The 144,179-nt window shown below is 39.0% G+C and overlaps 1 protein-coding gene across 8 annotated transcripts; it reads right to left on the bottom strand.

Annotated features, from left to right (window-relative positions):
- Positions 1-44,068: 44,068 nt before the first annotated feature.
- Positions 44,069-118,784, bottom strand: atp2b2 (ATPase plasma membrane Ca2+ transporting 2). Of its 8 annotated transcripts, none has more exons than XM_039770957.1 (23): positions 118,113-118,784; positions 92,136-92,333; positions 76,084-76,341; positions 75,788-75,913; positions 73,950-74,075; positions 73,122-73,214; positions 72,145-72,186; positions 64,785-64,949; positions 64,212-64,426; positions 63,796-64,038; positions 59,590-59,831; positions 59,252-59,486; positions 56,671-56,850; positions 54,475-54,562; positions 54,294-54,400; positions 52,764-52,955; positions 51,686-51,899; positions 50,419-50,630; positions 48,765-48,872; positions 48,389-48,571; positions 48,112-48,265; positions 47,934-47,975; positions 45,285-45,334 (listed from the first exon to the last, which is right to left on the bottom strand). In XM_039770957.1, exons 1-22 carry the CDS (start codon positions 118,309-118,311, stop codon positions 47,968-47,970), a joined length of 3,588 nt encoding a protein of 1,195 aa, XP_039626891.1. In that variant the 5' UTR covers positions 118,312-118,784; the 3' UTR covers positions 45,285-45,334; positions 47,934-47,967. The 8 variants fall into 8 exon arrangements, with proteins under 8 accessions (XP_039626894.1, XP_039626887.1, XP_039626888.1 ...); XM_039770958.1 differs by having other exon boundaries at positions 45,289-45,334; positions 47,931-47,975; XM_039770960.1 differs by lacking the exon at positions 47,934-47,975 and having other exon boundaries at positions 44,069-45,334; positions 48,179-48,265; positions 118,113-118,778.
- Positions 118,785-144,179: the final 25,395 nt, after the last annotated feature.

Raw genomic sequence — 144,179 nt, 5'->3', positions numbered from 1 at the left:
AACTTGTATGCATGTAGGTATCGCATAGCTATGTGTTTCCATGGAAACAGATATCATGGTACAATATCAAGAATGCTCTTGTCTGATGAGTGATGTTATAGCAAATTGTCTGAAATGTCTTATTTTGGTGATGCCTTTTCCAGAATCCTGTAGCTATCACTCTGTTCACATGCAGCAACAATTACCTGTATTCTTAGCTTTTTTGTGTGCATCTCTGTCCTCTTATCTTTGAGTATCATAGTTAAGTAATCTCTCTAAACAAATAATTATTATTATGTCATGACTTTTTATTGCAAAGATGACATATTGGTTCAGTGGTTAAAATCCCTTTCTCACAACCTCAGAGCCTTCCATGGTCTTAGTCCTTTTTGTTGCTTTTTATTTTCATTTCGGGAGCAAAACCCAGCTGTAGTGCATTAAATTAGTGTAGTAGTATTAAGTATGACTTTTCTTTTGTTTATTCTCAGGTTACTGGATTATTATTGCTCGTGGTTCTCAGATTCTGTTATTTTTGTGTTATAGGGACTTGTTCATCTTGGAGATAGCTGAATGAATTCTCTGTAAGCCATCTCATTGTTATATGAAATTTTGCCTATCATGGTGGTGTCATCAGCAAATTTAATGATCAAGTTAGATTTTGTGAATAGAAACACAGTCGTAGGTGAAGAGCGAATACAGGAGGGGGCTCTGCACACTGCTGTGCAGTACACTCCGACTCAAAAACAAAGTTGAAGATATGTGTTTACCCATCCTAACATTCTGGGACCTGTTGGATAGAAAGTTTAGGTCAAATTGTATAAGGGGGTATTTAGACCTAAACAATGTTTATTAACCATTTTGTATGGTATGATTGTATTGAATGCTTAATCATAGTCAATAATTAGCTTTCCGAAATAGTTTTAATGAGCTCCAGGTGAGTTAAAGCAGAGTAAAGTACAAAGATATGGCAAACTCTGTAGACCTGTTTGATTGATAAGCATGCTGGAACTGGTCAAGTGTAACAAGGATGCTTGCTTTGAAATGGGACATGAAAATCCTTTCAGTGCATTCTATTATAACTGGTGTTATAGTGGACCAATAGTCCTGAGGACTGAGACTGCTTCACTGGCTGAGTGCCCCAAGATTATGTCGCTCCCGAGAAGCATCAGGATGCCATTACTACCACTGTGCCCTGTTGTTCACAAGATGAATGTTGTCATATATTACTCTCCTTTCCTTATGACTTTTTCAGACCCATCATCCCAACAGGGTGGCAGTTGTGTGCTTGTTGTTCAGCCAGTTTCATTGTTTCTCTTCATTGTGAGACATTTTTGTAATTTTGGAACATTCCATTATTTTTTGGACTTTAAAAGCAAGATGCAGGTGTCAGTCTTCAGGTAGCAACTTAGGAGCTTGCAGCATTGAGGTAATCCTCTTCTGAGTGGGCTACTGAAGGTCAGCGTGCTTTTATGTGTCTTTTGGAGATCCTATCCTCTTTTCACCTTGTTTGAGACTCCATTACTCAACATTTTCTTTCTTTTTCCTCACACCTGAATTATGTGAGTATTAAATTAAACTGCAGCATTGAATTCACTTAGTGTTTGTAAGTGAACCCTATGACAGATTATGGTTAGTTCCTGTCTTTCAATCAGTGACAGATCTGGGATAGGGCTATTATCCCTATAAACAGGTGGCTGGATGCATCTTTGTAGTAAACTGCACCTTAAGATAATTACATTAATAACAGGAGTGCTAAAGTAGTATTAAATCCCCCCTACAACATGTGTATTAACATATGCAGATCTCAACTGATGGAAAAATTACATTTGATCTTGATTCCTGCGAGTTTGACTGGAGGCACTCCTCAAACACTTATAAAGTGGACAGAAATGTTAGAAAAATAAATATAAAAATACAAAAAGGAAATATCTGACAAGGTGCATTTCTTAATTCAAAAAAGTAACACATTTAGAGGAGCTGCTTGATGTTTAAACATGCCTGAAGCATGTTAGTTTACCTATCCACTTCTTTTCTAATCCTGTCTAATCCAAATTCAAGGCTGTGAGTATCTGAGTTTATTGTTCATCATCAGATGCAAAGCAGAAGCAAAGCATATGCAGAGGACATTCATAAATAAACTGAGGTGTCACCTGTTGCATGGTTACACTTGGGTCCCAACCTCGGTGGTTTGTGGTGGGTGTGGTAATGCACTGTGTCATTGCATGCTCCCAACCTTTTCCTCCTACAGTATGACATATGTCACACACTCGCGATTAGGGGGCAGCTGAAGGGCACGACGAAGTTTGTAATCCATCTGGAGCAGGGCTTAAGACAGCGTATTAATGCTTTTCTCTTTTCATCACTAGAAAAAAGGAAGAAAAACCTCCTATACCTTGAATTCCACTTCAGAAAACATCGCTCCGTCTCATGAAGAAACTGCCATGTGTTCGCCTGTCCAGCTCTGACGATGTCACTCCGATGACATCACCTCCGTCACCTTCTCAATATGTCAACCATTGCTTCTTGCCTACTTCTGGTTAAAATCAAATAAATTCCTGTTTGTACAGACTCATTTGTCATTTTTCATTTGTTTCTTTCATGAACCTGACCGTTATTTCAGTGCATACTAAATTATTTTGGTACAACAGTACACAGGGATGGTTCCCCAACCCTTAATCTGTTTGCTTCTCGCATTTATTTCTTCACACATACAATAGCATTTGGATAACTTACAGCTAAATTTTTTTTCTCCCACACAAGATTTCTTTATCTTCAAAATAATAATTGACTCTCCATCTTGCTATTTGTTGTACCAATAGGATCAGAATCCTTATTCAGTATGCAAGTAGAAGAGATTGATTAATCTTTTTGCCCTGTATTGCACCCAACTATTTCTGTCTATATAGCTCTGTATCCCAGTTCCTAAAATCAGATACAGCCTCTTGCATCCTGCCAAACTGAAAGTGGACATTCAAGGCAAGTACTACATCTTTACTTCTACGGTGGAAGCAGAAAAAGAGCTAAAAAAACTGATCCTGACACTTTTTTGAAAATACGATCGTGAGTTGCATCCTGCCATGGCATGGCAAAGAAGATCTTACCGGCCGTTTGATCCGTTTACGGTGATAATGGTACTGTAATTATGCATATTTTCCCCTTTTTGGATACTTTTTGTTTATAATTTAATTACAATTATATGTGTATATGTATGTATGTGTAAAAAATATCTATATATATTTTTTAAAGGAGACTGTTTAACATCATATCATCGGTTTATTTTAATAGGGCTTACTATGCGTATCCAGGGCTACTTTTAAACATCATTCCCTGGGTTTACTATCTCAAGATTGTTTAAGATCATATTTTATGCTTATAGTACTTGCACTGTATTGTCAATAGATATCTCAATTTTAACACTCATTCACTGCTGCTGGGGGGCTTATTTTGTTTTGGACGTGCTCTGTCTCTAGGTATGTCAGATGACTTGGACTTGGTGAAGTGTGGTTCAGCCTCAGGTGGGGAGGCAAAATGGGGGTTGGGGGGACTGGTGGGGTTGAGAAAGAATGCAAGCTATCTCTAATCTATCCTTTTAGTCCTTATAATTATAACAGCAAACATAACAATAGGCTTCATAGCAATAACTCCTGGGAAAATTGGAAATTAAGGTCAAAGCTGTCTTATTTTTAGTTAAGACTACAAAATGACAGCAAAAGTTCAGAAGCAATGTCTCCATGACTGAACAGTTAACTTTGTGAGCTGGAATATTAAAGGTCTGAATCAAGCATTAAAGAGAAAGAAAGTATTCTCTCACCTAACAGATGTAAACGCTAAAATAGTATTTTTACAGGAGACCCACTTATTAAGTAAGGATCAGTTTAGGCTGCACAGAGACTGGACTGGCCAAATATTCCATTCCAGCTTTACAAAGAAAATTAGAGGTGTGGGAATTCTTATACATAGAACATTCCATTTGCAGCTTCACATGTAATGTCTTATCCTGAAGGGAGATATGTGATTGCCATGGGTAATTTATTTAACTGTAAAGTGATTTTGATAAATATCTATGCACCCAATGTGGATGATAGGGACTTCATCCAAAATATATTTGCCATTCCCAATGTGAAGACTCATAAAAGTATAATGGCTGGAGACTTTAATTGTGTTTTAAATCCAGACCTAGATAGGTCTCCTGCCACAGGGGCGATGACATCTAACACTGCAAAGATAATTACACAGTTTGTAACTGAATACAACTTAGACCCCAGGAGATTTCTAAACCCAAACTCAACAGCATATTCCTTCTACTCACCAGTGCATCACTGCTACTCAAGAATTGATTATTTCTTTGTAGATAACAATTTCTTACCTACAATTAAATCATGTAAGTACAACACTATTGTGTTGTACTATCAGCAGACGAGAACTGTACAAAATTTACATCCAAACAAATCGATTTTATTTCAGAGACAAACATATGAAATATATAAAATTTTTGCAATCGCCATTGAGCCACTAGCAGTTCACTGTTGAAATGCTTATGAGATAAAAGGGGATTATTAGAGAAGGACTTGAACAGAAAATTTCTATATATGCAGATGATATGGTACTGTATATATCACATCCACAAAATACTTTGTCTGCAGTCCTAACAGCACTAACAGAATTTCAAAAGATTTCTGGTCTCAGAATTAATCTGAATAAAAGCGTGCTCTTTCCAGTGAATTCTGAAGCACACAATATTAGATTGGACACCTTCCCTTTTATCATCGCAAAAATTGCCATCTGTATGAAAACAATTAAGCAAGACATGCATAGATAGTCTACCCTTCATCTCACTTTAGCTGGAAGAATTAACATTAAGATGAATGTCCTTCCTAAGCTTCTTTTTGATTTCAAAACATTCCAACATACATCAATAAATAATTTTTTTAAGAAATTAGATTCAATGATAACCTAATTTATTTGAAATTCAAAACATCCACGTATCCAAAGGTCGACCCTACAAAGACCTAAGGCAGAAGGTGGCATGGCTCTACCTAACTTTCAATTTTATCACTGGGCAGCAGATATACAAGCTATAAAAACCTGGACATGGACAAACTGATAAAAAACAATATTAAATTAAACAGTGATAAAAATGTAGGTAAAACAGACAATAACTTTGTATAATGTTAACATTTACCCAACGGGTGGAATTGAAGAGTTGCATAGTGTGGGGGAGGAACAATCTCCTCAGTCTGTCAGTGGATCAGGACAGTGACAGCAGTCTGTTGCTGAAGCTGCTCCTCTGTCTGGAGATGATACTGTTCAGTGGATGCAGTGGATTCTCCATAATGGACAGGAGCCTGCTTAGCGCCCGTCGCTCTGCCACGGATGTCAAATTGTCCAGCTCCGTGTCTACAATAGAGCCTGCCTTCCTCACTAGTTTGTCCAGGCATGAGGCATCCTTCTTTATGCTGCCTCCCCAGCACACCACCGCGTAGAAGAGGGCATTTGCCACAACCGTCTGATAGAACATCTGCAGCATCTTATTGCAGATGTTGAAGGACGCCAGTCTTCTAAGGAAGTATAGTCACCTCTGTCCTCTCTTGCACAGAGCATCAGTATTGGCAGTCCAGTCCAATTTATCATCCAACTGCACTCCCAGGTATTTACACTGTAGGTCTGCACCCTCTGCACACAGTCACCTCTGATAATCACGGGGTCCAGGAGGGGCCTGGGTCTCCTAAAATCCACCACCAGCTCCTAGGTTTTGCTGGTGTTCAGGTGTAAGTGGTTTGAGTCACACCTCACCTCCTCCTGCCCCCTCCTGATGCAGCCCACGATAGCGGTGTCATCAGCAAATCTTTGCATGTGGCAGAACTCCGAGCTGTATTGGAAGTCTGATGTATATAGGCTGAACAGGACCGCAGAAAGAACTGTCCCCTGCGGCGCTCCTGTGTTGCTGACTACAATGTCAGACCTGCAGTTCCCGAGATGCACATACTGAGGTCTGTCTGTAAGATAGTCCACGATCCATGCCACCAGGTATAAATCTACTCCCATCTCTCCTAAGGGACAAGCTGACAAGATTTAAGGTCCATTGGTGACCATTCCAGTGTGAATTCATCAATTTGGAATTACCTTCACTTGGCCCATACAACATCCTCCTACTCGCACATGCGTGATAATCTTTATATTTACTTGTGATGTTTATCTCTAGATGTTTAAACTGTTTTGACAGAATGGATAAATTGAAAAAAACTTTTTAATTAAATTCTGGTAATGCTTTAAGGACTAATGGTAAAGATATTTGTTCATCTGATATATAAAGTACCATATCATCTGAGTATAGTTATATTTTTTGTTCAAGTCCTTCTCTGATTATCCCCTTTATTTCTAATGCATTTTGAAAACAAATAGTCGATATAATATAGGGCAAGCTTGTTCTTGTTTAAAGTAGTCTGAGTTCATGTTGATTATATGAACTGAGGCTCCTGGACTAGTATAAAGTAATTTTATGCATGCAGATATGTTGGGCCAAACCCAAATTTGTGAAATGTGGTGAGTAAATAGTCCTATTTGACTCTGTCATAAGCCTTTTCTGCATCCAAAGACAATAAGTTCTCTGGTGTGTTATATTTCATGAGTTATTATATTACATTAAACAAATGTCAAAAAATTTAAAATTAAGTGTCAGGCTTTAATGAATCCATTTTGATCATGTGATAGTACAATACAATACAATACAATTTATTTTTACATAGCCCAGAATCACACAAGGATTGCCGCAATGGGCTTTAACAGGCCCTGCCTTTTGACAGCCCGCCAGCTTTGACTCTCTAAGAAGACAATAAAAAACTCACAAAAAAACCCTTGTAGAGAAAAAATGAATGAAATCTCAGGAAAGGCAATTCAGAAAGAGACCCCTTTCCAGGTAGGTTGGATGTGCAGTGGGTGTCAAAATTGGGGTAATTACAATATAATAAAATAGTACATTGGTAGATTATAACACATAATACAATTCCAATTTGTTCAGAGTCTTGGAGACCTCGGCTGTCAAACTCCCTCCCCACTACTGTCCATTCCATAGCTGACTCAGTGCTGGGCCGGCTAATCTACTATTACTACACTACACTTGATCTGTAAAAGCACCCTTCTACCGGATGATTCCAGTGCTCCTTTATCAGAAATTGCTTTTCATTAGGCAAGCAAACATCTTGGCATTAGGGTAGTGCCATATGTGAGTACTGAGAAGAGAAACAGAATAGGTCAGGGTTAATAACAAATTAAATCTATCATATTACTTATGATTTAGTGCTAATAACTAACAACAAATTAAAGTAATGAGTCTTCAGCTGTGATCTAAAAGCTGAGACTGAAGGGGCATCTCTTATAGTAGCAGGCAGACCATTCCACATTTTTGGGGACCTGTAACTAAAAGCTTGACCTCCCTTTGTTATTTTATTAATCCTTCGAATCATAAGAAGACCGGCATCTAGAGATCTTCATGTGTGCTCTGGTTTGTAGATAATAATAAGTTCATATAATTAAGCCAGACCTTTAAGGCTTTATATTAAGCTTTATATTTAAGGCTTTATATTTCAGTAAACAGTAAAGGTCCTCTTCAGCTCTTATGTGTTTATTTGCTTCTGTTTCTTTTACCCTTTGGTTATTGTGTGTCTGATATGTTGGGTTTTTATTGTACAGCACTCTGGTCAGCCTTGATGTTGTTTTTAAAGTGCATTATAAATAAATAAATAAATAAATACATAAAAAAATAAATAAATAGATAGATAGATAAATAAATAAAAATGTTAAATGTATGATTTTGAAATCTGCCCTAAACTTTACCGGGGGCCAGTGTACAGATTAAAGAACTGGAGTTATGTGTTCATATTTCTTGTTCTTGTAAGGATTCATGGATCAGTATTTTGGATTAACTGAAAGCTGTATAAAGAACAGTTTGAACATCCAGTGAACGCCACATTATAGTAATTAATCCTACTACAAATAAGTACATGAATTAATTTCTCAGTATCCTGCATATTTAGAAAAAAACTTAATTTACCAACATTTTTAAGATGGTAGAAACATGTTTTGGACAATTTTATAATATGTGCTTTAAATGAATTCCTAGAGTCAAACATAACGCTTAGACTATGGGCTGATTCAGTAAAAGTAATGGTGATTTTAACTGAGTTAAATGATAACAAAATATTGTCACGAACAGTATAATTCTCTCCAATAATTAACATCTCTGTTTTATCTGTGTTTAAAGACAAGTAGTTCTCATCCATCCAACTAAAGACAACATCGCAGAAACATCATTTGGTCTAAAAGAAATGTATAACTGGGTTTCATCTGCGTACGAGTGAAAATGAACATGTTTTCTAATGATATATCCCAGTGGAAGCATGTAAAGTGAAAACAGTAAAGGTCCTAGTACCAAACGTTGCGGGACACCATATCTCACTTCAGTGTTTAATGATGGAGAACACTCAGTACATTTCTGTACATACTATGATGGATTTGACAAATAAGAACTAAACCAGGCAAGGACACTGTCTGTGAGCCCAATGTAATTTTCCAGCCTGTGTAGTAAAATAGAATGGTCCATGGTGTCAAACGGTGCGTTTAACTCTACCAACATTATTACAATGGAGTTTCCTTCATCAGAGTCATGTCATTTACAACATGAATTCATGCTGTTTTCTGTACTATGACTAGTGTGGAAGCCAGACTGGAATTTCTCAAAAAAAAAATGTGACACGTATGGTGTGAATAAAGCTGATTGGTGACTACTTTTTCAAGTATTTTAAAGAGAAAGGGCAGATTTGATATGGGCCTATAATTATTATGTATGTGCGGGTCTAGGTCTGACTTTTTAAGTACCGGTTGGATGACTGACACTTTTAGTACATCAAGAACTGTTCCATGCAATAACAAACTTGATAATGCTAAGAATAGGTGCTGTAAGAACATTCACTGAGCTTTTTACTAGTTTTGTTGGTACTGGATCTAAGGAAAAAGTAGTAGGTTTAATTTTAGGAATTAAAGTTAAGACTTACTATTCTGTTACAGGATAAATATCTAAAGTGTTGAATGCAAGGTGTGGCAAGGTTTGCCAATGTAGTATGCGGTTTACACTGTAAAACACTGGTTTAAACTGGGTACACTTGTGTTTTTAATTTTCTCATTAAAGAAGTTCTGATAATGAAGACTGATAATGTCTGTTGGTGTTTTGCACTTTATATCTGAATTTTCATTTGTTAAACTAGCCACTGTTCTAATCAGTACACAAAGATTATTATCATTATTTTCTATTGGTTTAGAATACTAGTCTGAGTGGGTTTTAAAGAGAGCTTTTTTTATTTTTTTTAACATTCTCTGTTCATGTACTGTATATTACAGAAGGAAGAACTTTGTCAATCCTTCTTGGTAAAACTTTGGAGAGTATTCAACCTTACTTCTCAGAAGTGGAATAGGTCTTTGTGATGTGCATTGTAGTAAGTTATTTTTTTGGCAAAATGGTAATTAATGCTTGGCAAAAAGTTTGAGGTAGAATTTTGTTGTCTCTAGCTTCTATAATGTTGGTAATAGTCATGTAGATAACAAGTTGATTTTTTTTTTATATATATATACAATTTTACTGGTTATGCATCAGACCCTGCTGCTTTCCCACTTTTCGTTAAGTTCTTATACACCATGAGTACTGAGCTTTGGTATTTGCATTGTATTAAAAATGTTTAAGATTGTGTTTCATTTTCTTTAAACTGAGCAGGGTATAAGGACTTACAGCATTTTTTAAATGTGTCAGTTAATTTTTTATAGTTCATGATCTTATCTCCAGCTGTGCTGGTAATTTCTGGTAGTTTGCTTTGAATTTATTGCTTGCTGATTTGTTTGACTAAAATCTTACTAGGTTTCTCTCCGTATTAATAACAATGATGTCACAATTTAAAGATAAGTTGTTATGTTTCTTTTGTTGTCAAAAGATTACATTCTGATTGTACAGCTTGTCTTTTCCTGTCAAGTGCCTAATTTGGAAATATGGTGTCTTCATGGTATTTTCTCAAAATCTTAAAAATTAACTCTGACTCCTTTTTGGTCTCCAATTTATTTTTATGAGACATATGAAAAAATGTGTCTTCTTAAAAACACCTTTAGGATTTCCTAAAGTGTTCCTGTGAAAACCACTGAGGATATATTAGTCTCTAAAAAACAATGTATTTTTTGGAGATGAACTTTGTAAAGTTTATATCTGCTAATGACAGGGGTTTAAGACACCAGCTACAAAATGAGTGTGTATACTGCAAAAAATGCATATGCAAAAACTAGACAAAAAAACTTTAAATAAGAGTTGTTTCGCTTTTATTTAGCAAAAAAATCTGCCAATGGGGTAAGCAAAATTTACTTGACAAGATTTCTCAAAACATGCTAAATAATTGTAAATACAAGTTTTTTGACATCAATAATTCTTACAATAAGGAAAAAAAGATTTAACGTCATGATATAAGTACTTTTCACTTGCTTAGATTTTGTTTTTTGCAGTGTAGGGCACAATAATTCAAGCTCAGAGATCAGAGTTGATCAATGTTAACAACAATGTAGTTTTTAATGATTTGACATTGGGCAATAAATTATTATTGATGGATAAATTATTATTGAGTAACTGTGATGTATGGGTAAGATGAAGGAGTATTCTCTTGAATTTGAATTTAAGAACTTCCATGGCTCCAATAAATTATGATCCATTACAAATTTGATTGTGTTGGTAGTATATAGATAATATCATCACTATAGTTGATGACCTATCCTGGACTGGACTTAAATTGACTGCAGCCATTATAATTTTATGAATACAGTGGTACCTTGAGATACAAGTGCCCCAACGTATGAGATTTTTGGGATACAAGCCGTCACTAGGTCAATTTTTTGCCTTGAGTTAGGAGCTAAAATTCTTGATACGAGGCATCAAAGAGCTTGTTGCCTGACAACGGAAGGAGTTGATGGGACTACAGATGCAGCAACATACAGAGGTTTTGCAGGAGATTGGCATCGCGGAGGAGTCAGAGGCGGAGGAGGTTATCTCTTCAAGTGAGATAAAGGAAGTGTTTGCAATGTGGAAAAAAGTTTTGAACTTTAAAGAAGAGAAACACCCTAAAAAATTATAATTGGTCGTGCAGCGGCGCTATTTAATGACACTTGCCTAACACTTTATTTAAAACTAGCAAAATACCCGCGCTTCGCAGCGGCAAAGTACTGCATTAAAATTTTTATTAAGAAGAAAATTAAACCTTTTTAAACTGAGGGAAAATATGCCAAAAATTATTTGTTAAGGATCTCTTTGTATACCATGTTGTCAGTTCGGCCCTCCGGTTGTAACATGACCAAGCTGTGCGCTGAGTTTACTCTTAAGCATGCAACTTACAGTTGGCCATGTGAACAGTAACCTTGTCTCAAATCTGACAGCTTGGATTGCTGCTGTCATAATCGGTTTTAGTTTTATGGTTTGTTTCAATTACGACAGTATTTGCAGGACTTGTTGTGTTGAAGTGACATTCTGCATCTGTCAAGCGTTGTAAGCACACAACCGGTTTCATCGATAAAATCACATCCAGCTTTTGAGAGTTTAAACATTCATAAACATCAAAGTGTCCACTACTGAAATTGTCACCTATGAATCTAAGATGTTTAAGAGGAATTGGCGGTTGTTGAAAGGTGTAAAATATTTGGCTATTTCGGTACACTTGAAAGCGACAACCGAACAATTCAGTGCCAGCCATCAACTCACATGCAGAACCATAGGTGAAGGGCTTAAAAGCATTTCACTCTTATAGTGCTCCTGTGTAGTATAATTATCTCCTGTACCGTCATCAGTCTACTCCTTGAACCTGTCCCAGTCATTCAATACATAAGACACAATGTTCCTCCGGATATCAAGAGTGAGCCTGATATGGCCGTGCAAAATGTAACATAGAGAATGGAAAAGGTAGGTGCCATCTCCAGGCATGAAAACCACTCGGGAAGTGACAGTTCTTTGATCAATAGTGATCACCTCGATAGACATGGTAATGGGGGTTGGAATGATAAAGGAAATGGGTACCTGAGAAATGTAAAGTAAGTCTAAAATACCTATACAATAACTATAATTGTAATAAACAAACAATAAAACAGCGGAGAAGCCGTGGATTAAACAAAACGGCTGTAGTTATCAGTAGGGAGACGTGAATCCCGTGGCGAAGCAAGGAAGGGAATGTAGAGACCGGAGCAACGGACGGTCTTATATAGGCAGGCAGCCAACAACGTGGAAGGCGTTGGGATGGGGGACCCAATGCCACCTCACACAGTGACTGAGCTGCAGGCTATGGACGTATATATGTACGTAAGTAGGATTCAGTTAGCGTTGGGAACCCGTGTACCACATTTCTTGAAGATGGGCTCATAAGTAACAAAGACTGTTGAAAAGCTCAATATGGCGGCCGACAGCGGCATAATACCACCGAAATAAGTACGTACATTGGTTTTGGTTAGTGCAGGGAAGCCGCCTACAAAATTTGAGAAGATGGGGCCATAAATAAGAAAGTTCAACATGGCCGACGTTGTAGACCGTTCTGACCATTACGCGTAGAATTTCGAAATGAAACCTGCTTAACTTTTGTAAGTAAGCTGTAAGGAATGAGCCTGCCAAATTTCAGCCTTCCACCTACACGGGAAGTTGGAGAATTAGTGACGTTGGAAAGTTCGATATGGTGGCTGACAGTGGCGTCATACCACCGAAATAAGTACGTACATTGGTTTCGGTTAGCTCAGGGAAACCACGTACCAAATTTCGTGAAGATGGGGCCGTAAATAAGAAAGTTCAACATGGCGGACGTTGTTGACCGTTATGATCGTTACGCGTAGAATTTCGAAATGAAACCTGCTAAACTTTTGTAAGTAAGCTGTAAGGAATGAGCCTGCCAAATTTCAGCCTTCTATCTACACGGGAAGTTGGAGAAATAGTGACATTGGAAAGTTCAATATGGCGGCCGACAGTGGTGTCATACCAATGAAATAAGTATGTACATCGGTTTCGGTTAGCGCAGGGAGGCCACCTACCAAATTTCGTGAAGATCGGGCCATGAATAAGAAAGTTTAATATGGCGAATGTTGTCAACTGTTATGACCGTTATGCATAGAATTTCGAAATGAAACCTGCTTAACCTTTGTAAGTAAGCTGTAAGGAAGGAGCCTGCCAAATTTCAGCCTTCTACCTACATTGGAAGTTGGAGAATTAGTGACGTTGGAAAATTCAATATGGCAGCCGACAGTGGTGTCATACCACCGAAATAAGTACGTACATCGGTTTTGGTTAACACAGGGAAGCCATCTACCAAATTTCGTGAAGATTGGGTCAGCCTTCTACCTACACGGGAAGTTAGAAAATTAGTGACGTTGGAAAGTTCAATATGGCGGCCGACAGTGGCGTCATACCATTGAAATCTACCTACACAGGAAGTTGGAGAATTAGTGATGAGTCAGTGAGTCAGTCAGTGAGTGAGTGAGTGAGTGAGTGAGTCAGTGAGGGCTTTGCCTTTCATTAGTATAGATAAACCCTGAAAAAGTTACAGCTGGTCGTGCAGCGGTACTATTTAATGACACTTGCCTAAGAATTGACTTTATTGAAAAGAATCCTGGAAAAAGGTGCAACTGACCGTGTAGCAGTGCTATTTAATGACACTTGCCTAACTCATTTCAGAAACATTCTAAAGAGGAGGACTAAACAAAGCTCCTTGGACAGGTTTCTATTGAAACGCCCTGCGAATGAAAGTGACAAAAGCGTGGCAAAAAAGAAAAAAAACTAGTGAAGAAGAAAATTAAGTTAAGCAAAAGTGAAGTGAAAAAAAAAAACATTACAATATGCTAATCGGCTCTGCCAACATCTGTTTATTTTTTTATTATTATTAATTTTATTGCAATCCATACAAAGCAATCAAGTTTTTACAAAAGAAAAATTGAGTTATGAACAGATTGATCCTCACCCCTGAGAGAGAGAGCAAGCCAAATGGCGTGAAATTTAAGGCTTGTCAACATACCTAAATTAATAAATTCTCTGTGCTTTATGAGCTTATTTTAAAATATTACTGATTAGATCCTGCCATGTTTTGAAAAAAGTCTGTACGGATCCTCTAACTGACTATTTGATTTTTTCCAATTTCAAATAGTATAACATTGGTTTCCCACTGACTTAAAAGAGGAGAGTTTGGGTTTTTCCAGTTTATCAGAATAAGTCTGCATGCCAAAAGTGTAGTGAATGCAATCACAATTTGTTTGTCTTTCTCCACTTTAAGCCCCTCTGGAAGAACCCCAAACACCGCTGTTAATGGGTTAGGAGGGATTGTGAGTCCAAGGCTATCTGAAAGGTAATTAAAAATTTTTGTCCAGAATAATGTTAATTTGGTGCAGGCCCAGAACATGTGACCCAGTGAGGCTGGGGCTTGGTTGCAACGTTCGCAGGTTGGATCATGCCCTGGAAACATTTTGGAGAGTTTTAGTCGAGACAGATGTGCTCAATATATAATTTTAAGTTGTATAATTGTATGCTTTGCGCATATGGAGCTCGAGTGAATTCTCTGCATTGCTACTTTCCACTCCTTTTCTGATACAGTATATTAATTGAGAGATCTTTTTCCCAGTGTCCTCTTGGATCTTTGAAAGGGAGGGATTGTAAAATGATTTTATATATTGTAGAGATGGAATCTAAGTCCTTGAGATTGAGCAGTATTTTTTCCAGCATGGATGAGGGTGCAAGATGAGGAAAATCTGGAAGGTTCTGTTTAACAAAGTTCCTGATTTGAAGATAGTGAAAGAAATGTGTAGCTGGAATGTTAAATTTGGAATGTAATTGGTCATAGGATGCAAAGACGTTGTCTATATAAAGATCTCTAAGCAAGTTAATTCCAAATTTTTTCCAGATATTAAAAACTACATATGTTTGAGAAGGTTGAAAGAGGTGGTTCTCTTGCAGAGGTGCCACAGATAGAAGCTTCTCTGTCTTAAAATGCTTTCTACATTGGTTCCAGATTCTAAGTGAGTGGAGCACAATTGGGTTATTTGTATATTGCTGATAACGTGTGTTTAATGGAGCACAGAGCAAGGAATACAAAGAAGTACTGCAGGATTTTACTTCTATTGCGGTCCAAGCCTGTGTATGTTCTTCTATTTGTGTCCAGGTTCTTATCGCCTGTATATTTGCTGCCCAGTAATAAAACTGAAGTTAGGTAGAGCCATGCCGCCTTCTGCCTTTTGCCTGTGTAGGGTCGCTCTTTTGATGCGTGGATATTTTGAATTCCAAATAAATGAGGTTATTGTTGAATCTAATTGCCTAAAGAATGATTTATTAATGTATATTGTGTGAACTTGAACCCGCACACAGGCAGACAGACATCGTTGGTTCCACCACACACTTGTTTATTTACACTATATTTACAATATTTTCACTCAGTGCACTTCCCAGTGCCTCCAGCACCGTTCCCCCAACTGTCCAGGCCTCACAAGTTCAATGCCTTCCTGGCCGCCTCTCGTCCTCTCTCTCTCAGCTCCGCCCTCTTCTGCCCGACTCTCGCCCATGACTGGAGAGAGGCGGTCCCTTTTAGGAACCCGGATGGGCTCCAGCTGCTTCCCGGCAATCAGTCCTAGCCACACCCCAGTGTGGTGGAAGTGCCAGCTGCGCACCCGGAAGCCCCCTGTCGTCTTCCCCCCAGCGCTTCCTGGTGTGGCAGAAGTGCTGGGCTCCAGGGTTCCTCAGGCACCTGGGCGCCACCTGGCGGTGGCCACGGGCCCCTACAGGGTTGGGCTTCCAAGCCCTCTACCCGTGGCCCCCAACATAACCAGGACGGACGCCCCCTCGCGGTCTGGAGGAGGCATAAGCCCTCCTCTGGTCCTCCTGGGCATCCGACCACAATTGGAATGTTTTGAAATAAAAAAAGGAGCTTAGGAAGAATATTCATCTTAACAGTGTTAATTCTTACAGCTAGTGTGAGATGAAGGGTTGACCATCTATGCACGTCTTGTTTAATTTTTTTCCATGCAGACGGCGAAATTTTGTTGATATAGAGCTTTATGTTTACTTGTGATGTTTACCCCTAGGTATTTAAACTGTTCTGCAATGATAAAAAGTAGGGTATCTAATCTAATATTATATGCTTGAGAATTCACTGGAAAGAGTACACTTTTATTCAGATTAATTCTGAGACCAGAGATCTTTTGAAATTCTGTGAGTGCTGCTAAGACTGCAGGTACAGAATTTTCTGGGACCGATATATACAGTACCATATCATCTGCATATAATGAAATTTTCTGTTCCAGTCCTTCTCTGCTAGTCCCCTTTATCTGATCTGTATTTCGACAATGTATTGCCAGTGGTTCAATGGCAATCGCAAACAGCAGCGGTGACAAGGGGCATCCTTGTCTAGTACCACGTTCTAGTTTAAAGTAGTCTGAGCAAATATTGTTGATGCAAACTGAAGCTTCTGGGTTAGTATACAGTAATTTAATCCATGCACAAATGTTCGGGCCAAACCCAAACTTCTCCAATGTAGTAAAAAGGTATTTCCATTCAATCATGTCGAATGCTTTTTCTACATCCAATGATAATAATATTTCTGAGGTGTTTGATTTAGTTGGTGAGTATATTACATTAAACAGGCGTCGAAGATTTGAAGATAAGTGTCGGCCCCTAATAAATCCAGTTTGGTCTTGTGATATTACCGAGGGGAGCACTTTCTCCGTCCTTCTAGCTATGATTTTAGAGAGTATTTTAACATTGTTATTCAGAAGTGAAATAGGTCTGTATGATGCACATTGTAATAAGTCCTTATTTTGTTTTGGAAAAACGGTGATTAGTGCTTGGCGAAAGGTTAGAGGAAGAGATTGGTTATCTCTGGCTTCTGTAAATGTTGCTAATAGGAGGGGAGCTAGCTGAGCGGAGAATTTCTTGTAAAATTCTGCAGGGTAGCCATCAGGGCCTGCTGCTTTCCCGCCTTGGAGTGACTTTATAGCAGCTAGTAATTCTGATAACGCCAGAGGTTTATCAAGTTCCTCCGCACTAAAAGCATCTATTTGTGGTATCAATGTATTCAGAAATGCATTAGATTGTGTATTGTCTTTTTTAAACTCAGTAGTATATAGGGATTTATAGTAGTCTCTGAAAGTGTGCATTATATTTTTGTGTTCGACGAGTTTATCTCCGTTCGTGTTGGTGATTACCGAGATTGCGTTGCGCACTTCTTGCTTGTGAATTTGTTGAGTTAAAAGCTTATTAGCTTTCTCTCCATGATCATAGTAATGGTGTCTGGATTTATAGATTAGTTGTTCAGTTTCTTTAGTTGTCAAGATGTTTAACACTAGAATTACCAGAACCTACGAAAAAACTCGTAGATCCGTCCCACCTTAAATCACTTCTTAAATCCGTCCTCGCCTCTTTTGTCCTGTTAATGTGCAGATTAAGAGCAGCAAGCAGTCGGCAATTCCATCCCCCACCGTCGCAGAACATGCACGAACTTCTCCCAGCTCATGCCTTGATTGATTATCTGGGAGTGAAGTGGAGTTTTAGAGTGGAAATAATAGATCGTTTTTGGAATAAACGCATTCCATGTGTGTTCCGTTTCTACAGTAATCTGTATAAACACATTGTTAAAACAGAAACTTTTTCATATTTTAGTAATAAATGTTACAAAATGTAGGCATAAACTATAGAATATATGAAGCCTGATTTCTAAAGATCAAATAAGCACTTTCACAAAAGGTTCAAGCATGATACATATCCAGTGAGGAGCGGTAAGATATTCTGTCACAGCATTCCGTGCTTCAGAGACTTGACTTCGATTCCCAGGTAAGGAGAGTTTTGCTTTTTTTTTTACCTCAAATGGACATAAAATTTATAAATTGGTATGCACTGTCAACTAATGAGATTGTTATATTTTCATGTGGGATGCTCCTTTTAAAATATTTTTTAACAACTGAGACTGTAATTAACATGAACAAGTGTCCTTATAACTGTTATTTTTAAGATCCATAACACACAGACAGACAGAGCACTTCGTAATAGAGAGACAGACAAACAGGTGTTAATATGTATTAGAATTAATTTAGAATTAAATAGCTTACCTATCACCATGACATAGTATCTGCCCCTGAATGGTACTATGTATAATACTATAAATGGAATTGCCTTATTAAAATTCCCAAACATTTCTGTTTTTCTTTATATAGCTGGAATTAAAAATTACCCAAACCAGTCTCTTTGCAGTTGAAACTGGTCCATATTTGTTAAGTGAGTCTTATGTAAAAATACTATCTAAGTCTTTAGGTCTATGAGGTGGGAGAATACTTGTTTTCTCTTTAGATCGAAATTGAGGCCTTTTACATTACATCTTACAAAGTTCAATGTTTAGATCAATAATGCTTTGATATCTTAAGTAAAAGTAGTGTGTTATTTCAAGATTTAGCTTTAACACATATTCATATTTTTATTGCCAAGTATTATGGGTAAGCAGCTTGTCATTATGTTGACACTTATAATTATGGGGTGTGGGAAACATCCCGGACACAGACAGGCAGACATCGTTTTAAGCACCACAACACTTTTATTTACAGTACAATACTATATACAAGTGAAACACACACAACCCCAGTACTCCGCCAACATCCAGGCCTGTCTCACACTGCCTTCTTCAGGTCCGCCTCCACTCCCGACTCCAGCCATCAAATGGATGGAGGCGGCCCCTTTTATACACACCCTGACATGCTCCAGGTGTCTCTCAATGAGCAGAAGCACTCCGGGTGTCCCTGGTCTTCTTCCCCCCAGCACTTCCGGGTGTGGCGGAAGTGCTGAGGGCCAGGGCTCCATAGGCATTGGGGTGACCATGGGCCCCTATAGAGTTGAGCTTCTAAGCTCCGTTCCTGTGCTCCCCAAAGCCACCAGAGCAGTCGTCTCTTCATGGTCTGGAGGAGATGTAAGTACTCCTCTGGTCCTCTTGGGCATCCCAGCTGGGTACCACCCCCAGCCACTCACCACAGGGGTAAAAAGAATTGATAAATAGGAACTTGCTTTGTTTTTTTTTCTTTTTAGAATATAATTCAGCTATGAATTTCACTGGATTAGTATTTTCACATTTTTCATGAAGTCCCTGGATTCTGCTATTGTTCCTTCTATATCTATCTTCAAACACTATTAGTCTATCACAAAGCACTTTGTGTTCAGATTCTACTGAAGTTATTTTTTTTTATTAGCAGCAGATGTTAATTGTTCTACTTCCTCAGTGCAAGTTGTAAAAATTTGCTTTTCGTCTTCCAGGTGAGCCCCAAGTGCTTACTGTAGATTTTACTTTCAAGTTTGCTCATATTTTACTGATTTTTACTAGATTGTCTTCTAATTTACAATGCATTTATTTCTTAAAGGTTTCTCTTGATCCTTTATATCCCAGTTCAATGCATCTATTCTGATTTTTTTTTCTTTATTTCAATGTATATTTCCTTTATATACTCCTTTATATACCGTATATCTACCCTGATTGTAGCAATCAATGCCTTCAACTCAGACAGCACACCTTCGTCTTCTTCATGCACAGCTGGAGCTACATATCCAGAAAACATTGATGTTATTGACCCACAGGAGGTGTTGGTAGAGGTTGAATGCAGATGTAACGAGGCACTGCCAAGTTCAGGTATGCTGCTAGAAATCTGCAAGTTTTCATTGCCCGCCTTATTCCAAATTTCACTCACACATTCGCTGTCCACAAGAGTGAATGCAGCAATGTGAAATTAAGGCTGATTCATTACTTCACCTGCCTCCTCAAGCTCAGCATGTGGTGGGCCACATCATTAACTTGAAACTCAGACTTCCACAGATCTTTAGCCATTTTTCTCTCTCTTTAAGGCCTTTCTCTACACTTCTGTTCCTACTTTAGTTTTAATGTATTTATAAGCTATTCATCTTAGGTTAATGAAATACAGGATATCTCAAATAGATAAGAAAAAGAAACACTGAGCTTGTGGAGCACTGTCTTAGATGTCCATGTCCCCAACAGAGAAAACCAGCTCCCCAAACATTTATGTTTTACGAGTATATTAACCTCAATATCTGTACCCTGCTCAGCTATGTGAGCTATTTGAACAGAGAAACCAATATGAACTAGTCCCTCATAGATATTAGAATATCAAAGTGTTAATTGAGGCCATACTTGCTTATTTTAGAACAGGATTCTGAAAACCTCCAAAAGAGAATTCATTTTTTCATTTTTATAATTAAAATTATATTAAGAAATCAGTATGATTTAAAATTAAATGTCTTTTTTCAAAGTCAATTTTTAGGTTACATACAGTATATGCAGTATATATAAATGACTTTATGATAATAGAACAAAAGGAACACACCCACAGGTCCATCCAACCAGGTGATGAACGATTTGGAACTGGGTTTGTTGATTATTAGTATTTGTCAATTAAAATGTTATACAGTATATATATATATTAATTGCATTACATTGGTAATATTGTAAAGAAAATATAAAGTGTATAACAATATTTTCAGAGACTCCTTTTTAAAAAAATTTGAAAGTTTTCTCTGACATAAAGAAATGTCTACAGCCTCAAGAGAAATATTAAATAACAGAAGAGTTAGTGCTAATGGAGTGTGGAGAATAAAGTTTCCTGATTATAGTTATAAAATCATAATTAAATCCTAACCACCCAAGATCTCACCAGAGGAAAGTCCAATTCATTCAAAGTCTTTTTAACACCCAATGAGAGCAGTAAAGTTGGAAAAGAAAGGGTTGTATCAGTTTCACTGACAAAGAAAAGATGTTGTATATTATCTGTAATTAATTCAGTTTGGTCAGGATGGATGAAGCTGTGCATAACAGTTTGCAGTTGACGTCCAAGCAGTTTGGCTGATCATTTTCTATCCATCAGAAATAGCTTGAACAGCCAGGTGGATCTTTGTCTTGTATTGAGAGGAGGGTATTAAATAATTTTTTATATAGAGGCATACACAGCAGAAGTGGAGATAGTGGAATTCAACTTATGGATCTCATTTAAAATTCTTCCTGTGGCTGACAAATTCCCATGTCAACAGAGTCCAAAGCTCTATTTATTTTACACAGCAAAGTAATGGAATCCAATAAGGAAGCATCTGGCTCACTAAGCAGGGGGGATACAATCCCTCAAAGAATAAATTTATATAGAAAAAGGGCTTATGCGAACTGTCATTGAATAAGTCAAAGAAATATTAAACAAAATGTGTATAGATATTATGATGTTTATTAACAAGGAGCCCAGATTTTTTCTTAATTGTTGAAACAGAAGCAAACCACTGATTGAAGATTGAGATGTACTGATGTGCTGATGTCATCCTTGCAAGCAAAAGGGAAGCAGCTGAGAGTTCTTGTATGTCCTGTGGTGTTTGAGTTAATTAAAAAATACATTTTGCTCTTAAAAACTTTGTTTTGGTTATACCGCTAAGGAGCCATGCAGGAATTTTTAAAGCTTTTTTACCCTTTTGAAGGGATTTTTGCTTTTTTTGCCTGCACAGGAGCAAAAGCAGCTGAGTGTTTGGGGAGGCATTTGGAAAAGTTACTTGTACTTGTTATTTTTATTCAAACTAGCATCTGTGAGATAGGGCAGTATACAGCAGTAGCTGACACCAGCATCTCTGTAAGTAAATAACCAGCGTCAAAGCAACAAATAGATATAAATCTAATCATTGCGTTGTCTTGCCCTATAGCTTAACTCTCATGCTCCTCACTCCTTATTGCTCTCTCAAGTTATGTCTTAAAATTTCATTTAATTTAATATATTGTGTTAAAGATTATATTTTTGGTCTGTCTGTATTTTTTTATTGAATATTGTTTTATTTCATAATTGCCTTCTTCTGTGCTTTTTCTGATTTACAGGTTTTGAATCCATGACCAAGATGGCAGATCATGAAGTTCAATGTGTCAATGAAGAAGTCAGAATCCTGGATACACAAGTTTGACAGCTTCTCGCTCACCAGTACGCTCTGCAGAAACATAAAAGCCTGACTCTGAGGACTACATGACTGACCCCCTCGGAAGCACTCTGGAAATCTAGGCATCTTCTCCACCTGGATGCTGGGCCAAATCAGCTTCACCCCTGCCGCTCTGAAGACCGCCCACCGCTTTACATCTCTTTGCTCCCCCGACTTCCCTGCACCTCATGAGGATTTTTTAATTATTGGAGATTTGATTGTTCATAATTTAAACTTTCTGTGATCTGACCATGAGACTTTTGTATCCTGCTGCCCTGGAGCCAGTGTCTTTTGTATATCAAAAGGTAAGTACCACCAATCTTTAAGAAGCACAAGAACAGACAATATGTAAGTGTTGTTCTCACAGGAGTGTAAATGATATTTGTCACTGTAAGTTGGAAATATTGAAGAAGGACTTGCTTGTTTTTGCCATCAAGGAAAGGACCCCAGCTATGAGGACCATCATCTTGGGACCACTTCTGATGATGAGGAGATCAAATGAAGCATTCAGCAGACTTCTCTCCCTGGCAACTGGCTGAAGACTTTCTGTGAAGAGATCTTATACGGCTTTGTAGATAACTGGGATCTCTTCTGGGAGAGACCACAGTTCTACAGGTGGGATGGCCTACACCCACAACTCAGATCCTCTCCAAAAACATTGCTAAAGTAATACAACACTCTTGACTATTGAATAATACATTTAATGATACACATGAATGTTTTAAAATTTAATGAATGCATAGGGGCTTTACCTAAAGAAATACATTGCATTAAACCTGTTGTAACAAAATCTAGATCTGCTAGAAAGTACAAGTGGCCTGGCATAAATATAAAAAATGTAATATGTATCCTTTGTCAACCCAAGACTTCTGTAAAGCCATGTGCTAACACAGCCTTTAATATAGCCTTATTTAATATTAAGACTTTAAGTAGTAGAACATTTTATGCAAATGACTTTTTCACGGATAGGACAAAGGTTGTTTAATTCAATGTGAAAATGGTTAAATGTAAATGGTGCTAATGTCCTTTTAGAAGCTGCTTCTCTGGGTTATAATTTGTTAATTTGTGTTTGTCATGGGACGAAGAGGGGTGATCTCGCAAATATTTTTTATAGCCAGTTAAATTGTAATGTACAAGTCTTGGTAAATTCACATCTTTTGAGTATCTTTCAGAAGTTATTCCAGGAGTTTCACATTCTCTACTACTTAGCGTTTATTGTCCGACAAAATTGAATGCATCCTTTATTGATGAATTTTCAAATCTATTATCTATAGTAATAATGGCTTTTGATAGGTTTGTTTAATAGGTTTGTAATACTGGGCAATGTTAATTTTCAAACAGATGATATTGATAAGACCAAGACAGGGGAATTTATGAACCTTCTGATCTTGTTTGATCTTAGTCAGCATATCACCCAGCCAACACATAAAGGAGGCCACATGCTGCATTTAGTCACATTAAAGGAGCTTAATATTAACACAGATTCTGGACATCTATATACAGTATCTGATTATTTCTGTTTTTTTTTTTACAGTAGCACTATCTGTGACTAGAACCAAAGAGAAGAGTATTGTTAAGCGATAGTTACAGTGCAGGCAGTGATGTAAATAATATGGTAGAGCATTTTAATGTGAAAATATGGGTTGCAGCAAACCTGGTAGCACCTGAAAAATATTTTAAGAAGTTATTTATGGTTCTAGTACCATGGAAAACTGAGGCAGTCTGCCAACTTAAAAGTTAATGCTGTACTGCAGAATGTCAATGGAGGAAGACTAAACTAATGGGCCATCAAGAAATCCTAAAGGCACATATAACTAAGTATAACTCAGCAGTTCATTAAGACAGAAGTCTTACTTTTCTTTTCTTATTTTTTTATTAATTTTAATTAGAAAGACATTCCATACAATCAAGCCAAACTTAACAAAGCAAAGCAAAATTGAACTCCCACCCATGCGAAACAGAGTAGAGCCAACAACCAAAGCTACTATATAGAAGCAAAAAGAAATGGAAGCATACTCTAAAATTTTGTTTATTATATCCATATTTTAAACAGTTTTGAACAGATCCCATAAGTGAAAATGTGATTTTATCTAATTTCAAATAGTATAAAACATCAGTTACCATCTGATTTAAAAGTGGTGAGATTCTTCCAGTTTGGTAAGATAAGTGTACGTGCTAGTAGTGAGGTAAAGGCAATTACAGTTTGTTTGTCCTACTCCACTTTAAGCGCACCTGAGAGTACAGCAAACACAGCTGTTAACAGGTTTGGAGTGATTGTGACATAGAGGCTGTCTGATAGGCATTCAAAGATTTTTGTCCAAAATGTTGTTAATTTGGTGCATGCCCAGAACATATGACCAAGTGAGGTTGGACATAGATTGAGATTGAATCTTGTCCTGAAAACAATTCAGACAATTTTAAACAAGATGAATGTGCTCGATAAAAGATCTTAAGTTGAATGATTGTATGCTTTGCACATATGGAGCTAGAGTGTATTCTGTGCATGACTGCCTTCCACTCCTTTTCTGAAATACCAAGAGACAGATGCTTTTCCCAAGGTACTCTGGGGTCTTTGAAAGGAAGGGACTTGAAAATGTTTTTTATAAATTGTACAGATGGTATCTGAGTCTTCAAGACCAATCAATATTTCTTCTGCAATAGAACTAGGTGGGAGGTGAGTAAAATTGGGCAGGTTCTGTTTACCAGAGTTCCTAGCTTGAAAGTAATAAAAGAATTGTGTTGATGAGAAGTTAAATTTGAAGCGTAATTGTTTGAGGGATGCAAAGATATTATCTAAGTGCAAGTCTCTAAGTGTTTTAATCCCAAACATTTTCCAAACATTAAATACTATATATGTTTAAGAGGGTGGAAAAAGATGGTTGTCATGTAGAGATGCAGCTTCGCTGTCTTAAAGTGCTTCCTACTTTGGATCCATATGGTGAGAGAATGAAGGCCTATTGGACTATTAGTGTATTGGCAGTAATTTGTATTAAAGTTCTTACTTTTCTAAAATTATTAATAACAGAGCAGGAAATCAAGAAATCTTATTTTTGTTGTTTTAAACTCAACTCTGTTAGCACTGAACGGATCAGAGGCTAAAAGTGAAGATTTTGCAATATACAGTATTTTACAGAAAAGAGGTAATATTAGACTAACTCTAAAAGCAACTTCAAAGAAAAAATTTGTTGAGCCTCAGTGAGCTCAGCATTGTGAACTTAGCTGCTTCACTAAAATTAATTTATCTGAGCTTCATATAATAATAACTCAGTTAAAACAGTCCACTTGTGTATTAGAACTCATTCCTATAAGCTACTTTAAAGAACTCGCTGATCTGCTTATCAACAACTTTCATGACATAATAAATTGTTCACCAGATTTTGCCATTTTTCCAGATTCTTTAAAAACTGCTGTAATTAAACCTCTTCTCAATAAAAATAACCTTTATTGCTCTATTTTAAACAATTGCAGGCCAATCTCCAATTTGCATTTTCTTTGTAAAAATCTAGAAAACGTAGTTTTTCACTAGTTAAGTGATCACTTAAATAAAAATTTTATTCTTGATAAGTATCAGTCACATTTTAGCTCCAATCGTAGTACTGAAACAGTTCTAGTTAAATTAGTAAATGATTTGTGAATTGATGCAGATGCAAATAAAATATCTTGTACTTATATTGCTAGAGTGCAGCATTCGATACTATAGATCTACTCTAGATACTATAGATATTTTAATAAACCGCCTTAGCCAATGAGTAGGGCTTTCAGGTACATCCTTAGAATGGTTTAAACCTTATAAAACCAAAAGGAAATTCTTTGTCAGTTATGGGGATTGTGCATCAAAAATACATAATATTCTATATGGTATATCACACGGATCAATTATGAGACCATTATTATTTTCACTCTACATGCTTCCGTTAGGCCAGATTATTTCAAAATACAATGTAAATTACCATAGCTATACCGATGACACACAGCTATATTTATCCATTTCACCTCATCACCCAGAAGCTCTAAACCCTTTGATCCAGTGCATTTCTAGTATAACAGAATGGATGAGTATGAATTTCCTTAAGCTAAGCAAGGAAACAAACAGAATTGTTAAGTTATTGGCAGCAACAAATAAAGTGAGATTCTTAGAAACAAAATTAATCATCTGGCCCTGTGAATCAAACCAGAGGTTATGTATTTAGGTGTTATTATTGACTCACATAATCGCATATTAATAACTGCATAATCACATATCTCTTTATATATAAAATCCAAAATCTGTCTGCCTGTCTGTCCGCTTTTCTCGAGAGAGCTACTTAACGAATTTAACATTCCAGTTGATTTTGTGACTTCTGTCATCGTGCTAAGTATCATACTTGTCTTGCAGGAGCAATTTGTTCGTGCTAATCCGAGACAGAGGCTGCAGGTTGAGGGGAGGGGGAAGCATGACATCAGAAGTGGAGAGCCAGGCAGGGACCTCCTCACTCACTCGCCAGCTTCCGTTCGAATCTCTCTACCTCTGGCCACGTTTTGGAGCATATCTTGCCTTTGCTTAGCTAGCGATACCTGTTTGTTTATTGATTTTTAAAGTTTGGCATGTTTCACTACTATGCAGGCGGAGCCACAGAAGAAAGCTAGTTAGTAATATTATCAAGATTGCTTTCTTCCATCTAAGAAACATTGCAAGAGTGTGATCTCTTATAACATTTAAAGATGCTGAAAAATTAACACATGCATATGTACTGTATATAGCCAACTAGATTATTGCAATGCTGTTCTACCAGGACTACCCAAGAAGGACATAAATTGGCTATAGCATGCCCAGGATGCAGCACTAAGAACTTTAACTGAAAAGAAAAAATATGAGCATGTATGCCCAATATTGAAATCTTTACATTGGCTCTGAGTGTCCTTTAGAATCAATTTTAAAATACTTTTACTTGTATATAAGGCTCTAAGCTATTTTGCCTCTCCCTACATTTCAGAATGCCTGTTTTCTTATGTACTGAAATGTAGTCCTAGATTTGTGGCTACTGGTTTGCTTGTTATTCCAAGATCGAACCATAAAAGAACTGATTAGGCAGCTTTCTGTATTTATGCATCTAATATTTGGAATCATTTACCAATCGATATGCACAAAGCTACATCTATGGAACATTTAAAAAAACTTCTAAAAACTCATTTTTTAATCTGGTGATCTGATTATATGTTTAGCTCTTTAATGTATAAATAAATATGCCAGCTGATCCAGCACCTCAAGCTCTTAGTCACTGAAGTGGAGGAGGCGTTGGCTGGCCTGTGTTGTAGTAGAGAATTAACTGACCTGGCTCAGGTTTCCTTTAGAGGGACATTGTGCACCCCTAAAGTGGTGTGGGAGGAGATTTCAGACCAGACAGGTAGAGATAGGTTGCTCATGGTCACAAGGTGCAAGGTAAAGGGTGCACACTGTCGAGGGGATTGCAACCCCAGAATTCGAATATCAAACCATTTTCAGGTCCTTATGGAACAATGTCTCTGAAGATTCTGAGATGGCAGTAACAAATGAGGAGCCCCAATGGGCCACCTCAAAATCAGTTCTCAGAAAGAGAGAGGTAGTGAAAGTTTGGAACTCTGTCATTAGGAGGATTAAAGCACAGGTTTCACATGGTGTGTTGCCTTCCGGGTGAACAGATGGGAGAAAACCCTGGAAGAGATGATAGGTTCTTGGACAGAGCGGGGGTGGATTAAGTTGACATTGTCCATGTTGGAACAAATGGCATACATAAGGGTAGTCTGTCAGTTCTGCAATCCAAATTTAAAAGGTTAGGTGCCAGGCTGAGAACCAGAACTGATAAGGTACACTTCTCTACTGGTTCTGCCTGTTTCAAGCACCAGTCTAAGTAAGATTGAGATAATCAGAAGGCTTAATGTATGGCTCAGCTCTGGTGTAGGGTAGAAGGGTTTATGGAGCATTGGGACTCATTTTGGAACAGATGAGACCTATTCCGCAACCACAGGTTACATCTGAACTGGAGGGGCACCAATGTGTTTGGGATATGTATGAGTAGGTTAGTTGAGGATTGTTTAAACTACGGAATGTGGGGGTTCAGGGAGTTTAGGACAGGCCAGGTTTGGAACTGTACATGAAGGAACAAACAATAGTGTAAAAACAAAAATGTATAGTAATGTAAATTCTAACCCAATGTTTAAATGCTAAAATAAAAAAGTAGCATGTTAAAAATTGTTGTTGTGGTCCTGTTATATTTCCTTACTCTGTTTGTTGTGTTAGGTTACATCATCAGTGTGAGCCTCTCCCAGTATTCGTTGTGTTACTGTGAGAGGAGGTAAGCATGCTGTTATTCTCTGTATAGTAAAATTAATTAAATTATTTTAAATTGCTTCAGTTAATTTTTTTTGGATGTGACAGTAATTTTAATATGATTTTTGTTGTATACAGTTGTTGTTTTGAAATGTTTTGAATGCTTTTCTATTCATTTTGGTTATGTGTTAATGTGAGCGTTCAACAGCCTTTCCACACGGTTTTCTTTTATTAATAGGAGTAATCACGGAGCTTGAATAGTCACTTTTTATGTTCTCTGTTTTAATATTTCAGGTATGTTATTTTTTTATTTGTATATTGAGCTATGCATGGTTATGTATGTCGTTGCAATTTAGATTGATCCCAGTATTCATTGTGTTACTGTGAGAGGAGGAATCACAGAGCTTGAATAGTCACTTTTTATGTTTTTTGTTTTAATATTTCAGACTATTAATAAAAAAAGAGAAAACATGAAGAACTAAAGGATGTTTGCATTACTCCTTCGTAGCAGTTCGTATGGCACGTTGCATGCATTAAGAAGGATATTAGATAGGCTAAAATGCAGTTAGAGAGAAATATAGCAGATATGGTGACAGATGATCTAAATAGATTTTTTTAGTATTTCAGTAGTAAAGTCAAGTAAAAAATACAGAGAGTGAAATAGCGGAAGCATTACTTGTTTCTGAGGCCTTCGCCTCCCAGCGGATAGAGACTACTAAGAAGGTACTGAAGAATTTGTAAATTGTAGAGGGAGAAGTACTGCTTTGATTAAATAGGCTGAAATCAAACAAATCACCAGGGGCCTCAAGCATAATGCTGTGCGTAGAATTCAAACCAAAGCATGGTGTACGGACAATAGCGGAAATGTTCGTATGTACAAAAAAATCCAGATGTATAAATCTCTGCATTTGCCAACTTCCACGTTCTTCTGCTCCATAAATCCCAGTCAGCGTGAAAAGTAACACACATTCACGAGCCTGTTGCCACTCCCAAACTCCTCCCAGAATTACACCTCTTTGAATATGCAAATCAATATAAATAGCCCTTAAGCTCAGCGTTCTGTGAAAAGGCAATGGCAAAAGCACGGGGGAAAATATAAGAATTTCAGCAAATACTAAGTGGAGGCAAGGAAAACGTACTATTTGTTGGTTTAAACAGTGGTATAAACAACAAAAGGAAGATGATCGAGTGACACAGAGTGTTGGAGAAACTCACAAGCTCAAGTTCACAAAGTCGCACAGTGCCGGAATAAAGTTGTCAGATATCAAATGTCACTGTGAAAAGGTGAGTCATAGCCCACCGTCTGAGTGTCATATGAAAGCTTATTAGGGTACAGAGAAAAGAAAAAAAAATAGGCACACAGTGGGAGAAAAGCTCAAAATATCAACTTTAATCTCGAAATTACATAGTTTATTTTGTCATTACAGTAGAACATCATAAACTTCATTTTTAAATTGTTTAATTTACTAGCTTCTCAAATATCATCGTAACTAAAGTAGCATGTTAAATGCTTTGTTTTGTATATGTTCTTCTACGTGCTCTATGTGTGTGAATCACTACGTACTTCTTAAACTGGCTTTCTCTTCCTCGAACAGGACACAAAATCCATTACATTCATGATATTACAGCTGTCTGAATAATTAAAATACTGAGACATATACTTGATATAATTTTCATGATAATAGGAGTTAAAGCATGTTATTAAACATGGGAACATGGTAGCGCGATGATAGTGACGAGCTGGCGCCCTCTCCAGAGACTGCTTCCCGCAAGATGCTTGCTGCACTGTACGCGACCTTGGATAAAATAATTTACTGCAGCAGTACTGTCTCTTTCAAATGTACTAACCCCCAATTCCTGTGCTTCCTTTTCTTTCTCCAAGTAACCAATCGCCACACAATCAGCTCTGTAATAGATGTTAAGCCATCTGTAAGCTTAGAACTCTGATTCTTCAAAACTTTTAAGGAACATTGAAATATCTTCGTGGTACATGTTTAATTATTTCATCCATCTATCCATCCAAGGTCACGCCAGTCCAAACAAGCATACAGTGCAAGGCAGGAACAATCTCTGAACAGGGCACCAGATCATCGCTAGCGCTGCGCCACCGTGTCCTCACATGTTTAATTATTAACAATATTGATTATTTAAATGATGTTAACATTTTATCTGTATAATGTAATAAACATATTTTGCTGAATTTCATCTTAAAAATGATATTGTCATCATATGTAAATATGCTCTTTATAAAGTGGCTCAGGTTGTGCAATATTTTAACTGTATCACAAGTTTACAGTGAGTCGATTGTATTAATAAGTACAAATAGTTCTACAAGGAGCAGTTGATGGATTGATTGAGTGCATTTTGTAGTTCTTGGGATGAAACTGTTTCTGAATCGCGAGGTCAGTACAGGAAAGGCTCTGAAGCATTTGTTGTATGAGAGAAGTTCAACAGACAGTGCGCATGGCTGAGGCAGCGTATGCTTGATGCTGTATACCAATAATACTCTTTCCGATCAGCTGCTGTAGAGCTGTGATTCCACACTCAGATACAGTGGGATAAATATTCTGAGTATTACATTGGAAAGAACAATGCTAAAGCAGCTATGGTATTTGGAATAGTTTGGCCATTCCGTGAATCATTATATTGTTACAGGTTAATTACACTCAAATGCCATAAACTAATAAACAATATGCGGTTAATTTCAGTGTATTTGATAAAGTTGTGTCAGGGATGTTGATTTAAAAAAGAAAGGGAAACCACACTGGAACAAAAGCACTGCTTTGATGCTGGGTACAGCCAGTTTGCTAAACCGAGCAGAGAAATTGCATACGCCAAGCATTTAGCTGGCATGAAAATGTGCATGGCTTTACACCAAGTTTCGGTTTTATACATCGCGATTTGAGTGTGGAAATGGGCTTACTCAACATTTTTGTGTGTATGCACCATTTATACATGAGGCCCCAGGACCAGATAATATTTACCCTTAAAGTTAGGGAGCACATATATAAACCCTGAATGGATATTTTTAGGAAGTCACTGCACACTATTTTTTTTTACATTACTTGGAAATTCAGTTTAGTTTTAGGCTTCCTTCATCATGTATTTTTAGTTTTAATTTACTTTTTATTTCACAAAGACATTTTTATTTTATTTTTATATCTATTAGTTTTAGTAATTATGGCATGTAGCTACTGTGGAGTTTAGTTTTGTGTCACAATCAGACAGAACTGTACACTTAACAGACCTGGATATAATATGAGTTTAATGTTAGTGGAAGCTTACTAAAATACATGGTTTACTATCTGGTTTTGTTGTTATTTGATAAAAACAAGCATAATCAATACCAGATACTGAATATTAACAATTTTACCATTTTAAAAATATTTTCTATGTCACTTGTGCTGTTGGCACTTTTTATGTTTTCCTTTTATTGCCCAGAATGGGCCAATTTGCAGTAAAATTTAGGTGGATTTTAAGGTTTGAGGGTTTTTTTTACTCTTTCTAAAGCACACAACATATCCTGCTCCAAGGCAATGAGCTTATAATGAATGCCTTCATTATTGCATCCAAAAATGTCCCATACTGAGCTTTGTTAATTTCTACCAGCCATATTGATCTCAGACACATACAAATTAAAGACAGAATTTTGCCACCTGCTAGCCTGAAAAGATATAAAAATTCAGAACACAGACTCTGCTGTGTTCTGACAGGTGTGATCATGAAAATCATGGGGGAGTAGGAAGAACATAGCTCAAAGGCTTGAATTAGTTTGCAGACTCCATCTGGCTGTATTGATGGAAACAAAGACAAACATGCATTTAATGTCAAGGTTAGGGGCAGTGAGACTTGAATAGCCTATGCATGAGCAGGGGGTGGCTCGTGGTGGATTACTTTCTGTTTTAGAGTTGAAAGTTACAAGGGTTAAAGACTAATGGCAAGAATATTCATTCAAAAACGAAATCTAAAAATATTTTTAATAAATTATTATTTTATTTCAGTTAGTCTTTCCAGCTACTTTAATAGTTGTAGTTTTTCATTTCGGTTTTGTTAATTATTTTATTTCAGTATACGAAAATGTTTTTTTAATAATAGTTTCATTTTTGATTTTACTTTTTGTTAACTATAATAACCTTGCTGCACACTGGAGAAATTTCAAAGGACTGGAAATGGTAAATATAATCCTGTTCTATAAAAAGAGTGACTGGGCAGATCCAAACAACTATAGGCTAGTAAGCTTAATGTGCATAACAGGAAAATTACTGGAAGGAATTATTAAGGAAAAGATTGAGCAACACATGGCAAGAACAGGAATTTTACTGAACAATCAGCATGGGTTTAGAAGAGGGAAGTCATGTGTTACCAACATGCTGGAATTCTATGAGGAAGCAACAAAAGGATATGATGAAAATGGAGCATACGGTATTATTTATCTCGATTTTCAGAAAGCATTTTATAAGGTGCCACATAAAAGTGGGAGTTCAGGGTGCTGTTTGTAGAGGGACACAAAATTGGCTCAGACACAGGAGGTAGAGGGTTATGGTGCAAGGAACACTATCAGAATTGGCTGATGTTAAGAGTGGTGTTCCACAGGGATCAGTGTTAGGGCAACTGCTATTTTTTTATGTATATAAATGATTTGGATAGGAATTGTTGGGCAAGGTTGTAGGGGTTCAGCGGCTGTGAGGTATCTGTTGGCAAAGAATGTTTCACAGATCTTGACTTTGCTGACGAAGCTGTGATCTTTACGGAGTCAATGGAGGCTCTGATAGGGGCTCTCGAAGAACTGAGTGAGGAGTCTGGGTGTCTGGGAATGCAAGTGTCCTGGATAAAAAACAAGAGCCAGGCCTTTAATGACCTCTTAGACACTGCCATTAGTGTGTCTATCTGCAGAGAGAGTGTCAACATTGTTGAGAGGTTTACCTCAGCTGTGACATTCACGATTCTGGCGACTCTTCCTAAGTCAGTAGACGTATTGGGAGAGCATGGCGGGGGTATCATGAGGTCACTGGAAAAGGGTGTGTGGTTCTCCCGATATCTATGCAAAAGGATGAAGGTCCAAGTCTTCAGAGTCCCGATGCTTCCTGTCTTGCTATATGGTTGCGAGACATGGACTCTATCTAGTGAAGTGAGATGAAGACTGGACTCCTTTGGTACTGTGTCTCTTCGCAGAGTCCTTGGATACCGCTGGTTTGACTTTGTGGGTACTCATGGAGTCCTGAATGAGGCACATTGTTTGCATTGTGAGTGAGCATCAGTTATGGCATTACAGCCATGCGTCGCGATTCCCTGAGGGTGATCCGGCTCACAGTATCCTCATTGTTGTGGACCCCATTGGATGGACTAGGCCAAGAGCATGCCCATATAACACCTGGCTGTGGCAGATAGAGGGTCATTTCTGGAAGGTGGGACTGAACCGCACATCTGCCTGGGGGTTGCCAACTAGGATCCTGAGCTGTTTAATTATGTGGTGGGTGCGATAACATGCTGTACCAGTGCATGCTCTTCAACCTGACTTGGATAGGAATATAAGTAACAAGCTGATTAAATTTGCAGATGATACCAAGCTAGGTGGATTGTCAGATAATCTGGAATCTGTTGAATCATTACAGATGGACTTGGACAGCACACATGCTTGGGTAGATTTGTGGCAGATAAAATTTAATGTCAGGAAATGTAAAATAGTACAAGTAGGAAGTAAGAATGTTAGGTTTGACTACACAATGGGAGGTCTGAAAATCAATATGAGAGGGATTTAGGAGTCATAGTGTACTTAACACTATCAACTTCCGAACAGTGTTCAGAAGCCTTTACAAAGGCTAACAGAATGTTAGGTTATATGGCACAATGTGTGGAGTACAAGTCCAAGAAGGTTATGCTCAGACTGAATGAATAAACTGGTGAGACCTCATCTGGAGTTTAGTGTGCAGTTTTGGTTTCCAGGGAACAAAAATTACATAGCAGTGCTAGAAAATATCCAAAGGAGAGCAACTAAGCTAATTCCAGGTCTACAGGGAATGAATTATGAGGAGAGATGAACTGATTTGATTAACTTAAATAACTGAGCCTTTTAAATTTAAACAAAAGAAAATTAAGAGCAGATATGATTGAAGTGTTTAAAATTATGAAGGGAATTAGTACAGTGGATCAAGACAGTTATCTGAAAATAAGTGGATCAAGAACATGGGGACACAGCTGGAAACTTGTTTAGGGTAAACTACACATAAATATTAGGATGTGTTTCATTAACCCAGCCACTGGGGATACACAAACCAGTTTGTTTCTTCATGCAGGTCCCAAGCCTGAATAAATGGGGAGGGTTGCATCAGGAAGGGTATCCGTTACAAAATTTTTCCAGATCAACATGTGGACAACAATACAAATTTCCATGCCAGATACCCCAGTTAACAACGACTGCTACCAGTATTGTTAGCCAACAGGGTGCTGGCGGAAATTGAACTACCGTTGGCCGAAGAAGGAGAAGAAGAGGGGGGAAACGTGTCCAGAGGAAAGAGGAGAGTAGAAAGATAGAGAGAGTGGAACTGAGGGTAGGAACTTTGAATGTTGGAAGTATGACTGGTAAGCGGAGAGAGTTAGCAGATATGACGGAGAGAAGGAAGGCTAATTTAGGGGAGTAAGGCCAGGTGGATCAGAGGTGGATTCAAATTGTTCTATCATGGGGTGGATGCATGTTTTTATAATGATAATGTTTTTCTAGCCATTAAACTTGAACTTAACTTAAAATGAACAGTATGAGGAATTATAAGAAGTTTATGAATACATATAAAATACCACTATATTTTTGCCTCTAATTTCCCTGTGCATATAACAAAAACTACCTGTAATGTCTGATCTTGTTACATATATATTTTTTTAGATGTAAATTCCATTGTGCTACATTAAATTTACCACACTTACATGAGCTGGCTAGTGTAGTCTTGAATTTCAACCAGGATTTATTTTCCCTGGCATGTATTAATTTTCTATTTTATGGTTGTTTTTGCTATGTTTGATTTTTTTCATGTTTTGTGTTATTTATGTTATAATTATTTTTTAATATATGTTAATGATTTATTGTAAATTTAAATGTACTGCCATTCTGCGCACTATGTATTTGGATCCAAAGGAGGTGGAGTCACCCTAATATCACTGCCCCTGGGTCCGTTTCTGGCTTTACGTTCTCAGTCAGAAGTGAAACCCAGCGGTTTAGCACTGAGTTGGTATAATGGGTTTAGTGCGAGCATGGTCTTTGTTTTGAATTTCACTATTGGATTTATGTATTGGGCAACCTCCAATTGCTTTTTTAGGCATATGCTTTTTGAGAATTTTGTTGTTCTTATTTTTGTCAATGAACTCTCAGTTTATAAATATATCAGTTTGGCACGCCCAAGCCATCACACTGCCTCCACCGTGTTTTACAGATGATGTGGTATGATTTGGATAATGAGCTGTTCCACGCCTTCTCCATACTTTTATCTTGCCATCATTCTGGTAGAGGTTGATCTTGGCTACCCCCTGGAGAGTGTTGTTCACTTGGTTGGCTGTTGTGAAGGGGTTTCTCTTCACCATGGAAATGATTCTGCGATCATCCACCACTGTTGTCTTCTGTGGACGTCCAGGTCTTTTTGCGTTGCGGAGTTCACCAGTGCTTGCTTTCTTTCTCAGGATGTACCAAACTGTAGATTTTGCCACTCGTAATATTGTAGCAATTTCTCTGATGGGTTTTTTCTGTCTTCGCAGCTTAAGGATGGCTTCTTTCACCTGCATGGAGAACTCCTTTGACCGTATGTTGTCTGTTCACAGCAAAATCTTCCACATGCAAGCACCACACCTCAAATCAACTCCAGGCCTTTTATCTGCTTAATTGATAAGACATAACAACGGACGTGCCCACACCTGCCCATGAAATAGCCTTTGAGTCAATTGTCCAATTACTTTTGAGCCACTGAAATGAAGGGATTATGTTAAAAAATACTTTAGTTGCCTCACATTTTTATGCAATCTTTTTGTTCAACCCACTAAATTAAAGCTGAAAGTCTGCACTTCAACTGCATCTGAGTTGTTTCATTTAAAATTCATTGTGGTAATGTACAGAACCAAAATTAGAAAAAAGTTGTCTCTGTCCAAATATTTATGGAACTAACTGTAAGTGAGTTTGAAAAATGAACACATGGATTATTATTAGCTGCCCTGTGATCTTTTGGGTTACACTTTGTATTACAAGAATATCTAGAAGAATAAGCATGTGATTATATGTATTGGGCTATATGAGATAAATGAAATTAGATAATGTATTCATCCCATTGGGAAATTCAGACACAGCAGCAGAAACATAAAAAACCAAGGATACAGACTCACAGGACACATAACATAGCCAATCGATTGATCGGTAAATAAATAAATGAGTAAAAATAATTTAATGTATACATCAGAAGGAAGCGTTGAATTGCCTGATAGCAGCGGGCAGAAAAGACATCCAGAGGAGCTTCTTATCAAACAGTGGTGGAATGAGCCTTTGGCTAAAAGAGAACATCTCTTGGAGGGGATAAAGGAAATTTTTTCATGACGGCATTCAATTTTGTCATCATCCTCTTTTCCACAAACAGCTTCCAGCATGTCCAGGGTTTGTTCTGTGATGGAGCAGGCTTTCCTAATAAGTTTGTTCAGGCATCCTGCTTCATTTGTGCTCAGGTTGCTTCCCCTGGTTACTATGAACTGGTAGAACATTTTCAGCAACTTGCTGCACACATCAAAGGACATGAATCTCCTTAGCAAGTACAGTTCACTCTGGCCCTTCTTGTACAGCACCACTGTGTTAAATTGTTAAAGGCCACCCATTTTGACACTTTCAATTTCATTCAGTACAAGTCATGCTTGAAAGCCTCAAGCCATCTGTTCTTCATGACAAATTGTACCTACAAAAATTAATTAAATACACATTTGTGATAGTGGCATGGTAGCAAAGTGGTAGCGCTGGTTCTCCCTGTGTGGAGTTTGCATGTTTCTGCATGAATTTCCTTCATGTGCTCTGGTTTCCTCTCACAGTCCAAAGACATGCAGGTTAGGTAGATTGCTGCTATTAAATGGGACCTGGTGTGTGGTTGGTGTGTGTATGTGTTTAACTGATGGACTGGCACCCTGTCCGGGAATTGTTCCAGCTTTGTGGCCTATGCTAGCTAGAATGGGTTCCAGCGCCCAGCAACCCTGTTCAGGATTAAGCTGGTTAAAAAATGACTAACATTTGTGATAAGAGGACCACTATTGTGGCAGCTCTTTGCACCTAGAATAACACAAAGGATGCAAACAGTAAATAAAAATGTGCTTTAGTTATTAAAAATAACTACAGGGAGGATTATAATGAAAAACTTACAAATAAATAGGTGAAAAATAACAAACCAACAGCCTTTCTGGGCCTGTTTAAAAAATACTCTACTCAAAAACTGATGTTACTTACTTCATGTAGTTTGTAGTAATAGCCAAGAAAAATTATTACTTTTCTGCATGATAACATGAAATAAAAAATTTGGCCATCACTACAATCTACATTGAGTAAGTAATATAAAATGTTATAAATTTTGGGCACCACAGTACAAGAAACACATCATTTAAGCATTTGTTGATGGAATGGCTTATCCACTTACACAGGTTATTCTCACCTCTAATCTTTCTCAGGTCATGGTCTGTCTAATTTCATGACAGGTTTTGTATATTTCTCTAGCTTTAAGCCTCAAACCTCTGGTTGCCCTTCATTTCATTCTGATACAACAGGAAAAAATTCTACTGGGGGCTGTCCTTATGTTTCTGCATGCCTGTGCCTTCGGTTATCTTGAAAGAACCCCATCTGTAAGGTAGTGCCTAAGCTGCCTACACCATATGCAGCACTGTATGATCACTCTAGTGGCCAGAAAATGCTGTTACTGCTGGTGCTGTTCTCTCCTTGGCCTTACTCTTTCGGCAAGGGGTTGTCTGCCCTTTTACATCATGGGGAAGCATTAGATGCTACTTATTCTGGCCATTTCTCTCTGAGAATATTGGTGCCCTTCCCATTGCTCTACAGAGGGCACACAACATATACTCAAAGGTTACTGGGACTGGAAGCCCTTGCGCTCCCAGACTGACAAATGACTTCTCTTATGGCCTATATGGCTCAACTCTTTTCCTTGGAGGCTGTTTGCAGCATGTAGTTCTTCCTTGCACAAACCTAATGCTGCCATTTACCCGGCAACATCTTACTGGCTGGGCAAGGCACACTCACTTGTTGAAAAGCAATATTAATAAAATGCTCAATTGAAAGCTTCCTAAACTTTACATTTTCTGCGAAAATGCTATTGACTTTAGTTGACCTTTTTAAAATGTTTATCAGCAGTTGTGCTTTTCTTGACACATCTTAAAATGTTTTTATTGAAGCATGTTTTCTTGTTAATTTGAGTATGTCCTTATACTGTTTTGATTTGTTTTCTAGCGCTAATTAATTACCAGGGGGTCAGTGCTAGGGCCGCTGCTATTCTTAATGTATATTAATGATTTAGATAGGAATATAATCAACAAGTGGTGGCACAGTGGCAGCGCTGCTGCCTTGCAGCAAGGAGACCTAGGTTCGCTTCATGGGTCCTCCCTGCGCGGAGTTTGCATGTTCTCTCTGTATCTGCGTGGGTTTCCTCTGAGTGCTCTGGTTTCCTCCCACAGTCCAAAGATATGCAGGTTAGGTACATTGGCAATCCTAAATTGTCCCTAGTGTGTGCTTGGTGTGTGTGCCCTGCTGGCGCCTTGCCCAGGGTTTGTTCCTGCCTTGTGCGCTGTGTTGGCTGAGATTGGCTCCAGCAGACCCTCATGACCCCTGTGTTAGGATATAGCGGATTGGTTAATGACTGACTGACTGATAATCAACAAGTTGGTTAGGTTTGCAAATAATAGCAAGATAGGAAAATTGTCAGGTATCTAGAATCTGTTGAATCATTACAGAGGGACCTGGATGGCATACAGGTTTGGGCAGATTTGTGGCAGACGAAATGTAATATGTATGTAAATGTAAGGTATTACATGTAAGAAGTTAAAAAGGTAGATTTGAATATACAATTTGAGGTCTGAAAATTGAAAGTATGCCTTATGAGAAGTATTTAGGAGTCATAGTGGACTTGTCACTTTCAACCTTGTCAGTGTTCAGAAACCATTAAGAAGGCTACAGAATATTAGGTTATATACAAGTCCAAAGTACAATGTATGTAAAGTACAAGTCCAAGGAGGTTATGCTTCAACTTTATAACACATTAATAAGGCTACAAAAAGACAAAGAGCTGCTAAAAATGTCAATAGAAGAGGGACAAGGCTGATTACATGATTGCAGGGGGTGAGTTATGAGGCAAAATTAAAACAGATGAGTCTTTTCAGTTTAAGCAAAAGGAGACTAACTTCTAACATGAGGGAAGTGTTCAAAATAATGAAAAGAATTAGTACAGTGTATCAAGACTGTTACTTTAAGATGAGTTCAACAAGAACGTGGGGACACAGTTGGAAAATTGTTAGGGATATATTTCATACACACATTAAGATGTTTTTCTTCACACAGAGAACTATAGACACATGAAATAAGTTACTAGTAGTGGTATACAGTAAGTCTTTAGGTACCTTTAAAGCTCGACTTAATGTTATTTTGGAGACATTAAGTGAACCTTTATTGGGTTGAATATTATTGTCTAAATGTTTCTAATGTTCTATGGTTTAAATGGAACTAACTGATAAGATTTTTATGCAGTCTTGTCCTATTAAAATTTAGCATGCCTGTTTTCATTCACTTTGCGTAGGGGACTTCAATTTAGTGGCAATGAAAAAATCCATAAAGATAGCTGTTTCACCATTTCCAGCAGAAAACTTTCATTGCATGTGCCTCAGTGTCCAGTTTCCTGAAAGAGAAGAGAGAAAGTTTTGCATTTCTAAGACTACAAAAAGCTCCATTTGCCAGATTATCTATGCGTGAGTAGGCCCTGCAATAGACTGGCACAATGTCTAGGACCAGTTCCTGCTATATGCCTAATGCTGGCAAGTTAGGGTTCACACCTCTTTGATCCATAATATAATTAAGAAGCCTTGTGTATGTCAGTCTGTCAGTATTTTGGCAATTTATTCAGGGAGACTCATCACTTAAATTTAATCCACTCCTTTGATTCATTTAGTGCAGTAGTGAAAGACAAACACCCAAATTTTGTGCCCCTTGACCAAGAAAGCAGGGACCGATGAATGGTGGGCATTTGTTCTCTAGATGCAGGTCCCTTTATTTTATATCTGATGGACATATTCTGTCTTTGGGTGCAGGAGTACAGCAAAGGGTTATCTAAATTTTCTGTTGCTCTGATATAGTTGCCAAAATCACAAGTAAACATGGTTTTCATAAACTGCATGTAGGCAGAAATGGTGGGAAGGCAGTGGGCTCCCATCACTGTACTTCCAGTTTTGGAGAATTCTCTCCTGCATGTGAGCAGCATAATGTATGCACAAGGAGCAGTCTGGTGGCATTTTCCAGAAAGCTTAATCTGAAATGGAGCTAAAACTAAAACAGAAATAAGACACAATGTTTTGGACATGTAAAATGGAGGAAATATAATTAATGTCCCTCCCTTCCCACTATTTATGCCAAGACAGCAGCAGCAGACCACCCACAAAGAGGCAGAGCTGCCAGTTGAAAAGCAGCTGTGTCATCAGGCCTGATGCCAGGTGCCAGATGGGACAGAATGCAGAAGGAGTAGCACAGTTCTGCACAGGAGAGATGCCACTGACATGGATGAACACTAAATGACTATAGGAGTGTTGGTGATTTGTGTACTGAGACTGTAGTCTCCTTATCAAAGTCCAAAAGCCTTTTGTGGTACCGCATATCAGAATAAAGTTGGAAAAGGTAAAGAAAGAAAAAGAAAAATGGCTAACTTGGAGTGAATGAGAGAGCTCAGGGTCCATTCTTCTACTAGTGGTTTGCTCTTTGGCCCAGGGATGGCACAGCAGGGCATGACAAACTCTAGATGGCACCTGCACAATTTACACCTTTCCAGCAATGTTCATGTGAGGGTGAACCTAGTAGTCGACCTCATGCAGTATCATTCACACAATGGGACCACAGCAGAGAGGGCCTTGCAAGGCTCAGCCCACGTCTCTCCAAACTGGCCCTTCCAAAGCCCTTGCTGAGAGAATGAACTTTCCCACAGAAACAAAGTGTAAATTGTTTCGTTCCACATTAATCTCACTCTTAGCCATCCCTTTGCACAGCACTGCCAGCCTGCCGCTCAGCTCCTTTGCATACGATGTAAATGAGGCATTCCTCTGAGCGCCACTTGACAACAGGAAGTCTTAGAGAGCTTTGAACACAAAGCAAGACAAATGGGCCAAGTGTTCAAGACATGAGTGAGCATGCTCAGTGTGCAGGCTGTATCAGAGGACACAGTGCCATGGCAACCACCTGGGAAAGCGTTGGTGTGCATGTGCAGCTTTGCAAGGGTGTTCCATAGAATGGATTTCAAGAGAGAACCCTATAAATGGGTGTTGTCAGAGCTCTTGGCTGCCCAGCCGCAAATTCATTCAGGGTCTTGGCTCCTATTTATAAACCTAAACCTACTTATAGGTTTATCTTTTCCCTTGTGTTCCTGGTCAGGATGACATGGAGACAGAACATTTCCAAAGAGCTGTGTACAGTATATAAGTCAGGAACCATTTTTTGAGCACTTCATGGTATGAGCACATACACACACACTCAATCACTTCAATCCAAGTTATTGTCGCCAGTCCACATGAGGAGGTCCTAATGCTGCTAGCTGGCAATTGTGTTTAGTGCATCTCTCTAGAGCTAATGGTATTCTGTCAGATGTGGCTGCCAGTAGTCTTCTGCATTGTCATTTATCGACAACCAATAGGTGAATTTTCAACTTTGCCCCCAATTTCATCTAATCAAAAAAATAAACAAAAAGAACATGCATGCTTTTTAAGCCTGAGTGAAAGATAATGAAATAGCCAGCTGCATTTGCCGTAATTCTTGCTTTCTGAAGGTGACAGCAGATTGTTCTCCCCGGACATTATATTCCTGTTCAGTTCCTTGTGTTTGCTGCCCAGATTCTAGGCAGATAACACTCCAGGATAGGTCCAGGATTTTTCCTTGATGATTCAGGAGAAGCCAGCTATTCACTCCAAAGAACAGGACCCTTCTCTTCAAGCTCTCCTTTCAAATTGGGAACAGAAAAAAAATCCACTGATTTCTTTCCTTTTTTAGATAAACAGCTCCCCCAAGTGGTAGCATTCCACATGAAACATCATCTATCATACTACTTGAATTTTTGGTCTGGTGTCTTGTTCTTATTTTTTGTATTCCTTTGCTCCATGCAACAGATGGGCTGTTTGATTGGTTTCAGATTGTGGCACATCACTCATGCTGGGCTTTTAGGAGACGTAATTTGCCTCAGATAAAGAAAGAATTCTTTCTCAGAGCATTATGCTGGGCAGCAGCATCTTTACTAGTTCCATTGCCCAGAATTGCAATGCCTATGAGATGTTCATAAGCTTTTTGTCCATGCTAATCAAGCATAAGTCCTTACTGTCTAGGCCCAATAGGGTGAACTGTACACACTTGGGGCAGGCAGGCTACAAGTACCTTATGTGCAAGCTCGGTAGGAGCTGGTTACCACACTTCAGTGTACAGAACAAGGAGCCCATTGTGCTACCTCATAATCTGCTGTGAGCTAAAGAAATGTTGCAGTGCCAGCATCCAAACACTCCAGCTAGCAAATTAAATCACCAGTTAATTGTGTGTAAGAGGTCTGAGAGAGGTAAGAGGGAAGGGGTTAATATCTAACTTTATTTATTTATTTGGGCTTCATTGATAAAAGGACAGTTAAGGGGATAAAGTTTTGAACAAGTTTAGTGATAGCATGTTTAGTGAAGAAAGGCCACAAGGTGGCACTCACACCTCAGTAGTGAGGCTGAAAAACATAGGCCACAATTTTAAATAGGAACTAGGCTGAAATTTATAGCTGGCGTTATAGATATATATATAAATATAGATGCTGATCACGATTGTAGGAATTACAGTTTAAACAATCATGAGCTCTTTATGTAACATTTATGTTTTCAACATAAAGATAGAAATGTTCCTAACCAATTCATGGAGTGCCTCATCATATTAAAGTGTGTGTGATCTTAGGGTTTGCCCTGCTTCTCCACATCTCCAGACTCCTAGGTTCAAATCTCTGTCAGTATCTGTGTGGAGTCGGCACAGTATTCCTGTATCTATGTGTTTTTTTTTTCTTAAGGTGATCCAGTTTCTTCCCACATCATAAAGACATGCAGGTTATACCGAGTGGTTACTTTAAAACATATAAATCTGAATCTGGGTGGGTATCACGCTGTAAGTGTGCCCAATTGTATCCCCATGACATTGCATTGGTTTATGCAGGCTAACAAACCAAATGGTTTCAAGGACTGATTTCTAGAAATCTGGTCACAGAGCACTTTATAGTCCCCAAATGTTATCTCTGATGGTATTAACATGTACCCAAAAGCACGACTGTTAAATGTATAGGCATCACAGCCTTGATCTGTCTATGCCATAGGAGTCCAGAAATGGCTAATGTAGACTTGGAGTCTGAGGCTGTAGGGCCTCTCATTGTGTAAACACCACCAGAAGAGCTCAACAGCAAGTGGGTGAGGGGGGGTATCCTCCTGAGGTAAACTTGAATGTTGGCCTGTTATTTTACTGGTACCAGTAACCCTTCACAATTGCTCTTCGCACAGGAAAGAAAAGGCACATTCCACTAAACTTACTCCATATTTTTTTCTTTATCAGCCACAGAAAGAAAGAAAACAATAAATAAATAAAAGCCAGTGGGCAAAGAGAGGCTGTTATTGCTCACGCTGCCCCGGCATTTTATTTGCGGGTCTGCCATTTCCTCAGACACCTCGCTGGCAGAACAAAGCAGCAAAAGTCAAGTTCTTCTTTGTCCTTGGACTATAAAAGCAGGCGTGGCGCTAGACAGCAGGCAGGAAGTCACCATGGGAAAGCATGATCTTTTGCATAGTAGTAAATGAACAGACATCCACCTCTTTATTTACAAGATCGTTGAGATAAAAAATTCATAAAAACGGACGAATGAACAAAGTGCTTTGCCCGGATGTGGCTCATGCTGCTCACTAGAATATTGCAGGGCCCATGCCCAGCGCCAGCAGGAGTTACAAAAAGTGGCAGTCGCTTCTTTCCACCCGCTCTGAGCACCTCTGGGAGTCGGGGGGAGTGCAGGGAAGACAAGCTGGCCAGAAATCACACAGAAGCACATCAAAGTAAGTAAGTGAGAACGGGACAGGTGGGTGGGCAGGCGGGTGGGGAGAAAAGCAGGTGCGCACTTCCTAATCCACAAGATGCAAAGCTGTTTGCACTTGCACCTAAGTCTTTCTCATGATGATACAACTTGGCTTGTATGAGTAGTGAAGAAAAGGTGCAGGCAGAGTATTCAGGGACCGGGCCCAGTGGGTGTGATATTTGGGGGAGGTAGGGGTTTGGTTTGGTTTAAAGGGTGGGTTACATTCTCTTCAGGACACGCTGAGAGCCATTCAAGCAGAAACAAGGCAACATGCCATGAGACAACGAAGAAAAATGCACCGGTGCAAATCTACTGTGCATGTGAGGAAAGGGGGAGAGCCGCTCCTCTCCCCTTACCCACGCTGGGGAAGATACATTCATGCAGGAGCGGTCACCCTCTTCTCCTGGCTAGCCGCGGCTAAAGCGACGTCTCCAGGCTGTGAAGCGGGCTTCCTGGGCTTGACGACGTGGCTGATTTGCTTGTGTCAGTGGCCAGGTTGATGCCACTGTCAATGGCATTGTTGTTCTTATTCGGAGATGATGACTGGCTACAGTTATGCTTTAATGTACCATCTTCTTCAGCATCTGTGTCATCGATGAGGGGAATGTGAGGCTGTGAATCTTCTATTCGAAATTCTGGATGCGTCATGAAGTTGTGAATGGAGGTTCTGGATTCTGGCTTCTCCAGGCCTTCATAGAGAGAGCTGCGGAAGGCCTTGACCACACGGATCTGCAAAAGAAGAGCAATGATCAGCAAGCCATAGGCAAGCAAACAGAAGAGGAAATGGAGGCCACGATCCAAAGAGGAGACACCTAGAGGAAAGGTGTGTTAATAACATGCCAGTTGCACGAAGACAACGCAGAATGGAACAGGCAGCAAGTGCACAAGCCAAGCAAACAAAGGGGGTCATGCGGGCAAGTCAGTGGGCATGTCCAGGGCAAGCACTCAGCTAGAGGCCTGTATCAGCTTGTAACCTCAACACTGGCATTACTTATGTACCCATATCCATGGCTGCCAACTGGGGAATGTGCACAATGGTGCCCTCTCTCTTTTCTTATATCCCCTAAATAATAATTCCATGTATTTAAGGTCTAATGCCCATTATGCTTCTCTCAATATCAATCCATCGCTAGCAGGAAGGCTGCTTTAGTACAGGGTTCACACCTGTTCTGCACAAACAACTACTACAATCTGAAATCCACCAATCCTGTCTCATATGAAAAATACCCCTCTGTCTATTGCTAATTTCAACTTGACATTATGAAGGACCATTTCCTGATTTTAGAGGCATCAACCACAACAGCACATGGGAACATCTCTACAACACTGGTTATTGACCACAAAACCCCCTTATAATTGCTGCACTCCTACATCTCGACATATCTGAAGGTGAATGCATAACCCCCTCAGTGATTCCTTCCATAATCTGCTGTTCCAGATATGTCAATAATATCCAGAAAATTATTACTCTTTGATGCATGTAAGCCAAAGTCAAGATCTTTGGCTTTACATTTAAACTTGTAAACACTTTCCACAAGCCATTGCTAGTTTCCAAAAGACAGGTTTATAGGGTCTTTATTCTCAGGTATACAGAGTATAGTGTAATTTTTACTTGCATGTGTTGATCGATATGCAACATATCACTTGCAAATGGCATGATTAGTGAATGCAACTACCTTACCACAAAACTAGTCTTCCTTACTAGAAAAACCTCAGATGTACATACATTTTCTGACCTATTATGTGGGATCTCTGGTACAGTTAAAAAGGTTCTACACTTTCTCTCATATGACTACTGATTAAAATATAGCAACTCATCATCATCATAATCCTCATCTTTCAGCAACATTGGAGACCTCTGATTGAGGGCTAAACTATGCCTCACATCTTGCCTGTTGTTGAATTTTCATTCTGTCCTATAAGAAACATGACCAGATTCTAATTTGACCTCTTCATCTCTAATGGCAAATGTTTACTACCTTATCACAGCCCTGGCTCAACACTATAGCAATGAACTTTCTTAATCTCTTTGAAAGAGAACTTCTTGTGTAAAATGGCAAGATCCTGTGCTGTCTGGCTTAGTTGGTTTTCCCCCAACAAAAGCTATGTGACATTCAGCAAATATGTATTCAAATATGTGGTGCTCTCTCTCTGAAACTCTCTTCTTAATTTCCTAAGGTTTAAATCTAGGCTGAAAACTTGCCTTGTCTCTTCTGTTTATTTTCTTTAAGTGTCGGTTACTTAACTTTGGCCTTCCACCTTTCCTCTTTCCTTGTCTTGTCCTGGCTGTTTTCTATATTACTATATTATTACTTGTTCCTTATTTATCATATTGTATCTTTTAATGGAACTTTTAATGTGTGATAGAAACAAAGGATGACCAACTTATATGCACTTTCAAACAAAGCCACTGATATTGTCCATCTCTCATCTTTCTGAAAGCTAAAGTGGAGCAATGGTGCCATCTGTTGGATTACAGGTGGCTTGGGCTGGCATGTATTGAGTGCCAGTTGCTGGCCTCCTGACTCTCTGCCCTGTGCTCAGAGAGGCAGGGGAACAAGTTTCCTTAAACTGCTAACTTGCCATGGGTTCTTATTTAGGATGTGTCATCTACATGCTCCCATGAGGTAGGGCACAATGAGGTAGGTCACATGAGGGCTTGAACAGATGATGGAAAACAACACACACTGGACTACACTGGGACAGACATAACAGACAATGAAGTGAGCAGACGACTGTAGGACCTCCAGTTGTCTCCACTTCCTAAAGAAGATTTGTATTAAACAAGAGGACAGCAGGACCCTGAGACTCTAGGTTCCTGTGACCCCCTAGAGCACCCACATCATGAGATACAGCAGTATTCAGTTATCAAAAAGTTCAGACTAATAAGGAGATTGAAAAAGGAACTTTGTGGCCCTTAAAGACAAGGGACTCCATGGTGTTGGGGTGGTCAGTCTAATGGCCAGAAAAGACTAGCCATGTAATATATGAAAACTAGACACGTCCAGTCATTCAACACTAGAGTCCCACAGGTGGCACTGGTTTAACCTTAAAGAAAAACCATGTAGCTGTAAGACATAAAATTGAAAAGCAGCAGTGGGCAATCCTACTGTCCTGGAGGTTACTTCTGTGGCATACACTATTGTCCTACCATAATTCTCATTTAATTTCATGCAATTTGCATGATTTTTCATAAGAGGACAGACCCACATATGACTATTTCCTGTCGTTCACTTTGCTGAATGCCTAGCTGAATGCTTACCCAGGCAGCCTCTTTTTTTTAATCTTTTTTGGAATATTTTATTGACAATCATTTTGGACTCACAACCTGAAATTCACTCCCTCCTTCAGTCCAGGGATCTTTAGCCCTCTATAGGAAAAAAAAGACATTGGACATTGAGACAGACAAACAAGAGTTTGTGACAGACAGTGAGTGATAGATGCCACGGCATCTATGCCAGAAGCTGGCATCTCTGCTGATGGCACCACTAGGAATTCACACTCACGGCAGCCTGCAGCAGTGGACAGAGCATTTGACAAGGACACGTGATTAGGGCTACAGTTATGGGCTACGTCTGGGTGCTGGCTGCCACTGGAGGACTGTCTCCTTAGTGCCCCCTGAAAGGAAGCGCCACTCTTGAAAGTGTTCACTACTTGAATCTGAAATGGAGGAGACAAGGAGACTTAGACAAGGCAGAGACAGGTATTTGATGGGACCACTGGCCCACCTGTCCAGGGACTTGCATTTCTCCTCTTTTTGAGAGTCTTGCATGAATCTGCTACCTGAGTTTGAATCCTGTTGAGACCCCGGAACCACAGGATCTGCCCACGCCGTAGTTCACGCTCTGCATGATCAATTTCCTCTACATCCTCATTCAACTCCTCCTCAGGCATTTCATCCTTCTGCGTCAGCTGGCCTGCCTCCTTTAGGAATTTCAACCTACTGGTAGGAATTGTAGTGATGACCTGAAATAAAGAAAGACAGTGCAGGAATACTGGTAACTTGGTAGCTGGTGAGTATGCCAATGCACAATGCCAGTTGTCCCAGAAGAGAAGGGGAGATTATGGGGTCTAGGTTGTAAAGACAATACTCAAAAGGAGTTAGTGGGGCAGAACTAGGGATATGGGTGTACAGTACAGATGTCATGTACTCTGTTACCTGTCCCCAGACCAGCTCTCCTAAGCCCAAAAAAATGCACCATAGCCATTTGTCAATATCCAATGGTGAACAGCTGAAAGGCTTTCCACCGAACTGTACAATGATGATCTGTGGTAATACAAGAAAGATATTGGTTGTATTACAATTTAGCAGAAGCCTAATGCTAATTACTTAGATTCCTTCAATAAATACACTGATAAATAGTTACATTTGCCCTCTTTGTTTAAAATAGCACATACACTGAATAAAAAGCATAAAGGGGTTGTATGCAGAAATAAAAAGGAAAGAATGTGCAAAAATACAACAAAAAAGACAACAGTGTCTACCATAATGTTCAAAAGTGGTCCCTTCCAAAAGCTAGTTTATGATGGCAACCAAATTGTTAGACCTTCAGTCTAAGCCACCAAACCTAGTGTGAATAAAAAATAGCCTCCACTACTGACGATCATGTGACTGACTGAAGTAAACAGCATTATTCACCTATTTCATGGTGTTTTAGTCTGGTATGTTGTAGCAGAAGAATGGGGATGTCATGAGTGGATCACCACAGCTCACTCTCCGCCATTGCTTGTTATATGCCCCCCACCACCACACAATGCTCACAGTATTTTTTCTTGAATGAATTTTCCCTAGTGTGTGCTTGGTGTGTAGGTGTGTGTGTGCGTGTGCGTGTGCGCGCCCTGCTCAGGGTTTGTTTCCTGCCTTGCACCCTGTGTTGGCTGGGATTGGCTCCAGCAGACCCCCCATGACCCTGTAGTTTGGATATAGCAGGTTGGATAATGGATGGATGGATGGATGATTGTTCAGTCTTGTGTCTTACTGCAAGAAAACTTGCATGGTTAAAGAATCTCTGTAGGTTAGTATCCACCACTACTGATAGCGTAGCTTTCTGTAATTCACAAAATTGTTCCATCACATGATGACATTCTAGTCTGGACTATTCTGGCAAATGAACTTGTGTGATCAGAGTGGGCCACCAAAGGTCAGTCTCCTCCACTGTTAATGTGTCTTTCTGCAGTCAACAACAATTTTAACCTATCAAATGACATTCCTGTCTGGTCTGTTACAGCAGGTGAACTCACATAATTCACAAGAGTCACCACAGTCTTCACTGTTACTAATCATGCGAGTTTGCTGAGTTCCCCAGTATTGCCTGATGATACTCCAATCTAGGTTGTTGCTTTCAAGGGAGATTGCATGGATGGAAAAGGTCACAGCAGTTCACACTCACTGGCTTTACCAATCATATAGCTCTCTGTGGACTATACTCTGAGGACTAATTGTTCTTTTGACTCATGGTGCACAAGGCAGGTAGCAACATCTGCTCTCTACAAAAATGGAACTTTGACAAGCAGATTGTCTTCTCTAAGGATTGTAGACTGCTGTTCTATTTTGAAAATATGCCTTATATGTCTACTTTCTCCTCAACCAATACCACAGCTACTTGATCAAAGAAAAAGTACATGGGAGCCAATCAAACTGTGCACAGAATTTGTGACATGCATAAAATGAAAGTCACAGAATGAAACAAAAACAAACAAATGTGTGGAAAGCGAGACACAACCATCTTAATGGTACTGTATTAAAATCAAAATGGCAAATGTCTACTATAGCTACTTGTCAAAGGGCAGAACAAATAAGAGCTTCTATTTACCTGAATACCAAGAGTTCCCAGCACAATTCCGCAGAAAATAGGGTTCCTGAAGATACCATCAAAAACATTTCTCTCACCATGGATCTTGCGGGCATTAATTTCATTGAACAGCTGCATCATGACAAAAGTGTTGAAGATGATAGTGTAGTGCTCTGAAGGAGGTGAATGGAGTGGTGCATTCCTGCCACTGTCGATGTTGAAAACCTTCTCACCTTAAAAATAAAAAAATTAATCATGGTAGCTCAGCAGACAGTATCTGTATCTCAACTGAGATAAGGCATCTGTGACCTAGTCTGAATGAGGGACAAAAACATTCTATGAAATTGAAATTAATTCATTGTTTAATTTGGAAAGAAATATCATGTAGACTTGAAAAGAAAAGGCAGTTATAGACTGTACTCAAAAAGATGACACAATCTGAAGAAGGGATCAGTTCTTGAAGGAAGAAATGAGAGGCATTTTAAAGTTGAATTTGGAGAGGAAAAATGGTGTCTTAAATGGCAAAGGAGAAGGCGAATCTGAGACGGCATAGGTGTAGGAAAATAACATGAAATATAAACATTTACATGAGTTAATGACTTAACTGGTAAGTGAAGGAGAATCTAAGTTAAAGTTAGTATATGAAACATCAAAGGAAAGGGAAAACTGTGCATAAGCTTAAAGAGGAAACTGAATCGGATGTTAAACTGAGAAAATTAAAAAGAAGATACAATTGAGTGCGTGCATCAGAAAATTATATACTAATTCTGTCTTCCTACAAATAACATCCATATGGGGTGGAGGGGTGGGGTGGGAGAGTGGTTTATTGGGCTAGGAGGGCATATTAGCACCCGAAGTGGATAAGGAAATAATGCATGAACTGAAGTTACAGATAGCCATAATCTAAGAAGAAGGAGGAGTCTGAATGTATGATGAATTATGACAGATAAGTAAAACAGTAACTGAATGGACACAACAAAAAACATCCGTACATGAAACAAGAAACAAAAAAATGAATTAATGGCTGAAAGTATATAAAGAGTCATCAGATTTTGAAGTTGGAAGTGGGAAAACATCCAGAGCTGGTGTCAGGACTGGGAAAGGATAACAGCTGTGATGTGAATTGAGAAGTGAAATTGGGATCACTAAGCTAGGACTATAATATAGATTTACATCTGCATGCATGTGATTTAGAATCTGCACTGAAGCAAGACCACCTGGTGGAGGTGTTTTGAAAATTCTTTCTTTTTTGCAGTTGCCCTACACAGAAGATTTCAGTCATACTAACCTGCAAAAAGCAGGGTGAAGATTGTGATAAGCTGGTATACACCATGTCCCAGGATGTTCTTCATCATTGTTCTAGAAATTAGAGGCTTGTTCCTACCATACGGCTTCCTCATCAGCAGAGATTCTGTTGGGGGTTCAGTAGCCAAAGCCAGGGATGCAAAAGTGTCCATGATCAAGTTAACCCAAAGCATTTGGACAGCTTTAAGTGGGGAGTCCTGGCAAATTTAAAAGGACACAGTGAGGACATTTTGTTGTGAGACTGGCCTTTCCACCAATCCTTACTAAGGTAAAGACAACAAAACAATCTTGGAATTGCACAGTATTCACAGGTTTTCAAAGACTGTAGCTAAGTTCCTAATAAGCAGACTTACTATAATTTGATTAGACCCACCTCAGATGTGCACTCCAAGAAGCTACTAATAGTGTGTACTATACTTTTAGATTCAATTCTGGAAAGTATGTATTGTAGTAACAGATTTTGGTGCACAAGTGATTTGCTTAACTAAATGTTAATGTTACTTGCTTCCTTTATTTCTTAAACAGCTGGCAATTCACAATTCATATTAAGCAGATATTTTTATATGAAAAAGAGAGGAGAACAGTGGGGTTAAGAGGTACCAGTTCACTCCTGTCAACCAACCTTTAGATGTTTTTCTTACTGAAGTAAAATATACTTAGGTAAGAAATTATGAAGGCAAGCTATTTCATTAAATTGTATGCTCTTGTTTATACATAGGAAAATGATGTGAATGAAAATCTGTAGCTATTGTAGCTCCCCTCGACTGAGTCTGTGTTCAGCCACAGTGTGCCCACAGGACCGAGGCTGGGAAACACTGCCTTAAGTAGTGTTTGAAAATGCTTTCACAGGAATTCTTTGCCACTAGGTGTCATTGTTTTGTAATTTATTACAAAATCAGTCAGAAAAGATACTTCACCAGCTCTCAATTGTAATTTGTCCTAAACCTTCCTAGATAGTCTCACCTTATATGAAGTGACCAGATATTGGAAAGGCAACCATCCCTAAAGGTAACTGTAGCATAAAGACAAAATAACAGGGCATGCACTTGTAAGGGTCTCACCTGAGTTATACAAGCACCTGTAAAGGCAACAATGACAGCCACCACGTTGACAGTTAACTGGAACTGAAGAAACTTGGAAATGCTATCATAAACATTTCTACCCCACATGACAGCTTTCACAATGCTGGTAAAGTTGTCGTCTGTCAGGATGATGTCAGAAGCCTCCTTAGCCACATCTGTACCAGCAATACCCTGCACATCAGAACAAATATGAGACAGCATCAACTCAGTCGTTTCCTTTTATCTTGCAGTTTTAGTCTGGTAAATCACTTATGCCTCCCAATGTCTGTCATCTAATACTGTCAAGTAGTTCAATTATTTTTTCTGACATCCACCATCCTACCATCTCACTATATCTACCACATTACAAGTCTCCTTAAATCTACCTTCTAGCACTTCTGCAAACATCTTGCACTCCTTGCAGATCTAGTCATTATTATAATGTTTCTCAGGTTTCACCTTTGTCTCAGGTCTTTTGCTCCTTGGCAATCTCGATATACTGTATGCCTGAGATCCAAAAATAGGATTACTTAAATTACATTAATGATTTCTCTGATAAATTCATGTCTGAGTAGCTGGCATATGAAACAGTAATTACAGATTTATGAAATCTGTTGTTGCCTTTATAGATGTGCTGCTTGCTTTATGATTTATATTATAGTCCAAATTTGATACTTCTGGTATATATTTTTCAAACTTAGACTGTAATAACTTCATAACACATTTTCAGGTTCTATTTAATTGGCAGTTTCTGGGACTTTTATTTAAAAAGTACTTACCTTACACCTGTGTCTAGTAAACTTATTTTTTTTTCTTAATATTTCATCATTCCCACTACCCTTAAGGTAAACATGTCTTCTGACATCACCATTCCTATACATCCCAATGCCCACCACTCTCTTATTGTCTTACATCCAATATCTCAACATTTTCTGTCATTCAGAAAAAAATGTATCTCTTAATATCAAACACACACAAAGCCAGACGGTTCCAGACATTCGCCAAACTTGAGATGTTTCCTGGCTTCAAATGTCCAGAATCTTTCAGCCATCCAACAAAGTCCATTGTAGTATAGTAGGACTACTTACAGTAAATGCGTTTTAAATTGAATGATCCTTTTAGTTACTTGTTTACGGATCTGTAAAAGTTCAACCTTATTGTAGGAAATGTCCTGTTCCAAGGTTTATATAAAAAACAGTCCACTGGCAGGTTAGTTGGAGGTTATTTCAAGAACCTAGTAGTTGTCTTATTTGCTGCTGTGCAATTTAACTTGTTGGATATTTTTTGTAAGGTACTACAAAATAAAGCCTTTCAATTCAGACTCACTTTCATGCTGGCAGCCTATCTTGTGAGTACTATATTGTATAGATTTTTCTTGGTGCTCTGCCCGATTCAACCAGAAACATTACATTCAAAACATCCACAGTGTTTTTCTCTGTTCTACAAACAAGAACTCCCTTGCTGTCTAGCACCAACTCTGGTCACCATTTTAATGTGTGAGTAGAAGCACATCCCGTCTTTTGAACTTACCATTGCAAAGCCAACATCTGCTTTTTTCAGTGCAGGGCCATCATTTGTGCCATCACCAGTGACAGCTACCACCTGCCTCTGGTCTGACATTGTACTGTCAATAATGCCTGTGTAACAGAAGTAGACTGTGGTTAAGATGTAAGCCAGGTGTAATATGTAACATAAACCTGGCGAATCCTACCTTTCACTAGGGTGTGCTTGTCCGTAGGAGATGATCTTGCTAACACCCGCAGCTTAGGCCAAATTTTGTCAATGCGTTCCTGTTCAACCTGAAAAGGAAAATTATGCGACAAAAAATGAAGGTGTATTGAACATGGAAAAGGGATAAGAAATGACAAGAGGTGAATACAGGAAGGTGTACTCTGTTCAGCAGTTTTTAAGACTCATACTCTATGCAATACAACACACTATGGACAATGAATTTGGAAAATATATCCCTGCCGTTGAAACTTTTTTTTGTAGTAATATACCTGTAGGATATGACAAATAGAACGTTCTTTTTAACATAGCAAACATTATCAATCCCTCTTAATCTAATACAGGATAAGAGGCCTATTATAGCACTAATAGCCTGTACATCTCTGGGGATGTGGGAGAAAACCAGAGTACCTGGAGAAAAACACACACAAGCACAGGAAAAACAAACATTTTCAACAGAGACCATACCATGCAGATTCACCCTTAAGGGCTCGTTTATACTTCACGCTCAGAACATGTACACGCCCGCATCATGGCCGCCACGCGTTCCTAGCGTTCATTTGATGTGTCCTCTGAGCAGGTCCTGAGAAATTAACATGATGCGTATGCGAGTTGCAGTACCAGCAAAAAGTCAGGGGGCACAGTGTGCTCAAAGACGGAACGTGATGTCAGAGCCTCTGTTTACTATCTACTTGTGACAGAAAGCCTCTATGCGGATCCTACGGGATCGATGTGCGCACTTCGATGTTTGATGAATGGTTCGATGTGGTGAAGCAAAATGCCGATATACAGATGCATTTGTGTTGCTTTTATATTCAAGCGTCTCATATTTCCGATCGTAGTGACATGATACATTTTAAAAGTCTCACATACCATCTTTTGTGCCCTATTTTTTTTTTCTACTTCACAACAGCAACATATTGTACAGTGCTATATTTGAGCCACTGAGAAAAAAAATTAAGGACATGGTGAAAAGGAGTATTTTGTGATTAAAGTGGAAATTTCGGCTTTAATCTCGAAATGTCCATTTTAACCTCGTAATTTACTTTATCATTAAAGTAGACCGTCGTAAACGCCATCCCAGTTTTTAATCACTACAGCAAATAGCAATAGATCACCACACAGAATACATTAAATGTATGATATTCCAACTCTCAGCAAATTTAGAATCTTTAGATTTATACAGTACTTGATATCACTTTCATGATGAAATGCATTAAAGTGTATATGTTACATTTTACAGATAAATCGTTAATTTCATTTAAATAATGAATACTATTACTAATTACATACATGGGGGTGACACGGTGGCAGAGCAGTAGCTCTCGCAGGGAGTCATGTTGCTGGTATTTCCTGCTTAGATTCCACACTGTGCTCTGGTTTCCTTCCAAAGATATGCAGATTTGGGGATTTGGTGCCGCTAAAATGACTCCAGTGTGTGTGAGTGCTTGTATTCACCTTGCGATGAGCTGATGCCTCGTCCAGGGATTGTTTCTGCCTTATGCCCAATACTGGCTGGAATGGACACATCCCTGGATTGATGGATTTAATCATTAAACATCCTTTTCAGAGATATTGCGGTAAGATGTCATTGGAATTTAATGGCTGTTCCAGGCAATTCACAACACAGAGAAACCAAACCTATTCTCACTGTGATAAAATCTTGCAATGCCACCTGCTGGATTCCTCCAGATTTACGTAAAGTACGCGCGGAAGTATAAACTGTAAAACACTTGCATAGCAGGAGCGTCTGCTGCGGCATGCGTCGCGTCACGTGAAGTATAAACCCGGCCTAAGGGTATCCCGTCCTGCTATGTGCCAGTCAAGCAAGAGGCCTATTGATTTTTCATGACAGCAAGTAACTGAGCAGTCCAAAAAAGACAGGGAACATGACGTTGTGTGAACAAAAGCCACAGAGCTGACGTGGGGCATCTTTCACAGTTGGTGTACACACAACAAACTGTATAGCAGTGACATTGTGAAGGCTTGTGGTACAATAGGTCAGTGAAGGTCAGGAATTCTCCCCTGAGCAAAACCTATGGTAGTTATTGATTGGTCAGGTTGTGGAATGGGGAAATACTGCAAGAGAAGGATCAAATGGATCAGATAGTGTTGGGGAAGATTTAAAAATTGAGGGCAGCAGTGGGGACAAAGTGTTTCATTTCAACTCACCACTCACCTCGCCCTTCTCATTACGGATCCTGCGGTTGAACTCTTTCCCATCAATGCACAGGAAATCTTCTCCTGGGTGAATAATACCACACTTGATGGCAATAGCCCTGGCCGTGTTGATGTTGTCTCCTGTAACCATGCGCACAGTGATTCCAGCACGCTGGCATTTTCTGATGGCTTCTGGTACCTGAAAAAATCCAAGTTGATAAGAGAGAGAAGCTGCAAAAGAGGCCCTGCCCCTAAAGCCTCTGAGTTGTTCAGAGAGATCTAAGCAATTAACTAGCAAGTCAGTAAGGATGGAACCTCTTGCTGCCATTTCTGATTCAACTGTGGCTCTAGTGATACCATATCTGTTGTTAGGTATTTAGTCAATGTATAATTTGTCAGTTTAAAATAATAAATTTGACTAATAAAACACATGAGAAATTATGGAAATTAAAGGACTGGAGAGCTTTGTTGGGCTGAATGGCCTGTTCTCATCTAGAGTGTTCTAATGTTACTACACAAAGAAACTGCATAGCACTGCTTATTTATTGTACATTATGTTCATTAACTGGATTTAAATAATAGATCAAAGATTATTTCTGCTTTAAATAACATATCTTCAGATTGAGTAAATTTTACTTGCATTGGTGTAAAACTGCATCTGTGTAGTCTTTTGTACTAAAAGACAGTCTTCACAATCCTTCCTGCATGATGTGGTGAGCAGTATACACCGCTTTCACCCTCTCTAATTAGATGTCAGCTACCTGACTCTTACCATGACAGATTATGAGCTGAATTGACAAGTACCGTTTGTAATTCACATGAAGTGAAACCAAGCCTGAATGCCTCAAGAAACATGGGAAGAGAATAAATACTACACACTAATTGCAACAATATTCAGCCAATCCTGCCTGAGAGATGGAGGTGCTTGAGCCATGTAAGTTAAACCTATTGTACTCTTGTTTAGCTGTTGTGCCACTATGCCACAAACTTCCACCTATGGATGTAATGGAAACATTTGTGGATTCCATTCTACTTCTTTATCCCCTCTGGATCACTGTGGTATAGCGGGTCCACAGCTCATGTCAAGAGGCCAATTTTAAATAAATAATCGTCGCTCTTGCAGCTTAGTGAGGGGGCGTGGTGGTTGAGTGGCTGAAGAAGTTCCAGGGGGATTCGTGGTGTGGGCGTTTCTCACCTAAGTGCACAGGTGAGAAACCGTCCACATCCGTAATTGTTCCCAGGAGCAGCTGATTGCTACAGCTGCCATGTCCTCTTCATAAATAGAAACGCAAGCCGGTTTGGGGGAGAAAGAAAGAAGGAAGAAGAAAAAAGGAAAGAAAGAAAAACTGAGGTTTCAGGAAGAAAGGCAGGAAGCAGCAAACAGAAAGCCGGTGTGAAAGAGAGAGAGAGCACTAGTGCGTGGGCAGCTGGACAGCAAGTCCTAGCATTGGTGTTTGACCGACACTAGGTGGTACAGAAGTGATCAAGGAGCTGGAGTGACCGGAGAAGGAGGACGGCTGGCCGTGTAAGGCTGAGATGACAGCGGGAGTCGTGGAGTCTTGGGAAGGTGAGCCTTAGTATGAGCGACCTGGCCATTGAGGAACCCATGGCTCGGTCCGGTAAAGTAGCTGAACGGAAGGCAATCGGACAGTAGTGAGGTCAGTTGCAGAAAGGGCAACTCTCCTGTTGAGAAGCCCGTATGGGAGAAGCAGGGGAGCGGCCAGGTAAAGAAGACACTGTTTTAAAGGGTTGTTTTTCTATTTATTGAATTTTTTAACCTCCACAATTTCACCTCTGTTTCTATGGATTATTTATTTAATGATTTGAAAAGCACTGCACTTATTTAATTTGGACTTTGTTTTGTTGGTTGTTTTTAATAAAAGCACTTGGCATCTTTTTGTACCATTCCCTTGTTATGCCTTACTGTCAAGGTCATCGGTGACATTAGCGACAGTGTCAGGTTCTGGGCTCCTGTGAGGATGATGGAAGCATGCAGCGAACCCGCATCGTCACAATCATATTCAGGTAGTGGCAAGCAGTGTAATCTAATTGGTAAGGCCAACACGTTAAACCACAGGAGTGCTGGTTCAACACCTCCAGCTTACTTAAGTGCACTACTTAACTTGACTGTAACCCATCTTTAAATTGTTGCATGTAAATGATTGTGCAATAGCTTTGTACATTTAAAGCCTGGTATTTACTATAAAAAATGGACAGATGATGTACCATTAGTAAAAAGATGCTGATATGCCAAGGGTGTTCCAGCCATTAATGAGTTTTTAACCATAGCAATATCATAAATCCATGTGGCTAACAGCAGTCAACATCAGTGACAAATGTGGGTTTTTTCATCGCTTTCCACCAAATAGTAAAAATTACAAATATGACAGGCCCAACGCTTATGAACTGGCTGGTGTAGGCCTGGGTTAAACTTGTATTTGGGCTACTGTAGAAACTGAAATGGGAGTTTGCAACAGGGCCTTCAAAACCAGTCCTAAGCGCTGTATGCCAGACAGTAGACAGCAGAGTAGCTGTTCATTGTCAGTGCTTGTCCTTTTTGTTTCACAAAATAAAACTGTACTGTGTTCCTCATGTCTCACCTCAGGTCTCACAGGATCTTCAATGCCCACCACACAAATACAGGACAGGTCTGTTAAAATGTCATTTTCTTTATCCCAGTCAGGTTCTGGATTTGCTGGAAAGTCCCGATATGCAACACATATTGTTCTCAAGCCATCACAGGCCATAGGTTCAATCACTTTCTTGACCATCTCATCTCGATCACGAGGCCTGAAGATTCGTGGCTCCCCTACTGCATTTAAGATACGTGAGCACCTGTAGTGGTTTGCAAAAACTGAAATCAGACACAGGTAAAGGAGGTAAACAGGTAAAGGAGAATGTGTTTCATATATTGCACTCCACCTGTAGAGGCACTCACTTTTTCAGGATGATCTCAGACGCACCCTTGCTGTACATTCGGAAACTCCCATCTGGCAACTTGGTCACAGTGCTCATGGACTTCCTGACAGAGTTGAAGGTGTAAACCTTGTAGAGCTTTTCCTCAGGCAACATGTCACGAATGGGCTGATAGTCACGTTTCAAATCAAGCACCAGGCCCAGCAGGCCACACTCAGTCTTGTTTCCCACTTGCTTTGGGAGGCCACCTTCTTTATCTGGGGGCTGGAGAAAAACAAAAGATGGACTAAAAAGTCATCATAGGAAAGATGCTGAGTTTGGAAACCCCTCTGAATCTCCCTTGAAATGAAAAGATGAAAAAGATTGTATTTATGCAAATGCTGGAATTTGGTGATGCCTATAGATGCACAATGAGCAATCAGCCACTATCCCTCCATAAACATTTAAAATAAAATCTAACTAGTCTCAACCTGGTAAAGCAGATAAGAAAACATGGTGGATAGTGATGCTAAAATGCCATGAAGTCAATGTGTCCTTGAGTCTAGCTTGTATGACACTGCCCTCAAGGTTCATAACAGAATTTAGAAAATGATAAGAAATATGAAGTTGGCATGTCAATTTTACCAGATTCAGTAGTAGCCAGTAGTACTTCACAGATCTTCAAACCTTGACTTGATAAGATTTTTGAAAATTTTGGATGAATAGCTGCTGATGAGCTATGTTTAGTTGAAGAGTCTCTTCTGTACAAAAGTTTACAGGTCAATTTAGTAATCTGTTGCTTACACAGAGTTTTTCAAACAAGACCTTTCTGGTTACCTGGTAAGTGAATGTAAGCAGCACAGAAAAGACTAACAGCTGCCACGTGTCAAAGAATATATGCTTAATTTGTAATTCAAAAATCACTATATATGTCTCTGTTCAGGGTTTGAAGTAATGCACTGGGCTTATTGTGTGTAAAATAGTTTCAAACTATTAATTTTCTTTAAGTTTTATCCAAATCTTTATCTTTATAGGTACTTATTAAGTTTATCATACCCATCATATGTAGGTAAGATTGAAAAGATTATAAGGCTTAATACATGGCTCAAATCTTGGTGAAGGGTAGAAGGGTTTACGTTTATGGGGAATTGGGAATCCTTTTGGAACAGATGGGATTTGTTCTGCTGTGACAGGTTACATCTGAACGGGAGGGGCACCAATGTGATGGGGAGCCATAAAGGTATGAGAAGGTTAGTTGAGGACTGTTTAAGTTAGTGTATGGGAGGCAGTGAGTTTAGGACAAGCCAGGTTTAGAACTATACATTAAGGAACAAACAATACTGTAAAAATAAGAAAACACAGTAATGTAAATTCTAACTCAAAATTTAAATGCAAAAGTAAAATGAGTAACATGTTAAAAATAGCTTGTCTTAATGCTAAAAATATCAAAAATAAAGCAAACGAGTTGGAGTTGTATGTAGCGGAGTATAATTATGATTTTGTACAATAACAGAAACCTGGCCAAATGAAAAAGATGGGGATGAGCATAACACAGAGGGATACACATTTTTAGGAAGGACAGAAAGAACAGAAACTGTTTATGCAGAAGGAAGCCTGTCTAGATTTACTATTTTGTAATAATCAGGATAGAATTAAGGGTGTTGAAATGATTGAACCACTAGGGTCAAGTAGTCCATAATACTGTATAATACAGTTCTGTGTGTTTTGTTAATTTTAACTTTGGTAGGGCAAATTTTGAGCAGACGCGGCAAAGTCTAAGTAGGACAGACTGGGACAAGCTTTTAAATGTGAAGACAGTCAAGAAGAAATGGAACAAATTTAAGAATGTTTTACATATAATGCAGGACAGATACACACCTACATTTTGGAATTAGTAGGACGTTAAAAAACTCAGTTTTAACATAGTGGGTTTATAAAGGGTTATAAATAGCTGTATATAGTGCATAAGATTAATAACTCCAATGTGAATTACACCGTATGAGAACCTCAGGGCCACAATTAAGAAGGATACTAGGGAGGATAAAAGTCAGTTAGAGAGGGGCATGGCAGATAAGGCAAAAGATGACCAAAAGAGATTTTTATAGTATTTTAGTAGTAAAAGTAAAGTCAAGAAGGAGGTGAAGTGCATAAGGAATAGTAAAGGGGAATTAAGAATTAGACACAGTGAAATAGCAGGTGCTCTTCACATATTAGAAACTTGTTAAGGGTAAATTTCACACAAATATTAGGAAGTTTTTCTTTACACAGAGAACCACAGACATATGGAATATACTTCCAAGTATTGTGGTAGACAGTAGGACTTTAGAGACTTTTAAAAATAGACTTGATGTGTTTTTAGAAGAATTAAGTGGGTAGGACAGGAGAGCTTTGTTGGACTTAATGTCTGCATTGTTCTAATGTTCTAACAAGGACGTTGATAACCTCATAGCAGTAAATGGGACCTCTAAGGAGGAACTGAGTAATTTGGAAACTGTAGAGGGACAGGTACTGTTTACATTAAATAGGATGAAATCAAACAAATCACCAGGACCAGATAATATTTATCCTTGAGTTCTTAAGAAGGTTAGTGAGTACATATTTAAACCCTTGATGCATTTTTTGGGAAGTCACTGTGCACTAGGGAAATTCCAAAGGACTGGAAAATGGCAAATATTATCAAGTTATATAAAATGGATTACTGGAGAACTAAGCAACTACAGGCCAGTAAACTTCACATACATCACATGTCGATAAATGTAAGGAATTACTAAGGGAAAGATTGAGGAACACATGGCAAGAACAGTTTTGCTCCTAAGCATGGGCTTAGAAGAGGGAGGTTATGTTTTACCAACATGCTTAAATTCAATAAGGAAGCAAAAAAGGATATAATCAAAGTGGAATATATAATATTATTTAATATGACTTTAAGAAAGCATTTTAAAAGGTGCCAGTTCAGTGTGTTGTTTGTAGATGGGTGCAAAATTGGTTCAGTCACAGAAAGCAGGGAGTTATGGTGCAAAGAACCCTATCAGAATTAGCTGGTGTTAAGAGTGGTATTCCACTGGGGTCAGTGCTAGGGCTTCCACTGTTTTTAATATCTACTGTATATAAATGATGTGGATAGGAATATAAGTAACAAGCTGGTTAAGTTTACAGATGATACCAAACTAGGTGACCTGGCAAATAATCTAGAATCTATTGAATCATTTTCCCTGTGCCTCATCAAGCTGGCTTGTTACATTCATGCTTCAGTCCCCACATCATACATTTAGTGTTCACAATTCTAGGCGGCAGCATGGAGGCTGCATCCTCTTCAGCAGACATAAGATTAAGGAAGCAAGAAAAGAACCCCTTTCAAATCCAAAGATAGTACCTGTCCTGCAATGGCTTCCATATGACAAGTTGGAGAAAATGGCACCCAACGGGTTCCTGTGCTGTTGTCATTCTGCAGCCCATGTGGCTGCACTTGCTCCCTGCAGAGCATTGCTCACTCTACACCACAGATGTGTGCTCCAAGGAGACCAGCTCCTGAAACAGGCATGCATTGCTATTTATAAGCCTTTCCCTGGGCGATGCATGCATTGCATAACAACAGGCAGGCCTTTTATATAACAAAACACAAAAGCTTGCTTTGCTCTTCTTCTTTGTTCCACCAAAAGAAAGAAAGAGCCACGATGGCTACAATATAGTGATCATGTGTGATCTCTTTGTGAAAAATAAGTGCTTGTGGTTAGATGATTAATTTCACTCTGCAGAAGTCAACAGCAGAGGCTGTCAGATACAAAGGAGATCCCCAGTATGGCTTGATGTGGCTTATAAAAACTTCACCCACTCAGCAATATTTTCAGAACTGTTGTTGGTTTGTAAGTTTGTTAATGGGGAAGTTGGAAAACTCCTGATTATCTTTCCTCTTCAGTCTCTTTATGTTTTACTTAACACAGAAGGGCACAGAACGAAATGTCTCTTAGTGTCCTTGGAAGGCATTGCGGACATTCAAGGTGGGAAGGTGGGGGGAAGGGGTGGAGGGGGATGGGCTTTCTCCAATTGGTAAGAAATGTAGGACATATCCCAAGATAACTGACTTATAGCACCTCTGTTGGTGGCTGGGGCTTTGCTAATTTAGATCAAGCACACTTTTATAACACCTCTTTTCATTGCAGCTCTGAGACCAGAGCAGTGTGCAGCTTAGGAACATAATACTAACAAAGCCATATTAGGAACTGGTTTACAGCTGCACACAGGTACTTACCAAGATCTTAGTAGTGTATGCACTGTTGATGGCAATGGCATGGATAAGCAAGTCCAAGGTCTTGGCTGGTATGGCTTCAGGGTCAGGGATATCCTTGTAGTGCACATCTCCAATATATGCTTGCACTGCCGTCATCCTGTTGGTAGTCAGTGTGCCAGTTTTGTCTGAGCAAATGGCTGTTGCATTGCCCATAGTCTCACATGCATCCAGGTGTCGCACCAGGTTGTTGTCCTTCATCATTTTCTACACAAACAATATATGAAAAATTAAACCGATTACCACAGAATGGCAGTTTGTGTCCAAAAAGAAACAACTGAACCAAACACAAAAAACAGCATGGGCCATGTTTCAATTTCCTGCTGGCCACTTCAAGTCAAGTATTCAGGGGATACACAGCAATAAAGTATGGCAAATACCTTAACAGAATAGGCCAGTGAAATGGTGACAGCCAATGGAAGTCCCTCAGGTACCGCAACCACCAAGACCGTTACACCTATGATGAAGAACTTCACAAAATACTGAATGTAGATTGGGGTACACTCAGGAAGCCACTGACGCTTCTGGATGACAAAGTTGTCGATGGAAAAGTACAACACTAGAATGATGACTGTTATGGCAGACATGATCAAGCCTGTAGAGTATCAAAAACAAGATGAGTAAACCTTTTGGTGATATATTTTTATGCTTACAAGCCAAGGTTAAACAAATATGTAACTCACAAGGTCAGATGTAGTCAGATGCTGCCCATCACCTATGCTGTGGCACCTTACTTTCTGGCACATCAGTAGGCACAGAAAATCCAGAGCCAGGCATGTGTTAACAAAGCACTACTCTGATGTGTAATGAATATCTCATCTGAGCCTACAATTCTATACTCATAGATCCTGGTAGTTCCCATTCCCACCTTCTAATGTCCACCATGATCCATTAGCTCCACCCCCACTGACTTCCATAGCCACAATCCATCACACTTCAGTCAAACCACATACCTGCTTTTCCAATCTGGACTGCTAGCTTTGTCAGTTTGCCTTGCAGTACCGACTTTTCCTTTTTGGGTGTACTGGCCTTCTTCTTCCCCTTGTCATCTCCATCACCACCCTCAGCACTTTTTAAAGGTTGCATTTCCATGGCTGCTGCTCCATCCTGCTTCTTGGCTGTAATTATGTAAAAAGGTATTAATTATATGCTGATTTTGTCTACTTTCACTCACTCCTTGTTTCCCTCTTCCTCAAACCATGTTGCAAGCATCTCATGAAAACTGTAGTATTGTAGTATTACCTTTAAAGTCTAACAGGTTTAGCTTAACCAATGAAGTCAAAGAGAGAATTACCACACAAGAGTGTGATGGTACTGGGGAAAGATGAGCACAGCACAAGAAACTGACACTGGATTCAAGTAAAAGCAAGAGACAATAATGACAAAGTGTGTGGACATGGAAGAGTAAGGTGTGGATGTAAAAGAAAGGATAAGACTTGGACTCCTTGGATAGATGCGAAATAAGAGATAAAATCTATGACTAAAAGTGAGACACAGAGGTTACAATTAAGAACTAGACAAGAACACCAAAGGCAACAACTAGAAGCGGACTTCACATTTAAAAGAAGGAAGAGGGGTAGTGAGATGTACACTTGGAGCATGAGGGAAACCTCTTAGGAAAGGATGGGATGTCAACTGTACAGGTGCTGGGCAGACAGTGAATCCACAGATGACAGTGGGAGTGAGACTCCAAAAGTAACAATGAGCTAAGTATTGTACACAGAGTCCACAGGAAAGTGAAAAGTTTTCACAGAGATTCTCAGAAAAAAGTGTGAAGATTTCAAAGCACATTCTATATTGAGGTTAAGACATAAAGTCCAAAAGTAAGGAATAGACATAGTCTCCAGAGATAAATGTGGGACCTAAAACCTAAACTGGAGACATATCTTCCGCAGGTAAGACTGAAACAAAGTACAAAGGTATGAGTTGGATCCAAAATTCTCAGGTAACTGTTCAAAACATAAAAGTGTAACAATGAGTTCAGGGTAAAACATATAAGGGTTAAAATCAAAGTCTACAGGTGAAGCAGTAGTAGGTATTTTGGTCTATTGGCTAAGGCATTGGACTTTTATATCACTGTGCTAATGGTTCAATCCACACAACTGACTAACTCTATGACATTCAAAACAATCAACCAAATAGCTGATGTCACACATGTAAAAAAAGGAAAGGAAAGAGTACTACAGTTTAGAAGCAGACTCCAGTAAGCCCCAAGTAAAAGGAATGAATTATGCACTAGCAGAGAAGACACAGAAGAGAAGGCACCAGCAGAATGCAAAATGCATGGTATATGCACTGGATGCTCTGGAAGTACCCAGGAAAAAGGCAAATAATGGTGACCTGGATTAAAAGACAATGCTTATGCAGGACAGAGTACAGCAGGACAACAATAAACCAGTAAACCTAACACTCCTTATACGGGTGGGGCAGCAGCTAACAGGGGCTCCACAAGTCCTCCGGCTAAGAAGGAAGGAGCTAGGAGGCCTCTTTAACTGGTTGGGCAAAAAGACAACTATCTTGGAGACATGCCTCAGTTAAATAAATTGAAATAAACTGAAAGATACAGTATGCGTTTAGACACCAGTGGCCACCATGGGAATCCCTAGCCTGGTGTATCTGTGGCAAAAGTAAGGCCATCCTGATCCTGAATGTTACTTTAGGGCTTGGCCAAAAGTGACCCATGGGCAGGATTTAAATCTACTTTGAGCCTCAAAGATCCATTAATCTAGAATCTGGATGTATGCTGGTGTGAGAACTAAACTTGCAGTAGAAAGACAAAACAAATTATACAGGGAATGTAACATATGGGAAAGAGTGTAACTACTTTAAGACGGGCAAAGAGGCAAGCAACCCTAACTTGTAGACAGGGCTTATTAACTTTGAAATGAGGACCATTTTGTGTTTTACGCATGTGTCTCTGATGTGCGGAGCCTGTTTTTAAATCCTTGTGTTTATTTCATTAATTCATTTTTGAATATTTGCCTACTTTGTGTTATTCTGGGCTGCTACCAAACGTATCCCATTAAGCCACAATTTTATACATACATACATACAGTACATACACACACACACACATACACAGACATACATATAGTCAGGTCTATAAGTGCAAGGGATGTTCAAAAAGTTTCTGCACTTTTATATTTTTGTTGGAAACGGTGAAGGCAGGAGGAGTAGTAATTGAGCATTAAAAAGTTGGTACGACACAGGGAAAATTGCATCGCAAATGAAGGTGACTATGTAAAAAAATGATGTAATTTGTCTTTGAAAATCTTAATAAACAGAGTTAAAAAAGTGTGGAAATTTTTTTGAACATCCCTTGTATTTGGACAGTAACACAATCTTCATAATTTTGGCTCTGTACGCCACCACAATTGATTTAAAATAAGGCGATCATTATGTGATTAAAGTGTAGACTTTCAGCTTTAATTCAAGGGGTTTACCAAAAATATCTTACAAGCTGTTATCATTGCCAAAGTCTATAATATATAGAAGACTTCATGAAAGTAGACATAGATGGTTTACCACAAAGTGTAAACCACTGGTAAACCTCAAGCATAACAAGAGCAGGTTAGACATTGCCAGAAGAAAATTTTAAAAGTCTGTCCAGTTCTGTTACAGTTTTCTTTGGACAAAAGAAAATGTGTACCAGGATGTCACTACAACTTGCCTGAATAAGGAGCCTGAGCTGTCTTTAAAGCTTACATATTATAATCTGTTCAGTTAGCCAAAGAAAGATGTCATTTTGCTTGACTTCTCATAGCATCCATAATGGCTAACAGTACAATACCCTACTACTACCAGAATTTTGGAAAGAGAAGAGTATGGAAAACAGAAGAAATGGCTCATGATCTGATGCATATCACATCATCTGTGAAACATGGTGGAGGCAGTGTTATGGCACGATCATGCATGGCTGCAAATGGAAGTCAGTCACTAGTGTTTATTGATGATATGCTGGCAGAAGTAGCAGGATGAATTCTAAAGTGTATAGGGCTATATTATCCATTGAGATTCACCCAAATAATGCAAAACTGACAGGACAGTGCTTCACAGTACAGATGGACAATGAGCCAAAACATACTGTAAAAGCAAAGCAAATGCTTTTCAAAGCAAAGTAGTGAAAGATTCTTCAAAGCCCTAGTCAATCAACTGATCTCAACCCAATTGGAAATGCATTTCACTTGCTGAAGACAAAAATAATAGCAGAAAGTCCAATGAACAACCAGCAACTGAAGATAGCTGCAGTAAAGGTCTGACAAAGTATCAGTAAGGTGGAAGTCCAGCATTTGGAGATAGCCATGGGTTCCAAATTTCAGGAGGTCATTGACTGTAAAAGTCTTTCAACCAAATATTGAAAATTATCATTATATTTCTGATTATGTTAGTTTGTCCAAATACTTTTGAGCCCCCTATATACAAATATGTCTGTCATTCCCGTTCATACAATATTTTTAGTAAACCCCTTAAATTAAACCTGAAAGTCTACGCTTCAAACACATCTTGAGTGTTTTATTTCAAATCCACTGTGGTGGCATACAGAGTCACTGTGAAATACTTATGGATACACACACTATATTGGCAAAAGAATTTGGACGCCTACATTTACACACATATGAACTTTAATGACATCCTATTCTTAATACATAGGCTTTAATATGGCGTTGGCCTACCCTTTGCAGCTATAACAGCTTCATCTCTTCTGGGAAGGCTTTCCACAAGGTTTAGGAGTGTGTTTATGGAAATTTTTGACCCTTCTACAAGGAGCGCATTTGTGAGGTCAGGCACTGATGTTTGACGAGAAGGCCTGGGTCACAGTCTCCACTCTTATTCATCCTAAAGGTGTTCTATCGGCTCTGTGCAGGCCAGTTGAGTTCCTCCACACCAAACTCGATGAGTGATTTCTTTATAGACCTCACTTTGTGCACTGGCTCGCAGTAATGTTGGAACAGGAAGGGGCCATGTCCAAAGTGTTCCCATAAAGTAGGGAGCATGAAATTGTCCAAAATAGCTTCATATGCTGAAGTATTAAGAGTTGCTTTCACTGGAACTAAGGGGCCAAGCCCAACCCCTGAAAAACAACCCCACACTATAATTCTCCCTCCACTAAACTTTACATTTGGCACAGTGCAGTCAGGCAAGTACTGTTCTCCTGGCAACCACCAAAAGCAGACTCATCCATCGGATTGCCAGACAGAGAAGTGTGATTCGTCACTCCAGAGGACATGTCGTCACTGCTCTAGAGTCCAGTGGTGATGTGCTTTGCATTGCACTTGGTGATATAAGGTTTCAATGAAGCTGCTCAGTCATGGAAACCCATTCCATGAAGCTTTCTATGCACTGTTCATGAGCTAATCTGGAGGCCACACAAAGTTTGGAAATCTACAACTACTGACTTTGCAGAAAGTTACCAACTTCTGCACACTGTGCACCTCAGCATGCGCTGTCCCAGCTTTGTGATTTTATGTGGCCTACCACTTTGTGGCTGAGTTGCTGTTGTTCCCAATTGCTTCCACTTTATTATAATACCACTAACAGTTGACCGTGGAATATTTAGTAGTGAGGAAATTTCACAAATTGGACTTATTGCACAGGTGGCATCCTATCACAGTACAACTCTTGAATTCACTGAGCTCTTGAGAGTGACCTATTTTTTCACAAATGTTTGTAGAAGCAGTCTGCATGCCTAGGTGCTTGATTTTATACACATGTGGCCATGGAAGTGATTGGAACACCTGAATTCAATGATTTGGAGGGGTGTCCCAATACTTTTGGCAATATATATACAGTGATCCCTCACTATATTGCTCTTCGACTTTCGCGGCTTCACTACATCACGAATTTTAAATGTAAGTATATCTAAATATACTGTATATCATGGATTTTTCGCTGTTTCGCGGATTTCTGCAGACAATGGGTCTTTAACTTATGGTACATGCTTCCTCAGTTGGTTTGCCCAGTTGATTTCATACAAGGGACGCTATTGGCGGATGGTTAAGAAGCTACCCAATCACAGCACATATTACGTATTAAATAAAACTCCTCAATGATATGCGATATGCTTCCCGTGTGGTGCTTTGCATACTTTAAAGCCCGAACAGCACGTATTGATTTTAGATTTTTTGCTTTTGTCTCACTCTGTCTCTCTCTCTCACTGACATTCTCTGAGTGTATCTTTTTCCTAGACATAATGGGAGGCACTTGTGTTTCTGTGTGTATTTGTACTAAAGTGGTTTGGGGTCATGTACTTATTATAAACTAGCAAAATACCCGCGGTTTGCAGTGGAGAAGTAGTGTGTTAAAGAAGTTATGAAAAAGAAAAGGAAACATTTTAAAAATAACGTAACATGATTGTCAATGTAATTGTTTTGTGACTTTTATGAGTCAAGGATTTGATTATCATTATTTCTTTGAATCAGGTTCGTATTTGGAGGATGTGTTGTGTTCAAGTTACATTCCGTGTTTGTCAACCGTTGTAAAGATAACAGGTTTTTATTCATCGAAGTGTTCACTACCCAAATTGGTACTCGTGTATCTAAGATGTTTAACAGGCATTCCTGGTATTAAGTTGTGGATTTGCCTGCGAATATTTAGCGGCAGCATGTCTATTGAATTGCTGTTGACGGACGGCCTTATATGGGCAGGCACTCAATTACGTGGGAGGTGTGGGTATGGGGGACGCAATATAGGCAGGCAGCCAACTACGTGGGAGGTGTGGTGATGGGGGAACGCAACTCCGCCTCACATGGAGACCAAGCTGCAGGCTATGGCCGTATATATGTACATAAGTAGGATTCAGTTATGACCGTTACGCGTAGAATGAAACCTGCTTAACTTTTGTAAGTAAGCTGCAAGGAATGAGCCTGCCAAATTTCAGCCTTCTACCTACACGGGAAGTTGGAGAATTAGTGATGAGTGAGTGAGTGAGTCAGTCAGTCAGTCAGTGAGGGCTTTGCCTTTTATTAGTATAGATTTTATGTGTGCAAAGGTTGTAGTTCAGCAGATATTAGTGAGACTAGAGCTCAATAGCAAAACATGACAAAGAAACTAAATGCCTAAGGGTAAAAGACAAACTTACATAAGAACATACAAAACATCTGACAAATGAGAGGAGACCTTTCAGTCCATCAGGCTCATTTATTTAACTAATAGCTACTCTGTCCTAGTATCTCATCCAGATACTTCCTAAAGATTGTTAAGGTTTCTGCTTCAACTGCATGACTCTGTAGTTTGTTCCAGATTCTCACAACTCTTTGCGAAAATGAAATGCTTCCTGGCTCCAGTGCTTATTGCACTTTCACTTAACTTCCACTGGTGTACTTGAATATGTGATTCACACTTAAGTTGAAAGAATTCTGCTGGATCTAGTTTATTGAGAATTTTGAAGATTTCACAGGATTGGGTGAGACTCAGTCCAGAGATAAGGACTGAATGCAGATTAGCTATGTTATAAAGGAACAGAAACTGAACAGAAGAGAGTTAAACAAAAAAGCCCACAGATAAGTGTTAGTCATGGACGTGACAGGTAAAGATGGGTCACAGATTTTTATGTATATGTTGACTTTATATTTTCTCCCCACGGGTTTGAGAAAGACTGCTACGTACTGTTATGTGGCATTTGCCACATGTCTCTAAGTCACTATATTGTAATTTTGGGCTAGTTATGCAGATCAGCACTGTGCTTACAATGATGTAACTCCAGCATTTTGAGAGTTAATGTTGAAATAATTAAATGTATTCCGTTTCTATAAACTTGAAACGTCATCCTCAGTGTTTTTCAAACATAAATAAGCAGGACTTAACCCTTGCCATGTTTTCTTATATGTAACCTGTCCAGTCCCCACATAAATACCCGAATATGCATGTTTGGGAAATGAAAAAACTGGAGCTAACATACATTAACCACTTCTGAATATCTCAGGTTTGCAGTATCTGCTTCCCTTTGCTTGATGCTTACCATTCAGATCAGGCTCAGCTCATATAGTATAACTCATGTCTTCTGCATTTTACAGTACTTCTTCCATATACTAGGCCTACTATGTAAAAGTTAAATGCTTACTGCTGCAGTTCTTAACATATGTCATTAAGGCCAATTTAATTTCAATATAATCTAGTGACTATAACTCATGCAGTGTGCAATGTGCTAAAGATATATAACAAAAACACATGAACTTAGAGGTGATATTAGGAAATGATGTGGGACAAAAGTCCCCAAAAGACACAGATTCAGTGGCTGGGTATGGAAAGGAACACAAACCAAGGTAAGGGCAAAACAAATGGGCAGCATGGCCAGGAAAGGGTAAAGTGAATTACCTTTGTTCTGATTGGCCTCCAGATTCCCATCCTGCATTTTACCTGTGATGAGGACATACAACAGACAGAACAGACAGAATGCATTCATCACAAAGACATTACAGTGAATTCAAATCAAAAGGAAAAACACACAGAATGAAGAGTTAACCCCAGACCCCTGCCCTTCATGCCCCTCCCAAGTGGCCCAAAGCAGCAGCCTTTGATTAATGAATGTGTTAGTATCTATAGCTATGTGCTAATATTTTGCACCCTTCTAATTGGACATGGCTACTAGCTTACTGTGTGAAGAATTTATACACTCTGTTACCAGTAAAGGCCCTAAAGTACTTGCAAGCATAACTTCTGCCAAGAAAACATGTAAGAACACAATCTATACCTATCTATACCTCCGGCACACTCATAAGTAAGTAATGGTCCTGCAATTCCCAACTAGTATGGTGTCCTGTTTGCTGTACAGCCTACTGCTGGGGATAAGAAGCATGTGTGGAGATAACCTTGAGTAAAGCATACAAGTAAAATACTGGTAAGAAACTCTCAAAATCAACTGGTATTGGTTTTGAGTGGCAGTAGGGTGACAAACTGTAACTCTGCACTTGTTAATTGAATGTTGATTGTAGATTTCATGAAGAAGGACAGTCATGCAGTCCAAGAAAATAAAATTCAATAAGTGGCTGGCATTGCCACAGTCTACCAAGTGCATCATTTCACAAGTGTTCACTGGCTATGACTACCCTGGCAGCTTCAGAAGTTTTCCTGCTGCTGGTGTGGCTGGCTTCATGTGACACAAGAAGACTCAATATGCCTTATATTATGTTTGCTGCTGTTGAGATTAGGAGAAAGCACAGGTCTAAAAACATGCACACTACTGTCAGGGGGGAAAGACAGAGGAGAAAGCCAGCAGACAAACAGACAGACAGGCAGGCAGGCAGACAGACAGACAGAAAAACAAACAGACAAATTTTGTGTTGTAAACATACCATTGACTAAGTTGGCATTACTTGATGCGTTTGTACCCGCTGCGCCATCTGTGGTTATAGTTGAGATGGGATGAGAGGAGGGATGGGAGGGATCTAGCGAGCAGCAATGGATAAAAAAGGACAACAGTGAACACAAGAGAATGTCAAAGGAATCCAACAGCCTGCGCAGCACAACTCCACTAATCCCCTGTTCCACCCTAAATTCACAGGTTGCTTTCAAACCATTGCAATTGCAAAGTGATGAAAATTGGGGCACTGTGCTTTTCAGCCAGTCTAGTCCAGCCTCCTTGGAGGGGTCAATTATTCCCATTATAGGATGTTTGTAGGGATATACACTAGCCAAGCCACCCACCAAAGCCCATACATATGTACAGCAATGCACACCCAGCTGCTATCTCCCTCACACATGCAAGAAAGTATCATTCAGAACTTGGGCAGAGAAGGAAAAAATGATACTTGTAGCCCCCTGATAGCACCTTTTCATGCCTGCTTATGTCAGCTCTATACTCCACTAGCCAAATGAGCACTGTACCTGAGAGCTGAGTTTCATCCTTTGTTTTTTCACCTGTATTAAAATTTTCAGAAGGAAAACATGAAGTGGCACTTTGTTGTGCTTGGGCACTTTAACAAAAAAAACTACAACAGTATTTTCATCTGTGTGGCTGCAAAAGACTATACAGAAATTTTTCTCATGGCCACTCTGCTCAAGACAAAGTCTTTGTGTCCAGAGGTCAAACTAAGACAGGCAACATTCTTACTTATTTACTATACAAAAAGAGTAAGGGTCCTATCAGTCACTGGTTCACCCTGTAGTCAATATGAAATTACCTTTCTTCTCCTTCTTCTCTTCCTCTTCGCTGCCTGCTCCAAGGAGAGTAAAAATGATGCCAGTCTGGGAGTTGACTCCCACAGCAGTCACTAACATTCTCCCAGAGCCCTCCATGACATGTGTTCCTGGAATGAGAAAAGCATTTGTGTCAGTGGCACTCATGCATTCTATGTTGGTTGCTTTCATTTTATTCTTCACCACCACAAAGCACATTTGCTATGAACAGTTTTGATGAGTCCTCTCATGACTAAAAAGTAAACTGATGCATTTTCAATCCAGTGTTTTTATCTAACACACTACCTGCCTCACCTTACCTGCCTGATTTAATTCCCCCTAACTACCTGTCAACATGCCGTACTCAGTTTACTGACCCTGCCTCTCCTCAATGGACAGACATGCTTCGCTGCATTGAGCTCCACCTGCATCATCTCATTACATCATGTTTTATCTGATGGACATCACTGGCTCCACCTACCTATCATGGTTTTCCTTCCTCTACAAATTGTAAACCTTGCACAAATCCTTTCAATGTATGCCTCTCTTTTCCTTCTTCACCTGACAACTATGCTTCATCAGTCTTCATAATTTCAGGATGCATTGTTATAAAATATACTTCACATTCCACACGTTAACTGCTTCACATACCTAAAGTGCTTCACCTGTGTCACCCAGTAGGTATCACCTTGCCTCACCATGTGACATTCATTTCACTTGAAATTTATAACAAACTACGACTTTTAACTTCATTGTCTGATCAAATTATGCTTCACCTCACACACTCTTAAATGCCTCTCCTCACCTTCTTTACATGACCTGCTTGTTTCATTAAAACTCATGTCATTTTGCTTACTCTGCTTGACTTGCTTTATCTGCCTCACATTTTATTTCACTTGCTTCTACTCAACAGCATGCACACATCAGGTTCTCATTTCATCTCATTACACCTCATCTGCTTCTTAACATCTATACCACCTCACCCTACTGACCTGCTTCATCCGCTCCACTTCACTTCCTATAACTCATTACTGTATACTTCACCTACCTCTCATTACCTACACATCACCTGTGCCTTTTCATCTTGCCCCATTGCATCTGACTCATTTTGTGTAACATGATATAGCTACCTCTTCTAAGCTGTTTTCATCTACCTGTCCACACATGTTTTACTTTTCTTATGTGGTTCACGTGGAAAGAGCTCCTCCTGGCGGCCTGGGGGTGAGGACCGGAATATGAAGCCGGCCATCCACCACAACCTGTCTACTTCATATTTTACCATTGCTCTCCTCATTTCATAATTAACCTTATTCTTATCTCCTTCATTTGACCATGACTCATTTTGCCTGAGTTTGTTTGCCTGCTTCTTGTTGTGTCATCTGGTTTCCCCTGCCTCACCATGCCTGCTTCTTTGCACCTGGTACTTTTCATCTCATCTCATCTCATCCCAGTTCACTTGCTTTTTGACCCACATTTCTATTATATTCTTCACCTCACCTGTCTGTCTTTACCTATACACTTTAACTGTCTCACATCACACTCATCTGACTTGACTGATTAAACTCATCTCATGTCATCTGACTTACTTTACCTGCCTCTTATTTTCTCATCTTGGTCCACCTGCCACTTTATATCTCTTTCACCTAGCTGATGTTCTTCAATTGCTTGACTTTTCCAGCCTTTCTTCTTTTGCCTCATCTCTTTTAGCTTGTGTCTCGTTATCTATAATTAATCACTTCATCAGCCTTTCTTTAACTTGGTGGTCATCAGTCACTTAAAGATTCTGCATAGAAGACAATAACTCCCACATGCAGCCTCAACTGTTTAAAAAAAAATTCCTCACCAGAGAGAAGCATGGGGTCCTTGTCCACAGACTTGCGCACATGGTCAGACTCCCCCGTCAGTGAGCTTTCATCAATTTTTAAGTCGTTGCCTTGTAATAAAATTCCATCTGCTGGAAGCAGATCACCTATTTGGAAATAGAGTTTCAGTTAATAATCAGGATGCTGGATGTATTTTACTCTTCTATGGCTTAGCAATGCATTGTTAAAATATTTTTTTTTACTTTTAATCAAGTGCCTCTCTTACTGGCTCCAGACTAAATTGCCCTTTGCTGTAGAATAGCCAGTGCTCACTTACCATATTTGACTTGTGCAATGTCACCCACAATAATTTCAGCCACAGGAATCTGAACGACCTGACCACCTCGCACAACGGTGAACTTCTGCTCCTGTTCAATGCGGCTCTGCAGACCTCGGAATTGCTTCTCTTTGCTCCAGTCATTAAATGCAGTAACAAGCACAACACAGGCAACAGACAGTAAAATAGCAGCACCTTCAATCCAACCAGCCTGAGACTCGCCTTCATCCTCTGCTCCTGCAGCCACACTTCCACACACTGCAAAGACATACCAAAGGTATTACTAAATGACAGACCATTGTTCCTGCACATCACCTCTGTGTCTGCCTTCTGACAGATAAGGCTTGTAGGTGCAGCACCTGGGTAAGAGTGAAAAAAAGACAGTGGTTCAAAGACACAGATGACATACAAATGACCTGAACCTCAGTAGTATGGTGGTAAGATTGGGGGTCTATGAAAACAATGAGTGCCTGTTTTTGACAGTGTAAATTTCTCTCAAAGTTGTACTCAGAAAACAACAATAGACTCTATGTCTGAAGATATCATGTTACATGTGGAACAGTGAAGGTAAGTTGTTCTGAGAAGGAAGCTTGACTTGTTTTGCATGGTGTGCACACTCCTTTCAGAACTGAACGCAGATGCAAGCCATGCCAATTACTTCTCAAGCACTGCAAAGGCCATAAACATGTGCAAATCACTGATGAATGAGCAATTTAAATTAATATTTGGTTATGTATGTATCCCTGCTGCCTTGTTAGCTGGAAAGAATGAGTGATCACTGGGAATAGGATTAAATGTTTTAGTGCAACTGCCCTTGAAAGCACCTTCATAAGTCCTAGCAGCCACTTGCCTTCTCACAGAGCTGAGATACCTTTGAGCAGCTTGTAATCTGAGTGGCTTGTCTGTAATTTAATCAAGTGAGGTCATAAAGTCACACCCGACTGCAGTTTCTGAAGTAAAGACAACTCCCACCTGAAAACCAAAGGAAGGATTCAATGTCCTCCCCTGCCATCTTTAGCTTTGGCAGTTCCAGATAGTTGATGAAAGTGGACTGTGAACCTTGCTGAGAAGAATGTGATAACTGAGAGGGGTGCCCTGCTCACTTTATTTCTACACTAAAGTTAATGCCATCATTCTTCAAGAATTGATCACTGTGAGAGGCAGAAAGGCACTAACATTTTTAAAATGATCTCTTTTAAAGAATATGTCTATATTCAGTGATGTTCAGTGCAAGAAAAGTATTCTTCCCTCAGATGCTTTATCAACTCTTGTCAAATAAAAATGATTAGCACTTCATGCTTTAGCTCACTGTCGGGCAATGCGCCGTGGAATTTTCTAGGGGCGCCGCGAAAACTTTTGTAAGATATTTAAAATTGCTAGTGTTTTTGAACTTTTGGTTGATTAAAAAGATAATGCTTAAAAAAATATATTTTATGTTGAAAAAACAGATAACGGAACACTTACGGAAATGAAATCTAAGAAACATGAGAGACTTCAAATGATCGACAAGGAAATGCGCGTCTGTCTTTCGAAAATTGATCCTCACATCAATCTCATATATGCTGAAAAACAATCTCAACGTTCACATTAATTAAATTTAAGATTTATCCTTCAATTCCTTTATTAATAAAATGTCTTTCAAACTTGTAAAATTAACTGTTTTAATTGGCAATTATCCATAGATTGTGTCATCACGACTTTATTTATGGGCAGTCCCTCAGGTGCGCCGCGAAAGAAAAGTTTTGAACTTAGTGCATCGCAACTCGAAAAAGGTTGCCTTTCACTGCTTTAGCTATTTTATTTTTCAAATGTAACTTTATGTACCAGGACCTCAGGGTCCAGGAGGTTTGTTCTTTCCACAGAATTTGTCATTTTTTGACTCAGTGTCACTAAGTCATTGGCACCTGCTGTATGCTACAGTAATTTGGTATTTTAGTGAACTTTCATATTAGTTGAAGAATTTACTTTTGGTAGTCTGTGCAACGTTTTGAGCCAGCCCACTGTTGAATGAGCTATATATCTGTCCATACATACATTCATTCAGGCATTATAAAACTACTTATTAGAGTTTATTTAGGTGGAACTTGGACAGGTTTACCAGATCATCATATGATACATTCACACTAGCATTAAATCACACGGCATGAATTTTAGTGTAGAAAAAAAAAGAACACCCAAAAGAAAAATCCATACAAAAACAGAGAGCCCTTGCAAAATGCACACTGTGCAAGAATTTAAAGCTGGGACTTGACAGGTCATCAAAATGTAGGGATGCATGGATCTGAAGGCCACCTAAACAGAGTCAGCCACAAGGTTAAAATCAGTAATACAGCCAACACTGGATGGTGTGTCAGTCCATCACAGGGCGCACATATATAAAGCCCTAAAACCTAATATATTTGTGTTTAGGGTGTGACAGGAAAACCAGTGTTCCCTAGGAAAACAAATCTGTCAAAGGCACAAGTAAAATTTACAAAGTTCACACAGACAGTGACTGGGACCAAATCCTATCCCAGTTCTCTGAAGCTGAGAGACAGCTCGGCTAACCATTGCCCTACTGTTTTGTCCTAATAGTAATACTTGTTGCTATTTAATTTATAAAGTAAGAGGGAAAGTACAAAAAATGCCTACCAAATAATTATGTGCTTTTATAATATTTCTGTTTCTTAAATGAAAGCACAATCAGAAAGAAAACCAACCTATCTCAACAAATGCATAACCATTGCAACACAATATTTTGAACATGGCGTCAAAGAGTGCTACAAATAGTGTGGCTTTCTTCTGTCAGAAAGCAAAAAATAGCCCACTTAACATAAAGAATAATAAGTAACAGACCTGGTTCAAAGTTTTCCAGCCATCCCTCAATGACCTCAACATAACTGCCTTCCTGAGTAACACCAAATCACCTGACAAACTCTGTTGCTGATATACGAAGTTGTAAATCTCCTGCCTGCAGATCATTACTGCTCACCCTGTGCCAACCTAGCAAACACTTGAGATCTTCTGATTCAGTGCTTCTCACTGAAAGAATGAATGAGACATTCCTTGTGTGATTTTGGGCTATATAAAACAAGAAATAAATTATTGTTGTTATAAAGAGTTGTTTTACAACTTAGTCATTATATAAGATGATGAACACTTTTTGAAGCTTCTATTATCTGGGTCTTACGAATTAAGAGATAGCAGCACTTATTTCTATCATCCACACCGTTCAAAATTTCCACATACTTCCATGAGTGTAATTGCAGATACAGTACTCATTTTATAATCACTAAAAAGTTTTTGATTCTTTCTCGATCTTGTAGTTGAAAAAAGGACACCATCATCCACTTTTTGCCTCGGCCAACCTGTGAAGCTCAAACTTAATGTTTAAATAATACATGAAATCTCACCTTTCCTTTGTATATTAGGGGCTGACTCCCCTTATTTATTTTTTATTAATGATCCATTTCTCCATTTTAATTCTACCTATTACACATGTTTATTCTCCCATTACTAATCACACTCTTGAATTATTTTGATTTGCATTTTATTAACAAATTTCTATGAATTGCAATAGAAATAGGATAAGGAGATTCTAATAGCTAACATCAGAAGAGCACCATGACCTCCATGATGCTGAAGGGAAATCACCAAGAAAAATCTACTGCCAGGTGTACAGAAGAAAAAAGTGTTGATTAACAACAGAATGCTAACCATACGATGGTTACAGAATAAGGACTAGTTTATACTTCACAATCAGAATATGTATGCGCATGCATCATGGCTGCCAATGCTTTCCCAGCGTTCATTTGATGCGTCCTCTGAGCTCATCTTCAGAAATTAACGCAACACGTGTGTAAGTTGCAGTACCAGCAAAATTGAGGGGTGCAGTGTGTTCAAGTTGGAATGTGACGTCAGAGTCTCTGTTACTATCAAAATGTGACAGCAAGCTGCTTTGCAAATCTGTCAGGATCAAGGTGTGTGTCTCGATGGTTGATGAATGGTTTGTTTTGGTGAAGAAAAATGCTGACATACAAATGTATTTATGGTGTTTTAGTTTTCAAGCATCACATATTTCCTATTGTAATGATGCAATACATTTTAAAGGTCTCACATACGATCATATATGCCGTCTTTTTTTTTTGCACCTTCACAACAGCATCAGAATGTACATAAGTGTATTTGAGCCACAAAGAAAAAAAATTAGGGACACAGTCAAAAGTTCTATTTTGTGATTAAAGTGGAAATTTCAGCTTTAATCTCAAAATTTCCACTTTAGTCCCATAGTTTACTTTGTCATTAAAGTAGACCATTGAAAACGTTGCCTTAAAACCATGCCAGCTGTTAATCTCTACATGCCTCTGGGGCTTCATCCTGCATTGAGAGTAGTGGAAGGCATCAATTGACACAAAGAACACATAAAATTTATGATATTCCAGCTCTCTGCATGTTTAGAATCATTAGATTTATACTTGATATTAATTTCATGATGAAATGTGTTAAATTATCTATCTTACATTTTACAGATAAATTGCTTACTTCGTTTAAATAATGAATACTCTTAATAATTGTGGTGGGCTGGTGCCCTGCCCAGGGTTTGTTTCCTGCCTTGTGCCCTGTGTTGGCTGGGATTGGCTCCAGCAGACCCCCATGACCCTGTAGTTAGGATATAGCGGGTTGGATAATGGATGGATGGATACTCTTAATTACACATGTGGGGGCAGCAAGGTGGTGGAGCGAGTCATGTCGTTGGTGTTCCCTGCCTGGAGCTTGCATGTTTTCCTGGTGGATTTCCACAGTGTGCTCTGGTTTCCTTCTAAGGACATGCAGGTTTGGGAATTTGGTGATGCTAAAATAACGCTAGTGTATGCATGTGTTTGTATTCATTTTGCGATAAGCTAATGCCCCGTCCAGGGATTGTTTCTTCCTCACACTCAATGCTTGCTGGAATGGGTGTTCCCCTGGATTGCTAGATGTAATCATTAAACATCCATCCTTTTCAGAGATATTGCGGAAAGATGTCCTGGGAATTTAATGGATGTTTTAGGCAATTCACAACACAGCAACGCCGAACATTGTTTTCTCACTGTGATGATATACAATACAATACAATTTATTTGATGATATCTCGCACTGCCATCCAGTGTAATCCTCCTGATTTACATAAAGTTATGTGCACAATTATAAACAGTACACGCCTTGCGTGAAGTATAAACCTGGCCTAAAGAGGAGAGTGTGGGACAAAGATGGAAAAATGAAGGTTAAAGGTAAAACAGGCTACCTGATACCAGGCTGCTGATATCCATTAAGAAAGGCAACAAAAGGTTACTGTCATACTAGTCTTTCTTGACTAAGTAGCATTAATAAAATGTCTTAACTTTACCTAAATACTATTGTCTTTAAATCTATGCCTAGTTTGATGAGTAGAATAAAAATCATGCCCATAAAAAGAGTTAAATTGATTTATTTCCAGAAGAGGCTTAATCTACACCAAATTTTTAAGTCAGATTATGTTGTGATAGTTTGTCCACTAGAAATAAATATACAATCTATTCCATGGGCAAGGTTGTTATTTCATGTGCCATTGATAAGTGCCACCAGGAAAATACCGTAACTAATCTCCCTATATCAAGTGACAAATTAAGTATACACACTAGGATAAAGGAAAGCCAATATTTAGCAGAAGAAAAAACAGATCAACTGATGTGATCAGTATGACCTTTGAAAGATTGTGCTAGAATGAAGGTCTGGGTAAAGACCTCAAATCCAGACAAGAGTGTGATCAGAGACTCACTGGCCTTTATTAATTTATGATCACTGTATTTCTCTATGTAGCAGCAGTGGAATATAACACAACATCCAATTGCTGTCACAGCTACTGTATCAAAATTGTCACCAGTACAAACACTTTGCATCTTTAGCTGTGATTTGTAACAACAGCAAACCACCCAGAACAGGACTTCAAGTTAGAAGAAAGAATCGCAAACTTACTGTACCTATTCTAAATCAACAATTATTTGCCATCAGATAATTTACTCACTCTTCTCTTTTTTTAATGTCAGTTAGCATTACACAATACAAAATAATGACTTTGGGAAGCCTTCATTCCTTTATTCTGAAAGTCAGGGTAAATATTTGGCATTTTCATTAAGGCTAGCCCAAATATTTCTTTCACTTCTAATAATTTACTCCTTAACAAATCTGAATAGACTGGGTATTTTTTAGGTTTTTTTACTTTTTGTAGCATACCAAACATTGAAAAGCATTTTTTCCTTCTTCACTACAACTGGTAAACGAGCAAATATGAAACCCAATTTTTACAAACATATCTGAATTCTGGTTTAAGATGGTTTTTCCACATGAACTCTTGCTTGACAAAATTATTCCTCTTTGCCTCAAGTTAATTTTAGGGCATCCGATGCTTCTCATGTGATACTTATCAGCTCATCAACAATCAAATAATTCAATAATTCCAAATAATTAATAACTGCATACATATTCAAACTGTAGGTCACAACAGAATTACCAAAGGTTTTTGTAGGACTTGACAGATAAACTTTAAGGAACCTTTCTTCAATCCAGCAGTCCTAAAGAAATCATCTGCCAGCTTATCCTCATTCCGTATCTAATGTTAATTGATTCTAACATTGCCTCACAGCTATCCATTTGCAAGATCAGAAATTTCCTAGTCTTACTTTACTGGTCTTACTTTATTGTATAAAATCATAGCTTTTAAAACTCATGGGCCTATTCAGTTTTCCATTCCCTTCTCTGCTACATTTTTATTTACTTAGGTAAGTGAGTGAAAATGACATTTATTCCTTAACCAGATGCCAAGTTACAACAAGGTTTAAATAGCAAGGCAGAAAATCAGCAGAGCAGTTAACCTGGTACTATTTGTATCTGTATGAGATAAGAACAAAACATTAGCTTGGATTAAATATTTAGAATGAAAAAGTTAAGGATTGAGAAATTCTAATAAACGTCGATTTAAATAACATTTTAATGATTTACTCAGAAAATGGAAAACACACATTGGTAAGAACTATTCAGAAACAGGTTATCTAACTGAATGCCACATCCCTTTATCTGCATGAACTGACAGATTAAAAAATATTTGCACAGAGGACAACTGTTATGAACTATAGATAATGTAAAAGCTGAGCTGCTCTCCATGGTGCTGAACCTTTCAAAACTATTCTTACCTTTCACCAGCTGTTAGAAACAAGAAAAGGATAAAGACTTGCCAAAACTCAGCTTCAGCAATCTAAAGTTAAAGTATGGTCCAGTGTTTAACATTTCAAAATACCACAGGTGCATCCAGCTTAATTCAGACAATCATTCTTGTTACATGGTAAATGCTCAAGTCAATACCCAGCTTTGCCACAGAAACTGAGCAGAAATGTAACAACATAAATGCACACCATGATCTCGTCAAAGCTCAACAAGACATAAAGATATGCATCATATTTCATTGCCTTCTTCTCACCTCTCCTTTAATTTGTGTACCATTACAGAGCTCAAGTCAAATTCATACATAGTCACATGTGATGAAGACTATGGAGCGGCTGCTGCTTCACCACCTGAGGCCACAGGTCTGCCACGCCCTCAACCCTCTGCAGTTCGCATACCAGGAGAAGGTGAGAGCAGAGGATGCCATCATCTATATGTTACACCGATCCCTCTCCCACTTGGACAGAGGTAGTGGTGCTGTAAAAATTATGTTTCTGGACTTCTCTAGCACCTTCAAGACTATCCAACCTCTGCTCCTTAAGGACAAGCTGACAGAGATGGGAGTAGATTCATACCTGGTGGCATAGATCGTGGACTATCATACAGCCACACCTCAGTATGTGCGTCTCGGGAACTGCAGGTCTAACATTGTGGTCAGCAACACAGGAGTGCCGCAGGGGACTGTACTCTCTCCAGTCCTGCTCAACCTATATACACTGGACTTCCAATACAACTCGGAGTACTGCCACGTGCAAAAGTTCGCTGACAACACTGCTATCATGGGCTGCATCAGGAGTGGACAGAAGGAGGAGTATAGCAACCTAATCAAGGACTTTGTTAAATGGTGCGACTCAAACCACTTACACCTGAACACCAGCAAAACCAAGGAGCTGGTGGTGGATTTTAGGAGACCCAGGCCCCTCCTGGACCCCGTGATTATCAGAGGTGACTGTGTGCAGACCTACAGTGTAAATACCTGGGAGTGCAGTTGGATGACAGATTGGACTGGACTGCCAATACTGATGCTCTGTGCAAGAGAGGACAGAGCCAACTATACTTCCTTAGAAGGCTGGCATCCTTTAACATTTGCAATAAGATGCTGCAAATGTTCTATCAGACAGTTGTGGTGAGTGCACTCTTCTACACGGTGGTGTGCTGGGGAGGCAGCATAAAGAAGAAGGACGCCTCACGACTGGACAAACTGGTGAGGAAGGCAGGCTCTATTGTAGGCACGGAGCTGGACAGTTTGACGTCCAGGGCAGAGCGACGGGCACTGAGCAAAGTCCTGTCAATCATGGAGAATCCACTGCATCCACTAAACAGTATCATCTCCAGACAGAGGAGCAGCTTCAGCGACAGACTGCTGTCACTGCCCTGCTCCACTGACAGACTGAGGAGATCGCTCCTCCCCCACACTATGTGACTCTTTAATTCCACCTGGGGGGATAAACGTTAACATTATACAAAGTTATTGTCTGTTATACCTGCATTTTTATCACTCTTTAATTTAATATTGTTTTTTATCAGTATGCTGCTGCTGGAGTATGTGAATTTCCCCTTGGGATTAAGAAAGTATCTATCTACTACGCTAAGTTATATCACACCATGACATGTCACATGCACTTATTCATATCAAAGAAAATATAACTTTGCTTGGGTTAAGATTAAACAGGCATGTGTGTCTCTATTACCTATGACTATGACATGCATTTTAAGAGATTTTACCTTTCCTCCTTCACTGCCTGACCTGCCAAATCCTCCAGTAAAATGTTATTTATATATTTTGCTAAAGGGAAAAACCCTTGAAGGCAATCTCTTCTATTGCATAATGTTATGATCATTCATTGATTGTGCTCTTTCTACCATTCAAGAGTTTGGTAAATATTGAGCAATAGTTGTAGATCTCCTTCACCTCTGATATTTCTGTTATCATATATTATATTGCTGTTGTGCATAAGGTCATGTCATATTATGTTCTATGTATCATCTCATCATGTTATTGCTTCAAATATCTCATATATCATGCTAAAACATATTTAATGAGATGGCATTTTATAGTACATTAGATCATATTGTATTGTCACAGCAATTGATTAGTGCCTTATACATGGCTTTTTCCATTCGTGCATTCATGAATGCCATGATAGGTTTTCACTACACATATATCCGATTTGGGTAAGTGGATGTTTACTTACATGTTGGATTATGTGATGCATTTATATAAAATTTGCTAGTTCTAGTGGTCTTGACCAAGAACATTATGTGCAAATTTAAAATCAAACAGCACAATACTAAATTACACCACTTTAAAATACCTTGCTCCAATTTGCCTACTATCTCCTATAACCATTTTTTTTTTACTGTGGAGCAGCTTCAGCACATCACTGACTGAAAAATTGCTGTATTAAGCGATACATGGTAGGTTTTAACACAAACTTGCAAAAGCGGGTGACAACCAGGAAGACCTCCAAAAAGCACTGCACAAAACATGCATTATATAATTGAGAAGGCAGCGAAACAATAAGAAGCGAGCGAGTGACATATACTACCATATTCATGAGAGCTGCTACTTCAGAAAGAAAGCAAGGTGTAAACCTAAGCTTTAAATTAAGTTCATAGACAGGCTGCCGCTGGCGTTCCTCATGCCCACGGGTAATGCAGGGTACAAGTTTAATGAGAGGACGCAGGAAATAAACGAGAGTTTTGATCACTTTGTAACTAAGTTAAAATTGCAGGTGAAGGGGTGTGCTAATGCAAATTCCGAGAGACTGTGTTTGAGGGGGATTGACACTTAAGGCGGGTGGGGGAGTCACGTCATCATCTCCCCTCCCATTTACCTCATTTCGGTCTGAGCTGAGCTCCGCGGCTAACACCGTCTTTCGAAGCAACTTCGTCACACTGCCACCAAATACTCCCAGAAAAATCCACAAGTTAACACACACGCTGTCTCTAGAGTTTCTCCACACTGAATCCTCCAGGCACTACTTACAAAAGGTTACATTGACAATCGTGTTACGTTATTTTTAAAATCTTTCCTTTTCTTAGCACAAGCACAGCTGAGAAGCTTCGATGTATGTGCTCCATAACGCGTTAAAAAATAATGCATTTAATCACACTTTGCATTACAAGCAAAGGGGAACTTTTGTCAATGCATGATTTCCTGGTACATCGATTACATTGATCAGCGCATCCCGATTCATTTTACCCTCGCACCACCTTGGTTTGAGAAGAAGTCTGAAAAAATATGAGGTTAACACAGAAAAACAGATCACCAATTGAAGCTTTATGAATAATCGATTCGCCATCAATAATTGTTTTGGCAAAGCCATACTCAGTGTAATCCTCCTTCCATTTAATAATTTTTCCGCCACTAGCCATGATTAAATGAACGGTAAAAAAGTAAGAGCGAAGCGAGGGTGACTTATTTAGGCAGGCATATACACTCACCTAAAGGATTATTAGGAACACCTGTTCAATTTCTAATTAATGCAATTATCTAATCAACCAATCACATGGCAGTTGCTTCAATGCATTTAGGGGCGTGGTCCTGGTCAAGACAATCTCCTGAACTCCAAACTGAATGTCAGAATGGGAAAGAAAGGTGATTTAAGCAATTTTGAGCGTGGCATGGTTGTTGGTGCCAGACGGGTCGGTCTGAATATTCTGCTCAGATACTGGGATTTTCACGCACAACCATTTCTAGGGTTTACAAAGAATGGTGTGAAAAGGGAAAAACATCCAGTATGCGGCAGTCCTGTGGGTGAAAATGCCTTGTTGATGCTAGAGGTCAGAGGAGAATGGGCCGACTGATTCAAGCTGATAGAAGAGCAACTTTGACTGAAATAACCACTCGTTACAACCGAGGTATGCAGCAAAGCATTTGTGACGCCACAACACGCACAACCTTGAGGCGGATGGGCTACAACAGCAGAAGACCCCACCGGGTACCACTCATCTCCACTACAAATAGGAAAAAGAGCCTACAATTTGCACAAGCTCACCAAAATTGGACAGTTGAAGACTGGAAAAATGTTGCCTGGTCTGATGAGTCTCAATTTCTGTTGAGACATTCAAATGGTAGAGTCAGAATTTGGCGTAAACAGAATTAGAACATGGATCCATCATGCCTTGTTACCACTGTGCAGGCTGGTGGTGGTGGTGTAATGGTGTGGGGGATGTTTTCTTGGCACACTTTAGGCCCCTTAGTGCCAATTGGGCATCGTTTAAATGCCACGGGCTACCTGAGCATTGCTTCTGACCATGTCCATCCCTTCATGACCACCATGTACCCATCCTCTGATGGCTACTTCCAGCAGGATAATGCACCATGTCACAAAGCTCGAATCATTTCAAATTGGTTTCTTGAACATGACAATGAGTTCACTGTACTAAAATGGCCCCACAGTCACCAGATCTCAACCCAATAGAGTATCTTTGGGATGTGGTGGAACGGGAGCTTCGTGCCCTGGATGTGCATCCCACAAATCTCCATCAACTGCAAGATGCTATCCTATCACTATGGGCCAACATTTCTAAAGAATGCTTTCAGCACCTTGTTGAATCAATGCCACGTAGAATTAAGGCAGTTCTGAAGGCGAAAGGGGGTCAAACACCATATTAGTATGGTGTTTCTAATAATCCTTTAGGTGAGTGTATATGACAGCAATACTCATGACAATGTCAATCATGTTACGTTATTATTAAAATGTTTCCTTTTCTTTTTCATTACTTCTTTAACACACTACTTCTCCGCTGTAGCGGGTATTTTATATATATATATATATATATATATATATATATATATATATATATATATATATATATATATATATATATATATATATATATGAATGACCTCAAAAGAGCTGAGACTTTTGATATCGTGAACGTGTCTGCAAAACTGGGGTCTCCTGCCCAGCAAAAGTCGAGCAGCGGCCAGCATAGCTGTGCCGGCCTTTGAGACGCTGACTGCGCTTCTGCCTTAAGTCAAAGTGAGCACTTTTAATTTTTTTCATCCTCCCTCTGAGCTATAGCCCAGACAAATGCAAACACGGGACCCCTTTTCTACACCACGGCAAAGTAATATTAAGGTGATTCGAACTTTCTTTTGCACGTATACGATTATGAGGTCGTCAGCTCGGATTATGAAGACACGCACACGAGTGGAGGACTGATAGTGCCATCACAGCCGATTAATGGCAGGGACGTCTCACCAGTCTACACAAGACCCACCGCGACTGTCCCCAAAAGGCGATCATATCGTCAGCAAACACATCTCTCTATACTATATAAAAGAAAAAGCCAACTTTCCTTTTTTACACCTTTTTTCCTTTTATCCCAAACCAAAGCCTTTCTCTCTTAACACTGCAGACGACACAAAACTAATTTTCTTTAATTGCTGGTAATGCCGGTAAGGCACATTACCAGAGACAGAAATCTGAACGTTCACATAGAAAATGTAATTTCTATACCACAGCCGTCATGTAGCGCCTTTCAAAAGGGATCAACTACTGACAGATGATCTATATACATTTTAGCTGCTGTTAGTACTACTTACCTGTTTTGTTACACAGTCTTTAAAATGTAGTTTACCCGCAACCACTCCAGTAGTGCTCAATGTACCTGTACTTCTTAAAACATTAATGTTTTACTGTTTAATAACTTATAGACTATATTTTATTATTTTTCCCTTGCACTCAGTGACCAAAGCTATACACACACATATAGACACATACATATATATACACATATATATACCTGTGTATATGTTTGTATGTATGTGTGATATATATACACACACACACACACACACCTATCTACATTATATATATATATATACACACACACATACATACATACATACATACTGTACATACATACACACACATATATATAATTTGTGTGTGTGTATGTATGTATGTGTGTATATATGATGTAGATAGGTATATATATATATATATATATATATATGTATGTATATGTAGATATGTATATAAATATATATATATATGTATATAGATATGAAGATATGTATGTGTATATATATATGTATAGATATATATATATATAAATATGAGAACAACACTCATATCAATGACAAAACAATTACATTAACAATCATGTTATGTTATTTTTAAAATTTTTCCTTTTCTTTTTCATACCTTCTTTAACACACTACTTCTCCGCTGCGAAGCGCAGGTATTCTGCTAGTTATAAATATAAAATTGATCTACTCAGCCAAGAGTGACCCCTAACCACATGATAATCTATGATAATGTGTAACGACAGTATTTCATATATATCATATTTCATATAAATTCTTTTGCCATTATTTACTTTGGGTCATGTCATGTCAAGGGCATATAAAGATGATCACATGAAAGTCATTAACAATATGCCATATTCTCAATTGATTTTTTTCCAAACATTGTACTAAAAGCTATTAAATCCACAGGCTTATACTGAACTTTAAGCACATTAAAAAAGTAAACAAAACTTTATAGCAAAGGATAAAACAAATGGACACAACACATATTAATTATTCAAAAACTAAGAACTTAATACTTCATTATATGACATATATATCAATATTTTATAAAAGTGGATTAATCTAATATAGAAAGATGAATGTGTGTGTGTATGTGTATGCATATGAGTATGTTGGCAATATATGCAAATCTACACCACTGAATCTATCTCTGGCAATTTTTGCATAGATCTCCCATTTCTACAACGGAAAACCATAGGCTATGTTTCGATTTAAAATTTAGCTGGTGTCCCCTGCCCGATTTAGTTGGATACCCTTGCTTGTGCTTATAATGTATATGTTACCGGCAATGTGTTAAAAATTCTATAGAATGCATGACATTTTTAGGCAATGCATTAAATATCTATGTTACTTTAATATGCTATATACTTTCTCAAGGTATTGTATATAATAATGGTATATAATAATTGTATATAATTATACATAACGACTTGCCAGTTTGCCTTTTGGCATTGCATAGAATGTCTAGGAGATGTTTGAAATTTTAATCATTTCACATCCCATTTTCATCATTCTATAGATTTCCTAGGCATTCTACACAATGCCTTATTTTACATCTACACCACATCTCCATCTGAACTTATCTCTATCAAATTATAAACAGATTCTTCATTTATACAAGGGAATAACACAGACTATGTGTCATTCCAGAATGCAGCTGCTGCCTCCACCAAGAGTAGTGGAAGGTATTCCTACTAGCCTTGCTGGTTTTATACTTGGTGAACCCAAAGCCAAATAAATTTTAAATTTACCGATGAACTGCACTGAACGTAAACCCAGGCTGTTTGTCCACAGACGAAGAAGGTAATGTGCAGGTGAGAGAGTAAAGCAAGGCAAAAAGGTTTTAGAACTGGTCTACCATCCACTGTAATGTTCAGTCTTCAAATGCAGTCAAATAAGACAGATGAACTGTCTGCTCCTATAGAGGGTCATGGAGTATACAACTACAGTGGCATTTTGTGTTTTATGGAGAGCTGGTTTAAACCTAATATATATAAAATTGTTTTACTGCTGGACAGATTTCACCTTATTCATGCAGACATTGACCCTAACTATAAAAAATTAGGAGTGAGTGTCAGTAGGCTTTGCGCCCCAGAACCCAAGTTACCCAAACTATTTTATAACATTTCAGTAATTATTTACCAATCTGATGATGATCCTTCTGATCATAAAATAGGGCATTACGATAGCAATTGAAGAATTCATAATTAATTGCATAATTATAGTATTTGAGGGTTCCCCTAGAGTGCCTCTTTCTCTTGCACAATCTGGCTCAAAAACTAATCAGCACGTCGTCATCTCATAACAGGCTTAAGTTTCGAGTTTGGTATTTTTCCATCCATCCGTTTTAGTTCTAGACCATCCTCAAGAAACTGTGACACACAGACACACACACCCATCATCGAGATATTGATGTTTATGGTTTCAGGGGACCCTAAAATGTTAAGATCCATTGAAAACCAGAGATCGAAATTTTTCAAGAATCTAAAGCTTTCACTCCTCCCCCAAAGACGATAGGTTATGGTGGGGAGAGCGCAAAGCAAAAAACAAAAAAAAACATAAAGTTAAAAATTATTATTAGTCTTTTCTAGAGGTCAATGAGGTCAACAAAATGAACTCAGAATTAGAAAAAACTTGTTAAACTGGCCTATTCATCTTGCCATTCCTATATAAAGTATAGCCTGTCCAGACTTGCAAAGGGCTGGAAGTAACGAGCCCCAGAAAGAAATAAGCAAAGTCTCTAACGCTGAGATCATACAATGAATGGAGAAGCCGGAATTGAGAGCCCTATTTCTGTTGTAGCCTTTTGGTAATTCATGCATTGTCAGACAATAAAGAGTTCATAGATTTAGAAACACTAACTGGAAAAGACCAGCAACAAGAAATTATAACTACGGCAGATATTTGAGTTTATGCAGATATCTCCTACTTTCCTTAGGGACTCTATGTATCTCATTCCGCTCCTTTACAGCAGCAAAAAAGAAACAAGTGGTATGAATTGTTACGTCTTAATCAAGCTCAAAGGTGTCTCCTATGTTCTAGGCATTTGCTAAGGAATGGCTCAACAGCTTCTGCTGGTTGGTTGTCATGGCAAACAATGTAATCATCTATGCCACATTCTGAGAAGCAAAGTGCCTACTGGCAGGCACTGATAGGTAAGTGTAAGGAAGCCCTTCACTTCAAATGTATCAACGTGCTTATGCTGAAAAAAAAAAAAAAATCTAGTCCATTCTGAAAAGAATTTGGGTACACTGCAAGAAGAAAGCAGACATACTTCTGGCAAACTTACCTTCATTGTTCTGACCCGGTGGCTGATAAAAGGACAATCCCAAGGAGATAATGGCAGCAATTTCTAAAATAATCAAAGTAACATCTTGTAAAGCTTCCCAAACTAACTGTAAGAAGGTTTTGGGCTTCTTCGGAGGTATAAAGTTCTGTCCATAGACTTCTGTTCTTTTTTCTATATCTGCTGCTTGGCCACTCAAACCTGTGAAAGAAAGCAAAGAATAAGTATGTGACAAGTGGTAGGAGGGCGGCACGGTGGCGCAGTGGTAGCGCTGCTGCCTCGCAGTAAGGAGACCTGGGTTCGCTTCCCGGGTCCTCCCTGCGTGGAGTTGCATGTTCTCCCGTGTCTGCGTGGGTTTCCTCCGGGCGCTCCGGTTTCCTCCCACAATCCAAAGACATGCAGGTTAGGTGGATTGGCAATTCAAAATTGGCCCTAGTGTGTGCTTGGTGTGTGGGTGTGTTTGTGTGTGTCCTGCGGTGGGTTGGCACCCTGCCCAGGATTGTTTCCTGCCTTGTGCCCTGTGTTGGCTGGGATTGGCTCCAGCAGACCCCCGTGACCCTATTCGGATTCAGCGGGTTAGATAATGGATGGATGGACAAGTGGTAGGATAAGTCATTGAGCACGTAGGGGTGGCATTAGGGAAAAGATTTGGGTGACAATTTTGGCTTTTATGCTGTGACAACATTCAAACAAAAGGCATTAGAACATTAGAACAAACTAGACAAGAACAGGCCATTCAACCCAATAAAGCTTGCCAGTCCTTTCCACTTGATTCTTCTAAAAAACATCAAGTCTAGTTTTGAAAGTTCCTAAAGTCTTACTGTCTACCACATTACATGATAGCTGATTCCATGTGTTTATGGTTCTAGGTATAAAGAAAAACTTCCTAATGTTTGTGTGAAATTTACTCTTACAAGTTTCCAACCGTGTCCCCATGTTGATGAACTCATTTTAAAATAATAATCTTGACCCACTTTACTAATTCCCTTCATAATTTTAAACACTTCAATCATGTCACCTCTTAATCTTCTTTTGCTTAAACTGGAAATGCTCAGCTCTTTTAATCTTTATTCATAATTCATCCCCTTTAGCCCTGGGATCATTCTAGTCACTCTTCTCTGGCCTTTTCTAGTGCTGCTATGTCCTTTTTGTAGCCTGGAGACAAAAACTGCACACTAAACCCCAGATGAGGCATCACCAGTACATTATAAAGCTTGAGCATAACATCCTTGGACTTGTACTCCACGCAACGTGCTACATAACCTAACATTCTATTTGCCTTCTTAACAGCTTCTGAACAATATCTGGAAGTTGATAGCGTAGAGTTCACTATGACTCTTAAATCCTTCTTAAAAGGCGTACTCTTGATTTTTCAGACCTCCTATTGTAACGGTTGTCACATATTTTTTTCTGTACTTTTAACTGTTTCTGCCGCTTGCTCCATTTAGAAGTTTATGTCCAAGGTAATGACTATCTGTGGGATATCTCTTTAAGAGAAGTAGGGGGCCAAACCACACTTGTGGGTCCTTGCCAAAACGTGCTTTGGTGTGACGTAAGGGGAACTGACTTTAAAAGGCAAGGAGGCACATATTTTAAAGAGGAGAGTAAGGAGAACGATTGTTTAAGAAGGAGCTGGGAACGTGAATATAAAACACGAAGCTATCGGTAAAGCAATTAAGACTCTGTGATAAGGACGGTTGGGTGCACGGAAAAGGACTGCTGGCTAACCAAGTAGGATTTCAGGAGCACACGGCTTTACTTTGCTTTTATGGTGAAGAGGCACCGGGTGAGACGGACTTCATCTTTAAATAAAGGAATCGTCGTCAGGCTGGTGAGATCTCTACTTTTACATAGAGTATATATATATATATATATATTGTCACGCACACGCAATTAGGAGACCGCGGACGGACCTTAAACCACTTCGGAAGACGTTCGCCGGCAGGGAGTGGCGGGGAACTAACCTTTCTCCTATTATTTCTTCCAGGAAAAAAGACGCTCCGCCATCATAAGCCTTCCCGCAATACGTCTACTTCCGCCCTTCCTCCGCCATCTTTCCTGACATCATCAGTCCCATTCTCCCTCACGGTTCCTTCCCAGCATTCCTCCACTTCCGGCTCCTCCCCTGTAAAATGGCCGCCAACGGCTAGAATGGCGTCACGCGTATGAACTGTTTGTTTGTACTTTTGACCTGATTTTTTGAGTTTCCGAATTGTGTATTGTGTACAATATAAGGGGCCGGAAAACCCCAAACTTTTATGCTGCTTGTTGTTGTCTCTTTTACAATATATATACATACTGTAATACTGTATATATATATATATATATATATATACACAGTATATAAGTCAGCGGAACATATCTGACTTGATCACTGGATTTACTGCAGACTTCCCAGGCCGTGTGGATAGAGACTTAAAACAAAGTTAATATAAAAGGGACTGGGGAACGTGGGGGGATTATATGTGTGTTTAATGTATATTTGTTTATATTTGTACAGTGGGATGCAAAAGTTTGGGCAACCTTGTTAATAGTCATTATTTTCCTGTATAAATCGTTGGTTGTTACGATAAAAAATGTCAGTTAAATCTATACTAATAAAAGGCAAAGCCCTCACTGACTGACTCACTCACTCACTCACTCACTCACTCACTCACTCACTCACTGACTCATCACTAATTCTCCAACTTCCCATGTAGGTAGAAAGCTGAAATTTGGCAAGCTTCTTCCTTATAGCTTACTTACAAAAGCTAAGCAGGTTTCATTTAGAAATTCTACACGTAACGGTCATAACGGTCGATAACGGTCGACAACGTCTGCCATGTTGAACTTTCTTATTTATGGCCCCATCTTCACGAAATTTAGTAGGCGGCTTCCCTGCGCTAACCGAAACCGATGTACTTACTTATTTCGATGGTATGACGCCACTGTCGGCCGCCATATTGAATTTTCAAAACGTCACTAATTCTCCAACTTCCCGTGTAGGTAGAAGGCTGAAATTTGGGAGGCCCACCTCCTTACAGCATACTTACAAATGTTAAGCAGGTTTCATTTCGAAATTCTACGCATAACGGTCAACAACGTCCGCCATATTGAACTTTCTTATTCATGGCCCCATCTTAACGAAATTTGGTAGGCGGCTTCCCTGCACTAACCGAAACCAATGTACATACTTATTTCGGTGGGATGACGCCACTGTCAGCCGCCATATTGAACTTTCCAACGTCACTAATTCTCCAACTTCCTGTGTAGGTAGAAGGCTGAAATTTGGTACTTATTTCGGTGGTATGATGCCACTGTCGGCTGCCATATTGAACTTTTAACGGAAACCGATGTACGTACTTATTTCAGTGGTATGACACCACTGTCGGCCGCCATATTGAACTTTCCAACGTCACTAATTCTCCAACTTCCCGTGTAGGTAGAAGGCTGAAATTTGACAGGCTCATTCCTTACAGCTTACTTACAAAAGTTTAGCAGGTTTCATTTCGAAATTCTACGCGTAACGGTCAACAACGTTCGCCATGTTTAACTTTCTTATTTACGGCCCCATCTTCACGAAATTTGGTAGGTGGCTTCCCTGAGCTAACCGAAACCAATGTACGTACTTATTTCGGTGGTATGACGCCACTGTCAGCTGCCATATTGAACTTTCCAACGTCACTAATTCTCCAACTTCCCGTGTAGGTAGAAGGCTGAAATTTGGCAGGCTCATTCCTTACAGCTTACTTACAAAAGTTTAGCAGGTTTCATTTCGAAATTCTACGCGTAATGGTCAACAACGTTCGCCATGTTGAGCTTTCTTATTTATGGCCCCCATCTTCTCGAAATTTGGTAGGCGGCTTCCCTGCATTAACTGAAACCAATGTACGTACTTATTTCGGTGGTATGATGCCACTGTGGCCGCCATATTGAACTTTTCAACAGTCTTTGTTACTTATGGGCCCATCTTCAATAAATTTGGTACATGGGTTCCCAACTCTAACTGAATCCTACTTACGTACATATATATGTTCATAGCCTGCAGCTCGGTCACTGTGTGAGGTGGCGTTGGGTCCCCCATCCCAACGCCTCCCACGTTGTTGGCTGCCTGCCTATATAAGACCATCTGTCGCTCCGGTCTCTACATTCCCTTCCTTGCTTCGCCATGGGATTCACATCTCCCTACTGATAACTACAGCCTTTTTGTTTAATCCACGGCTTCTTCGCTGTTTTATTGTTTGTTTATTACAATTATAGTTATTGTATAGGTAATTTAGACTTACTTTACATTTCTCAGGTACCCATTTCCTTTATCATTCCAACCCCCATTACCATGTCTATCGAGGTGATCACTATTGATCAAAGAACTGTCACTTACCGAGTGGTTTCCATGCCCGGAAATGGCACCTACCTTTTCCATTCTCTTTGTTACATATTGCACGGCCATATCAGGCTCACTCTTGATATCCGGAGGAACATTGTGTCTTATGTATTGAATGACTGAGACAGGTTCAAGGTGTGGACTGATGACAGTACAGGAGATAATTATACTACACAGGAGCACTATAAGAGTGAAATGCTTAAGCCCTTCACCTAGTGAGTTGATGGCTGCCGCCGAATTGTTCGGTTGTCGCTTTCAAGTGTACCGAAATAGCCAAATATTTTACACCTTTCGACAACCGCCAATGCCTCTTAAACATCTTAGATTCACAGGTGACGATTTCAGTAGTGGACACTTTGATGTTTATGAATGTTTAAACTCTCAAAAGCTGGATGTGATTTTATCGATGAAACCGGTTGTGTGCTTAAAACGCTTGACAGATGCCGAATGTCACTTCAACACAACAAATCCTGCATATACTGTCGTAATTGAAACAAACCATGAAACTCCAACCGATTATGACAACAGCAATCCAAGCTGTCAGATTTGAGACAAGATTACTGTTCACATGGCCAACTGTATGTTGCATGCTCAAGAGTAAGCTCAGCGCACAGCTTGGTCATGTTACAACCGGAGGGCCGAACTGACAACATGGTATACAAAGAGATCCTTAACAAATAATTATTGGAATATTTTCCCTCAGTTTAAAAAGGTTTAATTTTCTTCATAATAAACATTTTAATGCAGTACTTTGCCGCTGCGAAGAGCGAGTATTTTGCTATATATATATATATTTGACAGCAACACTCATAACAGTGACAAAACAATTACATTGACAATCACGTTACGTTATTTTTAAAATGTTTCCTTTTCTTTTTCATAACTTCTTTAACACACTACTTCTCCGCTGCAAAGCGCGGGTATTTTGCTAGTATATCATATAGGAGACACACACAGTGATATTTGAGAAGTGAAGTGAAGCAGGTGCATAAATTTGGGCACCACAAAAAAGAAACAAAATCAATATTTAGTAGATCCACCTTTTGCAGAAATTACAGCCTCTAAACGCTTCCTGTAGGTTCCAATGAGAGTCTAGATTGTGGTTTAAGGTATTTTGGACCATTCCTCTTTACAAAGCATCTCAAGTTCATTCAGGTTTGATGGCTTCCGAGCATGGACAGCTCTCTTTAACTCACACCACAGATTTTCAATTATATTCAGGTCTGGGGACTGAGATGGCCATTCCAGAACATTGTACTTGTTCCTCTGCATGAATGCCTTAGTGGATTTTGAGCAGTGTTTCCAGTCGTTGTCTTGTTGAAAGATCCAGCCCTGGCGCAGCTTCAGCTTTGTCACTGATTCCTGGACATTGGTCTCCAGAATCTGCTGATACTGAGTGGAATCCATGCGTCCCTCAACTTTGACAAGATTCCCAGTCCCTGCACTGGCCACACAGCCCCACAGCATGATGGAACCACCACCATATTTTACTGTAGGTAGCAGGTGTTTTCTTGGAATGCTGTGTTCTTTTTCCTCCATGCATAACACCCCTTGTTATGCCCAAATAACTCAATTTTAGTTTCATCAGTCCACAGCACCTTATTCCAAAATGAAGCTGGCTTGTCCAAATGTGCTTGAGCATACCTCAAGCGGCTCTGTTTGTGCTGTGGGCGGAGAAAAGGCTTCCTCTGCATCACTCTCGCATACAGCATCTCCTTGTGTAAAGTGCGCCGAATGGTTGAACGATGCACAGTGACTCCATCTGCTGCAAGATGATGTTGTAGGTCTTTGGTGCTGGTCTGTGGGTTGACTCTGACTGTTCTCACCATTCGTCACTTCTGTCTATCCGAAATCTTTCTTGGTCTGCCACTTGAGCCTTAACTTGAACTGAGCCTGTGGTCTTCCATTTCCTCAATATGTTCCTAACTGTGGAAACAGACAGCTTACATCTCTGGGACAGCTTTCTGTATCCTTCCCCTAAACCATGATGGTGAACAATCTTTGTCTTCAGGTCATTTGAGAGTTGTTTTGTGACCCCCATGTTACTACTCTTCAGAGAAAATTAAAGGAGGAGGGAAACTTACAATTGACCCCCTTAAATACTCTTTCTCATTATAGGATTGACCTGTGTATGTAGGTCAGGGGTCACTGAGCTTACCAAGCCAATTTGAGTTCCAATAATTAGTTCTAAAAGTTTTGGAATCAATAAAATGACAACGGTGCCCAAATTTATGCACCTGCCTGATTTTGTTTGAACAATTATTGCACACTTTCTGTAAATCCAATAAACTTCATTTCACTTTTCAAATATCCATGTGTGTGTCTCCTATATGATATATTTAACTGACATCTTTTATCGTAACAACCAACGATTTATACAGGAAAATAATGACTATTAACAAGGTTGCCCAAACTTTTGCATCCCACTGTATATATATATATATATCTGTAAAGAGGGGGTACAGTAATACCTCCTCGATCGCGGGGGTTGCGTTCCAGATCCCCCCGCGATAGATGAAAATCCGCGAAGTAGAAACCATATGTTTGTATGGTTATTTTTATATATTTTAAGCCCTTATAAACTCTCCCACACCGATAACATTATTAGAGCCCTCTAGACATGAAATAACACCCTTTAGTCAAAAGTTTAAACTTGTGCTCCATGACAAGACAGAGATGACAGTTCTTTCTCACAATTAAAAGAATGCAAACATATCTTCCTCTTCAAATAATGCATGTCAGGAGCAGAGAATTTCAAAGAGAGAGAGAGAGAAAAGCAAACAATCAAAAAATCAATACGTGCTTTTGGGCTTTTAAGTATGCCAAAGCACCGCGATAAAGCGGCATTTTTTAGAGGAGCGTCCGTATCCTCTAGGCAAACAGCCCCTCTGCTCACACCCCCTCCATCAGGCGCAGAGAATGTCAGAGAGAGTGGGAGAGACAGAGAAAAGCAAACAATCAAGCACTGCACGGGAAGCATATCATATATCATTGAGGAGTTTTATATAATATGTAATACATGCTATGATTGAGTAGCTTCTAAGCCATCCGCCAATAGCGTCCCTTGTATGAAATCAACTGGGCAAACAAACTGAGGAAGCATGTACCATAAATTAAAAGACCCATTGTCCGCAGAAATCTGCAAACCAGCGAAAAATCTGTGATATATATTTAGATATGCTTACATTACAAAGCAAAACTTTGTGCCGAATTTGAAATATATTGCAAGAAAAGACAACGGATCTTGGTTGGAAACAGTTGTTTATCAACAGTAATATGTTGCCCTGGGTTGCAACTCAAAACACAGTTCTCAAGAAAACGTTGCCAGATGTCCAAAATCACAGCAAATCTTTCTTTTTTACACGTTCTGCATGGGTGTATTTGTTGTCAAAGTGCAAATGCCACATGATACTCTGATAGGGATAACGGTGCATCATATCTTTGATTGCCAGTTCAACAAATAATTCTGAGAAGGTTTCAACCACAGCACCAAATATGGTCATCGCTGCTCTTGTGAAAAGAGTGGAGGTAAAGGCCATCAACTCAGAGAGGGAGAGGCAGGTTCGTTGTACCACATGAATGTCACTGACAGAATAAAACTGAATAATAAAAAAGCGCTAACTTTTATAAGTAGCCAAATTGACGCATTTGCAAAAAAAAGATGCTGATGGAGAGGTGCAAAGGAATTTAAAGTGGCTTGGGATTACGATTTTTTTCATGACTTCAGGGATTCTAGTGTTAACTCTTTATTAATCCACTGTGGAGTTTTTTTAAATTTCTTATTAATTCCAAATGTATGTATGTACCTGTCCTGCATTACATGTAAAACAATTTTTAAACCTGTTCCACTTCTCCTCAACTGTCTCCACACTTAAAAGCATATCCCACTCTATCCTCCTTAGACGTTGCAGCATCTGCTCAAATGTTGCAATGCTAAACTTAAACTTAACAATTTCTGTGCATCTACACTCTTAAAGAAAAAATTGAGAAATATATTTATTATATTATGGTCACTTGACCCTAGTTGTTCAATCACAACTACCCCCTCAATTCTATCCTAATTATTACAAAATGCAAAATCCAGACAGGCTTCACCCCATGTTGGTGCTTTAACGTACTGTGTTAAAAAACTGCCACAGATTACTTCTAAAAACTCCGGCTCTTGTGCTCCTTCATTTGCAAGGTTATCCCAGTTAATATTTAGATCATTAAAGTCCCCCATGACTTTAATATCCCCCTGTAAACTTGCCTTTTTAATATTACTAAAAAGATGTGTGTTGAAATTACTGTCGGCATTTGGTGGTCTATAACACAGTCCTAAAATAAGGCCTCTTTCACTAATGCTTTCCAGGTAAAGCCACATGTCATCACTAAGATGGAGTCGTCATCCAACTGAAGAGGACTTGTATTTAAATTCTATTTGACATAAACAACAACTTCACCTCCTTTTCTGTTCTGTCTAACCTTCCTAAAAAATGTGTATCTCTCTATGTTACACTCATCCCCATGTTTATTATTTAGTCAGGTTTCCGTTATTGCTATAATATCATAATTATGCTCTGCTACATACAGCTCCAACTCACTTGCCTTATTTTTGATACTTCTAGCATTAAGGCAAAGTATTTTTAATGTGTTACTCTGTCTATATTTAAATTTAAATGTTGGGCAATTCTACACTGTTGTTTGTTCCTCCATGTATAGTTTCAAACCTGGTCTGTTCTAAGCTCCTTGCCCCACCCCCATTCCCCCATCCTCAACTAGCCTACTCATATGCCTCCCCAATACATTGGTGTCCCCCTGATTCAGATGTAACCCGTCATGGCGGAACAGGTCGCATCTGTTCCAAAAGGAGTCCCAATGCCTCATAAACCTATACCTTTCTTCCCTGCACCAAGAATCTTACTTGGACTGGCACGTGGAACAAGCAGAACTTCAGAGAAGACTACCTTGTCAGTTCTAACCCTCAGCCTGGCACCTAACTCTTTGAATTTGGATCGCAGAACTGAGAGACTACCCTTATGTATGTTATTTGTTCCAATATGGATAATGTCAACTGGATCCACCCCAGCTCTGGCCCAGAGCCTATCCACCTTTCCAGAAAGGTCCCCCACCTGTGCACTCTCACTGTGTGAGAATCTGTCTCTGGAGCAAACCTGCACTTCAATCCCCCTAATGATTGAATGCCCAACTATCACTAGCTCTATCTTTCTGGAAGCTGATTTTTAGGTGTGATGGGGACCAGGAAGAAATGATCTGCAATTTGCTGCCGAAAGGATATTATGGACTCCTAAAAACTCTATGCAAGTCTAAGTGGCCAATTCACCAATCATCCATAAATCAGAATTAAGTGTGGAGTGTCAACCACGTAGGCACTAGGGTTGTGCAGTATACCAGTACTGGAAAAGTACCAATAACCTCAAATTTAAAACTGTACAGTGCCAATATTTCAGAATTTTTGGTTCTGGAAGTTAACTTGTGAGGCAGGAGTTTTTTTGTAGTTATCCATTATTTACTTTGGAACTGTTTTGGTACTGGCACTGAAGTCAGAAAACTAATATCGATACCAAATTCAATAAAGTCAATGATACCAATCTAACACTAGTATGCACTGCTCACTGAAAGAAAACAAAGCCAAAGCCAGAATTTCACAAGAGTGGGAAAGAGAAGTAGGCATTCAACTTTTCTTTATTGCTTTGCATCTTCCGTGTCAGAAGACATTATTCGTAGAAAGTAGGTCGGTAAGATGCAGACATGTTCACAGCTCCTGCCTGCTGATTCACATGTAAGGTGCTTTGATAGTTCTATACACATCTGGCCAATAAAGTAATAAAAAATAATAAAAAAGACAAAATAAAAAAGCATGATATCAACATGTCTAAAGATTTAACACAATTAAATAACAGAAAAATGACAATGGAAGATGATTTAAGAGTTAACTAATGTCAAAATCAAGATTCATGATGATCCTTTCACACAAATTTGTATGCATGTGAGCCACAAGCAGTTGGTGCATCTTTTGCTCCAAAAGGCATGTCAATGCCCAAGTCACTGTCAACAAGTCTCAGTGAGCATGTGATCATGCAAATGTATATGTGACTGCATGTCCTTCTGTGTGAGTTGAGTGTCAGTGTGTAACTAAATATAAGTGTCTTTGTGTATGATCTTGTTGCGCTAGAGTATATGTGTGGTTGCATATACTTCTATAAGTCTACAACTAAGTGAATTATTATATGTCTGGAGTGTGCATCATGTCAATACATGTATCGAAGCTCCTGTCTATGGCAATGTCATACTTCATACAAACGGTCTTGAAAACCAAGGATGCAACATGATCCCCCAAGAGAGCCCCCTCCATCTCAGAATGCATTATGAAATCTAAATGAAAAACAGTCTTCTAGATTTGGACCAAATACAAAAGCTGAGATAATTTCTGGGTCACATCACAGCAAGGACTAAATAAATCCACAAAGGAAAAAGCCTTCCAGTTTGATCCTTTGGAGGAAGAGACACTGGACTCATTTCCACTCTCAATAGCCTCAAATCACTTGTAAACTAATGTACATACTCAGCTACAGACTGGTGTCTTCTCAAGGGCTGTTTACGATCATATGCCTGGGGCTTCAATGATACACTGTTCCGTTCTATATTGACAATGGATGGATGAGTACTATAAATTTTCCAGTGTATCAGAAAAAAAAGGAAAGGCTTGAAGTCACTAGTCTTGTGCCCTCTAAGCTGCCTTGGTGGCAGTGTGCATGAGAGTTATTGTCCATATTTGAATATATATATATATATATATATATATATATATATATATATATATATATATAACAGGCAGCATGTACAATTACTGTATGTGTCTCTGGATGTCAGTGTGTGTTTTCTGTATGAGTGTGAAGTTATGACAGAAGGCAGCAACAGCTTCTTGTCTAAACCAAGAGGATTAGCAAACACTTAGTTGACCTTGCCTCCTGCAGTGACATCAACCTTTCAGATGTCCCAAAACAAAAGCTTTGATCTTGTAAGGGTATATCCCAAAAGTGTACAAACAGCCCTTCCACTGCATGCCCCTCCAGATTAGAAAAGATTGCATATTTTAACACTTGGTTTCTCTTCCAAAGCTAAAAATAGATTACCATGGCAACCATAAGTCTGACACAGGCTGAATTTAAACACTTGTGAGAAAGCAGCGAAGCGAACAGTACATGCCTGTAGAGTGTGTGTGTGCCAATCACAAGACAATACACCACACAGCATCTCTGGTACCACACAAATCTCAGAAATGGCTGAGTTTCCATGGAAACTGCACTCCCACAAGCTTGCATTCATTACAGAGTATGTGTGTGTGTGTGTGTGTGATGGGAAAGCAGTACTTGTAAATAGTATTCTCAGCCACAAGCATGCAGAGACTGAAGGTGACTTGAAGATGGTCTGGGATTTAGGAAGTATACAATAGGATTGACGGAACACGGCCTGATAATTAGGCAGTATAGAGTGGAATTCAGAGGATACACAGGAGTATCTGAAAAGATGGACACATAAAGAGACTTGGGATATGTATTAGGAATCAAGGGAAGAACAGCCTGATTTACATAAGTGGCTCTGACAACTTAACACGCAAGCAACCAAACAACTAGAAGTATACTGGTCGTGTAAATGTCATGTAACTTTTGTTTAAACAACTGCCATCTTATAGCTAACTGAATGGCTGGCTGCACCTGTGGTCCTGTAATGCCAATGTAGGCCCAGCAACAGTTCCTAAACAGCAAACTACCATTGTGCATCAAGAGACACACACTGAGATTCATGTAGTGTACAGAAGAATTTTAGAGATGCAAAGGAAATTTAGCAGGTACATAAGGTAAGAATGGAATTACATATTGAAGGAGAACACTTGAGTTAGGCTGTCAATGCAGGGAATCAGATGCACTGGGTATTACATGCTGCTAACCAATGCACATATGTTCAAAGTCAGGTGATGCCCAATGAGAGTCAAGTGGTACTCGCTAGGATTCAAGAGATGCTTACTGAGAATCAGTAGATATAGGTAGTCATCAACGTCAAATGACAGTTTTCACCATGCCAGCTCCATATGCCATGACTCATTCATCTCAATCTAAGTTTATTACTTGCAGTAGTCACATTTGTATTACAATTACAGGAAAAAAGGCAATTTATCTCAACATAAAAATGAAGGTGATCAAGCAATATGTAGAAGGAAAGAAAGCAAATGTGGTCGCATGTGGCCTTAAGTTATCCCATTGTAACTGGTGTTCGCTGCAGGCTCTGGCTTTGAATCCGGTTAACCTCCAAAGCTTCTGCATTGTGACTCACGATGTGCCGCTTCGTACGAACTGCCAAGAAAGGATAATGCAATCACACTAAATTCCTTTATCTGTTAATGTTTATTATTAACAGGCTGAAATGTTAAAACAGAAAACATGAGTGCTCAGACTCTGCCAGTACAATTCCTCCTCTCACAGTTAACATAATGAACACTAGAAGAGGTGAACACTGATGACGTAACATAACACAAACATAGAAAGAATTTGTGAAGCTGTTAAAGGTTCGGCACCCATGTGAGTAACAGTAATAACGAAAAAAAATTATAAAATAAAAAACTTATTTACACCCAAAAAAGAAAAAAAATCTACACAATGTGCTAAAAATTATGATAAAAATTGATATAAAACAGACAGTATGACTTAGGGGACTTACTATACAGTACTATACATATGATCATGTTTGAACACATATACAGGTCTGTCCTACTTACTTACGTTCAGTCCATCGGAACTTTAAGTCAATGACTACCTGTATACTTTATGCATAGGATGAATCACGCAATATGCAAAGGAACTAAGGGAATACACTCTTGGGGTTAGTTTAACATATGGAAAATTAACTAATACAAATCTGAAGTAAGAAAATATACCTAAAGGATCAGGGGATATATTCTGTAAAGATATAAAGATCTTTTTTTTTGGAATTTATCTGATTCAGCGGGTTAGAAAATGGATGGATGGATGGATATTTAGGAAGTGTCAGGAGATAGAATTTGAAACTAAGTGCACATCTACAAGTACTTGGGGTTCCATATCAATGACAGGCTGATGTAACAACATAGAGGAACCATATAAGTAAGGGCAAAGCAGACTCTTCCATCTCAGGAGACTGTGGAGATGGAGACTACAAGATATGTGTGGTGATAGCTTTTATGTATTCTGTAACTGTGTGATGACCAGTGAAATTGTCTATACTATTGTGTGCTGGGCTGGTAGCATCACTTCATAAGAGGCCCACCAAATCACCCAAATGATTAAGAAAGCAGGCTGAATTATGGGATGCACTCTCGACCCAATAGAGGTAGCAAAGGAGAACATAAAGACAAAACTGATGGCCATTATTAATAATGTTGCACATTCCCTTGGTAAAACGTTATCATTAAATACTATCAGCAAACAAATTATTCAGCAGAACTGTGTCAATATATGACTGCTCTTTTATCTTTAGCCAAGTTGCAGTTTTTCTTCTTCTTTGTAATTTTTGTGTGAATTTGAGGGGTTGTTGTTACTTCTTGATGATCTTGTTAATATTTCTTGAGCTTCTATCAAAAACTAAATTTTAAATCTATCTATCTATCTATCTATTGTCACACATGTGCACATAGGAGGCAGCTAAATGGTTCAAAAAAGGATAATTCCATGCTGGACCAAGGGATGACAGAGTGCACTGATCCATTCTCTTTTTCCTCTCCAGACTGAACACGGGAAATCACACCTGGGCTTGATGATGTCACTTCGAGCTCCAGGCCCAAAAACATCACTTCTGGTCCAGATGACATCAGTTCCATTTCCTGCACAGATTATGTAATTTCTCTTGCCCATCTTAAAAACTACCATGTTTTGTCTGCCTAGCAGTTCTGCTTTGGACTGATGTCGGAAAAGACTTACAAAATCAGCTCTTCGGTTTTGACAGCCAATTTCAGGTAAAGGGTGGCTGCCCCCAACTCATTATTCTGTGGTCCTTTCACACTATCAACCAAAGATTAGAGTTCATGGATTCACAGGATGGTCACTGGGATTCAATGCATAAGCAAGAAATCCAATAATCACAGTTGTTCACAAGGAATATACACAGGGATATACTGGCAATAAAATTCAATTCAAATCTATTTATTTTTATAGATTTGACAGTTTTTATATTGCCTAGCAGCTTCATCTCATGAATTTATATCCTGGGTTGAATCCTTTCATTGTTGGTGATTTTATATAGTTACTCCTGTCTTTCTCACACATACTCCAAATATTTACACACTACACGGATTAGAAATGAACTGGCCCTGTGTAACTGTACCTGTGTGTGTGTCAAGCTTACAATGATTGCTGCCCTGTCCAGGATGTTTCCTGCCTTGTACCCAGCACTGTTGGCATAGGCTGTGTAACCCTGAATTGGATTAAAAAGGTTTGAGAATATTATGTTGAAATAAAACACAACACAATGAATAGTATATACTGTACATAACACTTGTATATAGAGAAGGGGTAGCAAACATTTGGCAGGAGAAGGGCTCCACCAAGGAGGCAACAGGCAGAAGAAAGTCCTACAGACCTCCAGTAAAGAAAAAGAATCACATTGTTAAGTGAAGGAGAGGTCCTGAACATACTAGTGTGGAAAGGTAACGGGGATATGTAAAACGACAGTGCAGCACAGAGAGAGAGAGAGAGAGAAAGAGAAAGACAGTCAGCATAGGAACATGTAGCATTTTCTCATTTTAATACAGGGATCACTACTCCAAAGGTAGTGGAGATTTCTGAGTGTCCATTGAGAAAGAATGAGAAAAAAGAATGGGACAGTGTAGCTTCTTTAAGACAGAGAATTAAGAGGCTGTTCTTGATACCTTGAAGGTTCAGGGTTCAGGAACAACAGAAGCTACATAAATTACTTCAAGCTCAGTATCTCTGTAGTTTATGTTGGGAGTGACTCTGGGAGGGAGATTAAAGCTGCCTTATAGAAGAGGGAAAGTTGATTCTACAGTTAAAAGAAGTATTTAGAGAGGAGATTTGCTGGTTGTGGAAGAAGGCCCAGCCAATGGGACTGAAAGAGATAAGAGAAGGAGGGAGAGGAGATAAAGAAGCAGACAATACACAATATGAAGCAAGATACTGTACTTATCAAACTGGAGGTTGCATGCTGTGATGTGCACTGCAATTCGGTGGACAAATAAGAGGTCGAGAAGATACTGTACCACTGCACCTATAGACTAAAGGAGACACACAGAGTAGCAAAAGCTATCTCTCTATTATAAAAAAAAAAATTTGGAAGGTTGGAAGGAGATGAAACGTGATTTTCTCAAAGAGAGGTCTTTGTGCCAAGAGATTTAACCACGTCCGGGGCCGGAAATAAAACAAAGAGTAGATGACAAAGTAGAACGTCATAAAGAATTCAAAAACATTGGCTTGGTACACATGCAGAAAAGGTTAGAGATAATGGAAGTACGAAAATTCAAAAGTCTCAAAAAAAGGATAGTAAAGATCGCATTAGCGCAAACAAACAGAAATTATTACTCAGTGAAATAACGGAACAGCAAAAAGACATCAAATATATATTGTTTGGATTTAAACTTTAAGTTGAAGACTTGTAGATCATCTGGGAACGTCACGGAAAAAAAAAGTAGTGTTTCTTCCCAATGAAGAGGCGTATCCATGAGAATTAGAAGATTTGTTTTTTGGTGAAAATGAAATCCCATGAGAGAAATCATTTCTCATTTGTGTGAATGCTATTGTCAGACACATTTCTTGTAGAGAGAAAGAAATGAAATTCACTCATGGGCAGTTATATGTTGCGTTGTCACGATGTAATTCCAAACACGGAATCAAAATTCAATGCCAAATTGATGAAAAGGTAAAATCAAAAAGAGACCGAATATATGGACATAGGTTATATGACAGAAGTGCGCCGCACAAGATGCAGATAAAGCGGCATGGCAGCAGCAGCAAGCCAGCAGCTGATCAAGCAAAGAGGAGGTAAAAAAAAAACTGTATTTGTTTCCCATTCTATCACTGTTTAAGTGGGGGTTAAGTTGAGGAGCTACCGTGTCCCCTTGGGGTGTGTTCAGCCCCCCTCTTCACAACATGAGTGGCAGAGACGCAAAGTGGCTGGCGCATAGTGCAGGCCGAGAGGGTTGGCAAGCAAAAGGCGCAGGGGCAAAGCCCCCTAGTACACTTAAAATCATGGAACACACATATAAAAATTATGGAAACGTATGTGGGATTTATCAGATATTCATAGAGGTTCATGGGATACATGGAGAGAGCTTGATACACCCTAAAGATCAGAAGATACGCAAAGGCAATCTGAGGGTGTATTTGGAGAGCCAGGGCATACACAAAGCAAGCAGACTAATGTAGCTTTGCAGTTACATTGTATGATAGCTGAAGTCAGCAGTTTAATCTGGCTTCACCATGTTAACTGCACAAGTTCAATTAGAACAGAAGCAGATTGTTTGGAGTTAAAAACTGAAATGCACAATGTTTATAAGACTCAAAACATTAGATAAGGTTTTCTGGAGCATTTCCAGAAAAAATTGTAACCCCTGCATCCATCAAATGGAAAAATGGTAGATCCGTCTCTGGAGAGACACCAGATCAATATAGGACAGGAGAGGCGTCCAGTATGCTGCCCTTTGAACTCTGCAGTTTTCTCACTTTTATAAATCCTCTAATTAATCCTTACAATTGTTTTGTATTTCTCTGGTTGTAAGTGCCAAAGTTTGGCTGCTATGGAAACAGTGAATGGTTACTTCAGGACATTTAGCAAAGTTGCTGTGGTTACAAAGATACTGATATATGAAAATTATCTGGCACCTTGTTGTGCAGCACTTGTACAGGTATGCTTAAAATGTCTTATGTTGTCACAAGGATATTATTTATGAGGGATAAAATGGGGGGATTATCCAAGTGGTAGAGGGCTAACTCAAACTTTAAGGAGAAGTGGAGAAGCAATGAAAGAGAAAAATGTTCCATGTCTGCCTGTCTCATCTATACTCATGCAGCTTTGTCAGAAGTGCTTTACACTGTGTTCGTTTCCTCAGATATTATGGATAATCTTTGAAGATGGACATTCCTTGCTGTTTTCAGTCTTTCTTCTAAATTAAAAATGTTAAGACCTTACACTGAAGTGAGTACATTGAAGTGAGTGGGTATTTTCCCATCACTTAAGTCAGGTATTACTCTGGATTTCTCCACATGCAGTCCTATATGTGGCAATATTACTATATGAGTAAAGGAAAGGTTTGATGGTGCAGCGCTGAATATTACTTAGGAGAAACTTGGAGTAAACAGTATGAGGAAAATGTTTCTGGGACTACTGGAAGCACTGCTGCAAATCTGAGCTGAGCATTTTAAGATATTCACAATGCCTGAGATAGAGACTTGAAACACAGAAGCCCCTGGGGTCTCAAGTACTTATTGTTCTAGTTTCCAGCTACCTTTGCACAGGCTGTACCAGCGAGCTGCACAGGATAAGTGCCTGGCATGACACTTTATCTGAAAGTGGAGGCTAATAAAGCAGGATGACAGCGCTCCCACACAGGCAGTGTGCAGAGCTTATAGTTTCCTTTTGTTTAAGAGACAATACATCAAGTAGTTGGAGCTTCAGTGGCAGCTGAAATCAAACACCTCCATGCAAAAGATTTGTTTAAACCTCAAGAGCCTTTTCATTTCAGAGAAGATTCTAAACAATAAAAGTTAATGCTTCTTTTTGATTACACTAAGCATTCAACTTATGACATGTGCTCTTTATCCTGTGTTGCAGCAAGTAATTTATTGAAGAATTCATTTCTTACTTAAGCATAGAACATTAGCTCATGAGGGTAAGCAGCATGATGTGCTGACCTCAGCTGCACTGAGAATCTTCTTGAGTTGAAACACATCAGTGTCTGGGATAGAAAAATGAAAAAAGAGAATAGAAGAGAATGTGTCCTCTCAATGAGCAGAAACCTGGAATCCAAGTCCACACGTCACACACACACATGACGGGCCGATGGACAAAAGAAATGTTACAGGTGATTATAGTCATACACACACTGTGGCACTTCATGGACATACAGATATGCATTATAGGTTTAATAAAGACAGTCTAATACCTCACATGCCAACATTGTTTATATGTAGCTTTTAAGGATAATTTTAGGAAGCCATCCAAAATATAACACACATGTAGAATAAATAGTCTTGACAGTTCACTGGCAACCATAGTGACTTACACTATGGTAAGGCCATCCTGGTGTATCATGGACATACGGGTAATACGCAGAATGGGAAGTCTGACACTTTATGGGCAATGCTTATCACATATACACACAGAATGGAAGACAATCCTGGTATGTCATGTGCTGAAAAGGTACAGAAGGAGCTCTGATGAGTGCCCTGGTCTTAATTACAGGTGTCAATGAATAATGAATAAAGAACAGGATTGACACAAGGTAGCAGCAGGCAGGCACTGGTCTGCTTTAGTTACCTCTGTAGCATTTCACACTTCCTGCAAACATTTTGTACGCCTCTTCTCCAAAAAACAAACAGCAAACGAATCAGTCGCGATGAAAAACGATTCCAAAAGTGTGATCCTTCCACTCCACTTATAACATTTCTAATAAAATATTAATTCAAAATGAATTATAGAAGAATCAAGTAAGGCTGGCACAGGCAAGATGAAGGAAGGCGCAGAGAGACTTCACAAGCAGGGAGATAAGGCTGTAAACGAGGCATGTGTGTAGCTCTTTCTTTGCTACACTTAATAAGAGGTTGCTAGGTGTGTTGACGTCACTAGGAGAGTCCATGAGAGGCACAAGAAAAACAACGCAGCCAGAATGTGTAGCCAGGAGATGATTAGAGAGCGTGTCAAGTTATAACACAATGTATATTTTTACCTGATTTAGAGTTTTTCTAATTAGCAACAGGAACATTGGACTGTAGGACTAGGCATTCTATAAACCACCATGTAAGAAGACATACTGTTTAATCTTGCTGTACCAGACGTCAAGTGGGCCTTTTGTGAAATTATAATTCCAGTGCAGAGCAAGCCTCTTCAGTCCCCTTGACGTTGCTGCATGGTATTAAATATGTACAATGTTAAGTGTCTTGACAGCAAGGTGTATTATGAATGGCTAAATGCAGAGCAAGTGACATGCTCAAAATGCCAGTGGATGACACAGGAATTGACACAAAATGGCAGATCACATACACTAGAGATTTTACAGAGCATATGAGCCTGTAAACAAAATCTAAGCAGCACGAGAAATATAGGCTGGGCAGACACCAGACACAGCAACTAAACCCTTTACTCTGTGTTAAAACAATGATAAGCTGCAACTAACAGCTCTCTACATGTTTGCCCATGTTGTTAATAAGGAATGTATACGTAGGAGAGAAACCAGGCCACAAGTACCCTAGACAGAGGCTAAACCTGTGCCATAGGGAGCTCTACATGTGCTGCATAACCCAAAAACCATTCTCTGTTGTTCACATTATTTAGTGATTTAACAAATACAGCAACTGAATTAATTCCTGAATATATTATAGCCATCAATTTCCTAAACCTGTTAAGCTATGCCTTGTGTCATAAGGAGACGGAGGAGTAAAAGGGGACTATCAAAAAGAGTACATTGTCAAAAGTATCTATTCATATAAAGGCTATTTCATTAATAAATAAAAAAAGAAGCCAGACCCTGTCTCAGGTAACTGAAGCAACAGACATCAGGATGCCCCAACTTTCCAGTTTCATTAAGTAGAAGTGCACATGAATGAGGGCAGCATGTAACTTATCAAATATTCATTGCAAAGGATGTGGCCTGTTCTCAGGTACTCCAGCTGAGCCTTTATACTGACTCTGTAAACATAGAACAATTCTAGCTCTCGTTCTCCTGGCTAATGTCAGTAGATTGAAATGCTCACTACTTACCCTCAACGGTACCAACAAAAAATGCATTTTTAATAATCTGCAGCTTTTGCAGGGCTGATTCAGATCAGATGAGATCTTGGTTTCCTGAATCTACACATCTGGGACACAAACCCTACCGGGTTGCTATACACTGCAACTGTAAACATGGAAGAATCTGTTCAATCTTGCTATTCTGGGTTGCTCACTGCAATATCACAACATGAGATGATACTGCTTTTAACCCTAGTATGAATCTATCCCTTTTAAATCTAGTATATACAGGAGGTTAACACCCTCAGATCTTATAGCTCTCGTGTGTGGTATAACATACTAAGATCTGATGGAATTAAGCTGGCTGCATTAAAGTAATAAACCACCTACAAATTATATTTTTATATGTTACTTACCCCATGTACTTTGAAACAGTGACGGAGAAAACGTTTATCTCATATTTAATACAGAATGGAATGAAAAAAAGTTTATGAATAACAGCAAATAGTGACCAAAGCTGTACAATGACAAAATGGTGTAAACACATCCATGAAATAAAGAAAGAACAATCTCTGGTTATTTATGTCACATAATCCGTGTCAGTCTCCCTGTCATATGGTCAAAAAGTGATAAACATATTGGTAAATAGTTAATTCCAGAATTATCATTACACGTCACAAACAGGAAATCTAAAGCCCATTGGAACCACTTTTGAACGGGACAGTACACTTGACCAACAAATGAGTTAGAGAGAGAGGTCTTCAATTCAAAAAGTCATTCCCATGAGACTTTAGATTTCCTGTTTATGATGTGCACTGATAATTCCAAGAGTCACTATTAACAACACTTTGGCAAAAACGTATGCAATCTGCATGTTTTCAGCCTATGATGGGTCAACTGACATATGTATCATGAGACACAAGTAACTTAAGATTTGTTTTTCTTTTTTTCATGGATCTTTTTCACATCACTTTGCCTTTGTACAGCATTGGAGACTATTGACTTCTACTTACATAATAAACATTTTTTTCTTCAATCTACAAGAAAATATGAATTATTTTGTCTCAGTCATCACTACAAAGTGCATAGAAGAAGTAACATAAAAATATAACATTTTTAGATGGAATATTTCTTTAATGCAGCGAATACAATTCCATCAGATCCTAGTATGTTACAGCATCATTTGTTGGAATCCGAGGCAGGCAGATCTCAGTATCTTCTCGGAATATGATCCTGTGAGCAGTGTGGAATAAGATCTGATCAGATCCCTGTGTCCTTTTACTTTACTTGGAGTCAAAGCCAGTTAAACATCAATTGCAGCTTTACTTTACGGAGTATAACAATTACTGAGAGTCAGAACTCAACGTTATAAGTTTTACTCCTTACAGTCAAATACTGTCATTTTTCAGTATAATATATGTTTACTCTTTGGAGCTTGACCCTTTCAACAATAACTAAAACAATATTTATTTCTATTGCACATTTTCTTACATAGGATATACAGTACCTCAAAGTGCTTTACAAAATGAAAAAGAAATAATTACAAAAAAAGAAAAAAATTAAGAATACTGAATAAGTAACAAAAATAAATCAATATAAATGTACACAACATCAGTATAAAATTGGTAGAAAGGTTGAGTCCTTTTTATGTAACATTGTATTACAAGTCTCTAAGGATGAGCATGACAAATGCCAAGAGAGCAGAACAACAAAAAAGAAACTCCAGATAAACTGAAAAACAAAATCTGCAGGAGATTTACTGCCAACAGACCACCCAGCCCCCACTGGGCATTCTACTTAAAACAAATGTTCTTAAGTCATTCCTCATTGTTTCCAGGCATTGCCTCAGAAGATTCACATAACTTTATTGTGTAGAGTAGTACTAGGGTGTTGTACCATGTTAGCCATTATGAACGCAGTGAGAAGTCAACCAAAATTACACCATTTATTGGCTAACTAAAAAGATTACAATATGCAAGCTTTTGTGGCAACTCAGGCATCTTGCCTGAAGAAGGGGCCTGAGTTGCCTTGAAACCTTGTGCAGAGTACAAATTTGTCAGATTCCAATATCCTAATGACTGGATCCTGGAAGTCAGATTATGTCAGACTCTTATTATTTGGTTTTATCAAAGCCCGACTCTGCATTCACACTTACCTTTACTCAGTCACATCTTGATAAATGTCACTATACAGCTATTTCCCTGCTCTACAATATGTTGCCACTTTCCTACAGCTCTTTACAGATGTCACCATCATGAGCCTTCACCTGATTTTGTCAAGTCTCATATGACCTGTAGCTTTGTTTCTAAAAGCCAAGCCATTTCAGATGCCTCTCCCTTGAAGATTAATTATAGTAGCTGGAAGCCTGTTTCACAACGTTCTAGTTAGAATGGGTCAGACAAAATTGTCCCATCTTCAAACCTACAAGGAGGATACGTTTTTAAATTACATGGTAGCCTATACCTTATTAGTATTCCTGTTCTTTTACTTGCAGGCATTTGATTCTATCTTAGTTCAATATGTAGAACGTTTACCCTGTAAACTGGGAATGTCAAATATTCGTACCCTGCTACTTAAAAATTGAGTCTGACCACTCCAGATCACTGCTTCTCGGTTATAATTTTAAGTTTGATTCTATCATGTCTCAATTGCCTATCCTTATGCTTCTAGCAATCCATCCATCTTCCAAACCCACTTAGCCAGAGCAGGGTTGCAGGACATCTGGAGACATTCTGACCTAATCAGTTGTCAATGTCCCAATGTATTACTTACTGGATGTTTAATGTCACATTTTTGTAGTTTTATCTGTTGGGAGCCTAATATTGTCAGACTGTACTGTCATGCTGCTTTGCCATTTGAAGTCTAATCCCATCAGATGTCAACATTTTGTACTGTAGCAAAACAACTGTCCTGTAGCTTTAGTTCCTGAGATTCTGCTCCTGTCAGATTTCAGTATCCTGCCATTTAATTTCCTTGTAGTACAATCTATTTTTTTAGATTTACTTACAAGGATCCTATTCTTGTCAGTTTTCAGAATATTCCAGTTTCACTTCATTACAGTAAGACTGAATAAAAATTTTCCCTATTTTGGACTTCAGTGCCCTGTAGCTGTGCCCATCAAAGGCTATTGCCATTAGATTTCTATACCCCGCAAATATATTAATATAATGTGATCTGTTTAAGTGTCAGCATTCCATTGTAAAAGCCTTACCTCCTTGGAGTCTCTCGCTATTCTCTTAATATTTTACTTTTCCCTCTCTTAAATTACACTCTTTCTGATTTTGTTATGCTGCATCTTTAATTAGAGAAGGGTGGCTGAACTGAATCCTAGCATTATACCAATTTATCCCAGGATTCTGACATTTTCTGATCCTTATATACTTTAGCTATATCAAAAGAAGTCTTAATCCTACTATATCTCTGGAGCTGGACCCTCTCACATCTAATTATCTACTTCACTTCTGCACTGAAATCATAAAGTGTTTAGGTTTACCTTGCAAGATTCCACCACTGTCAGATTTTAGTATCTCCGTACTTTTGATCTTGTTAGATCTCAGGATGCCAATGATACTCCTTGGAGACAGGTACTGTCAGAATTAAACCTTGTTTGATTTTTCTGTAAAATCACCTATTCTGCACTTTTAAATCCTTGTTGGTAGTAAGATCTTGGATCGTGAATGCTAATCTGGACGGAGGCTGTTTCCATCAGATTTCAGTCATCTATGGTTTTCCTCCCTGAAGTCTGATCCTGTCTGATGGTGTTCTCCTCAGTTTTTAATACCTTTGATCTGATCTTGTCTGATCTCACTATCATGCAGCAACAAATCCCTGAAGTCCAATTATATCAAATTCTGTCAGTCTGATCTTGTCAGACTCCACTGTATTGCAGTGGTACATATAGAATTTGACCCTATCTCATCTTGACATCCTGGAAAATACAAGTAAGCAAAAATGCTAATAAGAGTGAATTAGATGGAAGATTCCACCAACTTTATATTCATATATAATTCCTGGTGAAAGAGGATGCTACACATATGAAAGGTGTTACCTGCACAGAATGCCACAATAAGGCCACTAAGACTGGAAGAAGATTCGGTCTGCACAGTTAATATGACTTCAAGCTCACGTTTGTCCTCATAATCAGGTTGTCACACATAAACAGAATGGACTCTGACTTTCATTTGTTTTGCAGAGTCGTAATTTTATATATTTGTCTTCGTCACACCCCTTTCCTTGCTCACATTCACTCATTAATCAAGCTGGATGAAAGCAATCACACATTCATTTCAATTCAGCGGGTAAGCATGCCTCTACAGGTAGGCACAAAACTCAGATTAACCTAGATTTTTAGAATAGCTGCCTTTTAAAGTCCAAACGTAAAAAATGCAAGTAATGTCACTAACACACATCACCGCAGTTAGAGACACGAAGCACTAGTGCAGTGACCTACATTACACAATACGCAGAGGAGCTCCTATGACAATTTGGCAACCTATCAGCTCTTCATAAACATGTATCCAGGTAAACCAGGCACATGCATCCAACCTGTGTGGGGACATCTGGACACCTTTGCCAGGCTCCTGCCTAGTAAACACACCAGCACACCCAAGACAATCACAGGCTCAGCCTGCCAATCAGAAGCTTCTCTCAGCAGCTGCATCAGAAAAAATGATGCAGCCAACAATGTTGATGTGGTCACAGGATATGCCACATCGTTCTACTTGAAGAATCCCTGGTGCAGCAAACCTGTCAGCATGTACATAACAACATAAGCAGACCCAGGCTTAATTGTTTCTACAAAAAGGACATTGTAGAAAGCTTGGGAATGTAAAAATTAGGGATAAAAGCAGCACAGTGTTTATACAGAATAGGCATTGCAAGGGTTTATATTTGATCTGAATGAGTACAGTTCATGCTCAGAGTAGGCAAAAGCATGGTACAATGTTGAAGAGATAAAGACATGACAAGGAGATATTGCCTAAAAGATCATCATAATGTATGCATGCAATGAGTTTTAAAAGGTAATGATATTTACAGGAACTGGGCATGACAGGGGCATATCGTTTATATAAATAGGGTAAAACAGTGATGCAATGTTTGCAAAATGTGGGCATCATAAAGATAAACTGGTCATCATTAGGTCTGTGTAGATGTCTAAAGGACCGTTACTGTGTGCCCACTGCTTCCATCATATAGTAACCAGTTTTTACTAAATGGGAAATAACTGATGTATAGTTACAAAGGTTGTATTTGAGAAGGGGAAAGGTATATAAAAAGTTGTCGTCATGAGAACGCATTCCATTTTAACCGACTAAGAATCATGAAGCAGCGCCGCCACTGCAAAAATCCATCTGCAGTGCATGAGAAAGACACGTGTAGCCATCAGCAACCTCTTAAAACACTTATCAGTGGACAAGGTCAGTTTGGACACTTACTATTCCCGCAGAGGCGCGGTGTCTTGCATACGCACGGAGGAGGTTAACGAACCAGTTAAAGTGAATTACATAATTACATAATACGTTAGATTTTACGTTTCAAGAAGCATCGGGTGTTTTGGGAGACTGCAAGGAGTGGAAAGCGTTCTCCTCACCTCCACTTGGCACGGTAGTGGGCTGCATGCCCGTGCCACCTGTCCCTCTGAGGCTGTCAACTACCCGGCACTAGGTACAAGTTCTCGAGCGGCTCACCTTCTGTTGGGGACGTTTTCAGGCGTCTGCAGATGCCCTCCGTGTCTCCGTAGTCCTCCTGGATTTTCACCACGGCCTCCGTGCCGCGCAGCTCCATGAGGGAGCGCAGCTCGAGTAGCGTGCAACCGAACTCTCCCACGCGCTTCTCGTCATTTCTTTGGTTCTTGCCGTACAAATCGCTGTTACTTATGTCCCCCATTTCTGCTTGTATTGCTTATGTATTATGTAGTTGTGTTGTCAAAGCCGAAGCCCCAGATCAAAATGCCAATCAGGCAACTATCTGTAAATGAAATGTATTTTAAAAAGATTCCAGCATCCAAAGCCGTTGACAGCGGGAGCGCACAGGTCTCTGTCAGTCTCCGGGCTGCAGACCGGCTTCGCTGCGGATGTATGCGCCCATTGCGAAGATGTCAGTCTGTAGCGTCCTACGCCATCGCCTCGTTCTCAGCCCTTGGAAGAGAACAAGCAGCACAAGACAGTAAATTCACAGCAAGGACAAAGCGAACAAGCGGCTCCTGTCCATCTCTTCACTGGAGCTCGGGGCTCCGTCTGCTGCGCTGCTGCTGCTGCCGTCTCTCTCTCTCTCTCTCTCTCTCTCCGCTCGCTCGCGCTCTAGCGTGTGTCACATGGACTGCACTCGCCTCTCCCTCTCCCGGCAACTGCTACACGCGAGCGGCAGCAACAGGGACCCGAGCCGCTGAGCAGTGTGCCATACTTTGATCAGTCCCAGGAGCAACAGCTAAATGAGATGGCTCATGAATATTAATTAGTACCGGCATAGAGCGCGTGCCTGAAGCCCGAGCTCAAAAGAAAAACATGACAAACAGGGAAGAGAGGAGCACAGGAGCGCTGCCATTCGGGACCCTCATCAGAGGTGAGAAGAGCAGATGGAAGGCGCAGCCGTAAACTAGGAGCAGACTTCCCTGGAAACTGAATGAGGACCTCAGCGTCTCTAATAGAAACCCAACAAGAACCTGAGCACTTTCCATATGCACTGGAAAAAAGAGGTGGTAGTGGTGTGGAGGGTGATAGTGTGTGGAATTTTCCTTTTCAATATCAAGTGTGCGCATTTCTGCATTTGTGGGAGGGGCTCTGTAAGTGATACCCTCTTGGTAACTTTTGAAGTCAGTTCTATGGAGGATGGTATAAACGTACAGTATACCTGGGCTATTTGTAAGTAAAATGTCCTTCAATTTAGCATCACCCATGTTGACACCCTGGATTACTTAGTATGCCAATGATTGCTTTATTCTGGACTATTTAATCCAAGAAGCACCTCGTTGGTGACTTTGGGGATCATACAGCCCATCATCTTGGTGATGCCTGAAATAAGAATAACATCTTCACATTGTCCTCATGAGTAAATTATGCCATCATATGTGGCCCTGAACCCCTCAGTTGCTAGTGTGTCCCTCCTGCAAGACAAAGGTTTCATTTTCTTTGTGAGCACTATATAGTTCCTGAATTATGTGTCTCTAGGGCTTTTACTTACCATGCCGTTGACCCAGAGAGCTTCGCTTCAGAAGGCATATTATAGTCTAAAATCAACCCTGCCAAGTAAAGAGAAGACAGGCTTGCATAAAGTAATACGATTAGTGGTCACCTAGGGTGCCAGGCATTTAGTAGTGCAAATCTGTAAAAACTCCTTATTAGAACAGTGCAGTGCAAAATAATGGAATATAGTGAGAGGAACTTTTCCTGAAGGAGATTTTTTGTCCAATTTACCATGAAAATTATTTATAGATACTCTCAATTAGAAAAAGTGGAATTATTCCCTTGACTGCACTCTTCATCTAATTATAAAAACTAATTTAAGCAAGATAATTAAAAAGCATAGAACAAGCTCTGTTAACATTCCTAAATATGGTGATGCCATAACATCAGTATATCAATTGAGTCTATCAACTTTTAGTCAGCCTATCATAGAAAATGTGACCAACACCTAAATGAGCTTTAGGTCAATGTGGAGTGAAAATGCTTTTCAGTCCACTTGATTCCTGAAAGATACAAGTAGATCCTGCAAAATCCACCATCAGCAAAAAGTATCTAGAGCTCAATGCTTTACAGTGCCATTACTAGTGAACATCGTCAAAAGGCACATCACAAAATAAACAAGGATATAACACAATCATGCAAGGTAGGAAGGTTAACTGTACACACAGTTATTAAAATATATGATAAAGCACAGAAAACACTTTTAAGAAATTATAGAAAAGAAAATTTGTCTGGCAATGAGGATTGATGAACAGTTCAGTAAAGACATCATTAGTACAGTTGGTACAAAATAGCCAACTGGATAATAAAATAAACAAGCTCTAATGCAGGAGATAAAAGGTGGATATTCAAAGGTAGAATAAGTGTTTCTGGAGAAAACTAAGTTAAGAAAAAAAAGTTTTCAACAACATCAGACAATCTAAGATGTGAGCCAGATTAAAACAGAGCAAACAATAATGATAGCTGGGTTGTGGTAAGAGTACTTACAGTTTAAAAAGTGAATAACAGAATTCTGAGGATGGTTCAATACTGGACTGAAAACCATTGTAATCAAGCTAATTCAATGGTGTCATGTTCATTGTTTTTTCTGAGTCACACACTTTGAACATTTTGCATTTGTAATCTGTGAATGCCTTAAGTAGGAAAGACAATACAAGAGAGGTACAGTTAATCCAGGCAAGATGTTTATGAAGGTGTAGCAGTGATTTCTGCATCAGAGAAAAAGGCCAGACTTAGGCAGTACTATGAAAAGCTGACAAATGACATTCAAAGTTCAGGGTGTAGTCAAGTATGCTTGTAGGGCAATGCAGTAGGTCTGCAGAAATGAGAGTTAAGCATGGAAAATCAGAGCATCATGAGATCAGCTGGATAGCTCAAAAGGAGCTGCTTAGCTGCAGGAAGGCTGCTGGCATTAATGCATTGAGGTCATCGTGAAGTTGTCTACAGCTCACATGCAGTCAGATGTGCAGAACACAATGCCATACAGATCAAGAATCCTTTTGGCACCATGTATACTGAGCAGATGACTTGAGGGACACAACTACTGAGTGATTCCAGCATGCTTGATTAGCCACATTTGACTATAAGATAGGTAGGAAAATTATTTGTGAGCAGTATGTTTCCAAATCCAGCAAAGTTGAACAGGCATTTTAGGAGGTTATGTGGTCAACAGTGTAAAATACAAAAGAGCAGTCAAGAAAAATCAGTTTGGATTTAGACAAAGATGAGCAGTAAGAAGTAGGTTGTTCATTTCTAATATGAAAAAGCAGGAAAATATCAGTGACACTTTATCTGTTGCTGAAATGTTGTTCACTATGAAATACGTTATATTGATTACAGGCTGGCCACAGACATCCCAATACTCAAATGTGCAGAGAGACATCAACAGTGCTGGCTAAGTACCTTGTGATGATTCACCTGTACTGTAGTATGCTAATGGTGTCATTATTCTAGGGAGCACTCTAATCATGCTTACCCTAAATCAATCAAAATATACCAAAGAGCCTACTAACAAACTGAACAGGTCACTATTACAAAATTAAACTTATAAATTAAAAAGTTCAATTGGCAGGACAGCCTCTTCATTGGTTCTGTTAAATATGATATTATGCTGTGCCCCAGAGTCTACTTTTTACGCCTTTCCATAGTTTGACTCTCTTTAATTCAGAACATATTCCCTGATCCTGATACTTAAAGACAGAGACCACTTTCCTAGTATGTCAGGCCAGAAATATTTTTCATTGCCTTCCACAATGCATTGAAGAGGCACTTCACCTATGTTCAATGTCTTTAATTTTTTTAACTGAATCTCATCAAACAGTGTAATTGTAAAAACAGCAGTGGCTTCAGCTATGGTGATTGAATCTGCTCCCCTGGAGATGCAAGTTCTGTCTCTTGAAATAAGCAAATGTTCATTTCTCTTGTGCCTTCATATAATTTTGTTTTATTAAGAAAAGTAAAATCTGATGAGTATTACTAGTTTGTTGCCACCATAGTGCTCACCAAGAAAAAGGAAAAAACAAATGGACAGACAGTATTGTACCAGAGAGACTACTAGTTAATGGACAGACCATTTATATACATTACCAGTGAAGTAACGAATTTACAATAAAGGACATCATTGAAGTGAAAAGGGCATTTATATTGCAAAGATGTTGCATATATACTGAACAGTTTACTAATGAACCAGATTACAGGTTCTTAAAATATGTACTTGTCCAGAGCTAAACACACAAGGTGGACGTCTCACATTGCTCTTTTGCTGATTTTGGTTTTTTTTTTAACTCTACCTGCTGTGTTCAATATTATAAATCTTGGTCAGCTTTAGTATGCTACCTTTTTTGTAAAGCTATTTCTGCTCACCATTAGACTGCCATCTGCAGTCAGGAAAAGTGATCTTGATGACTATATATTTAAACAGTAATGGCACCAATTTGCAGAAATGTGTAGCCAGATAGTTCCCTTACAGAACAACACCTCCAGCTGGCTATTATTCTACTTGCCAGATTGGTCCAAAAACTGACCTGCCAATACTGAGTGTAATAAAGTTACAAAATCTAAAATTAGTTTTTACCAAACAATGGTTTATGACATGTTCATTTGCTTGTCAACAAACCACACAATTAACCACTAATTCATACATAACCACTCTCATTCATACAGAAATTATTTTTTAATGTTTAAACTGTTTAACAGTATTTATGAAACCAGGACTGTTATTTTTTATCTGCAAATAACATACAGTCACTTATACCAAATCAGATATTAAGAGAAATTAACCTGCAAAGCACTTATGTTTATTGAAAGTGATGATACATCTTGATTTCCCCTCATCTTGCTTTCATGCTTGCTCATATGTCAAGAAATTTATCAAAGGAGGTAAACCAGACTAAAATATTGTCAATGTACAGGACAGCCAGAGGTATCAGTCACTATTGGCCCATGACTGAGCTCAAGAGTTTCTTTGTAAGTTTCAGTTTTGAAGTATTTACAAATTCGGCTTTTAGTTTGGAAGTGAGGAATCCTCTGTTTTGTTAAACAGAACATGATCCTAGAATCAAGTTTCTCTTCTTTAAATGGAAGCACTAAGGACTACATACAGCTGAAATTAGAGGATTTTACATGAGTTTAGTGTAGCTTCCAATCTCGTAACACATATACTGTAAATGTCAATGTTATTACAAATTCCTTCACAATGTACCAACACTTTATAGTCTGGTAAAGATTAATTCTGCACTGTACCAGACATATTGAAACATATTCCATTCTCAGAGGCAGCACCAATTCAGATTAGAAAAGCACAATCAATCTTTGCACAAGGCAAAACTCAGACCCCTGGATTCTTTATGAGAATGAAGGTCTGTACACAGCAAAATATAACACTCCTGTTTCAGACATTATCATAAATCTGGCCACAAGAACTCAACATTTTAACACCTTAAGCTGTCAAGATTGTTAGCCAAATTAACCACCAACCCACTATCAATAATATCCATAATAGTGGTCTATAAAATCAGCAGTGTTTAAATGTTGGATTATTATAAACCACTGCTTTGGGTCTAAGACGTTGGGGTGCAATGTGATTAATAATTAGCTGTTCTGAGCTACTTGTGGAATTGATGAATAACCATAAACTTAAATGTCTTTTTCATATTGGAATCACTTTCCATTTATTCTCTTGACAGGAATTGAACTTTCTGCTGCATTTAAAAGTACTAATTTACAATTTATCTCAGTTTTTCAAACAAATTCCGTAAATGACTGTGTGCTGTATAATCTGAAAACATAAGCATAAATCTCACACAACAATCAATTAAGTAAACTTTGCTAATCAAAATGGATTATATTATTTTTGAAGTTAAATTTGACCATTCTCACATAAAGTTATACATGCTACATGCTCAAGGTACAAATTCTTACATGAAAAATACTACAAACAAGCACAATCAATGTGTTTTTTTACTGAAGACAACAAAAAAAATAGTGTGATATGTAAGTTAAGTTAACAGTCGCATTTCCAACAAGTGCTAATTATGAACAATTAATACTCAAAAAACACATATGCTATACTCTGTATAATCTGTGACAATACTATTACTGCTATTAGTACTACAACTATTATATTGTAACATTCCCAGGGAATGTGTTGCTGAGAATGGACTAAGGAGCAATTGTCAAATAGAGTTATGGGTCTGGCCTTTAAGGAGTGGCCAAATGCTTGGTGGTGTGGTGCAGGGTGAGGAAAGCATACAGGATGAGAGAGGAAATGGAGAAGAACAACTTTACGGTATAAGAAGGTGAATAATTCAGATTAGGCCAAAATCACAGACATTGTAGCAACAATGGTACGGCTGGGGCTTGTCAAAGAATGCACCCTCATCTGAGTTGACCTTCTGTCACTTTAATAATATATGTGTTCAGCAATGAAACAAAATTGTGATTACAGTGCTATACAACATACTGTGACTATTCAGTAGATTACATAACTGCATCTTTGTAAATATGGTCAATGTTCGACATTACAAAGATTGTGATGAGTGTAACATAGAGGGATACACATTTTATAGGAAGGATAGACAGAACAGAAAAGGAGGTGGGGTTGCTGTTTATGCCAAACAGGTTTTTAAATGTAACACCAATTCAGTGGGATGATGAGCCCCATCTTAGTGAGGACATGTGGCTTTACCTGGAAAATATTAGGGAAAGAGGTCTTATTTTAGGAGTGTGTTATAGACCACCCAAATCAGACAGTAATTTCAACACATATCTTTTTAGTAATATCAAAAAGGCAAGTTTACAGGGAGATATTATAGTCATGGGGAACGTTAATTATCCAAATATTAACTGGGATAACTTTGCAGATGGAGGCGCACAAGAGCAGGAGTTTTTAGAAGTAATCAGTGACTGTTTTTTAACACAGCATGTTAAAGCACCAACACAATTGTAATACAATTCTCAGTATTTTGTAAGAGTGCAGATGCAAAGACTAAAATTGTTAAGTTGAACTTTGGTAGGGCTAATTTTGAGCAGATGCGACAAAGTCTAAGTAGGATAGACTGGGATAAGCTTTTAAATGTGGAGACGGTCGAGGAACAGTGGAACAAGTTTAACAATGTGTTACATGTAATGCAGGACAGATACATAGCTAAATTTGGAATTAATATGAAACTAAAAAACTTCACGGTGGATTAATAAAGATTTTAAAAAGAAGTTGCAAAGGAAAAAACTGCTGTATAAGGCATATAAGACTAATGACTGCAAAGTGAAGAGAGCATAGAGCATATGAGAACATGAGGGCAACCATTAAGAAGGATATCAGGAAGGCTAAAAGACAGTTGGAGGAGAGGAATATATCAGATAAGGCGAAAGAAGACCCCAAGAGATTCTTTCAGTACTTTAGTATTAAAAGAACAGTTAAGGAGGAGGTCAAGTTCATCAGGAATAGTAAAGGGGAATTAAAAGATACAGACAGTGAAATAGCAGATGTCCTAAACTTACATTTTTCTGAAGTGTTTACAAGTGAGCAAGTGGACAACCTCTCAGAGGTAAACGTCACTACTAAAAAGGTACTGAGGGATCTGGAAATTGTAGAGGGAGAAGTGCTGCTCAGATTAAATAAGATGAAATCAAACAAATCACCAGGACCTGATAATATTTATCCTCATGTTCTTAAGGAGGCTAGTGAGTACAAATATAAACCCTTGACACATATTTTCAGGAAGTCACTGTGCACTGGAGAGATTCTGAAGGACTGGAAAATGATAAAAATTTCCTCCCATTATATAAAAAGGGTGACAGGGCAGATCCAAGCAACTATAGACCAGTAAGCTTAACATGCATCACAGGAAAATTAATGGAAGAAATTATTAAGGATACGATTGAGGAACACTTGGCAAAAACAGGAGTTATTCTGAACAGTCAGCATGGGTTTAGAAGAGGGAGGTCGTGTTTTACTAACATGCTGGAATTCTATGAGGAGGCAAAAAAAAGGATACGATCAAATTGGAGCTTATGATATTATTTAACTTTACTTTCAGAAAGCATTTGATAAGGTGCCACATGAGAGGTTGGGCATCAAGTTAAAAGAAGTTGGAGTTCAGGGTGATGTTTTTAGATGGGTGCAGAATTGGCTCAGACACAGGAAGCAGAGGGTGATGGTGCGAGGAACCTCATCAGAACTGGCAGATGTTAAGAGCGGTGTTCCACAGGGGTCAGTGCTGGGGCCGCTGCTGTTTTTAATATATATAAATGATTTAGATAGGAATATAAGTAACAAGCTGGTTAAGTTTGCAGATGATACCAAGATAGGCGGATTAGCAGATAATTTGGAATCCATTATATTATTACAGAAGGACTTGGATAGCATACAGGCTTGGGCAGATTTGTGGCAGATGAAATTTAATGTCAGTAAATGCAAAGTATTACACATAGTAAGTAAAAATGTTAGGTTTGAATACACAATGGGCAGTCGGAAAATTGAGAGTACATCTTATGAGAAGGATTTAGGAGTCATAGTGGACACTAAGCTATCAACTTCCCGACAATGTTCAGAAGCCATTAAGAAGGCTAACAGAATGTTAGGATATATAGCACGATGTGTGGAGTACAAGTCCAAGGAGGTTATGCTCAACCTTTATAATGCACTGGTGATGCCTCATCTTGAGTACTGTGTGCAGTTTTGGTCTCCAGGCTACAAAAAGGACATAGCAGCACTAGAAAAGGTCGAAAGAAGAGCGACTAGGCTGATCCAGGGCTACAGGGGTTGAATTATGAAGAAAGATTTAAAGAGCTGAGCCTTTACAGTTTAAGCAAAACAAGATTATGAGGTGACATGATTGAAGTGTTTAAAATTATGAAGGGAATTAGTACAGTGGATCGAGACTTGCATTTTAAAATGAGTTCATCAAGAACACGCGGACACAGTTGGAAACTTGTTAAGGATAAATTTCGCACAAACATTAGGTAGTTTTTCTTTACACAAAGAACAATAGACACTTGGAATAAGCTACCAAGGAGTGTGGTAGAAAGTAAGACGTTAGGGACTTTCAAAACTCAACTTGATGTTTTCTTGGAGGAAATAAGTGGATAGGACTGGCGAGCTTTGTTGGGCTGAATGGCCTGTTCTTGTCTAGAGAGTTCTAATGTTCTAATGTGCTAATTATATGTACTGTATAACATCTCAGAATTTATAGTAAATCCTTAAATTCTTTTAATCAGTTAATATGTTTTGCATTTATATCATTGAATTACAGCCAAAATTAAAAAGAAAGGGAGACATTCAACATGGTAAGGGCAAACAATAATATTAGATTTTATGAAATTCACAGTGTTGTACAAGATGACTCCATATTTCAGAATATAGCCTCTGTGATTCTGTCCACCAAAGACAGCAGCTTCATGTGACTTCTTTTTCAGAGAAATAATAAGAGAGTGAAGGAGCTAAAATATCAATATGTTTGGGTAAGGCCATGCAGTATGCCTTTCTTTTCAATATATGGATATACTTTTCAGACAATGAAACTAAAATGTAGTATATATGTGTACTGCTAGTTTATTGTATTTATAGCAATACTTTTTTAAACCCTCCTCCAGGAATCACCACCTTATCATGGTGGAGAGTTTTGTGTGCCACAGTAACCATAGGAGCTATGTTGTCCGGAGCAGAAACTCCTGGTAGGGCTTTCCATGGCAAATTGATGAAGTCATAAATTTTAAAAGAATACCTCACCTGGTATGGGCTTACTGGAGCCTTCTCCTGGAGCCAGGCTTGACGGAGTGCCCACAGGAGAGTGCCTGGTAGCTGGGCCTGCCATGGAGCCCAGTCGGGGCACAGTCCAAAATTGCAACATGAGACTGCTCTCTTGTGGGCCCACCACCTGCTGGAGAAATAGGGGCCAGGTATAATGTGACCTGGGAAGCAGTCGAAGGCAGAGACCTTGGCGGACTGGAACCCAGACACACAAAGTGACTTTTGTATGGGGAAAGGTGCCTCTTTTCGGGAGGGAGGACCCAGAGTTGGTGGGTGTAAAATATAATTGGGCTCACATCTACCTACTCACTTGGTTCTAGAACCAAACCTCTTGAAAAAGGCTTCTTTACTCTGAAATTACCTAGGGGGAAAGGGGTTGGGTGGGAGTATATATATTTTTGTCTGTTATGGAGAATGAGGCTCTGTGTGGCTGAAGGTTACGGTTGACTGTCATATGTGTTTATGTATCAAATGTCAGTTCAGAATACCAAGATTTATCGGCGTGCCTGGTGGGGATCCTTTGAAAGGGTCTCAGCTGGGTACTTCATAGTTCTGCTTGGCTACTTCAATGACCAAGTGGTTAACGATAGAGACATGCTAGCATGACAGACTTCCAAAGCAGCAGAGATGTACTGACAGCCCAAAAACCCAGGTGTGGGAGGAGTTTCAAGAAACCATTGAAAGTGACAATTGACTGGGGTCAAAGAGGTACTGGCAAATCAGCAGGTGACTCATAAAGGGAAGGCAAGACTTCACCCAGGCTGTTTTCAGCAAAGGTGGAGAAGTGCTCACTCGGACTGAAGATGTTGTCTGGCATTGGAAGGAACACTTTGAGGAGTTCCTGAAACCAATGGACACACCTGTAGAGGAGGGAGAACCAGAAGCTGATGGGGGATCAATGCCCATATACCTGCGGGAGGTTACAGAGGTTGTTAAGCAACTCCACAGTGATCCACCCAGAAATTCTGAAGGCTCTGGAAATTGTTGCGCTGTAATAGTTGACATACATTTTCAGTGTTGTGTGGTCATTGGGAGCTCTGTTTCTAGAATGGCAGATTGGGGTGATGCCCCCCATTTTTAAAAAGGTGGACAGGAGGGTGAGCTCCCACTATTGGGGATTATACTCCTTAGCCTCCCTGGAAAAGCTTATGCCAGGGTGGTAGAAGGGAGACTCTGTTTAGTCGTAAACCCAAGATCCAGGAGGACCAATGTGGATTTTTTACAGGCTGTGGAATGGTGGACCAGCTCTTTACCCTATGAGGATTATAAATGGAGCATAACAGTAGGTTAGGTTTTGAGGACCATGTTCCTTGAGGAAATCTGTGGGGATGGTGGGGGATCAGTACTGAATCCACAATTCATAAGTGATGTCCAATGCATATCTGAAGAGAAGATTGAGGGCAACAACATAAATGCTGAAGAGCACTGGAGCCATGTTACAGCCATGCTTGACACCAACAGTGATTCTGAGAGGAGCAGATGTTTCCCCGTTAACAAGAACCTCTGCCCTCATTCCATCATTAAAGGGACAGAGCATAACGAGTAATTTCAGGAGACATCCAAACTTAAAGAGTACTTCCTAAAGCATCTCACCAATAACAGCGTCAAATGTTTTCCACAGCTCGATGAAGGTGAAGCTGATGTATCACTGATGTTCCCAAGTGTTCTTCGGGAGCTGTTTGGGTAATCAGACTGATCATGTTGCATTTGGGCCAAAATGATAGAGTAGCTAGAGAAGCATGACATGGTCAAATCTTTCTTTATACAGCTTTCAGTTAATTCAAAATGAATGTACACATAACTCCAGTTAAGTTTAAGTCCTTATACTGGCTCCCAGTTAAGTTTAGGGCAGATATCAAAATTATCCTTTTAACATATATAGAGCCTTAAATGACCAAGGCCCTGCTTACTTACAAACCAGAGCACACATTCAAATCTGAAGATACCATCCAGATTATAATTTCAAGGGTGAACAAAATAACAGTGGGAGGTGGAGCTTTTAGTGTGGAATGGTCAACCTGCTAATATAAGAAGTACCCCATCAGCCTCAGCATTCTAGATCTATACTGAAGACTCATTATTTCAGTTTAGCAAACCCTGACTAGAACTGCTAATAAACTGTGCATACTGCATCTCTGTTGTTAGTCATTAGTACTAAAATACTGTATTTATAAATTGTTACTAACCTTCCCCTGTTTCTCTTCTCTGTATCCTCATGTGCACTTGGTACCACTGTTTTACAGCCAAGTTGTTTGCTGCAATGGAAAAGACATCTCAGATAAAGGAGTCCTAGAATCATAGGGTAGAAGAGCATTTCCATCAGATTGGCTGCTCCAGCACTCACTCAGCTGTAGAATGACAAATGGGAGTTGGTGGCTATTTGGCCAATGTCTCCAGGACTCTGACCGTGTCTTGTTCAACTCCTTTTCTAGAATCCGATCATAATTCTGCAATTAACTGATGGACGATATTGTTGTTTTTCATTTATGGTAATTAGTTTCTACTTTGCTTTTAATGTATTTAAACAAATCTGTATTCTTTTATGTTATTGTTCTGTATTTAGTGAGTAGTGTAATCTGCTCTTGCATGTAAAAAAAAATGATATTGACTTTACATAGAATCAGATAATATTTTATACAATGAAGTCAAACTTAACAATTCAATTCAACCCCCTCCCAAGAGAAAGAAAGGAGATCCAACAACCAGAGCAAATCTTTAAAAGAATCAAGGAAGAAAGAATATCCTGCCATATTTTTAAAATGTTTTGAACAGTGTAGAACATCAGTTACCCACTGACTTAAAAGTGGTGGGGTTGGATTCTTCCAGTTGAGCAAGTTATGTTTGCATGCTAGTAGTGGTGTTGATGAGAAGTTAAATTTGAAGCTTAATTGTTAATAGGATGCAAATACATTATCTATGTACAAATCTCTATGTGTCGTAATCGCAGACATTTTCCAAACATTAAATATGTGTATGTTTGAGAGGGTGGAAAAAGTTGGTTGTCATGTAGAGGTGCAACAGATAAGAGCTTCTCTGCCTTAAAGTGCTTCCTATATTGGTTCCATATTCTGAGTGAATGAAGGGCAATTGGATTTTTAGTGTATTGACAACAATTTGTATTTACTGGGCTACAGATCGGGAAATATAATTAAGTGCTGTCGGATTTTAATTCGATTGCAGACCAGGCTTGTGCATACTCATCAATTTGTGTCAAAGTCCAGGGGCCTCATGAATAAACAAAAATGTTGCGTAAGCCCGTTTCCACACTCACATCGCAATGTATAAATACGAAATTTGGCGTAAAGCCACGCTCCTTCTAACGCCAACTCAATCCCTTGCGTACGCAAGTTCTTCATTCAGTTTTGCGAACTGGTGGCACCCAGCATTAAAGTAGTGCTACTGTTCCTGTGCGATTTGCCTTTATTTTTTAGATTCACCTCCCCCACGCGGCTCTATCAAATATACTGAAATTAACCGCATATCATTTTTTAGTTCAAAGCATCTGATTGTAATCAACCTGTAACCATATAATGGTGCACTGAATATCTAAACTATTCCAACTACCATACCAATTTCTTATTAATGTATATAGGGATGCACTGAAATACAAAAAGAAGCTTGGGAAGGATGTTCATCCTGACAGTGTTGATTCTCCCTACTAATGTGAGATGGAGGGTAGACCACCTATTCACATCTTGTTTAATTTTTTTCCATGCATACAACAAAATTTTGTTGAAAAAGAGCTTTATATTTACTTGTGATATTTATCCCTAGATATTTAAACTGATCTGCTAAGGTGTCCAGTCTAATATTGTGTGCTAGAGTGCTCACTGGAAAAAGCACACTTTTCTTCAAATAGATTTTGAGTCCAGATATCTTTTGAAAATCTGCTAGTGCTTTTAGGATTTTTTTTTTTTTTGGTCTCATCCGATGCGAGAGATGGACGTCTGAAGTGGAGCTCCGCTAGCAGTGGTGCTATTTTTCATATTATTTGCTTATTATTCTGAGATATCCTGTATTTATTCAACCCGAGAGGGACCGCTACAGTATATGTAAACACATATAAACATGGCCAACAAGAAGGGGTCGAAAGAATCGAAGACTAAAGCTACATCCAAGCTGCGATCAGCAAGCCCTAGTTCGAGATACGGCCTCTCAGAGACAGACCTGGATCAGATGGGCGAAAGTACAGACTCCTCGGGACCACGGTCCGCTACATCGTCGCCGGCTGAGAGCGAAAAGGGGAGCGAAGGTGCGATCGTGAGTGCAGATGTGGATAGCTCGCCGATTGGAGAGGATTACCTGAAACTGGAAAAGGCCGGGAGGTCCGCGGCTTCAGTTACGCAATTACGCGGGACTGGAGCAGCGGGACACCGCTTCAGCAGAGTCTGCTGCTTCATCTACGGCACAAGAAGGCACATTTGAGCTATCTGAACTGAAAGTGTTGCTCGCTGAGCTCAGGCAAGATATAAAGAAAAGCGAGAAGGCTAATGAGAAAGCAACGGCAAAGGCACTTGAGAGACTGAAACAGGAATTAAAACAGGAAATCCAACAGGCAAATGAAAGGCTGCGACAGGAATCCAACAGGCAAATGAAAGGCTGCGTCAAGAGGTACAACTTGAACTTCGACAGGTGCTGGGTAAAATTGAAGAGCGCATTGAGAAAAACTCGGTTAAACTGAGCACGCTTGCTGATCGATTGGAGCATCTTAGTGAGACATTCACGAATCGGATCGAAATAGCGAACATCTAGCTGCCAGTGCCGAGGAAAGAGCAGTAAATGTCAGTTGAATGTAAAAACTCGGAGAAAAACTTGGAGACAGACTGGCTGCTTTAGAAGATGGGAATAGAAGGTATAATGTCAGAATTGAAGGCCTGCGGAGAATCGAGAAAGTTTAAACCCGTGAAATTCGCAACTGAACTTTTTTCTAAAATAATCGGGGGCGACTTTAAAGCAGAATCTGAGATAGCAGCGGCTTACGCGTACGCGGATCAAACACCGTCAGACCCGACCAAGATCTTTTATAGTTCGTTTTGAGCGATTATCATTTAAGTTAGAGGTGATGGAACTCCTCAGGAAAAAAGGAAGATATTATATATGAAGATTGCCACATTCGCGTCTTCCCTGACTTCTCTCCAGCAACAGCTATTAAGCGCGCCTTCTATAATATTAAACAGCGGCTACGGCAAGCCAATGTCAAATCTGCCTCCTGTATCCGGCAAAGCTGAAAGTGGAATGGCAGGGTCATTTCTATGTTTTCGCTAGCAAGGAGGAGGCAGAAAATGAGTTAAGAAAGCTGATCCGGGACTATTCTGATACATAATTGTGAGTCATGGCGGTAAATGATAAAGCTAGGATTAATAATCTACTGTCTGATCTATTTGTTTTAAAATACGGGTTTTTATCAGCATATATTCTCATATTCTTATATTATTATTACTTACTTATTACTTATCATTACTTAGTATTACTAGGGCTAAATGTTTATGTTTTATTGTGCTTAATTACGTTTTCCTCCTCTTTTTTCTTTTCTAATTATTTCATGTGTACCCTAAATGAGACTGTTCAATATCATACCCTTGGTTTGCTGTTATTGCTATTACTGCATTAAGACTTGTTATGCTTGTTTTGGACACATCTTTAACACCATCACCTGGGTTTATTATCTGGGGATATCATCTTAATGCACTAAAATTGATGAAGATTATATGTATATGTGTATGTATATGTATGTATATATATATATATATATATATATATATATATATATATATATATATATATATATATATATATATAGTGCAAAATTCTTTTCTTTTTTTTCTTTTTCCTCTTTTAAAGACTATATTGGTAACAGATATCTCTATCTTTTAACCTTAAAGCGCCACTGCATGGGGGCTTGATGTGCTTTGGGCGTGCTCTGTCTCTGGGTATGTCAGAGGACTGGGACTGCATGAAGTGGGTTTTAGCCTCACCTGGGGAGGCAAAAAGGGAGGGTGGGGGTTAAGGGGAAGAGAAAGAGAGCAGGCTTGATCTATATCTAATCTATCATCTCAATCTTTATAATTATAACTATCAACGTAATAATAAGCTGCATGGCAACAACTCTTGGGGGAATAGGAAATTAAGACCTAAACTATTTCACTTCCAGTTAAGACTATAATATGACACCAAAAACTCAGAATCAGTGTCTCCATGATGGGACAGTTAACTCGTAAGCTGGAATGTTAAAGGCCTGAATCACGAATTAAAGAGAAAGAAAGTACTTTCTCACCTAACAGGTCTAAATGCTAAAATAGTATTTTTACAGGAAACCCACTTACTAAGTAAGGATCAGTTCCGGCTGCAAAAGACTGGACTGGCCAAATGTTCCATTCTAGTTTTACAAAGAAAACTAGAGGGGTGGGAATTCTCATACATAGAACAGTACCATTTGTAGCATCAGATGTAGTATTGGATCCTGAAGGGAGATATGTGATGGTCATGGGAGACTTATCTAACTGTAAAATGATTTTGATAAATGTTTATGCACCTAATGTTGATGATAAGGAATTTATACAAAATTTATTTGCATCCATTCCCAATCTGAACACTCATAAACTTATAATGGCTGGGGGCTTTAATTGTGTTCTAAATCCACTTTTAGATAAGACTTCCTCCACAGGGGAGCGGCAACTAACACCGCAAAGATAATTACAAAGTTTATAACTGATCACAACTTATCAGATCCCTGGAGGTTTTTAAACCCAAATTCAAGAACATATTCTTTCTACTCACCAGTACATCATTGCTACTCAAGGATTGATTACTTCTTTATAGATAATAACTTCTTGCCTAAGATTAAATCTTGTAAATACGATGCTATTGTTATTTCAGACCATGCTCCGATGATCTTGGAGCTGAAATTACTAAGCCCCATACACTCACCCGCAGATGGCGTCTCAATCCGCTTCTATTAGCTGACGAGAATTGTACTGAATTTATATCCAAACAAATTGAATTCTTTCTAGAGACAAATACATCCCCTGAGATCTCTGCAGGAATACTCTGGGAAACTCTTAAGGCCTTCTTAAGAGGACAGATTATCTCATATCTTTCCCACAGAAATAAATCCGAAGCGAAGAAAGTAGCAGAGATAAAAGCGAAATTACTAAAATAGATGAAGAACATGCCAGACTACCAAGCGAGACTCTACATAAGAGGAGGCAGGCTCTACATTCAGAATTAAACCTCTTGACAACTAAAGAAACCGAACAACTAATTTACAAATCCAGACATCATTATTATGAACATGGAGAGAAGCTAATAAGCTTTTAGCGCAACAAATTCACAAGCAAGATGTGCATAGCGCAATCTCGGTAATTACTAACACGAATGGAGATAAAATCATCGAACACAAAAATATAATGTACACTTTTAGAGACTACTATAAATCCCTATATACTACTGAGTTTAAAGAAGACAATATACAATCTAATGCATTTCTGGATAAATTACAGATACCACAAATTGGCGCTATTAGTGTGGAGGAGCTCGATAAACCTCTGTCATTATCAGAATTACTGGATGCTATAAAGTCACTCCAAGGTGGAAAAGCAGCAGGCCCTGACGGCTACCCTGCAGAGGTTTACAAGAAATTCTCCGCTCAGCTTGCTCCCTCCTATTAGCAACATTTACAGAAGCCAGAGATAACCAATCTCTTCCACAAACCTTTCGCCAAGCACTAATCACTGTCTTTCCAAAACAAAATAAGGACTTATTACAATGTGCATCATACAGACCAATTTCACTTCTGAATAACGACGTTAAAATACTCTCTAAAATCATAGCTAGAAGGATGGAGAAAGTGCTCCCCTCAGTAATATCACAAGACCAAACTGGATTTATTAGGGGCCGACACTTATCTTCAAATCTTCGACGCCTGTTTAATGTAATATACTCACCAACTAAATCAAACACCCCAGAAATATTATTATCATTGGATGCAGAAAAAGCATTCGACATGATTGAATGGAAATACCTTTTTACTATTTTGGAGAAGTTTGGGTTTGGCCCGAACATTTGTGCATGGATTAAATTACTGTATACTAACCCAGAAGCTTCAGTTTGCATCAATAACATTTGCTCAGACTACTTTAAACTAGAACGTGGCACAAGACAAGGATGCCCTTTGTCACCACTGCTGTTTGCAATTGCCATTGAACCACTGGCAATACATTGTCGAAATACTGATCAGATAAAGGGGATTAGCAGAGAAGGACTGGAACAGAAAATCTCATTATATGCAGATGACATGGTACTGTATATATCGGACCCAGAAAATTCTGTGCCTGCAGTCTTAGCAGCACTCACAGAATTTCAAAAGCTCTCTGGTCTCAGAATTAATCTGAATAAAAGTGTACTCTTTCCGGTGAATTCGCAAGCATATAATATTAGATTAGACACCCTTCCTTTTATCATTGCAGAACAGTTTAAATACCTCGGGGTAAACATCACAAGTAAACATAAAGCTCTTTATCAACAAAATTTATGTCTGCATGGAAAAAATTAAACAAGACTTGCATAGATGGTCAACCCTTCATCTCACACTAGCTGGAAGAATTAACACTGTTAAGATGAATATTCTTCCTAAGCTCCTTTTTATTTCAAAACATACCAATATACATTAATAAATCGTTCTTTAAGCAATTAGATTCAACAATAACCTCATTTATTTGGAATTCTAAACATCCACGCATCAAAAGAGCGACCCTACAAAGACAAAAGGCAGAAGGCGGCATGGCTCTACCTAACTTCCAGTTTTATTACTGGGCGCAAATATACAGTCGATAAGAACCTGGACACAAATAGAAGAACATACACAGGCATGGACCGCAATAGAAGTAAAATCCTGCAGTACTTCTTTGTATTCCTTGCTTTGTGCTCCAATAAACACACGTTATCGGCAATACACTAATAACCCAATTGTGCTCCACTCACTTAGAATCTGGAACCAATGTAGAAAGCATTTTAAGGCGGAGAAGCTTCTTTCTGTGGCACCTGCAAAAGAACCACCTCTTTCAACCCTCACAAACATATGCAGTTTTAATATCTGGAAAAATTTGGAATTAACTTGCTTAGAGATCTTTATATAGACAACGTCTTTGCATCCTATGAACAATTACATTCCAAATTTAACATTCCAGCTACAAATTTCTTTCACTATCTTCAAATCAGGAACTTTGTTAAACAGAACCTTCCAGATTTTCCTCATCTTGCACCCTCATCCACGCTGGAAAAATTATTGCTCAATTTCAAGGAGTTAGACTCCATCTCTACAATATATAAAATCCTTTTACAATCCCTTCCTTTCAAAGATCCAAGAGGACACTGGGAAAATGACCTCTCAATTAATATATCAGAAAAGGAGTGGAAAGTAGCAATGCAGAGAATTCACTCAAGCTCCATATGCAAAGCATACAATTATACAACTCAAAATTATATATCGAGCACATCTGTCTCGACTAAAACTCTCAAAATGTTTCCAGGGCATGATCCAACCTGTGAACGCTGCAAAAGCCCCAGTCTCACTAGGTCACATGTTCTGGGCCTGCTCCAAATTAACATTATTCTGGACAAAAATTTTTAATTACCTCTCAGACAGTCTTGGACTCACAATCCCTCCTAACCCATTAACAGCTGTGTTTGGGGTTCTTCCAGAGGGTCTTAAAGTGGAGAAAGACAAACAAATTGTGATTGCATTCACTACACTGTTGGCACGCAGACTTATTCTGATAAACTGGAAGAACCCAAACTCTCCTCTTTAAGTCAGTGGGAAACTGATGTGTTATATTATTTAAAATTGGAAAAAATCAAATACTCAGTTAGAGGATCTGTGCAGACTTTTTTCAAAACATGGCAGGATCTAATCAGTAATATTTTGAAATGATTTTATAAAGCACAGAGAATTTGTTGATTTAGGTATTTTTAAAAGCCTTAAATTTTACACCGTTTGGCTTGCTCTCTCTCTCAAGGGTGGGGATCGATCTGTTCTTAGCATAATTCTTTTTTTTTGTAAAACTTGATTGCTATGTATTGATTGTAATAAAATAAATAAATAAAAAAAAATAAATAAATAAAAAAAAAAAGGATTGTTGGCACGGAATTTGAAGGGCCAGATATATAAAGTACCATATCATTTGCATATAGTGGTATTTTCTGTTCAAGTCCTTCTCTGAAAATCCCCATTATATCTGATGCATTTTGAAAATAAACAGCCAGTGGCTCAATGGTAATTGCAGAAAGCAATGGTGATGGGGACACCATTATCAAGTACCATGATGTAGTTTGAAGAAGTCTAAAATAATGTTCTTAATACAAATTTAGGCTTCTGGACTAGTATAGAGTAGTGCACATGGTAATTTTGCTGATTAACTCAGACACCTTCTTGGTTTCCAATTTATTTTTGTAAGAAAGATATGAAATAATCTGTCCTCTTAAAAAATGTTGAGTATGTAGGGCATAGTGATTTAAGCTCCATGATCATATGGGTGTGGTCAGAAATAATAGTAGGGTTGTACTTACAAGATTTAATAATGGGCAAAAAATGATTGTCTATAAAGAAATAATCAATTCGTTAGCAGTAATGCACTGGTGAGAAAAAGGAATATGCTCTTAGGTTAGGATTTAAAACTCTCCAGGGGTCTGATAAGTTATGATCTGTTACAAACGGTGTAATTAATTTTTGCAGTATTACATGTTATCGCTGCTGTAGCTGAAGACCTATCCAGGGGTGGGGAGGCAGGTACATGCATTACTTTTCACGCAGACCATGAGTCTCATGCATAATGCCGTGCATAGAATTCACACTAAAACATGGCGTAAGGACAAAAGCATAAATGTGCATATGCACAATACAATCCACAATCTATGCATTCGCCAACTTCAACGTTCTTCCGCTCCATAAATCCTGGTCTGCGAGAAAAGTAACGCACATGCACGCATCTGCTGCCACATCCAAACTTCTCCCATAATTGCGCAAATCAATATAAATAGCCCTTAGGCTCAGCGTTCTGTGAAAAGGCAATGGCAAAAGCACGGGGAAAAATAGAAGAATTTCAGGGAATTCCAAGTGTAGGCAAGGAAAAACATACTATTTGTTGGTTTAAACAGTGGTATAAACAACAAAAAGAAGCTGATCGAGTGACATACAGTGGTGTGAAAAACTATGTGCCCCCTTCCTGATTTCTTATTCTTTTGCATGTTTGTCACACAAAATGTTTCTGATCATCAAACACATTTAACCATTAGTCAAATATAACACAAGTAAACACAAAATGCAGTTTTTAAATGATGGTTTTATTATTTAGGGAGAAAAAATCCAAACCCACATGTCCCTGTGTGAAAAGTAATTGCCCCTTGTTAAAATTAACCTAACTGTGGTGTATCACACCTGAGTTCAATTTCCGTAGCCACCCCCAGGCCTGATTACTGCCACACCTGTTTCAATCAAGAAATCACTTAAATAGGAGCTGCCTGACACAGAGAAGTAGACCAAAAGCACCTCAAAAGCTAGACATCATGCCAAGATCCAAAGAAATTCAGGAACAAATGAGAACAGAAGTAAATTAGATCTATCAGTCTGGTAAAGGTTATAAAGCCATTTCTAAAGCTTTGGGACACCAGTGAACCACAGTGAGAGCCATTATCCACAAATGGCAATAACATGGAACAGTGGTGAACCTTCCCAGGAGTGGCCGGCCGACCAAAATTACCCCAAGAGCGCAGAGTCGACTCATCCGAGAGGTCACAAAAGACCCCAGGACAACGTCTAAAGAGCTGCAGGCCTCACTTGCCTCAATTAAGGTCAGTGTTCACGACTCCACCATAAGAAAGAGACTGGGCAAAACGGCCTGCATGGCAGATTTCCAAGACGCAAACCACTGTTAAGCAAAAAGAACATTAGGGCTCGTCTCAATTTTGCTAAGAAACATCTCAATGATTGCCAAGACTTTTGGGAAAATACCTTGTGGACTGATGAGACAAAAGTTGAACGTTTTGGAAGGCAAATGTCCCGTTACATCTGGTGTAAAAGGAACACAGCATTTCAGAAAAAGAACATCATACCAACAGTAAAATATGGTGGTGGTAGTGTCATGGTCTGGGGTTGTTTTGCTGCTTCAGGACCTGGAAGGCTTGCTGTGATAGATGGAACCATGAATTCTACTGTCTACCAAAAAATCCTGAAGGATAATGTCCGGCCATCTGTTCGTCAACTCAAGCTGAAGCGATATTGGGTGCTGCAACAGGACAATAACCCAAAACACACCAGCAAATCCACCTCTGAATGGCTGAAGAAAAACAAAATGAAGACTTTGGAGTGGCCTAGTCAAAGTCCTGACCTGAATCCAATTGAGATGCTATGGCATGACCTTAAAAAGGCGGTTCATGCTAGAAAACCCTCAAATAAAGCTGAATTACAACAATTCTGCAAAGATGAGTGGGCCAAAATTCCTCCATAGCCCTGTAAAAGACTCATTGCAAGTTATCGCAAACGCTCGATTGCAGTTATTGCTGCTAAGGGTGGCCCAACCAGTTATTAGGTTCAGGGGGCAATTACTTTTTCACACAGGGCCATGTAGGTTTGGATTTTTTCTCCCTAAATAATAAAACCATCATTTAAAAACTGCATTTTGTGTTTACTTGTGTTATATTTGACTAATGGTTAAATGTGTTTGATGATCAGAAACATTTTGTGTGACAAACATGCAAAAGAATAAGAAATCAGGAAGGGGGCAAGTAGTTTTTCACACCACTGTAGAGTGTCATAGAAACTCGAAAGCTCAAGTTCACAATGTCGCACAGTGCACGAAATAAAAAAGATGTTGTCAGATATCAAAACCACCATGAAAAGGCCAGTTGCAGCCCACCTTCTGAGTGTCATATGAAAGCTTTTTAGGGTACAGAGAAAAGAAAAAAAAATAGGGACATAGTGAGAAAAAACCTTGAAATGTCAACTTTAATCTCGGAATCTCCACTTTAATCACATAGTTTATTTTGTCATTAAAATATAACATCATAAACTTCATCTTTAAATTGTTTAATTTACTAGTCTCTCAAATACCATTATAACTATAGTAGTACGTTAAATGCTTTGTTTTGTATGTGTTTGTTTCTATGTGGTCTATGTGTGTGAATCATTATGTGCTTTGAAAACGGGCTTTCTCTTCCTCCAACAGGACACAGAATCCATTACATTCATGATATTATAGCTCTCTGAATAATTAAAATACTGTATACTTGATTTTCATAATGATAGGAGTTAGAGCATGTTATTAAACATGGGAAGACGGTGGTGCAGTGATAGTGACGAGCTGGCACAAGATGCTTGCTGCGCCGTGCGTGACCTTCGATAATAAAATAAAATAAAATAAAATAATTTATTGCAGCAGTACTGTCTCTTTCAAACATACTAACTCCCAATTCCTGTCCTTCCTTTTCTTTCTACAAGTAACCAATTGCCACACAATCAGCTCTGCAATAGATGTTAAGCCATGTGTAAGCTTAGAATGCTGATTCATCAAAACTTTTAAGGAACATTGAAATATCTTCAGGGTCACGCCAGCCCCAGCAAGAATACAGCGCAAGGCAGGGACAATTCCTGAATGGGCTCTAGCTCCTTGCTAGCACTGCGACACCATGTACTCACATGTTTAATTATTAACAATATAGATTATTTAAATGATGTTAACATTTTATCTGTATACAGTAATCCCTCCTCGATCGCGGGGGTTGCGTTCCAGAACCCCCCGCGATAGATGAAAATCCGCAAAGTAGAAACCATATGTTTGTATGGTTATTTTTATATATTTTAAGCCCTTAGAAACTCTCCCATACTGTTAACATTATTAGAGCCCTCTAGACATGAAATAACACATTTTAGTCAAAAGTTTAAACTGTGCTCCATGACAAGACAGAGATGACAGTTCTTTCTCACAATTAAAAGAATGCAAATAGATCTTCTTCTCTTCAGGAGCAGAGAATTTCAGAGAGAGAGAAAGATCGCTCGCAAAGAAAAGCAAACAATCAAAAAATTAATACGTGTGCTTTTAAGTTTGCCGCGGCATTTTTTAGAGGAGCGTCAGTATCTTCTAAGCAAACAGCCTCTGTGCAGACAGCCCCTCTGCTCACATCTCCTCCGTCAGGCGCAGAGAACGTCAGAGAGAGAGATTAAAGCAAACAATCAAAAAATCATTAAGTGTGTTTTTGGAAGCACCGCGATAAAGCGGCCGGCATTTCTTAGAGGTGCGTTCGTATCCACTAGGCAAACAGCTTCTGTGCAAACAGCACCTATGCTCACACCCCCTCCGTCAGGCGCAGAGAATGTCAGAGAGGGTGAGAGAGAGGCAGAGACAAGCAAACAATCGAGCACCGCGCGGGAAGTATATCTTATAACATTGAGGAGTTTTAGTTAATATGTAATACATGCTCTGCCAATAGCGTCCCTTGTATAAAATCAACTGGGCAAACAAACTGAGGAAGCATGTACCATAAATTAAAAGACCCATTGTCCGCAGAAATCCGCGAACCAGCGAAAAATCCGTGATATATATTTAGATATGCTTACATTTAAAATCCGCGATAGAGTGAAGCCGCGAAAGTCGAAGCGCGATATAGCGAGGGATTACTGTAATGTAATAAACATATTTTGCTGCATTTCATCTTAAAATGAAAAAGATAGGGTAAGAAGCTCAGTCATCCAGGAGGGGCTCAGAGTAGAGCCGCTGCTCCTCCGCATCGAGAGGAGTCAGATGATGTGGCTCAGGCATCTGATCAGGATGCCTCCTAGACGCCTCCCTTGCGAGATGTTCCGGGCACATCCAAATGGGAGGAGGAGGCCCTGGGGAAGACCCAGGACATGCTGGAGGGACTATGTCTCCCGGTTGGCCTGGGAATGCCTTGGGATTCCCCCGGAAGAGCTAGAAGAAGTGGCAGGGGTAGGGAAGTCTGGGCATCTCTACTCAAGCTGCTGGCCCCGCGACCCGACCTCAGATAAGCGGAAGGGGATGGATGGATGGATGGATCATCTTAAAATAAAATCGTCGTCGTATGTAAATACACGCTTTATAAAGTGGCACAGGTTGTGCAATATTATAACTGTATCGCAAGTTTACAGTGAGGTAATTGTACTAATAAGTACAATACAATACAATACAGTTTATTTTTGTATAGCCCAAAATCACACAGGAAGTGCCGCAATGGGCTTTAACAGGCCCTGCCTTTTGACAGCCCCCCAGCCTTGACTCTCTGAGAAGACAAGGAAAAACTCCCAAAAAAGTAATAAGTAAAAACAGTTCTATAAGGAGAATCTGATGGATGGATTGAGTCTGTTTATAGTTCTAGGAATGAAACTGTTTCTGAACCTTGATGTCCCTAAAGGAAAATGTGCATGGCTTTACGCTAAGTTTAGGTTTTATACATTGCGATGTGGGCGGGGAACATTCTTACACAACATTTTTGTGGATACTCACTGTTTATATATAAGGCCCCAGGTCTGGATTTAAAGTCTCTGGCCATTTAATTTATGTGTTCATATTAGGAATAGATGAAAATACATTTTGTATGAAATCTCTGTCATCCACATTAGGTGTATAGATATTTATCAAAATCACTTTAGTATTAAATAAATTTCCCTTAACCATGATATATTGCATTTCAGGATCAGATATTAAGTATGATACTACCAATGAAATAGTTCTCTGTATTAAGATTCTCACATGCCTTGCTTTCTTTGTGTAGCTGGAGCAAAAGATTTGGCCAATCCACTCTCTTTGCAACCAAAACTGGTCCTTACTTTTTAACTGAGTCTCCTGTAAAAATATTATCTTGGTACTTAGAGCTGTTAGGTGATAAAATAATTTCTTTCTCTTTAATTCATGATTCAAACCTTTGACATTCCAGCTCACAAAGTTCACTGTTTGGTCATAGAGAAATTGCTTCTGAACTTTTTTTGACATGTTGTAGTCTTAAGCTAAGATAGCACATTGTTACATATGATAGCTTTGACCTAGATTTCATATTATTGCCAGGTGTTATAGCTATGGAGCCTATTGTTATGTTGGCACTTACAGTTATTGAGGTAGAAAGGATAAATAAGAAATGACATTGATGACTTTCTCCCCCACCCTCCTCCCCAAGTGAGGCAACCACACTTCACAAAGTCACAGTCCTCTGACATGCCAAGTATAATATGACCCCCCATCCCCCCAGCAGCAGTGCAGAAAAGGTTAAAATTGAGATATCCTATAAAAGTACAGTCCAAATACAATAAACTTGGGATATGAACT

The sequence above is a fragment of the Polypterus senegalus genome, chromosome 12 (assembly GCF_016835505.1).
Source record: "Polypterus senegalus isolate Bchr_013 chromosome 12, ASM1683550v1, whole genome shotgun sequence".
In the NCBI taxonomy this organism is placed as follows: domain Eukaryota; kingdom Metazoa; phylum Chordata; class Cladistia; order Polypteriformes; family Polypteridae; genus Polypterus; species Polypterus senegalus.
This window is presented reverse-complemented; position numbering and strand designations above follow the sequence as displayed.

Coding starts and splice junctions, on each gene's coding strand:
- atp2b2 (XM_039770960.1), bottom strand. CDS start 118,311: ATGGGGGACATAAGTAACAGCGATTTGTACGGCAAGAACCAAAGAAAT. Junction 75,914..76,083: donor CATTGCACAAGTCAAATATG/GTAAGTGAGCAC, acceptor ATTTCCAAATAG/GTGATCTGCTTCCAGCAGAT. Junction 56,851..59,251: donor AAGATCCTGTGAGACCTGAG/GTGAGACATGAG, acceptor GGATTTTTTCAG/GTACCAGAAGCCATCAGAAA.